General features: G+C 39.7%; 3 protein-coding genes across 5 annotated transcripts; 2 read left to right on the top strand and 1 right to left on the bottom strand.

Annotated features, from left to right (window-relative positions):
- Positions 1-37,704: 37,704 nt before the first annotated feature.
- Positions 37,705-50,576, bottom strand: LOC140227173 (aspartate dehydrogenase domain-containing protein-like). Of its 3 annotated transcripts, none has more exons than XM_072307603.1 (9): positions 50,458-50,576; positions 49,089-49,207; positions 48,282-48,417; positions 47,480-47,564; positions 45,041-45,184; positions 44,122-44,224; positions 43,226-43,346; positions 39,757-39,914; positions 37,705-38,935 (listed from the first exon to the last, which is right to left on the bottom strand). In XM_072307603.1, the coding sequence occupies exons 2-9, from the start codon at positions 49,132-49,134 to the stop codon at positions 38,898-38,900; spliced, it is 831 nt and encodes a 276-aa protein (XP_072163704.1). In that variant the 5' UTR covers positions 49,135-49,207; positions 50,458-50,576; the 3' UTR covers positions 37,705-38,897. The 3 variants fall into 3 exon arrangements, with proteins under 3 accessions (XP_072163704.1, XP_072163706.1, XP_072163707.1); XM_072307605.1 differs by lacking the exon at positions 50,458-50,576 and adding an exon at positions 50,092-50,184; XM_072307606.1 differs by lacking the exon at positions 50,458-50,576 and adding an exon at positions 50,092-50,152 and having other exon boundaries at positions 49,089-49,226.
- A 284-nt stretch (positions 50,577-50,860) lies between these two features.
- On the top strand, positions 50,861-63,376 carry LOC140227172 (dynein regulatory complex subunit 2-like). The gene is made up of 9 exons (XM_072307602.1): positions 50,861-50,982; positions 54,893-55,076; positions 55,885-56,137; positions 57,128-57,351; positions 57,961-58,158; positions 58,630-58,848; positions 60,279-60,431; positions 61,660-61,877; positions 62,853-63,376. Exons 2-9 carry the CDS (start codon positions 54,924-54,926, stop codon positions 62,938-62,940), a joined length of 1,506 nt encoding a protein of 501 aa, XP_072163703.1. The 5' UTR covers positions 50,861-50,982; positions 54,893-54,923; the 3' UTR covers positions 62,941-63,376.
- A 3,101-nt stretch (positions 63,377-66,477) lies between these two features.
- Positions 66,478-124,035, top strand: LOC140227171 (phosphatidylinositol 4-kinase alpha-like). Its single transcript, XM_072307601.1, is given in 44 exon segments — positions 66,478-66,570; positions 67,384-67,512; positions 68,259-68,352; positions 68,921-69,006; positions 70,456-70,528; positions 72,033-72,298; positions 72,301-72,502; positions 72,812-72,815; positions 73,014-73,177; positions 73,813-74,007; positions 76,176-76,276; positions 76,776-76,994; positions 76,997-77,079; positions 77,880-78,159; positions 78,355-78,458; positions 79,357-79,567; positions 81,909-82,017; positions 83,997-84,035; positions 86,884-87,020; positions 87,425-87,709; positions 88,215-88,339; positions 89,444-89,609; positions 90,113-90,319; positions 91,054-91,128; positions 92,091-92,250; positions 93,321-93,448; positions 94,415-94,576; positions 107,924-108,183; positions 109,583-109,710; positions 110,859-111,094; positions 112,028-112,212; positions 113,099-113,231; positions 113,863-114,042; positions 115,038-115,158; positions 115,989-116,118; positions 116,718-116,861; positions 117,337-117,511; positions 117,991-118,095; positions 118,816-118,941; positions 119,924-120,044; positions 120,670-120,829; positions 122,050-122,139; positions 123,019-123,102; positions 123,825-124,035. Coding segments are annotated over 44 exon segments (6,321 nt in total). The 5' UTR covers positions 66,478-66,483; the 3' UTR covers positions 123,877-124,035.
- The last annotated feature ends 10,204 nt before the right edge of the window (positions 124,036-134,239 follow it).

Here is a 134,239-nt window from a genome sequence, read left to right as displayed (position 1 = left end):
CGCGTTTCTATTCGTCAGGTTGAAGTGAATAATGTGAGTTTGAATATGATGATGATTATTCGGATCATTCGATGTAAATAACGATACCGTTACAGAGAGTGGTCGAGCGAAATATCAGAGAAAGGGAGGGAAGGCTGGGAGAGTGGGAGTGAGTGACGGAGATTTGGTCCTCCCGAGTACGCAGAAGTAGCTGTAATCCTTTTGTCTCATTTTGTGAATTACAGTCGTTTCAAAGTATTGTATGACTTAAATTGTGTTTGTTTGTTTGTGTGTGTGTGTGTGTGTGCGTGTGTGTGTGTGCGTGTTTGTGTGTAAATTCATACAAGAAACAGAATGGCTGAGGGGAGTTCGGTATACTTTGCCACTAATTTCGCCAAAGTTCTTTTCATTTTCATTGTGAGTTAAGTAGAAACGAATCTTTTTCTGTTCTGAAATTCATCGTTATTTGTATATATTAGTCATTGAAATGATTGTGACGGCGTATGTAAGTAGGCCTACATGTATTCAGGAAATTATTTACAAAAGTATAATAACTTTTTGATACTTCAACGAAATCATTTATAAGAATACGTTCTACTGTACAATCGATAGTACAGTAGAACGTATGCACTTAATTGCATAAGTTCCACGACTTACAACGTGTACTTTTATCATGAATATACTCCGGCAATATTAATGGACTGTTGATACTTTTCCAAGTTTGTAAGAGGTTGAATTTGTTTCTGCATGGTAACTCGCAGTTACATTTCTTGAAAATTTTGCGAAAGATTGTAGAGCAGGTCCGTTCTTCCAATGCAAACTCAGCAAAAAAAAGAAAGTAAACATTTTTTTGAGTCCATATTTTTCATAGAAGATATCGATGAAAATCAATGTATCATATACCAAATTAAAGGTAATTTAATTGGCTATTATGTCTGTGGGTTGATTAAAAAGAAAACTTTACGCCTGAGTGAGCACATTCGTTTTTGTCCTCTAAGGCACAAAATCAAAAATTGCAAAAATTGACATGTTCTCTTTCATTTGCAAATGCCCTTCATGATAACTATGACAACAAAAGACCAGTTTAACACAATGAGGAACGTGAATGAAATAGTTAAACTATAAGTTTTTGTTCTCTTTATCTCTTTATAGCCTGTAAGAAAAGCAACAAGGGAAACTAAAGGGGGAATATGAATTTTCTGTCAAGTCAAACTTCAAATGACATGGGGAATAATAAGCATAAAGATGATTATATGAACAGAACTTCTTTATTTCTGTCCTTTAATCTGCAGATTTAAGAATTCATTAGACAAATTCAAGAACCAAACATTAATTACAATTTCCTAATGTGAAAAAAGCTCTCATTTCTACCGTTTTTGTTAATCATCATTTTCTTCTCTTATTTCATTTGAATTCAGACTTGACATAAGATTCTTTATTTTCCTCCATTGTTTTTAGTCTTCACTTGTCATTTGGAGTTTAGAGATATCATAGAGATCAAAGTTTCATTTTTACAACTTAATTAATGTTTCGTTTTGAGTGAAATTTTTTGTTTGTTCTTATTGTTCTATGGGAGAGCACATAAAATACGCATCAATGGCAACTTGCTCAGTTTTGCAATTTTTACTTTTGTGCCCTGAAAAAGAAAAACAAAGGTGTTTACTCATACATAAAGTTTCCCTTTTTGTTGACCTACCAGATTGATAGCCAATCAAATTACCTTTCATATGGTATATAATACATTAGCTTTCAGCCAAATATTCTATGAGAAATATAAACTTGAAAAAGCGTTTACTTTCTTTTTTTGCTGAGTGTACTTGAAAAGCTCTTGAAATAATTGATTCAAAATTAAAGTTTCCTTGGAAATTTTGTATTTCCCTGTTCTGTTTTCGTACTAATTTATTTGAGTGTGTGACTAGTAATTCAGTTTTCTCATCGACATAACTAATCTATAAATGAATCAACAACAAATATACGAATAAATTCGATAAAAAATTAGTATTTCATACAAAAGGTTTTATCCCAGTGAAACAAAACAAAAACAAGAACATCATCAAATTCAGAACAGCCAAATAAGCACAAAACGAAACAAAAACAGCTAAATAAAAGATAGTTAACAAAGTTGAAGAAACATTCAGTATTTATCTACTTATCTATTTTTGTTATTTAGACAGGATAACTTCTTCAGGGTAACAATTATGACTATTCGATTTGATTTGAGTTGATTTGATTTAATTGTTCCACATCTCAAGCACAAATACCACAATGCAATCGACAGAACATAACACTAGACATAACGTCGTAATTACAGGAGAAGACAAGTAAAGACAATTTTACAAACATGAACTGTGGGAGACCTAAAAAGCAAAGTTTGTATTAGAGAGGTACTATGACAATAACATGCATATGAGAAATAATAACGCTTTCTCCGTGTTCGATCTATCTTTAGGGATTATACAACTACAGTACATCCACTTCAATGACATCATCGGCAAATTGACCAATCAGAGAGCAGCACTGACTTTACCCTCTCCCATTTTCTACTGACTTAATCTGTAAACAATTGAAGTTAGCTTTTGGCGTTTTGGCTTTCTGTTAGAATTACCACGCAAATCTGACAAATATCTTGAAAAACTCATCACATTTTGATGAAGCAATGAAGGAGAACTCATTGACAAAACAAAACATCCCAAGAAAAGGATCAGGAATTAAAAGCAGTAGACAAGGGCAAAGGAGGAACAGCGGAGAGACTGGACAAAATTACGCGACTTTCATGTAGACTCACGTACTGCATTTACTGTTAGTTACCGGTACTGTGCGTTACTCCTAGGGTGTTGAGTTTGCACCATAAATTGTCCCCATAAAAAGTACAAACACTTTGTAGATATGGACTATACCTTATAGAAATGAATTCACAGCTAACAGTTGTGTGACAACTAGTCTGAAAGCAAAGTTACTTTGTTAAATGTACACAATGGCATGAAATTCTGACATCCCTACGAACAGCGCTTTGCCTATAGTGTGAATATGATGTGCTTATGTGCATAATGTAAAGTACCGGGGCTGGCAAAGGACGTAATATAATGGTATGAAGCTTTGAACACCTGATTCGTATTCATTCTTGTAAATGACACATTTTACTTATACAATGTCACAGAGTAATACCAAATGTGTGTTCAGTATAGATGACAATATTACTCCTCGACGGTCTTGATTTTATCAGCTCTTAGATTATCAGATTTATCTTACCTGACAGAGAACATACCAGAATGAAATTCATGTAATGCATTAAATTACAGCGTTAAGAAAATACAGCACATTGCTTTTCCACCTTTATCCTTTGAAGTTCCATTGAAAAAAGAATGAAGAAGAAAATAATGAATACAGTATTCTTGAGACACGGAAAGGGAGAATTCCCACAGAGAAAAATAGCCAAAAATCAATACAAAGAAGAAAAAGAAAGAAATCATGAGAAAGAGCTCGTGAGAGAAAAAAAGATGAAAAAAGAAGAGAGAAATCACCTGGTGAGACATTGTAACCCCTCCCCATCTATAACCATGAACACTAATGGATCCCCCCCCCCCCATGCTGAATGGATTAAGAACATTTGAAGCATGTGGAAATTGATGGAATTCTTATGACCAATGACAATCATTCATTCAAAAGTGGGGCATTAGCTGTACACATTTTTATTGTTGCTGCTAAATAGGGCAGGGCATTGTTAATTACCTAGGCCTCCTTGACCTCGTATCTCATCCCCATCAATACCATTGTCATAAAAATAAATCCGCGAAACATGTCACCACATCACATTGAATATATCTCTGGTGTGTGAAATTTCGGTTTCAAAAGGTACTTCATCCAGTTTCGGTTTCAAAAGGTACTACATCCACAAAAATATAAAAATGATTAATTCATTAAAAATGAATGTATGGACCTGGATTTTCTTTGAGAGTGGTTTTAGTGTTGTATCATATAGCAGTATAATATGGGGAAATATCATTCCAGTCTGGGCTTGCTAAATATGATAATCAAAAAATCACGTTTTTCTCAGAGCTTGAAATTATGGATGTGGTACCTTTTGAAACCGAACTCTTCATATTTTCAATACTGTATCAACACATGAAGAGATTTTGCCAAACACCGGAAAACCAGTCATTAATTTCCATGGGAATCATGTTTTTGTGGAGTTTCTTTTTCGAATACATTTATGTAGTATTATTATTGATAAAGATCATAATGGCCTAAATACAGCTATTGAATGATAAAGTGAAGTACATTTATTTGAAATACAGTACCATGAAGCCAAACAGATCGCCAATTTTCTGATTAATGAATAGGGATGATTATGGCTCGAAATTAGGAAAGAAAGAGCAGTTCCCATATGAGTGTCACTGTGTGTAGTGAATTTATCAAGAAAAACCATGAAACTCCTATTGAAACATGAACTGAGAACGGTCAAATTTCAAATTCTCTCCTCCAAATTCAGAATGGGTGACAGATCTGCACAAGAAATCATTCCTACACCTAATAGTCAATGGATCCATAGCACGGAAATGGTGCCATCGTACGTCAGTGAAAAGTACATACAGACACATGCATACACGGGGTTTCGTTTCCATGATTATCTGGAGGAACCTGATCTGTATGATAATATACGTCTCCAAAATAAGATGCTATTATTCATGCCGTTGAAGGGCATGCACTACAACTGGCTCGTCGTAAACAGAGGTAAATGGATGCTTTAAAACAGCTTCACACACACAAAACACACAAATTAAAACTCTACTACAACTTTTATTTTCATAACTCTAACTCCAACTGCAGGTGATATTTTGTCTGATCTATATACTGAAATCGTGCAAGGTAAAGAATGATGACAAAATGGCTTATGCTGGTACTGTACATGGCATCAGCTTCAATCGTTTATTCACAAAATGAACATAATATACAGATTTCAAAAATAAAAGGAGCACAGATTTAAACATGTATATATAGTTACGTACTGTAATTAAGCAAAATCCACATTTATAATTTCGATACACATTATGAACAATGACCTGCACAACCAAAACTGGGACCTGTTTCATAAAGATTAAGCGTAAGTTGCAATCAATCGCTAATTGCATTTCATAAACACCTTTACGATTGATCGCATGTAGTGCTCAATCTACTGAAAGTTACACTTACACTCAATATTAAATTTACGATACGCTTAATGATTGAGCTTAAAATCAATCGCAACTCTTTATGAAACAGGCCCCTCGTTTTGACAGAATATTAACAGCAATTCACAGACTCGATACATCCAGGTCTTGAAGTGGGATTGAGTTATATGTATCTCTTTGACAAAAATCGTGAACTCTGACATTTACACCTGAAATTAGGCAATTAGAATTACTATCCAATCAACATCCAATATCATATACCCTGGGAAAGTGAAATATCTGGGGCCCGTTTCAAAAAAAATTGTTTTCAGTGACAAGTGCCACATTTCTATGACAAATTTGCTCTCAGCCGATCAGATGCAAGGATTTCAGTAGCTTGTCACATCTATGACAACTTGTCACTGATGACAGGTTTTATGAAACGGGGCCCAGATCTACGTAAATGCGTTGATAAAAAAAAAAAAAAAAAGTAATAGTTTCTTCGGCAAAAACCATCAAGAGATTTTTGGCTGAATCAAACCTTCTTGTAACAGAAATTTTAATGGTGCTGAAACAATGTTGACAAACTAGAGCATGTCAAACCCTGCACTAAAGTTTGTAAATTCCGTTCAATTAAATGAGGATTTTATTGTACATTTTATGGGATGTCATGTGTTCGCAATGAATGACGGTTGCTTGTCTGATAGTGTCGCTTTCGTTGAAGCTAATTTGAATGTTTCTTTGCTGAATTTTCTGAAATGTCTGATGTTCCCGGCGAATGGGTAGTGTATAAGAAATCATACTATAATTCGAGCAACGTTAGTCTGTCTGTTTGTCTGTCTGTCTGTTTGTTCCTCTACTCCTCCCAGGTCCTTGGTCCGATCTCCATCAAACTTAGTGGGTAGATGCAGGTTGATCGCGAAATTGCCCGTGAGGGGTTCATTTTTGGAAAGGTCAAGGTCACTGGGGTCAAAGGTCAAATAACTTCTAATCTTCGTCAGCTGCAATAATCAGACACCCGATAGAGGGCGCTATATTGATTTCTTACTTTCCCTACCTTGGCTGCATTGGTACATGCGGTGGCACCTCGGTACGACATATTTCCCCCAGAAATATCCTCAATTGGGGATTTCTTTGGTGTAGGCCTACTTATATGGGGATTCCCCCAGAAATATCCTCAATGGGGATTTCCCAGGTGTAGGCCTATTATGCTTCCAGCAAGTTTGGCCAAGATTGGACCAAGGAGTAGCGCAAAACAGTTATTTGACCTCCGTTGACCCAGTAACCATGACCATTTCTGGAGGATTTCTGGGCACTGGCTGAAGCCAAACAAGCCTGATACATGTACTTCATCATAGCCCCCCCCCCCCCCCCCCCCTCTCTCTCTCTCTCTCTCTCTATGCCCCACTTCGGCTGATTCAGCACTCCACGGGTACGTTGACTAGTAGCTAAAAATCAAGTTAAACAGCAAAATGGTTGCGTAGGACTATAACGCAAGATAAAGTGCAAGGCGACCTATTTGTGCAATAGGAAGGAGCAGGAGACTGCTACAAACTTACACATCTGATGATAACAGAGCGGTAAATAGACAACATCTTTCGGGAAAGAGTACAAACAGCTTAGTTTCACCGTATGTGGAATATGCCATCGCCAGTTTAAACATCTACAAAACATCTAGTAATTTGCCAATGAAAGTCGGTGGAACTTGACATCTACTGCCGTGTTTTGGTTAGGAAGTTGAGAATTGAACCACCCGGCAGGAACTACCAGAAGTGTAACAGATGCACTTCACAGGCTTCGAAGCTTTCCCCGGATTGCCGGAAGGTTACGAGCAAAAGCAGATTATCATGCTTTTTTTTTGTCCGGGATTTTCTGACAAAGAGGCGGGACAACATGCCCATAACTCCCGCCCACAAAATTTCGAGGAAGCAGTTGATGTCTTTAGATGGTATCAACAAACATATCGGGCCATCTTCGGGAAGCTTCAACAAGGCAGGTTCCCTTCTCTGAGGAGGATACCGGAGAGCCCACGGTGCAGATAGTGAGTGCACCCCCTCCCAAACAAGGGAAAGGATAAAGGGTCACTCGAAAAACAGGTGTCAGCACTCGAGGGTAAGATGGATCTGGTCCTCGATCTACTGGAGCCATGGTTCAAGGGCAAACAGCAACCTGCACAAAGATGGAGTCCCTACAAACCACCATGCAGGGATTAAAGGGAGTCTGACTGATGGATAGTGTCACGATATGACATATTTTGTATTCGTCACGTAATAATTTGTCTCATTGTACACTTGTACTACTGTTTATTATGTAGCTCATGGAAGAAATTGATGTTATCGCAATGGTTACAAAAGAAGTGCAGCTTTAAAGACAAAAGCGTGCATCAAAATAGCCATATAAGGAGATTTTGCGGTGCACAATCAAAGTAAAAGAGAGTGATTTGGGATTAAATGTTTTGGGGATGAGTAAACCCTACATGACGTCAAAATACGAGGAAAGGGTATCCCTGGTAGTATGCCTCATACTATCTGGTATGTGGACGTCATTCACGACGTCAAACACAAGTTTCTAACTAGGTCAAAACAGGACCACTTCAAAGAATTTTGGTTTCCGTGGACAGGAAGTGATGACGTCAAGCAGAGGCTTGACCAATGCAAAATGAGATAGTCAGGAAATAATATAATCCAATAAGAAAAGGGGGCAGGACTTCTATGAAAACTTTCTAGGAAGTCACTTCATTTAATTAATTTTACATGGAGACCTATGGTCCAACAAATGTATAAATATGCAGTGTTTAGGCACAAAATTCAGATGCCATTATTTGCGGAACACTCAGGACCAGGCTACGGTACTTCGAGATTGCGAAGTTAGAGAGTAGCAGAGTGTTATTTGGAATCAGTGTGATTCAGGGATTGCTGCATTTCGGCTTGGACAGCCTGACCGTCCAGCAGAGAATCTAGGAGGATTCGAGTGTAAACACCAACAACTGTTGTAAGTACATGATAATTTAATTGAACTTGTTTGTGCCTTGTAAGTGCCTGTGTAATTCCCGATATTGCATTGTATGTGTGATGTTTGTATGTCGAACCGAATTTTAATTGCATCGTGAAAGAAAAAGAGAATTGGAACAACGCTGAGATTTTAATGGGCTGATTAATCACCCCTATTCAACATTGAAAGAATGATCCATGGTGAAACGTTATTATGGAAATTATGTGTGGCTAATCAGTGGTAACATGATGGAATATAAATGTGTTTTGTTGAAGTTATATGAATAGAATCAGGAATAACCAAAGACCACAAATTATAAAGGAGGTATCATGTTATTAAATTAACAGGATGTGTAGGGTTCCAGCGAGGACCAAGTTTAGGGTTCCAGAGAGAGCCACAGTTTGGGGTTCCAGAGAGGACCAGAAGTTGGGAAGCCAACGACCAGAAAGGGGAGACGACCCGCTACTTCAGGCAGGGCATCGTCGACAACCTAGAGCAACCAAGCCCTGGAGCTTCTAGAACAAGGAAAAGTAGAAATTACGCGGTGCGTAATATATGTCCCCGCCGGAAGTAGCATTTTGTAGCAAAATGTACAATACAGGTCACGAATCAAGGTCCAAGGTCAAAGAAGTCAAAGGTCAAAATTCTGTGTAGAAAGTTTTGAAGCCCTCACCTGCTGCCATCACATAAAGCAAACGGAATCGAAATCGGGTTAGAAATGGCGGAGTAGCATTTTGTAGCCATTGTACAATATAGGTCAAAAATAAAGGTCAAAGGTCAAAGAAGTCAAAGGTCAAAATTCTGTGTAAAAGTTTTGAAGCCCTCACCTAGTGCCATCACATAAAGCAAACGGAATTGAAATCGGGTAAGAAATGGCGAGGGAGTAGCATTTTGTAGCAAAATGTACAATACAGGTCAAAAATCAAGGTCAAAGGTCAAAGAAGTTAAAGGTCAAAATTCTGTGTAGAACTTTTGAAGCCCTTACCTAGTGCCATCACATAAAGCAAACAGAATCGAAATCGGGTTAGAAATGGTGAAGGAGTAGCATTTTGTAACAAATGTACAATGTAGGTCAAAAATCAAGTTCAAAGGTCAAAGAAGTCAAGGGTCAAAATTCTGTGTACAACTTTTGAAGCCCTCACCTACTGCCATCACTTAAAGCAAACGGAATCGAAATCGGGTTAGAAATGGCGAAGGAGTAGCATTTTGTAGCAAAATGTACAATAAAGGTAAAAAAATCAAGGTCAAAGGTCAAAGAAGTCAAAGGTCAAAATTTTGTGTAGAAGTTTTGAAGCCCTTAACTAGTGCCATCACATAAAGCAAACGGAATCGAAATTGGGTTAGAAATGGCGAAGGAGTAGCATTTTGTAGCAAAATATACAATATAGGTCAAAGGTCAAGGTGAAAGGTCACAACTGAAATTCTGTGTACAAGTTTCAAAGCTCCCACATAGTGCTATCATATAAAGCAAACAGAATCAAAATTGGCTCATAAATGACAGAGAAGTAGCAAATTGAAGATTTTGATCACACACGGACGCACGGACACACGGACACACGGACGGACACACGGACGGACACACACACGGACACACACACGTACGGAGCCCGTTTCATAGTCCCCTGCTCGAACTCGTTCGGCGGGGACAATAAACCAACGAGCAGAGTAATCAAGCTCAAGATCAAGTGGAATTGGATATCTGTATTCAAGTTTGTACTATGTTATCATTGTAAACTATCACAACTTCGAACCAGTATAATAAATCTCATTGATTGTTATATTGTAAGAATACTGTGTGATTGGCTACTTATTTCGAGGTACATTAGTTGCACAAGTCGAAAGAGTTGATTGAATGAATGGTCTGCTAACAATCTGCTGCATTTTCAGAGAGTCAACCTTTGACTATATAGAAAAGATCCCAGTCGCAGGGAGGACTTTCGTTCCCCACATTCAGAGGAAAGTCCCCTGTGACAGATGGAATGGGTCCCCCTGCCCTCGCAGACAGCTGAAGTTATGGCCCAGGCCCGAGGTTAATGAATTTTTCTGTCAGTTTGTGTACCCCCTCCTGATCCTCACTGACCAGGGTAGAAACTTTGAGAGCAAGTTGTTCACGAATACGTGCAAGCTGTAGCACATCCAAAAGGCTTGGACAACTCCGTACAGGCCATCAGCCAACGGACCGGTTGAAAGATTCAGCCGAACACTGATGGATGCGGTACTCTGCTACATCGTTAAGTCCAAAAGCCAGTGGGACCGTGAAGTGGCATACTGGTCCCCGGAGGTCCCCTTAGATGACTATAAGGGCAAATATGTCGGTCTTTGGTGTCTATATTTAATTATAAATTCGGTTGAAGGTAACGCATCACTTGTGGAAATCACTAGTCTAGTGTCGGAATTCTGGGGTTTTGCCCGAGGTGTTTATAAAATGCCGGGTTCGGGCAAATCCAGTTCAGGACTATAATTCCGGCAACAAGTTAATTTGATAAGGAATTAAGTTGCATGTCTGATTTGTGTCAATAGCCCTCATAATAATCAGTTGAAAACGGACAGTGAAACAACGGAAATCGACGACGGCGCTCCCGGTGGTTTAATAAGGCATACGAGGCTAGACAAATCGCCCGTTTCGAGCAACTCAGTGCTCAGTGTGCGGATACTCATGGCGTGCTGCAACAAAACATAGACAAAGTAAGTGCCAAAGGCGAAAGTCTGTCTGTCGCTTTAGCCAAGGCGGAGGACCCAGTTGATGATTTAGAACATAGATCTACAAGAAATAACATTGTAATCTACAACTTACCCGAAGGGAATAGGGAGAATAACAACATGTAAGCAGTGAAGCAGTTCCTTAAGCACAGTCACATATGTTACTATCATTGCTGGTTTTCAGAAAGGGAATTGCACTGGACCCTCATTTATTTTTAGGTACTGACATATGAAAGGTAACTAACCAAGAAACAAGAAAAAATACAAACTCTATACTTACAAAAATATGACACCGAATCAATATTTTCTGACATACGTTACCAATTTGAAACATTCTTCCAAATTCCTTGGCTCAGCGGAGAGAATCACTTTCATGATCATTCTCGAGCATTGTCGTCTGCTTGAATACTTTCAGAAGCGTATCAATGACAACGAAATTCTTACTCGCTTATATTTACCTCGCATATCGTTAGATCTTCATATTCGTCTCGTTGTTTTGATCTTGTATTTCTTCACTTCTATCATCAATTCGTATTATCTACCGTTTGACTTGTAAATCACAGTCAACAGCTCGGAGACGATGCCAGGCCTTCGAGGCACTGGATTTGACTGTCGCGAGAGCGAAGTAGTCGCTGCGCTTGAGGAGTTGCAGGAATCCAATTTACGTGGAAATGGTAGCATAAGTGACGCAACGCGTCAGAAACGATGAATCGGACTCTAACGAAATGAGCATCTCAGACGAAAGTTTTGAGAGTGACGATGCCGACGGATTGTGTGGTAACACTTTACCACATGAAAAACTGGAACCAGCAACAACTTGCAAGGACGAGGACGCTATTCTCAGGTTCGATTGCGCTTGTCAGTGTAAGGAGTATTTCTCAACTGAACAGCTTTTCCATTAGCGGTTCCCCATGTTGAACTTGGGCGCAACGAAAAGGACTGAACTTATTATGGCCCAGCTTCATGCGTTTAACAACTCGGGCAACAGTACGTCTTGTTCCAAGCGCAAAACGCAAAGGATCGGGAGAGAAACATAATGTACGTACAGTCATTTCGCGGCCATCAAGTTTGCCGAGCGTTCTTCAAGATGTGTGAAGACTTTTCTTCAGATTCCCTTAGAGTTATTTATACTTATGTAAAAGGGATTGTATATTTCATGGTTTTTGGCATTCTTGATAGTGCAATGTAAATCTATTGTACATGCAGGGTCACTAAAACACAACACGTTATAAAATGAGGTTAAGTTTGACATAACATACCGTTAAACAGACTGGTTACGTGTGGATAGAAGAGGATAACAACCACATTGTCAAAGATATTGTCACTGTCATATCTCGCATTACCTGTTTCTTAAGACAAATTTCTTCATGCCAAATTTTGACTTTCTGAGTCTCAACAATGTGATTTTCCTGTTAAACTTGTCAGCTTAGAAGGAACAAAATTATGCGAACCTTTCGCGATATGAATCGTGCTTTATAGACGATATCTAATTATGCTTTGCTTGTTTGAAACAATGGTTGGCTACACAGATAACGATGTGTTTTTGTGATAAAAATATGCTGGTTATAGAACTATTCATTTTATTTCTAATTGACAGCATCAGCATCAAAAAGCTGACGTCTCAGAAGAAATGGGTGGAGGAGTTTGGAGTTTGCCCGGTCGTGGGCAAGCCCAGTAGAAGGCGTTTCAACTCCAGTTCGCTCTCTCCAGATGAGTTGAAAGCCGACGTTAATTTCATCTGCAACTACGCTGAGGACAGCGCTGTCTTTCTTCCAGGATGCGTCCCAGATTACAGTCGCAGCAATGTAAGGTTCCTCCAGTGGTCGCATCCCAAAGCTGACGTGTGGCGGAAGTACATGTCTGCAATGGATAATGCAGTTTACTAGTCACTTTTCCTCACTTGAGAAACTGAAAGGTCAACATTTAAGGAACTGAAGAGAATTGAGAACTGAGAATTGAGGAACTAACACTCAAGCTCCAGGAAACAAGGGAAAATGCAGGGTGCAGAAAAGATACGAAAGGCTGTGTAAGAAATTCTGCTAAGGTCGTCAACACCAAACAGCAGTTGTTCGAAAATCACACCACGAAGCAAAACAAACATCCAGCTCAAGAAATCAGGCTTGGATCCAAAGTGTGTTCCACCTGAAATCAAAAAGGGCTTGCTCTTTTCCCATGCTGTGATACAAGAAACCAAGGACATGCACTGTTGGATCTAGCACCAAACGGAAACACAAGGGTAATCTCCACAAGCTGACAGCAGAAACCAAAGTATTGAAGAAATACCGCCTGCTGAGAATGGTACAGAAGGAGACAGGTGTGGGTAGAGGAACTTGTCAAAGGCAAACAAAAACTATAACAGCCAACACAAACAACTCCGGCGTTCTTGATCCACGCTGCACGAGAAAGTTGTAACTTTCCTGGAGAGGGAAGACAACTCACACATGTGCCCCGGCAAGAAGGATTATTCCAAAACAGACGACCTGGGAAATAAGATTCAAAAGAAGCTTCTGTGTGATTATTTGTCAAATCTCCACGCCAGGTACATTGCAGAAAATCCGGTTCAATGCAGGGTATTCTTGCCTGCATTCCAACGGGTGCGTCAAATGCGATGCTCCCATATTGAGTCTGCTCACTTTGCATCCAAGAACTTTTGTCTATTCCAAAGACATCAGAACATGGCATTAGAGCTGAAAGCAATGAAATCATTGGATTTGCCTGTCGTTGAAAACCCAGATAAATTCATAAGACACCACAAAGAACATGAGCTAGATGATATCCTCAGTAGCTTGCAGCCTGATGTGATTCATTTGAAAAAAGAATGGGCCAGAGTTGAGTCCAATGGAAGAAAGAAGACTACACTCAGCAATGTGTCACTGACTAAGCAGGATTTCATTGCTCACTTAAAACTGAATATCCAGGACTTTATGTAAAAAAAAAAAAAAAAAACTGTGAGTGTAGGACAATAAAAGATTATTATTTCCTAATATTGTACATTCTCTGATTTAAAGGTCACAATGGCTGAGGAGATTCTGTCTTCAACATTATGTCTCACGGGCCTGGTACAAAGGATGAAGACGAGGAAAATTCAGTAGGGAGCAGGGATGCAGCAAATGCGGCATATCAAAGACTCGATTACTAAGGCAGTGAACATTATGAAACAAGGCATGAAAGACGCCTGGCAGAAGAATGGGACCCTCACCAAGGCTAACTGGAATTTGAAAAAAAAAAAAACCCCAAACAGAATGAGACTCTGAAAGAACAGATCGAAGAACTGAAAGGGAAACTAAGTAAGGCAGAAGGAGAGCTCCACAGTTCACAGTTGAGCCTGTCTGCTCTATTTCCCGAGACTGACTCTGTAGACAAAGGTGCTACCCAACAAAGTGTGCCTTCTTCGGGACAGCAAGATAGCCTTATGTGAAACAATTCTCCAAAATCTCACACTCGCTTGTTTACATAATGCTATATCATACGACAAATATTGAAATAATGATAAAGAAGGAAATGTCAATGTAAATAGTAAAACTTTTTTTTTAATCTATGTACACATTTGGAAATTATTTTGGATTACCATGTTTGGCTTTGAATGGGCATTTTGCTGACAAGACATGTGGAGTTGTGTAATGTTGTAAATGGCTAAAAGTAAAGCAAATGAGACAAAATGCAAAACAAAAATGTTGTGACTGAAGAAGAATTTTCAACACATTGCATCTCAGACGAGGGAAGTGAAGTATATAGGAGGCTCCAGCATTGCATTAGCACTGCACAAACTTCTTTCATGACTGATGATCTACCGGGGTTTCCCGAGACAAATGGACAGACAAGCAAACTTACTCGCAGGAATCCTTATGCTGGAACATTGATTACACAAGAGACAAACACTAATGTGGGACGATACTTTTTGAAAGACAACCTTTGCCAATCATCTGTGCTTCAGCCCTCAATGTTCATAGCATTTGGCACAGGAACGCCTAATTACACCATCGGACTCTTTCATTCTGACAACAAATATTATCTGTTTGACAGTCACTCATGGAATAGCAAAGGACTCTGAGCACCACAGGGTACTGCGGTGCTACTAATATGCAATGGCCTGGATGAAGCAGAGTGACACATACAAGAACTTAGACATTCACTTGGCATGTTTGATACCATCTTTGCTTCCATACTGACTGTTGGAGCAAGCAACACAAACGATGCCTCGAAGGAAGCAAGTCAAGCTCTTTATCGCTACTTCCAAGACCAGGCTCTGAACAGTCAAGAAGGAGGGAAACATTTGACAAAACTAAGCAGACTGGCAGGGAACTCTGTAGCTGCCCATTAATCAGAGGAAGACAGATTGGAAGGAAATTTGGAAATAAAGTAGAAAAGGGGAAAATTTGGAAGAGTGTGTTGTGAGATACAATGACTGAGAGTGAGAGAGAAGCAGCAGCAAAAAGTGACAGAGAAAGACGAAGGATCACACACAGGAAGATGACCACCACTGAGAAAAAACAAGTTGACGAGAGGGGGAGACATACTCCCCCTAAGAAATACTCGCAGTAAAATGTCAGCAACTGAAACAGAAAATGCAGTAACAAAAGATACACTACGGAAGAAATTGTCTCAGAACAAGATGACTAGCAGTGAAAAGGCAAGAATTTCACAGCAAGACAGGTTATGGAAAACTGTCAAAAGGACTGGAAAGCACTTGGAAAATGAGAAATAAAGGGACCAAATTCGAAAGAGAAACAAGCATCAACCAACCAGCACAGAAAATGCCATAGCATCATTACATGCCCATAGGCAAAGAAACAGATGCCTCCTAAATGTGCTTCCAACAGGCTACAAATTGACATTGAGCTAGCAGAGTTAGCATCACTCACAAATCGTTAAGCACACTTGTTGGCAAAGCGCTACCCATTCATGAAACTTCTAGCCCTGCCAAGAGGGAAGCAGCCTGGCATCAAAGGCGGTGTAGTCAACGTGCCAGTCACTGTAGAGAGTGTCTGCAGCAGTCTTCCAAGAACTCTTTCCCAAGCAGGTATTATCCCTCTGAAACTCACACGAAAAATGGCATACAAAAACTGTGTCCTAACAAAACATCCGCCCTTACATTGAGAAAGACGTCCTGTCATATCTTCAATCAATAAACAAATTCTACAAACAAATGACTAAGAATGATGCTTGGGAAAAACAGAGCAGAGGTGAAGATCCTGAATTGTTGCAACAACTGGCATCTAGGGAGAATTAGACAATGAACATGATGCTGATCAAACTATCTCTGGTTTAAAAGAGAGAGAGATGGGCCTGGTATTACGAGAAGTGGGAAAAAACATGAGAGACAAGGACATCAAAACACAAATGAAAGAAATGGTTTCATGCTTCCTAAACGCCACGGAGCTAAGCGCACAGGAAGCTGTCTAACTGGTGTTAGCATTACCACTACATTGAACCAACTTCCAGACTGTCTTTGTCTCAACTGACCTGCCAGAGAAGAAGGTAGTGTTCCTTAAGCCAAGAGAAGTCCTTGCAAGGTTGAATCCTGACAGTGAGGATATCTGTGCTGAAAGCCTCTCTGACAAGTATTCATGCAGAACACATGACACTAGCTGAATTTTCTAAGTGGTAGGCTATGTAATACGCAGAGCCCAGCAAGGTGGAAGGAGACTTCCAGCCAGAAATTTTACAGCAAACTGAGTCAGGGAAGAAGGTCAAATTGCTCAAAGATAGAGACTACACAAGATAGAGAACAAAGCCTTGTGGGGTGAGATACCACAAATTCAATGAGGCACAAGATGAGGAGAGATATTCACACCACATGCTCATGCTGTACCATCCCTGGAGGAAGGAACAAACAGAACTGATGAAAAAACACCAAACATATGGAGACTACTACAAAACAATCTCACAAGGAATGAATGAGGCAAAGGCAAGGATAGAAGCCTTTAAAGCAATAATAGATGAAGCCATTGACCAGCACGTAGAGCATGGTCCTCCAGTTCACTCCTGGGATGCCATGGATACAGAGGGACAGCACCAGGATGCCGAGGGAGAAAGAGAGGGGACCATTCCTCATCCAGACTATGCAGTGATTGACCCTGGTCCAGAACATTTGATTGCTGGTAATGGTGCTGAGGTTATGGGAAATACAAGCACACCAATGCATCTTGCAGCAGATCACAGGACAGGATATACACCACAAGACAAGTATATGGAGAATGTAAGGTCACTAAACTTTGAACAGCGGAGAGTATATTATGACCACACTTTTAACTGGTGTCAGCAGAGAGTAAAGGTTAAGAAGGCAGGTTTCACACCAGATCCTACGCACATTTTTGTCACAGGTGGGGTTGGAATAGGGAAGTATTTTGATATCAGCAACATATCAAATGACACTGAAAACACTTCAAACAGAAGGGAGTAATCTTGGAGCGGTGAAACTCCAGCTGACTGCCCCTATTGGAACTGCAGCCTTTAACATCACTGCTACTACTTTACATTCAACCTTCTTACTGCCATTGGGACAATCAAACTCTTGCAAGAAACTAAGTGTTAAAAGACAAAAAACACAACGTGCACATCTCAAATGGTTGGACATATTGATCATAGATGAAGTTTCAGTGGTAAGGTCTCAGATGATCATGACAGTGGATCAAAATCTCCATGAGATCAAACGCATAGATAAACCCTTTGGCAGAACAAGTGTCTTGGCTTTTGGAGACTTCTACCAACTGGCACCAGTTTGTCAAAGATTTGTGTTTGAAGAATCTGCTGCTATCTTTGCACGCTTAGCAGGCCCCCTGTGGGAAGATCACTTCCATATTGCAGAGTTAACTTCCATCATACAACAAAAAGATGACAAGCTCTTTGCCCAACTCCTGAGTCGAGTACGGGAAGGGCACCATACCAAAGATGATGCCATGACCTTGATGGAGCGTACAATCACAACAAACGCAGATGGCTATCCAACCAATGCTCTTCATGTCTTTACAACAAATAGTCGATTGGATGAATACAACTAGAGTAAATTGGCAGATCTTCAAGCACCCACTGGACTTCTAAAGGCAGTAGACAAAAAGCCAAATGTTCTCAGATACTCGCAGTGAAGGATGACCCCAGGTTTACAAGTGGACTGCCAGAAGAGCTACATCTTGCAGTTGGAGCAAGGGTCATGTTAACAATGAACTTGGATGTGCAGGATGGTCTGGTGAATGGAGCTCTTGGAAGTGTATTGGGATCTTGTGGAGACACAAAACCACAAATGGAATTGCAGCTGACCCAAGCAAGGTAGAGAAGATCCAAAACTGGTCTACTCCAACAACGGTAGAGGAAGTGAGGTAATTCCTCGGGCTTGCCTCGTACTATCGCCATTTTGTGCCTGGTTTTGCACAGATGGCAGCCCCGCTTCGTGATTTGGTTGGGAAATCTCAATCTCCCACAAAGGACTAGGGCTTGCCTGGCACAGAAAGGTGAGGATGGAAGAATACATCCATTGGCCTATGCAAGTCGGGGACTTCGTGGGGCAGAAAGAAAGTACCCTGACTCTTCAAGTTTTAAGTTGGAACTGCTTAGGTTGAAGTGGGCGGTTACCAAAAAATTTCGGGAGTATTTGCCAGGGGCACACTGTGGTCTACACAGACCGCAACCCCTTAGCCCATCTTGACACTGCCCAACTCGGAGCAACTGAGCAGCATTGGGTAGCTCAGTTGGCCTCCTTTGATATCAAAATTGTCTTTCGGTCTGGAAGGAGCAATCATTGTGAAGATAATTGTCGATATCCTGGTAAAGCGGTTAGCGGTGAGCAGTCTGCGGAAACATTGACAGTTTTGATGAAACTGTAGAATCGTTTGAAGACTATGCAGATCGTATGGACGCATTCAATATGTGACCGTGCACCTCAAAACGAACATAAAGTCGCACACTCTGATGTTGCGTGAGGACGGAAAATAAGTGAAATGGGTCAACCTAGCCGAACTTGACTTTTTCATATTTTCTGAAAGAGCGGGTCTTCCTTTACATTATGCTTAAATTTGGTATCATAAAACGGGCAGGAAAGTGTGTTTTTTTAGCAGTTTATCTCGAACATTTTGGTAGAATAGTGTGATTAGGTGTGTCTTTAGAATCCCTTTTTCTTTTCTGAAAAACCTTGTCCACACTCTTCACTTTCAACTCTAATAACTTTTGAAAGGATAGTGCTACTGCTTTGAAAGTTGGCATTGATTATGGACAGAATGTGTTAATGAGGCACGCTAAATTTCAGTTTAATCCAATAATCCCTTCATTGTTGTTACTCTGGTGGCGTACTTCCTGTTTTTTTTTTTTCCCATTCATCGCACAGCCATCACGGTTTGGTATAAAAGGTAAAGCGCTTGAATAGACACTACTTCACAGCCTCTTTTCTCAGTTTCCAGTTTTCCTGAGTTTGTGCTTTCTTTCCAATATTTAGATAGGTTAGGAGAGTCCATTTGATTTGAGTTATACATCACTTTAAAGCTTAAAGTCTGCTCTTTCAGATTATGGTCTTAACTAAAAATTCATGTCTGGCGACTTTTTGTTTGTTTTGAGGTGCAGGGTCACATATAACAACAATGTAACAATGTAAATGCTGACAAACAAGCCAGTTTGTTTCTTGCCTGTGTTAATCCAAGTGCCTACAAGCTTCTAAAAAACTTGTGCTGTCCAATGCAGCCATGTACACAGAACTATGCTCAGTTGAAACCACTTCTGTCTGAATAATATAAGCCTGCTCCTATCATCACTGCTGAGAGACATAGATTTGGACGGCGCAGCAATCTGAACATGAATCAGTGGCAGACTTTGTGGTGCGTCTTAAAACTCTGGCGTCTACCTGTTCACTTGAAACCTTCTTGTCGGACGCATTATGGGACTGTTTGGGGGTCAGGACTTCATCCAAAAATGTCCCGCATTCAGAGACAACACCTCTCCAAACGTGAATTGACATTTGAGGATGCCAGAGCAAAATGCAATGCTGAGGAGATGTCCCAGTGCAGCCAACAAACAGCACATGGGAGGAACGACAAGCAGACTGGATGCCTACCGAGTGGATCATCATGCCAGACAGCCCCAGAATAAGAAGCAGCAATACCACTGTGACCACGCCGGGAAATCAGCGCCGGGAAAATCCTTCCTGAACAAGTGCAAGTGCTGCGGAGGAGATTATCCAAAGGAGGATTGCAAATGCAAGGACGCTATGTGTTATTTTTGTTAAACCGGTGTGTAGATCGATGAAACGATCAAGCCAGCATTATGTAGACTCTGACAATGGAAACTCTTAGATTGTTGCGTCTAATGTTGAGAATACCACAATGTACAATGTTGTAGGTGAAGGTGAGAGCAACCATACTTTTACTCCTTAGGTAGCTAAAGTAATGGTAGGCAGTGCTCTAATTGATATGGAAATTAATACTGGTGCATCTAGGTCTACTGTATCTGAGGTTTACTCTGCGAAGTTGGCTAGGTACCCCATTTCAGAAGCCAATGTAAACACTAAACAAAAAGTCAGTTCCCCCTAAAACAAACCTCTGTAATTTATGAATCAGGAACATTTGAGGAAATCTGAACACATGATTATGTAGCTGTATTTCTCGGCTACCTTTCATGTGAAGTTCAGTGGATATCACTTGGTCACGCTTGAGTGAGCATGACTTAAAGTCAAAATGGTCACTTTTTGGAGTTCACAAGCCCAATTTTGCAACTTTGATTTGGTGATATCGGAACAAATTTCAATTTTCCAGGATAAAAAGGCATGCAACGTATAATTTATGTGCTTCTTATCGTACCATGTGACTTGTGCACAAAATTTCACGGTTGAGTGAACACGGGGTGAAAATTACCAAAATGGCCGATTTGACATGTTTCTCTTGATAATTTCTGTCAACTGAGATTGAATTCGTGTGTTGAACAGTTTTTACACACAATTCAAGTAATTTCACGGTTGAATGAGCACATCAAAAACAAAGAAAAAAATACAATTTAAATTGTGCAGTAAGAATTGCGATAATTTGCCCTCTAATATCAACTGCATGATGCTTTTTTTTATATTGTGTTAATACCCACACGCATATCAGTGACTACCTGACATTTCAGTCACGCTTCATTAAGCACGTGAGGCTGGAAATCCTTTTTGTACCCTACATAATGAAAAATTGGCAGTTTGGCCATAATCCCCATGGAAAGTCCATGTGAAGAGGAGGAATTTACGTTTTTGAAAGCTAACAATGGCTTATGCATGCAATGTGGTTTATTTTACGGTTGAATGACCACATCGTCTGTTGAGAATGAGAAGGGCGTTAAGTTGTCCCGAACACTTGGGTTTAGAGGCAACTTAACGCCCTTATCATTCTCAACCGACGACATTATGAAACAATGATTTATCTTATTGAAATCATCCAGCAGGTGTTGCTTTGATATTCTGCATTTAAAATCAACTGAAAAACATTTTATTATTGCGTTTTAGGACCGATATAAATGTCTCAGTGATCCTTGGCATTCCTTCAAGATTTTACACGTCAAAGGGTATACCTTGGGCCAGAAACCCCCCTTATAATCCATGGCTACCTTTGATTAAATATTGAAGTATTCCTGGGATATTGGTCTGCCTTTAGTTTGATGACATTCCCTTGTTGGGGCGGAGATGAGAAATTATGCAAATTAAATCTCCGGGCCTTTGTCCTCGCGACTGAATACTGATTTTGGCATTTTGTTTTTGATGTCTTTGTGACGTCATGAAGTCATGCATTAACTCAAGGGAAAATAAATGCAGTTGGTCATTGACATGGTACCAAATTTCACTTTTGTTAAACATCAATATCCTCCCGTGCTGTAAATATGCACTGAGAGTCTGGAGACAGATATTGTGGTGAGATAGTGGCCTTTGTTGTTCATATGGTGTTGATGATTGTGATGGTAATGTTAGTTGCTTAGAATGTTGGTTGACTATTATGCGATCGTTATGGCAATATAACACAGATTGGGTAGCATCTTCACTCACTTTTTAGGCTCTATCCGCTAACACCGCTGAATACGTCTTCATAAACAAAACAAATGTAAATCTTATGGGAATTTCAGCCACGAAAAATGGTTTTGACCCGCACACTTTGCTCATCTTATGTGCTCACTGAAGCATGTCACCATGTAATTTTGTATTGAAATGCTATTTTTTTCATTGAAATCAGAGCAATTTCCCAACATTGCAACTAAAACATAAAACACAATGAATACTTTTTTATTATATAGGGTAAAACGGGTTTTCCAGCCCCACATGCTCATTGGAGCGTGACTGAAATGTCAGGTGATTACTGTATGCACAGTGGTATTAAACACAATACAAAAAGCATTAAACACTTGATTTCAGTGCGCAAAATTATCGCAATTCTTACTGCACAATTTAAATTGTTATTTTTCTTTGTTTTTAATGTGCTCATTCAACCGTGAAATTACGTCAATTGTGTGTAAAAACTGTTCAACATACGAAATCCCACGACAAACATGTCAAATCGGCCATATCGGTAATTTTCACCCCGTGTTCACTCAACCGTAAAATTTTGTGCACAAGTCACATGGTACGATAAGAAGCACATAAATTATACGTTGCATGCCTTTCTTTCCTGGAAAATTGAAATTTGTTCCGATATCACCAAATCAAAGTTGCAAAATTGGGCTTGTGAACTCCAAAAAGTGACCATTTTGACTTTAAGTCATGCTCACTCAAGCGTGACCAAGTGATATCCACTGAATTTCACATGAAAGGTAGCCGAGAAATACAGCTACATAATCATGTATTCAGATTTCCTCAAAGGTTCCTGATTCATAAATTACAGAGGTTTGTTTTAGGGGGAACTTACTTTTTGTTTAGTGTTTAGTTCTTCGCAGTTACTGTGGGGAGGAGGTGCCCATTTTGGGAAGCATGAAATTACCCGTCAAAGTCAGGGAAGGCCCAACATTCGACCTGGACCTTTTGGTGGTCAAGGGGATCTCTTTGTGGAAGAGATTGGCTAGACAAAATTAAACTCAAGTGGGACACCATTTTGGCCCTCAAACAGGAAAACAAAACAAGAAATGCACCTCACCATCCCAAATCTGACTTGAATTCCCTCCTCAAACAACATGAGAGTCTCTTCACAAACACGGGGTCTGGTATCAAGGGGTTCAAAGCCTCTCTCAAACTAGAACATGGTGCCACGCCCACCTTTCAAAAGTCTCGACCCATACCATATGCCACCCTAGAAAAGGTCGAGCAGGGGTATGAACGGCTTATAGCCAGAGATATATTGGTACATATCGCCAACGGTGCACGTGCACAAGGGAATATTCACGCGTGCGGCGATGATAAGTGAGTCAATGAGCTGATCGAGGACAAATGGTACAAGCTACCCAATGCCCAAGATTTATTCGTTAAACTTGTGCAAAAGGGCACAGTTCCAAAGGTTTACTCTGTCATTGACCTGTCAGGCACCTTTAACCAACTTTTCTTAGATGAAAAGTCCGCTGAACTTCTCGTTCTGAATACGCACAAGGTCTTGCTAGCGCCCAAACGACTGTGTTTTGGGGTTGAAATCGTGCCAGTCTTGCTTCAAGCAACAATGGACAAGATTTAATCAGGCATGCAAAACGTATTTTGATACATTGATGACATTCTGATCGTGACGTATACAGCACCATATTTGGTAACCTACCATCCCAATAGTGAAAAGTATCTTTGATATGAGTGAGTACTTAGGAATGTCAACTGACCACAAAGCTTGCCCAGTGCAGGGTAAGACCTAACTTGAATTTTGGCTCTCAACCTCTCAAGTCATGTGTGCTGTGTCTCCTTTCTTTCGAATGTGAGAGTGAGTGTTAAACTGGATCATGTGACTACTTTCTCCAGTATATAAACGTCCACACATGTTGGAGATGTGGTGCCAAGTGAGGCTACCCATGTGGGTAATGGACACATGGCACCATCAGTCTTTTCATCTTGCAGTCAACTGCAACTTGAAGATGAAGCACTGAAGGTTGTGTGGGACTGTGGGAGGGGTGAATGGCAACCTGGTCAAAAACTCCCAACATGTAATGCCGTAAAGTCAAGAGTTGGTTGAAAGAATGGTCACATCTCACTGAGAGGAACGGAATTCTGTATCACAGGACCAAAATCCATAATGAGAACATCATGCAGCTCCTAGTACCTTGTAATCTTAGGTCGGTTGTTCTTAAGGCTGTCCATGACGAGTGGGGACACCAGGGAGTGTCGAGGACAGTGAATTTGCTTGAACAGAGATGTTCTTGGCCAGGCTTGCAGCAAGATGTGAAGAATCACATTTGGCACTGTTTCAATTGTCAAGTTAGTAAGGACCCAACACCCACCGTCCGTACCCCCATGAGGCAGCTCTTTGCTTTCCGTCCCATGAGAATTTGGCCATTTACTTTCTCAAAGTAGAGCAAGGGCAGGATGGAAATTATTTTTTGATGAGTGATGTTTGCACCAAATATGCACAAGCTGTAGCCTGCAAGCACCAAACATCAGTCACAGTCGCAAAAGTACTTTGCGACAACACGATCTCTTTGTAAGCTGTTCCGCTCAGATTGCACTCAGATCAAGGGCGAGATTTTGAGAGTAAACTGTATGGCATGTACAAATCACGCACTAGCCCATATCACCCTGAGGGGAATGGGCAAGTAGAGAGATTCAATCAGACATTGCGCACGATGCTTGGATTGGTGGACCCTATGCAAAGAAGGCACTGGCCGAAGATGCTTCCCCATCTGCTGTTTGTGTACAACAGCACGTCACACCGCAGCCAGCACTTGGTTCAGTCCATACAGACTGATGTATATATGGGAACCTCCAATCCCACTATCAATTCCTCACGAGAACGTCAAATGGCTGGGAGAAGACTACATCAAGTCACGAGCGGAGGACTTGGCTAGAATGCATAGTTGTAGAAAGAAATTTCAAGAAAGTTGCCAATGATATCACAGGGATTCATATTTGGTGGTCAGCATAAATGAATGTGTGAGGTTAGGTCAGTCCATGGGGGGGGGGGGGGGGGGCTGTGAAGAGAGTAAACATGAAGTTGCTCATTCTTGATCCCAGAAAGGTAGAAGTCTTCACTGAACCTCCACCCCAGTGGGAGATTTCTGGGGAGAAGAAATTCAGAAGAAATCAACAGAAATTATGAGACTGCTGATGTTCACATCCATGACACAGAGAGTGATAGTGCTGATGATGATAATGGAAAGGATGATATTCCCTGATTGGATGTTTTTCTCAGAATAGGACAAGGATGAAGAAAATTCAAATGAGGATGCCCCACGTAGGTCTGCAAGATCTACAAAGGGAACTCATAGTAATCCATTCAATCTCCCTTGCTCAGTAAATGAGTTGCAAAGTCTACTTATTGTCTGTTATTTCTGTAGCTATGCCATAAAGTCATAATTTTGATGCATTTGTCATTGAGCTATACATTAGTAAAATGCACGGATTGCATGTTAATGGCCTATTGGGATATCTCAGTTATGGAGAAAAGAATTTTCAGGAAATTGTGTTCTGTATTATGGATATTGATGTCAAGACTAAGACATAATGAATGTCTTCATACTCATGCATCAGAAATAAGTGTATCATATCAGTTGGAACATGTACATGAGAGTTAACTATTACATAATTTGGTAAAATAACGGGAAGGATATCGAATTATTGAGTTGGTCAAGCGTGCCCCTCATATGACAATGAGCTTGACCAAGTTACTCCATTGCTGTGCTGACCCTTGAGTGAGGTGGACAGTCAATCAGGCGTGGCTGCAAGAAAGCCAAAAGTAGACTTTGGTTTCTCCATGTGAGGGGTTCTCAGGGTGAACCAGTGGCAGTACCGTGGTGCTGGGTATGTTGAGAAGGAGAAACCAAGTGCTATATTTCAGGCAGCACAGCATCCGTTGGTATAATCCGTAGAGCATATGTTTCGGAATGACAACTTTGAATAGCTCATGTGGTATTGCCTGCGTAGGGGTTTTTTCTTTGCCTTCTTCTACATCTTCTTTTTTCTTCTGCCTTCTTTCTTCTTCTTTCTACAGTTCCTTTTCTGTGTTCTCTTTTGCTAGTTTTTCTTTGCTTCAAGTTGTGTGACTCTCACAGGGCGAGGGAATAAAATCCTTCAACCCACAAATTCAAGTCATGGAGGAGCATCTCTATATGTGTGTGTAGTAAGCATCCCGACAAGTAGCACTCTACCATCATCCAAGAGTGAGAGAGGGAATGAGAGAGGAATTCGTGTTAGGACATAACGAACACATGCTTCCCAAAGATAACACCACTGTTGACTTGCAGTGCTCTGAAATTCAGCCACCAGCTCACCCTGACTTTCACGTTGCAACTATCTACAGACCATCAAAATCTGACATGAAGAAATTTGAACAGACCTTCAGCTCACTGCTCCTGGTACTCTGTGATTCCAAACAACCATCATTCACAGTGGAAGATTTCCATAAGGATCTTCTTACAACTAGCCACTCATCAGTAACCCAGCTAGCACCAACTTGAATCTTGTGGCTTCAGGCAATGTGTAAATCATCCAACTCATGTGACTGGCTCTCTACTAGATCATATCCATGCCAACACAGATGTGACTGTCTGGCAAAGTGGGATTTACTACAGTGACCATGACATCCTCTTTGTGGCCATCAACCTCATCTAAAAGAAAAGTAAGTGTCTACATAATTGTGTTATTCATCAGAAAATGTCATTAACAAAAAAGCATGTATCCCATTAAGAAGTTGGCCCTACGGCATACACATGTAAACAGGATGGGTTAACAATTTGAGATAATTTCTCAATTCCTTAGAAGTGATGTATACATGTTCAAACTCTAGGCTCTACTAAGCCTTTTCCTTCCACAATATTTTTACAGATACATTTTAGGATTTCACCATGACCTTTTCCTCAAGCCAATTCACCCTTCCACTAAGTTTAGTGAAATCTCCTTTATCCAGTCTTGAGTTATTGCATGAACAGATTATTTCAACCAAAATCTACTGAAGTAATCGCCCCATTATATGTCATCCTTGGACGGCAAGCTTGGTGAATGCTTAATCCGCTATTGAGTTATAGAAATTGCACAAATGGGTAATTTCATGATTAGACCTTGACCTTTGACCCCAAGCTGAATTCATCCTTAATCTAATAAAGTTTTTATCTCACCATACATCATCCTTGGACAAAGTTTGGTGATAAATGCTTCTTTCAGTCTAGAGTTATCACGTAAATTGGTAAATTTCATGATTTCACCTTGACCTTTGACCTTAAACCTCTGGCTGATTTCATCCAATATCAAATGAATTGTTCCATCATATAAAGTAATTGTCCAATCATACATCGTTGTTGGACTACATTTGTTGATAAATGCTTAATCCAGTCTTGAGTAATTACCTAAATGAATAAATTTCCTAATTTGAAATTGACCTTTGACCTAAAACCTCTTGCCGATTTCATCGAAAATCTAATCAAATAATTGTCCCATCATACAACATGCACGGACCAAGTTTGGTGACAAATGCTTCATCCACTCTTGAGTTATCATGTAAAAGGATAATCTTTAGGAGTTGATGACCTTGACCTTTGACCTCTTGCTGATTTCACTCAATAATAATTCCTATGAAAACCAATTTACTGTAGATGGTTTTTGGACACTTGTGTTATATTCTTCATTTGTATGCTTGGTTGGATAGTATGTGTATTTTTTCTGATGAAAATACGGTACTTGATTTCAATCCAATGTGTATTACTTCTTGTAGAAATACATGTAATTGCAAGTGATTTAAGTGGGATGGATATTTTACTATCAGACAAATATACTGGAAGAAGGATTGACAGTTATTATAACATGCATGCATTGAAAGAGTAAATACTTTCTTGAATCATCTCCTTTTCAGGCACCTCAGGTATTCCTGCAACTGCAGATGTTGCTCCAACCACTTCAACTCATGTGTCTCAGACAGCTACTAGTGACACTGTGAAGAAGGAATCTCCAATGGCTTCTACTAATGTGCCTCGGGAAAAAACAAGTGACACCCTGCAGATGGATGCTCCTATATAGCTTCCTGTGTTCCATACAGCTGCTAGAAGTGACATCCTGCACAAGGAATCTCATGACTTCTACTATTGTGCATCAGATAACTACAAATGAAACCCTGTTCATTCAATTCTTGTCAAACACCCTACAACAAAACATCTGATTGAATGTTGGATGGTGTAAGGGCTCACATACAATGTATATAGAAAGTTTTCCAAGAATGGAATCCCACTAATGTCGAAAATCCCCCCCAAAAAAGACGGCATCTGTCCCCTCTTCTCCATGTAAACAAGATGTTTGACCTGGCAGATAACCCAAGTCATGTGTCTCTCCATGGTTACAGATCGGTCTTCAATATTGAGTTTAATCTTAGATTTCATACTCCAAAGGCTCATGCAATGTGAAAGTTTCAAAAATAAAACCAGTTCAAAGCAAGATGAGGACTGTGTGAAGGAACACATGCAACACCTTTAAAATAAAGAGGTGTGTCGAAAAAGTAAAGACTGAGAGTAAAGATCAAGCACAGAAAGATGCCTCTTATAGTTCATACAGCTTTGACCAGCAGTAAGTCTTGCCTTCTCCGGCAGCACAGCTAGCACTCTGTATTACAAGAGGAAGCCGTCTTTATAATTTGACTGTCCATAATAAGGCTTCTTGTGAAGCCACATGCTACGTATGGCACAAGTATGAAGGTAAGAGAAGAGTTGTCGAGATTAGCCTGTGTCTTCTGAAAACAATGCAAAATCTTCCAGCGGATGTGTCAAAGCTTTCTTTATTTTCAGATGGTTGCGGTGGCAAAAACCGTAAAAGGTTAACCTCGACAGGACTGATGTATGCAGTTCTTACTCTACCTAATCTAGCATCCATGTATGATAAGAATGGATTGGATAAATGTGTTGGGGAGACCGCGCCCAATTATTGCACACGTTTCTTGAGGTACAAGGATAGTACCATGATATGGTGATGCAGAGTGCAGCAAATCTGAAGAGAATGATGATGGCTATTACAGAGATCTAACAGAGATCTAGATTTTAACCAATAACATAGCACTGAGGAAGACTGGCAATTTAACTATTTTAAATATGCATGATTGTATAACTTCATTTTCTCTTGAGTGCTTGATGTGTGTTTACCTTATTACATTTTGAAACTTGTTTGTCCATCTTATGCTGTTTCTATTGTTATTTATACTTTATGCTGATCAGGCCACTCTGTATAAAGATTCCCAATGAATAAATAAATAAATAAAGACAGAAATAAATCTGCCAAAGCCGGTGAGGATCTTCGCCAAGAACAGAAGCCTGCCTTGACAGCAACCCGCCCAGTGGCCAAACTAGCCTACTTCTCTCAATGCAAGCTATGGAAACTCTTGGTTGATCGGGTTTTCATGCCAAGGGAGAAAGAAACCCAGTTCGTCCTCCACAACCCGACACGGATACGGCCTCACATTGGGAAGGTGGCGGGTCAAAAGGTCCATCCCAAAACCAAGGATATGTGTGTAACCAGACGTCTGGTGAGAAGAATATTATTTTCTTTAATTTTCTCTTTTCCCTTTCCCACGCTGTGGGTCACGGGTTCACAGGATTCTGGAACCTTCCTTTACAGACTGGTCATGTGGTCAAGCGAGGTCCTGACCTTTTTTGCCAGCCTTTATTTAATGCTAATCATAATGTTAACCAATTCTTAAAATATGAAAATAACACCCCCCACGGGAAATCGGGAACACCACTCCGCGACTTATCGCAGTTCGTCCAATGTCGCTATCCTCTTAACCTTTCTTCGCTCCACGTCTCCTATTTTATAGACTCGACTCCCTTCACACACTCTTTATTAGCCCCACCCTACTCCAAGGGAGTGTTACATTTTTGGCGTAGTCGGCAGGATAAGATGGGCTGCGATGAGTCTTAAAGTAGCGGAAGGCAGCTTTTACAGAGGGGAAGGGAGGACACATGACCGTGTCCCACCATTGACGATCCGCAGAGGAGGCCAATGGAGTCAGCAGTGGACAGGACATCCGACATGCTGAGCTGCTAGCTTTGCACTCCTGTAATTAGTTGTCATTTTATGTTATTTTTACACATATCTCCTGACTTTGAGTAGGTAGGTGTGCTTATATTACAGCCTATAATGTACATAACCATTCTATTTGCCGCTTCATTTTTGTATGGGTTTCGTTTAATCAACCTGTGTCCACATAACATCACCTTGGTTCTTTCATTTTGAAATCAATTGTTTCATTACTAGCATATAGAGACAAAATGGCCGCACACAAGGAAGCCAGCTTGCATTTTGACCAAAATGAAGCAATGGACTTCTCCCTACACAACCAACCCACACCCAGTCCGACGGCATTCATGCAGGTCAGGGGTGTCCCAGCCTTCAGTGGGCGGGACTCGAAGGTAAGAGTTGATGATTGGATTCGTGATATGAGCTACTTATTGATGGCAACAAAGACCCCGGCCACACTCAAGTTCCCAACCATTGTATGAAACTTGAGTGGGGAAGCACGTCGCCTCGTGCTAAACCTACCTGAGCAAACCCAGCAGGGGCATTCCAGTTGAAACAAGAGTACGGGGATGTGACAGAGACGGATCCATTTGCAGTCTTTTACGAGAGGCTGCAATGGAATGGGAATCGGCCACCTCTTTCGCAATTGCGCTCGTGGCATTACTGAGGGGGATTGAACAACACCATCCCAATGCAATTAGACCAGATCAGAGGGATTGTGTCCTGACAACACAGTGTATGAGGGGACTGAAGGATGACGAGTAGCGTCATAGACTGGCTCCGATGCAACCCCACAGGATGTCGTTCCGAGCTGTAAGGGAGGAGGTGCATCTGATATCTCACGAGCGGCATGGCAAAGCCAGGAGACATGGTGGTGGGGTGTTGGCTCAACAGGCGAAACAGGGTGGCGATCAGAATGAGACCCAGGCGCACTTGCTTCAGATCAGTCGGACATTGGAGCACGTCCTCAGATTAGTAACGGGTATCTCCCACCCACAGGAAGAATTGGACCAAAAGCTGGCAAGCTTAGAGTCGCAAATCAAAGCCTTAGAGGTTTCGCGACCTGGATAACAACCCAAACCCGGCCAGTGGGTTGTTGAAATTGCAGCCAACCTGGACACTGGAAGTCGAATTGTCCGAACAAACCGGCTCCTAACTTCCACGACATCACCAGCAGACGGTTAGATGCTATCCTTAGAGAATACGAGGACGTCTTTTCGTGTGACAAATTAGACTATGGGTGTGCTTCTGGGGTAGTGCATGAAATCCCCTTGGTTGACAATGACCCTTTCCACCTCCCTAACCGAAGGATTCCCCCGTCCCAGTTCCAAGTAGTGAGGAAACACATCCAGGAGATGGAAAAGGCTGGCGTCATGAGAAAAAGTAGTATCCCCTACGCCTCTCCCATAGTTGTGGATCAGAAGAAAGATGGGTCGATCTGTCTCTGCATCGACTACCGGAAGCATAACAGCAAGACATGGCAGGACGCATTCCCCATGCCAAGGACTGAGGAGGCCCTGGATGCTCTTGGGAACGTGAAGTACTTCTCCACATTGGACTTGTCCAACAGGTACTGGCAGGTGAAGGTCGTGGAGAAAGACCAACCCAAGATGGCCTTCACCACCCCAATGGGCCTGTATGAATGTGTGCCAATGCCATTCGGCCTACAAAATGCACCCGCCACATTCCAGCGCGTTATGACAGCCTGCCTCGGAGATCACAACTTTGAGTCCGTGTTGATATACCTTTTAATGACATTATAGTTTTCTCATCCACCTTCAAAGAGCACTTGTTACGACTCAAGGACTCAGATCGTACGGCCTCAAGCTGAAACCTCGGAAGTGCCATCTCTTCCAGACCAAGGTCAGATACCTTGGTCTGGACAAGATTCAACAGGAGATAAGGAGGGACAACCTTTGGCTGACTGGGATCGCTGAGGTTGAGGAGACGGAGGAACAGCTAGCTGAAAGCGTTACTAAAGTGGCCAGGAAGGCTGGTGTGGAGATACACCCAAAGGACATAATCATCTTCTTGTCACCTCCTTGGAAAGAAGAGCCAAGGAAAATAAGCAGGCAAACTATTGTCCACTTTATAGCAAGAAGGAAAAGGGACAATGTTTCAACCCTTTCTTTAATAAAGGTGTCATTTTTGCTACCTTAAGTACATCTGGGAATTGGCCCATTTCTGCCCCGCCCGACTCAACATCATAGGCCACAAAAAGTTCTGAGCTATGATAGCTTGGGCTACACCAGCTGCCCAAGAACTGGGGATCAGTGCAGTACCAGCCCAGTTCCTCAAAACCCTGTTGGCATACTTGAGCAATGAACAAATCAACTCCACCATTACAATTCCTTTCTCTCTTTCCCAAATCAGCACTGTATAACATGCAACCTTTTCCATGCCAATCTCTTCTGAACCTATTTGCACACCCAGCAGCCAGGTTTCTGATGCCACCACCCACCCAGGATCCCAGGACCCAGGCCTATAGTGTTCCTACATACAGTTTACCCATCCTTGACATGACTGTCATCTCAAAATACTCAGACAATGGATTGGACGTACCAGTAACAGACTGGTGACCAAGAGAAATCATTGTGTATAATATGTACAACCATGAATGGACGGCATTATAGGATCACACCATTGGTTATTCAAATACTGAAGTGACAAAAAGTAGAAAAGGTGATTACCAACTGAGATAAGTATAAACAACTGCGCAGCATGGAGCCAGGTTTTCGTGAAAATTTAAGGCAGATTATAAGGGTAACACTTGCAGATCTGCAAAGACTCCCAGAAAATATACAATTTGTATATTCATGGCCAATCTTTAAAAATAGATAACATGCACTATTGTTTATAGCTTGAGGCATTTGCAGAAAATCTTGAGATTGATATTGATTTCAAGAATCAACAGGGAAAGCATGCAATGGTGATCTTGATCATCACCAAATTCAGTACTGTGGAGAATGCTGATGATTGAGTGCAGTACATAAAACTGCACCAAACACTCTCTCATTGTGATCAGATGGTTCAGGCCATTATTTGCTTGAGTTTATAGAATGTGCGATTTACTGCTCATTATAAAATTGACCCAAATGTTTGTAAATAGACCACTACTGATAATGTACACTAAAAGTATAGAACGATGAATGTTGGGGATGACAGGGGAAGTGTAAAGGCCTGAAAAGAATTTAAGGAAGTAAGTTTTTGGATAAATACATTGATCTGAATAGGAGACCTTACCCTCACGAGTATAACTCACCCAGTCGCGGATCCAGGAATTCCTTCAAGGGGAGTCGCAAAAAATATTTCTGTTGTCACTTCCAAATTTAATCAGCGGACAAGCAAAATAATAAAAAAAAAGGCTCCCATGCAACTTTTTTCCCACTTCTGGGTTTCATCGGCTGACAAGTTTTGAAAAAAGACTAGAAATTGGCGACTGATGCCTCCGCCATAATGCATGATTCTCCCAATAGGTGTATAGTACAATGTCTTCACAATGTGTGATGACAGTTTCACATAACTGGCAAAATATTGAAATGACAGGTTTGTCAGAAATATCTTGAATGTTCACTTTCCTTGAACTAGGTTTGCTATAATTGTCTATGAAAGAGTTCAGGTACATGTATTTGGGGAATTGAGGATTTTTACTTAACTTCTGACTGACCCTTTTATAAGTTTATGCATTGAGTAATTTTAAAGGTATGAAGAAAGAGTGTAATAACAGTGCCAAATAGATTTCTTTTTGCATTAAAACTTTTCTTGAACCCTTAACCTTTAACCTTTGACCTTCTGGCAGGAAATTTCCAAGAGAATCTCCATTAGGTAATACATGTACATATTGTATATTGAATTTTAAAAATGATAATGCAAGCACTGTTTATATATACTAGTATATGAGGGAAATAGTAAAATATTGAGAAGTAGACCTTGACCTTTGACCCCAGACTATTGACCCATAACCCCTATATTCCCTAGATAATCCCTGCCCATCAGTACATGCGTACAATGTATGTACCAAGTTCCATGAAGATACATTGAACTATTTGAGAGAAAAGTGAAATTGTAACATTTTCACCTAACCTTTGACCTTTTGACCTTTGACCTTATTACATGAAACTCTCTCTGGAGAATCTTTATGCAGTAGTACATGTCTACACTATGTTTCAAGAAAATACCTTTGGGCATGGCATGGATATGGGGGAAATAGCAACATTTTTAGCATTTGACCTTGACCTTATGACCTTTGACTCTTGCCAATGTCACTAAAATCTACTCAACTAATTGCCCCATCATACATCATCCTTGGACCAAGTTTGGGGAAAGCTGCTCCATCCAGTTTTGAGTTATCACATAAACAGATAAATTTCAGGATTTGACCTTCATCTTTGACCTTTGACCTCAGTCCGATTTCACTCAAATATCAATCAAGTAATTGTCCCACCATACAGTATCCTCGGACAAAGTTTGATGAAATTTGCGTGATCCAGTCTCAAGTTATCTCGTAAACAGATAAAATTTCACGATTTGACCTTGACCTTTGACCTTTGGTCGATTTCACCCAAAATCTAATCACGTAATTGCCCTATCATACTTTATACTTGGACCAAGTTTGGTAAAATTCCAGGCAATATTACTCAAGTTATCGCGTAAACGAATGCGGACATACGTACGGACGGACGGACAACCCGAAAACATAATGCCTCCGGCACCACTTCGTGGCAGAGGCATTAAAAAATAGGCTTCAGCACAATTTTCTGTCTTTAAAAAATTCAAAGTGGGTATACATTTCCCCTTCCAGTTTTTTCTTTTTTTTTGTTTTGTTTTCCAAAAAATAAAAGGGGGGCACATGCCTTCTGGTTTGCCCCCATCTGGATCCACCACTGGTCACTCATCTCTAAAATCAGAGTAAAGCTTACTAAGTTATTTTAAATTCGAAGAAAAATGTCATGATCCAAATGGATGTAGTTTTGAGCTCCACACTTTCATCCCGCATTTACACCTGTATCATGACTGAATGTGCTGTTTTTCTCTTCCGACAATATCCAGCGTTTAAACACTCCTTATTATCACATCAGGGTGGGTAACAGATGGGAATGTTCTCATTTTGTCACTGACTTCCACCTTCCTATCTCTTTGTCTCTTTATCCTTTCTCTCTATCTCTGGAAAGTACAATGTACAGTGGACTCCTGTTACAACGAAGTCCTTGGGACTGGTAGTTTTCTTTCATTACAGTTAAACTCGCCTAAGTCGACATCGCATATGTCGAATAATCGCACAAGTCGATGATTTTAAAAAGTCCCGATTTTTCCCCATTGACTTACGGGTATTAATTCACTCACAAGTCGAATTTTTTAAGTCGAATACTCGCCTAAGTCGATGAAATTCCAAGAACACTTTCACGGAAAAACCATTGAATTCACTGTGCCTAAGTCGAATCAGATTTTATTGTGTAATAAATCACTGTCAAAATCACGAGACGCCAGTTTTTGTTTACATACTGTTTATACCAAAAGAAACTTTGCGTTAATAAACATTACGTTTCATTAACGCAAGCGGTTTCACCTGAATCGTTAGTAACGCAAACTAACGATCGGGAAAATGAACGTTTGTAGTAACGATGAGTAACGATCCCAAGCGCAAATTAACGATGATTCGTTGACATTAACGATAGGTAACGCAAGAACTCACGCGAGATTTTGGGTTCCGTTACCGAGACCTGGTGAAAGGACGACGTAGCCCCTGCCGAGTGTAGCGATCTATGCCTTATATTTAGCTTTCTTTTCGCGAATCGAATCACGATTTCGCGAATGGTTGATTTGCGACCGGGGTCACCAAAAACGCACGCCGGGCCACCACAAAAGCCGGATGTTTGCCTTCAGTTTTGGAAAACAGCGGTAACAATCGGCTCCATAAGATGCTAGAATAAATGTCAGATGTTTGCTATTAATTTTGGAAATGAACAACGGTAATATTCAACTCCGTATAATGCTAAAATAAATGTCGGATGTTTGCTTATACTTTTGAAATGAATAATGGTAAGATTCAGTTCCGTACGGTATTGAAATTAATGTCAGATATTTGATTTTGCGTTCGGAAATGAATAAGGATAAATTACGGCTCCGGAAGATGCTGAAATAAATGTCGAATGTTTGCTTTGACGTCCGGATATGAATAATAATGATATTCAACTCCATACGATGATAAAATAAATGCCGGATGTTTACTTTTACGTTCGAAAGTAAATAGCAATAACATTCATCTCCGGAAGATGCTAAAGTAAATGTCGAATTATCCCTTAGACGTTTCGAAATGAATAACAATAATAATCAACTTCGTACGACGATGAGATAAATGTCGGATGTTTGCTTTTACTTTCGAAAGTAAATAGCAATAACATTCGGCTCCAGAAGATGCTAAAAGAAATGTCAGATGATTGTTTTTACGTTCGGAAGTGAATACATGTAGCAGCAATATTCTTCTCCATACGATGCTAAATAACTGTCGGATGTTTGCTTTTTAATTTCGAAATGAATAACAGTAACATTTAGCTGCGTTTGATGGTAAAGTTAATGTTTGATATTTGCTTTGACGTTCGGAAATGAATAACAATAGTATTCAGCTCCGTCCGATGATAAAATAAATGTCTGATGTTTTCTTTTATGTTCGAAAGTAAATAGTAATAACATTCAGCTCCGGAAGATGCTAAAATAAATGTTGAATGTTTGCTTTGGCATTCGGAAATGAATAACAATAGTATTAAACTCAATACGATGATGAAATAAATGCCGGATGTTCGCTTTTACGTTCGAAAGTAAATGACAATAACATTTAGCTCCGGAAGATGCTAAAATATATGTTGAATGATCCCTTTGACGTTCTGAAATGAATAACAATAATATTCAACTCCGTACGATGATGAAATAAATGCCGAATGTTTGCTTTTTTTACGTTCGATAGTAATTACATGTAACATTCGGCTCCGGAAGATGCCAAAATAAATGTCAGATGATTGCTTTTACGTTCGGAAGTGAATAGCAGTAACATTCTGCTCCATAATTAAGATGCTAAAATAAATATCAGATATTTGCTATTTAACATTTCGAAATGAATAACGATAACATTCAGCTGCTTTTGATGGTAAAGTAAATGTCGGATGTCTGCCTTGACGTTCGAATATGAAAAACAGTATAACATTCGGCTCCTTACGATGCTGACATAATTCCTTATTGTCAGATGATTCATTTCACTTTCGGAAGTGGACAGCAGTAACATTCGGGTCCTTACGATCATAAAATAAATGTCGGGTGTTTGCTTTTGAATTTGGAGATCGAATAACGGTAATGTTCTGCTCCGTACGATGCTAAAATAAGTAACAGATTGCTTCTTTTACATTTGAAAATGATTAACGGTATCAATCGGCTCAGATGATAAAATAAAAAGCGGATGTTTGCTTTCACGTTCGGAAATGAATAAGGATGATATTCAGCTCCGTAAGATCCTAGAATGAATGTCGGTTGCTTGTTTTTACATTTGAAAATGATTAACGGTAACATTCGAAGGGCAAATATCGCGCACACCGCTCCAGCTCTCGGCTCCAGAGTAGACAACATACATATACATTATACATATATGTACGCGTGGTGTAACTGTAAGTCGATTTTTTCGACTTACGCACAAGTCGAAACTCGCCTAAGTCGATGTGTTTTGCTCAGTCCCGAGAAGATCGACTTAGGCGAGTTTAACTGTATATCGAAATTTTCGTTAAAACTGAACAAATAAACAATAAAAAAAAAAGAGCTCATAATGTTGCTTTCTTAGGTTTTATTTCATTGTAACCAGAATTTAGTTATAACTGGAGTGCACTGTAATCCTTCATGTGTCATCACTGTTACAATTATACCATTAATGGGTTATTAGATATAATAGTCTTTATCGGAATCATTATAGCTCACCTGATTTGTTTCACTGAAGCTTGCGTTTGCATAATACCTAGTTTTGTAAAGTAAGATCATATCTGCATCGAAGTTTTCAATACATTAATTGTAGGTCTATGATAGATCTTGTAATGACAACTCTGAAGAAGAGCATTGTCGTAAGTTAAAATCTTTTACTGGAGCACTAAATGGATATTTCCTTCGTGATGAAGCTATTTTTTCAAGTTTGATATTTCCCTTTAATAATGGAGACACTGCGAAATAGGTGTTTCCTCTACAGAAGTAGTTTTGTTATGACTGAACTGAGCTCTACGCTCTATGTGCGTATTGTCTAGCTGACAGTCATGTGCCTCTACACGTAAATTAGCAGATGCACAAATTGGCCCTAACAGTATATCCACCATGATCTACACACTGTAATTATTTTTTTAAGTGCAATACTGGCCCCAGCTTATGCAATATTCCATTCTTTGTCATTTCATATAAATATTTCTTCATCAGTTATCACTGTAAATCACTGATTACCGTATAATGTGACCAATTTCAAAATCATTTCAAACAAAAAAGCATAGATTACTGATGGCAGGTGTGCATCATTCAAGCTGTACATAATCCCGCAACTTTTGACAAAACTATCAGATGACATTATGTCAAGTAGAGAGTGTAACTGATCTTCCCTCAATTATCAACATAATTGGAAATTAGAATGTAGGCAAGTTTTTGTGCAGGTAAAAAGAAAATAATAAAATCTTTTAACATATCTTACATGTCTTTATCCCCATTATTCTTTTCTTTTCTTTTTTAATTCTGGGGCAATAACATACACTTGATGTTCTAAATGTACATGTACATGCATACATGGTTTTGAAGGTAGACCCTTGCAACATTCAACTTCACACAAAACATGAAAAGTGAATCCATATCATACAATTTCACCAGCTAATACAACTTGTATGAGGCAGAATTAGCTTGAAATGGAGATGCTTCTTGGCACACTGCAGCACGATTCACATCTAATCAAATGACGATGGAAGATGGATCCTGTTTATTTCGTATTCAGCCACACCAAACCAATGAGACAAGGCTTTGTCTCAGCATAGATGTACCCCTGGCCCCTGATTGCGTGCTCCTGCAGAGACAAGGAGAGTTAAATAGAATAAGCTGTTGCTTTTATTCTGCTAGATTATCTATATAAATGCATGCCAATTGTCAATACACATCTGTAGTATGTCTCCAAATGTCCAATTTGAGTATGGTTGCACAATATTGCTCATTCTAACTGGTATACTGACGTATTGCAAGATAATCAACTTAACACACACTTGCAACTTGTAAGCATATTGGGCAGGATTTAAAAATACATTTTTTTTTTGAATGCTACAGACTTTTTCGCCTCTCTATCATGTACCCTGGTTAACCGGGCATGCTCTGACTAACCACACGCAAAAAACAGGAGAGATCTACATTGTGTATGTTACCATGCATTCATATGAATCAGAAAAGAGGATACCACATAAAACATAAGAAAACGCTTGGTTTCATGGTTTGGAAGATAGCATTTCTCCACATGTACGTAATTATACAATATGTGGAAGAATTGTTGTCTACTCTCCAACTGTTAGGTGGTTGCATTGTGTCAGGATGGGTGGGGAAAATGGGTTGGTGCTACTGGGATGTTGCTCTATCTAAACATTTATTTTCTCAAGCATTTGGCAAGCTTGGCCTTTGTCAAGAGATATGTGTGACAAACAAAATGGCAAATTCAATGCATCTTATCAAACCAGCTGGTATATCACACCATTGTACAGAGATATATCAATGTATGTGCACAGGCATTTTACAAATGTGTATGTGAGTGTGTATCAGTTTGAGGTATATTCGCCTTCTGTTCTTTGGTAAATACAGGAAGAAATGAGGCACATCAGCTACTGTAAAAGTCCACCCACTTACTCAAGACACTGCTGAAGAAGGACACAAAGGTGGCAGTGCTCGTCACAGCTTTCTCCCCCGCTGGACTCTTCCTCGTAGTGGAGACAGTGAAACACTTTCCCTGGGATGCATCGCCCGGCCCCGTCACCTCTATCTCTATCAGGTGATAATCCCTGGCACTGAATGGAGATAAAAACCAAAACAATGGAGGTTTGCTTTAATGCATGAAAAAGTGCAGTCTACCTAAGTCAGCCTCACACAAGTTGACAAATTGGCTACGTTGAAGAAAAATTCTACTATTCATGAATATAAACACATGCTGCTTCTATGGCATAAGTCAACATTTACGTAAATCAAAGGATTTTTTTTTTCTGGATTTTTCCTTTGCATTGAATGTGGGTGGGGATGATTGTAGTCTACAAGACAAATTGTTAATTCAATGTTGGACTGAATGACAAAAAAAAAAAAAAAAAAAAATTACCCAGCAAACACATATCAATCCATATGGCACGAGCCTATATATGTACAGGTATCTTCAGAAGTTCATTCTGCTGGGACTGAAAAGCAAACTCTGACAGGACACGTCCTCTTTCACAAATCGATCACAACATCAGAGCAATAAACTGATTCATCCAAGTACAGTTGAACCTCTCTTATCCGGCCTCCCTTTATCCGGATCTCTCTATTATACGGACGCAATCTCGCCGTGATTTTTTTTTTAAATAATTACTCGAGGAAAGGGGGATTCCCAACTCCTTGAGAACTCCTACACAAACACACATGAATTACATATTACTTCCAACGTGATTAACATACATTACATCAAATTTCCTTCCAAATTGCTTACCTTCATATATTTTAACATCCCCAAACATCCCCAAATGTAACAATGAAAAGGTTGCAGTATACACATTACTACATGTGGTACTACAATGGGCTACATCAGTACATGTATGTATATGTACATGTATAAAGCATTGAGTCTCCCGTATCCGGCCAAATCCCTTATCCGGATGAGCCCGATCCCGACTTGTCCGGATACGAGAGGTTCAACTGTACTCTGGTCATGCAGAGTTGACTGCACACATCATCAAATGTTGTGTCTTGGTGCATTAGGTCAACTGCTTAAAATGTTCATATGGGCAATTCCGCGGTTAGTAACGTTACATTTGAACAAATTTAGATATTTGTTTTTACCACTAAATTACTATTTGTTCATTTCAAGTCAAATTATGTCAAAAACATGTTCATCCTTCCCATGTTTACGATACAGAAAAGAATGAACACAATCCAAGAAATATTAGAAAAGCTATAGCAACTTAAAGGGCTGGTTAGTAACGTTACGAAAAAAGGACATGACAAAAAAATCAATGTCTTGTAACAAAAAGTGTGCAAAAATTCAAGTTACTTCAAACAAAGTGTTGCATTAATTTCAATTATTGCATCATGACAAATGTTCATGCAAATTTTTTTAGCAGTTCGACCGATAATTTTTTAGCTAGACCCCCAAAAGTATGGTTAGTAACGTTACGGTTAGTAACGTTACATTTGTCCGGAGTAATTCCGCAGGTCATTTCACCCTTTTGTAATTGACAAAATGTCACATGACTTCTGGAGTATTTAAATGTATTCATCTTTTACCCTTTAGCAAAACTTTGAGGAAAAAATTTCAAAGGAACCCACTGTAATTTGCATTTAAGTGAATTTCAGCGTCCCCAGTCCCACATGTACATTTTAAATGATGGTTTTAGATCTCGCAAAATCAATAAATACGAAAAATAAAATCTACTGAATTTGAAAGACCCTAATGATTGGTGAACATCCATGGCATTAGTTGATACCTAGATCAAAGGGTAAGATAAAGAGGCACATTTCTTTTATCCATGTCATGTCCACCTAACTGCGGAATTGCCCATATGAGACTTCTTCTCTGGTTGAAAAAAACAAAACAAAAACAACAAACGTGTTGATGCTCTTTTACGATTACAAGAACAGAAATCTAATAACGGTTTAGGCGCTTTTCTCTTTGTTTTTCTGATATTGGGTAAAAGATGTGATTAGTCTGGGCCATACCATTATTGCCTTGAAGACTTCATATCATTAAAAATATACCAGGATCTTTATAAAATAGTAATCACATATTGTTTCCCATTATATGTGAAAACTAGAAATGTCGCTATGGCGACTGGTATGCCTCCGCCATAATGCATGATTCTCCTAATAGGTCTATAGTGGACAATGTGTGATTACATTTTCACAAAATTGGCAAAATATTAAAATGACATGTTTGTCACGAATGTATTGAATGTTTACCTTCCTTGACCTATGTTTAATTGGATGAATAGGAGAGCATGTATTTGGGGATTTAAGAACTTTAACTTGACTTTGACCCTTTCATAAGTTTATGCATCGAGTAATTTTCAAGGTATGGAGAAAAAGTGCAATTTCTGTATTGAACAGTAAATTGTTATCATTTTCATCTGGCCTTTGATTTATAAGAGAATCACTGTCAGGCAGAACATACATAAATATGTATTAAGTTTCAAGATAACTTGAGCCACTTCCGAGATATGGAGAAAGAAGTAAGTTCAGCACTTTCACTTGATCTTTGACCTTTTGACCTTTGACCTTCTTGGCAAAAAAAAAAATCCCAGGAATCTCTATTGGGTTATACATGCATACATCAAGTTAAAAAAAAAAAAAATAATCCTGCTGGCATTGCATAAATATAATAAAAATAGTAAAATTTTGAAGTATTGCCCTTGACCTTTGACCCCTGACCTTTGACCCAATGAACCCTAAATTCCCTAGAGAACCACTGCCAGTCAGTACATGCATATATACTATGTTCCATGAAGATACCTTGAACAATTTCCAAGATACAGAGAACATTTTACTTGACCTTTTGACCTTTGACCTTTTGACCTCATGACCCCAAACTTTCACCAGAGAATTTTAATTGGGTAATACATGTATACACCAAGTTTCAAGAAAATATCTTCAGGCATTGCATAGATATGGGGGAAATAGTGAAATTTTAAGCATTTGACCTTGACCTTTTGACCTTTGGCCTTGAGCATGTGCACCCAAAAGTTGATAGGCACAACTTCACTCCCTAATACACATACATGCCAAGTTTCATTAGGATACCTCAAAAGGTTTTGGTAGTTACCCTGTCTACAAAATTCATTACGGACGGACGGAAGGACGGACGGACGGACAACCCGAAAACATAATGCCTCCGGCACCACTTCGTGGCAGAGGCATAAAAATGACAACAAAGAGAAATCTTTAAAAAAGAAATCAATTTTTGGGGTTAACTGTTGAGGTGTTGAGGAAATGCTTTCAACTACATGCACACTATCTATTGCCTAGTTTTTCATAGCCATGGTATAGTGATTAAATATTTGGATTTACCTGAGTCATTAAAAGAAATAGTCAAAATCACAAGGAATTCTAGTAAGGAATACAATTAATGTGTTTAGCTCACCCAGGATCTGCTACAATGGAGCCCTGTACTCTGTCAAAGCCAAGATTTTGTGCCATCAAGCAGGCTGCTGCCATGGTGTTCACATTGTTTGGAGCGAGCGGACACAGCTGTCTCACTGGACCTGTAGCACAAGGAAGGATGTAACACTTGCATGATTTCAACTTTGACCTCAATGGAAAAGAAAGTGTGACCAGCAGTTTTGTTTATTTGTTTCTTTCTTTTTCAGTTCAGTTTTGAACATCCTGGCAGCCAAGGTTTGCCTTTTATGTGTATTACTGTATTCGATGCATATTGCGCTGAAAATTAATTATGATAAAATGATTATTATAATAATGACTGTGAGCAATGATTCCAATGATAATCATCATAAAAACAATACAACTAATAATTATAAAGATGCTGCACAACAGCACAACAAATATTCTCTATGTATTAACTGAGCAATGTCCAGCATATCAAAAGCAAGCATATACACTGTACTAGGTTTCAGTCAAGCTGAAAACATTTTCCAGTTTTGCCTCATACACAGAGAAAAATCAGCAACACATTGGAAGCTTCTATCTCTCAAAAAATAGGCAGCCTGACTTCTGTTGCTCAGAAGAGATTCATCTTATTGGCACAACTAATGGCACATGTTTTCTGAATTGTTGGAAGTTTCTCGAATTGACATCCTATCAAGCAGTTGCTGTGTATTAGGGAATCAAATCAGAATCTTCTTGTATAACAGAAACAGTCATCTACAGAATCAGGACAAAAGGGACATTGCATGAACAATAGTCAATGGCAAACACAAATTGGAAACAGGAGATGGTGAGAAAACTATGTCATGTACTGAATGCATCTTAAGCTTCAATTTGCCTTATTTCTGTGATCACATTTAAAGAAACATGGCCTACCATCATAAAGAACAGTCTTTTCTGTGACATTTGCATTTGCCTCTTTCAGTGGACTCTCAAGACGGAAACACTCTGGATGCTTTGTCATGGTGATCTTTAATGCCTGTACACAGAAATTCACAAATCGAATTGCATTGGCTATATCTAATGGGGAGGAACTCCAGTAAGAATGTTTAACAATAAAACAAAGTGAAACATAGTTCAGAAACTTTAACTACTGATTTAAAAAGACACTTGTTATTGTACACACAGACCACATGGGCTTCAAGGTTCTCCAGTCATAACTCAATTTCATACCATCTTTCTCACATTTTCTAGACCAAGTTTTTGTTGTATTCTTTCTCTCAAAGTTAACATATATTTGATATTTATTTTGATCCATGACAAATAACTACTAACAAGAGTAGGCCCTAACTTTGCTATTTGCAATGTCTCTGTCTTTCATACATCATGTGTCAGAGTGCAATGGATAAATAATCACAAACCGTAAGCACATTTCATCACAAATGGTGTGTGCAAAGTAAAGTACTCTGCAATTTTAATTACTTAACTAAACAAGTCAAACATAAAGAACAAAACAACAACAATAATGAAAAAAAACCCACGAAACAAAAATCACACAGGAATATACAAAAAAAAATCCACTTAAGGAAAATAAATCACTTACATGTATACAATTTTCATATTCACAAACGACTGTACAGCTTTGCAATCTTTATGTTTGACATAACTGAGAAAGATCTTGTGGAAAATTTATAAAATCAACTTTACGTGACTTTTACTGACTAAGCACATAGAAATAAGCATATTTGACACCATAATGAAACGATCATACCAATCTTCTTGAATGTGCTTATATATGGAGTATGAATGGAGTAAGAAAGCAGGGGCAAGGAGGGGGAGGGAAGTACGCGTGTACCTGAAGTGTTCCTCTGTCACCCATCTTCTGGATGTCATGTCCTCCCCACAGGGCTCCACTTGGTATGTACATGCCGTGCTTTGTTGCGGCATTCCTCAGAGTGGTTTCGACATTCTGATTGGCCAGTGCTGTTGGTGAGCCAACCTGCGTATGTTTGAGTTACATACTGTATATGATGATTTTTCTTTTCACTGTGACTGGTGTGTTTCTCAGATATGTGATCTACCACCACTTGTGCATAATACAGTGAAGTAACATTGGTTTCCTGACTTTGGTTGACATGTATTGGTGATAAGCACAATCAGGGTATGCAATCATGACTTTCTCACTTTAAAAAATTGTAACTTCTAAAAGAATGCACCAACTGACTTAAAAATTCACATGCAGCATGCCAAGACATCAGTAATCACATGTGGTAAGACAATAGCTAATTTCTTCTCATTTACTGTTAATTATTAAAGATTAATTACCAAAAAGTCCCCCAAAACCCACGTAATGCGTCAAAAAAAGCGTTTTACAACTTACGTAAAATCAAGATTTGAGGTCCATATTTTAAGTCTACCCCTATGTGTTTGGTATCAAATTAATGGATTTTTTCCTGGCATTGCTTGCATGCAATAAAAAACAGTGGTTCTTTCAGCTGGAGAAAGTTATAAGGTCTGAAGTCCCATCCTGGTAGGAGTGTAATGCTGGCTTATTTTTGTGACATTGTGACGTTTTAACCCATGCTGTACAGCTATACATGGAGAAACAGCTTATTTTTTCGCTTTTCCTGAAAGTACTGAAGACACACTACAATATGGTGTGCTGTTTGCCAATAAATGTTCAGCCAGTTTTGAGTTTTGAGCCATTTTCAAATGCTGAGTAAAATGAGTGCAGCCGTTTTTCAGTACTTTCAGTTAGGTATATCCTGATTTGACTACTTCAAAGAATCTTTTCCCCTTATTGAATATCCTTGTTTTTTTAACCATGAATTGTACATATGTAGAAATCTATTGTGTGAAAATTTTAGCAAATTTGAGCAATAGGAACTTATTTTTTCATATTTTTACAAATTGCTGAGCATAAATAAGACCGATACACGCCCATGTAATACTGCATGAAGGTCATATGATAAGTGTTCCGTGTTCATATTTCAATGCTTGTTCAATTTCTAAAGATATCATAAGCAAAAACATAGTATTTTGGCTTAATATGTCATTGTTTGAGTGTCACAGCTTGGATATCAACTCAAGTCATCATAAATCTCACATTCATTCTTCTATCTGTGTTTACAAATATGAGAATTGATCCAAACACTGTGCGCACATTCAAGGTCAAACTGTACAGATAATTTTTTAGATGAAAAATATAATATCTTCCAAAGTACCAGCCCTAATTTCATAAAAATTTGTAATAATGGCCACTATATGTCTGTTACCTATTCCTAAAAGTTTCGCCTCTTCACTCTTTGGTAAAAGTGAAATATGATAAAATATGTAAAAGTGGTTTTATTTGAATTCAAAATAATGCCTACAAAATTGATCATCCATTTCGAGAAGTGAAAATATGAAATTCATTCATATTTTGTGATATGTCATGGCTATGTGCTGGTGGTGAATGAAAGGGATATTTATCAGGAATATCTAACAGCAATATCAGATGAAAAAAGCATTCTCCTTTTTTTAAATGAATTTTTCCAATATATTAGTCATTTCAATGTAATTCGACACCCCTAATTTAAATGCTAATTTATGCGCAGTTTAATGCACAATTTTGACTCTTTCTTTACATGAAATGAAAATTTGAACACTCAGCTACAACAAACAACAAAAAAAGCATTTTCACCAAGTTTTTTCATTTTTGCCCTGTTACACAATTGCATACCCTGATTGTGCTATTGACCTATTGTCTGAGCTTTCAGATCCAATTAATTTTTCCTCCTTCATTTCCAAAAGGCAATAGCAGATACCATGTTGTAATACCGTACTATGTTTCAAATGATTCTCTGAACAGCAACTTATATTTTACAAGGGATCAATTGCAGTTTTACGCCTCACATGAAAATAACCGAGGGGAGTACATTACATTCTTGCAATAAAAAAGTGTATGGTACTATGTAAGTACAATATGGAATGGCATCTGGCCTACATGAAACAGTCAATGATACTCTAATACCTCAGGATAAAAATGATAATCATGGCTTTGGAAATCGGCTTTGTTCTCATATACTACTTATATTTCGGTTGATCCATCTACTAAGTTATGTCTCAACAACTATAATACATTCAAATCTGCTAAAGATTTAACTGAGAAATATCTCTTATATAGGGTAAAACAAGACAAATTAAAACTGTACATACTATCACTAATGACACTCTAAGAAATACAACAAATATTGCTTTATGATAGTGTGCAATACTACATTTATGTACTATTGTTCAGAGGAAACATACTTACAAAATAATCAGCCTTTGCCAGGAAATCGCCTCCATACATTTCTGATATACATGGGTGAGCAACCTCGACAATCAGATCTGCATTCCTGTTTAAATGCAAAACATATTCTCCTTTCACTGAGGTGACACGTAGTCTTGCTGTAATTGTAGGAAGATGATCATTTTGAGGAAGAAAGTACATGTATAATAAACCAATACAGCACAAACATCACTGATTCTGCTTATGAATCAGTAGTAGCTTACTTACTCATGCTTGATACTTGTCCAATTTCAGAACATTCAGAAATATCAGCAAAGAGTCATTATCTTAATCACTTATTTACCAATCAATATTCACACAAATCCAAGTTTTTAATATTCATGAGGTATCTCTCATTCAGTTGGAAATGACAGAGACTTTGGCAATTGAGGTGGGGTCTTCTGGATTTGTTCTTGTGTTTGTATAGTATTCCAATGGACAGAAAGTGGAAGGAGTGCTCCTAAAATTTAGTTCAGGGACTAGTCTAAGATCAATTCACTTGAACATTCTGGATCAATTTAGCCATTGAGGAGGTGGTGATTTTGCTATAACATGCATTTCTTATTGACACCTACATGGGTACACACAGAAATAGTCTCCACAGGTTAAGTCAAAGCATTACACTGAGCAACAGTGAGGTATGAATAGATAACAGTGGGCAAATGTTCGCACACCAAGATTTAAGCTTCATAAACTTTATACATTTATACCAGCAAAAACTGCAAGTACGAGGAAAGAAAATTACAGGAGCACTGAGAAGGAGTTTTGTCATAGTGTACACTACCTTTCTGCAAAATGACTAAGATCAGTCAAAATAAGATCAGGTGGAACATGTCCTTCCATGGCGGATATTGTGCGGTTCCACACAAAAACTATCTGAAAGTCCTCTCTGTCCTTCATGATATCGAAGAGATATTTCCCTGGATTTGGAAATGTAATACATAAATATGCAAACAAACAATAAGTAAAACATTCAGAAACATTTGGGAAGAAAAGTGCACACAATGATTAAACATGGCCAAATTGATAACATATTATATTCCCCGACATTTGTCTTGACTTTGTGTTTATTTGCTGTAATTACTTGACCACACAGTAGGGTAAAATCTTCACCTTGGGTGGAAAATACACCTTCACATATTTAAGAGCATTGCAACATTGACTTCATTTCACAGCATTCCATTTGAATTTGTGCAACTTTCCATACCGGTACTGCATATAGTAGACAGACATTTATATTTAGCACTCTGTGATATAATCCTTGAGAGGATTATTAGAACTGTTAGGAAAAAAAAAAAAGGTAGAGTGCATGGAAATTAAAGCAGGAAATTAGAGTAGCCCTTTCTTCTATCATTCCCACTCCATCTCTCTCTCTCTCTCTCTCTTTTATTGAACTGTCTAAAAGAAACATGCAAAATATAAAAAAAAAATCTTAAAAGATAACACAAATGAAAGGATAGGCCTACGCATGTAAATATATATGAAGAGACAAATTCTTCCATGAATATGATGAATACATAAAGACACTATTAAACAAATCAACTACTCTCCAACATGCATCAAATACTCAACTACACAAATCATTCCTCACCTAGTTTTCCAAATCCAACAATACCAACTCTTCTTCTTGATGTCATGGTTGATGTCTTTCCCACAAATTGAGGCTTCAGAATCTACAGTGTATTTTACTTCTCAGTGATCAGCAGATGCCTGAAAGTGAAAGACAGACCTATTTCTGGAATAAATATATAACTTTGCTTTGCTATATGAACAGTACCGTATATGATGTATGCCACTTAGTGGTGTATGGTGAATGTTTATCACTGTTCATAGAGAATCGTAGCATACACTGAAGAAAAATGTCTTGAGGATGAGTTCATACAGTTGTGTTGCTATTAATGATGCACATTTCCCATAGAAACCTGCATGAGTACACTCATTCAGATCAGGACTACAGTACACATGTAGGCAATTTGATGGGTTGAATCACCAGGAAACACCCACTGGGAGTTTAATTTGAAATTAAAGGTATAATTCCGCAGGCAGCTGGCAGTGTTCCTTTTTTAAAACAAATTGCTGCACTTTGAAATGAAACACTGTTATTTAGTATCACCATAATCAAACACTTAAAATGTACCTGAACAAAGGAAATCATAGTCTTTGAAACCACTCATGGTCATATAAGAGAATTTGTCTTTGTCACTAATCTAACAGCTGAAACAGTGTGACTCAGTGTAACTGTCACATCGCCTGTGCTGCCTAAGTAGAAAAATTCAACATGATATTCTGCATAAAATTTGGGAATACGGCATGGCATGGAATTGAAGGAGGGAAATATTTCAGTGGTGGGCAGACTTACATTCAAAACATGACAAATGCCTTATGCAGTGCAATGTAACACATCTGGTTCTCAAGTGATTGTGATAATGTGCTTCAAACCGGCATCCATTTTCTTTTTAGGCACCTAGTCTACTGGAAATTAGTGAGTCATTTCTTCTCTCATAGACAGATAAATTTAGATCTAAGTTAGAGTGAATTTACTATTTTATGCCGAAAAGGGGATGAGGTGAGATTATATAGCAACCTGAACCAACCAAATCGGATAATCAGACTATTTAATCGACATGATGTTTCAACGACGGAGACCACTCTTGTTCGCCATCTGATGAGTGGGTCCAAGTTGCCAAGTCCTGCGACGCTGAAGCGGCCCAACCACACGGTGCGAAATAGAGATCGACACTCACTCGCACTCCCAGATCCCATGTGCTCCCTCAGCATGGAGACACAAGCGAGGCCGCTGACCCGCCGCCGCGGCCGGGGGCGGGGAGGTGTACATCATCGTGACTTAGCCCCATATGCTTCTTTACAGCAAGATGAGAATTGGTGTGAATATCAATGAAATAAATGTTTAGGAGGCTTAGTACCATGTAGAAGACGTGTAATACCGGAAAACTACTTACTCGATACAACCATCCATCAACGTCGGATATTTCTCGCGTAAAAGGAAAATTCACTGGAAATAAGAAGAAACGTCATTAATACATATCGGACACCCCACACGCTTAACACGCTCGAAAACATTAGGCTCTGCCATCATATTTATCAAAAGTCTATATTTTGAATGTATAATTTTTTCTAAAAAAAATCATATTTTTCAAACTAAAATATTTATATACCTTAAAATATATTTTATATGATATTTTTCTCTCAAACTGAATTAAAATTATATCGATTCTTTAATCAGAATCACATTTAAGATAGCAATACGTACATGTAGTAAACATTCTTGTTGCTAAGCCTGTGCACCGTTTTACTACTGCACTGCGCTACGCTACGCTTTGTGTACGAAATATATGTGCGGTTCGGTGTTGTAGGGTCCATTGACGACACTGATAAAACTCGACAAGTTGTGACGGCAGGTTTTAGAAGAAGTCAAGTAATTTAACCCTACAAACTTCATAAGTTTTTGTGGGTCGCACATTGTCGTAAGTACACTTGTTCAGATACTACTAAAGAGTTGATTGAATCCAGAATAGATTATAGAATATCTAGATTTTAAGTACTTTTTTTGTCGTATGCATTCATCATCCCGTTGTGGCGCTGGATTCTTGATGTTGCGTTGGCTGAAAATCTCTAACGTTAACATTCAGTAACAAGGTCAACACGTTCTAACGTCGATCTCGGATGTAAATTTACCTAGCAATTGCCTAGACCTAGTGTATTGAAAAACTACTCTAGAACTCTACTCTAGGTCAAGCTACTAACAGTTATTGACTACTTGTACTTCACTTGCTTTTATCATGTTTATGAACCATGTAGATCGACGACTGGAAAGACTTCTTCATAACGACTGTTAAGTGTTAAAGACTGGAACCAACTCCCCAACGCAGTGGTTCAGTGCCCATCATTGTCCCTGTTCAAGCAAAATTTGATGCAATTTCAATAGTCGCGTTCTATCCACACGTAGTGCTTCTCTACAAGTTAGCGTGGATGTGTCTTCCTGGACATTTTGCTGACTAAACCAGTTCGGGAAACCCACTCACAAGGGGGGCCCCTCCTTATAAGTAACCCGTCCCCCTTATAAGTAACCCCGTCCCCCTTATAAGTAACCCCCGGGGCACCCCTTATAAGGAGTCTCCACGCTGTTTTGCAATGCAACGCGAAAATGAAAGGACTGCGGCAATTCGCTTGATTATGTCCATAAAGCTTCACAAGTTTCCTAGTTACTCACGAAATTTGAGCAAAATCGGTTTGAGGCATCATATCTAAAATCATGGATTTAAATGCGATGTCAAACGACCCATGCGAATGCTGAAATGCGAGCGATTACTGGCGTGAGTGTCGCCAGGCGCGGCGGCGCGGCAATGTTTGAGTGCAGACGTGGCGACTGACCTCCGTACTCATGCGAATGCATGGGTCGTTTGACATCGCATTGAAAACAGACTTCACCATAGTACTAGTAAATCATTTCAGACACAAAAAAGTGACATTTTCACATATTAAAACTCGTATTATTTCACAAATGTTACATATTCATAAATTAAGGAGCAGTGTCCCAACATAGCGAATAGTGTCACATATACAGATACAGATACAGATACAGATACAGATACTTCCTTTTGAGACAGCCACCCCAATCACTCTAAATTTACCTAGAAATGAAGAATAAGTAGTGTCTACATGTACGTAGTAGTAAATTTAGTGAATAGTAGACAAGTCAGTGCAGATCTACAATATACAACTCTAGGCCTACCTAGCCTAACCTTGCCTGCGATGCGCACGGACCGGATGCACGCACTCACTTTTGGGTGGCTGTCTCAAAAGGAACTCTTGCCCCTTCGACTTAGTACAACGGTGTACTAGAAATCTAACCCAACACTAACAGTTAAGAGTTCTAATATTTTATTTTTAGATTTAGGGCCTAACGTTAGGCCTACTGTACAGTAAAGTAGTTAGTGTAAACTTATTAGTTTAGGGCCTAGGCCTACACCTTCATTATGATTAATTTGAGTATCTGAATATAAGAACGACCCAAGTCCATGGAAGACCATTTCGAGTAAACTTAAAAAAAAAGGTCATGAATATCTTTTTATTTGTCCAATAATATTCTATTTAACTGTGATTGGAAGGCAACATTGTATAGGCCCTATACAAATTAGAACATCATGATAATGACAATTAACATTTATGCCCTAGGCCTACATTTAATTGTGGAGAGGCCATTTTGTGTGATGGACTTGGGTCGTTCTTTGAATCATATGGACTTACGTCATTCTTTAAATCATATACATTGTATGATTGAGGGTACCACCTATTGTCACCCTAAGGATATGTAGCTTTTTTATTCTAAAAATATAAAACAAATTCGCCTAATTCTTACCTCAAATATGCCATAAATACTGCAGTTTTGAATGTCGTGACCGTCTCGTTGATTATGACTCTCCGTTTTAAAATAACGCAATTTTGGTGCATGCAATCCGTTTTCTTTGCGCAGCTTAAAAGGGCACCTAGCGATCGGCACCCCCTCCCCTCCATAGGTAATACACATGAATTCCACAGCCATGCGTTGTTACTGAGCGGATGTGTAATTGAAACGTGTTTAGTTTGGTTTGTTTGTTTTTGAGTTTGATTTTCGTTTCTTCGTTTTTATTGTTTTTATAGCTAGTGAAACTTTAATCCTGCGCGTACCTTTTCGTTCTATACGCAAACAGCCATGATACGCAGGGTGCCGATGGCAAGGTACCCTGCTGATAGGTGGTACCCTTACCATACATGATATTCTGCTATAGAGATGAGAGAAGGATAAGAGAGGACGCTATAATATGAATGTAAGAATGACCCAAGTCCTTCATTCTTACATTCATATAAGATTCAACTCATTCTTTTCAGGCACTTCCGGGGGTAATTAGGATTTATCATTTCGAAAATACACAAGATGAGTCCATGCGTACAGTAAGCTACAATTCCCCATGTCAAACTGAATTTGGCCAAAAATTGGACTTGGTCGTTCTTATATTCAGGTCTTTAATTTAGTTCGCGCCCTCTCTCCTTGCTGCACTATACCACCAGGTCCGGCATTTCCAGATCCAAATCCAGTTAGTACGTGTAGTTCTACACAACTCACAAGGTCAAGAGGTAGAACCCCTTTTTTCTTTTTCTTTTCTGAAAGTCCACCCTCTACGCAACCTCCACTTAAAACTCAACTGGAGATGTTTAGGAGGTCTACTCGTCCAAAATCCAAGAACCTAAAATTTGTAGTTTGTAGTAGAGCAGAGGTGAGGAAACTGAAAACAAGCAGAGTGTCCAGGCAAGTTCATGATGCTGTAGAGAGTAGTGTATTATAAATACTGTAGAAGCCTATTCATGAAATGAGCCTTGCTATTGGTAAACATTGGTAAAATTTTCATAACATGAGGTCATGAACATGTGTGTTGCTGTTGGCCAGGACAGGTTTATACAAATTATCCATCTTACATAGAATAGCACTTAGCAGCTGTCCTACCGCCTTTCCTTGTCCTTGTTGTACGTGGCTTTTTATTTATGACTTAAACAGCTACAGTGACTTTCAAACTTGTGAATTTATTGTGTTTGTGATGATTTATGCTGCTGATGACTACAAGTGCAAACTCACCCTTACAAATAATTTCACAACCGAAATTGAAAGACTTGCATCTGCTGAGTCTCCTGCAACGTCTGGTAACAGTAGTAGATCATTTTATAAAATGCCCTAAATAGCCATTTTCACATTTCAAAAAGTAGAATTTAATATGTTTGAGACTGCAGAGTACCCGTACTTGTAGCCAACACCGGACCAATATTCCATGTTTAGAAGTCTGCATGTACACTGTAGGTCTGCTTCCTTTTTGCAACTTCATATTGATGTAAAGTTTTTGGTATACATTTTGTTTGTTGGATAGAAAAGTCTAGTCTTTCTTCTAATACACTAAAAATACCAATATTTCAAACATCTATTCAAGAGGAATTGGAATTTCTGATGGTAGAAAAAATATATTCTACCTGTTTGTGTGAGAAACATTATGTTCCTAAATTTACACTTATATGTCCAATGAAATATGTACTGTAAAAGTGGATATTTTCGTGCTCAACGGGGTAAGAAGAGTTTCGTGTGTTTTTAATTCTGCAGAATCAAGACATCAACTACTGGAGCGTATGGCAAGCAAAAATATTTGTGTGCTTTTATTTTCGCGCTAGTTTTGGGTTGCGCGAAATGCACGAAAATTTCAACAACGCAAAAATTTCCACTTTTACAGTAGTCAAGTTTTCAGGTTTATTATTGTTTTCACTTGGCACGTACATGAATAGTAGTGGCTCCCTACTTTCCACTGCATGTCTCATGGAATGATTATCACAAATCGTCATACCTGTGCTTTATAGAAATCTTGTGGATTAAGTACCAACCAGCACCATGGCACCCAAGAAGAAGGGGAAGAAGTCGGGGAAGAAAGGGAAGCTGGCCAAGATGACTGAAGAAGAGAGAATCCTCTACCTGGAGCAGAAGGAGCTCGCCGAGAAGGAAATGCAGAAGAAAAAGGAGGACATGCTGAACCAGTTTCTGAAGGTATCCTAAAGAGCCCAATTAATGGGGTTGATTTGCTCAAGTACATATCTTCTGTTTTATGGCATTTGACTTCATGTGTTCAAAATCCTAGAGTTGTAATACAAACAGACACCAGACTATTTGTATTGTGTTTTGATTTGCTCAATGTGTTAAAATCCAGGATAATATCTATCTAGAAGTGTATTTTTTTTTCATCACATCCTGCTCTATGTGATGCTTTGTTTGCTTCAATACTATTTGTAGATGCATCCCTCATACACGAACCATAGGAGAGGAGATAAAAAAAAAAAACACACACCTTTTACATTGTAACAAAAATGATCTATCATTTGGTACAGTATTAGTGTACACATACATGTACATGTGCTATTATAATTTTTGACCAATTTCATTTTTGGTGTTTGTTTGTTTCATCTTTATGTAAGATTATGACTAGATGATGCCATGATTACTCTGAAGGAATGAGAAGAAATTCATAGAGATGTGAGGGATCTTTTTAAAATATTGCCTAGTGTAGAACGAGAATATTGCTGTTTTGAAATATTTTATGCCAACTGCCACTGACTTGGAGATACAGTGTAGCATAGCTGACAAAGGAGATGAAATAGCTGGTAAGTGTAACTTGGACTTCATATCTGTCTCACTTGTCAGTGTAAGAGTTACGAAATGTAGTCATGCTGTAGAATGTATATGTTGTGTTCTGCTAAAATGGTTGTTGCATGTATGTTATTTGCCAACTCTCTTCTTTAATTCATTTTTTCATCCAAATAATCACTGAGATTTTCTTGTCGTGACATTCCCTCCCTAGGACAAGCTTGTGAAAGAGGAGAAGAACACCCGCTTCAACCTGTACAAAATCACACACCAGTGGAGGAACATCATGCGTGCCGCAAAGTCCAAGGAGCTGAAAAACGACATTGAAATTCTGAGCCAGACGTTTGAGCGCGTCGTTGACAGGAAGGACAGTGTGATTAAGTCACTGGTGAAGGATCTTCAGGAAGCTGAGGAGCAGTACGCCATGGGATTGAGGAGTCATTTGCAGAATATGGACAGTCTTGTTGGTGAGTGGTTGTGTCCACAAAATGACCGCGATGATCATCAGAGTTAATGCAATTACCGATAAATTAACCATGCCTTATTTAGACAGGAAGACCCACAAAAAAAGGGAGTTTGGTCGTTATATTTTAAAACCAAAATTGTTGCCCTCAATAACATTGTCTGTCTACAGGACACAATTGATGTACTGTGTTTTGGGAGCACACATGCAACATATCGTCGCTGGGGTGACAAAACCTCATATCTCAAAATTGTCAAATGTTCAGGAGAGCGAAAAAACATGGCGGCCAAAGCACTATAGTGAATGGGAAAGCCTTCTCTTTGACATGTCATGGTGGCTTCATTTTTGGAGTAAGACAGTTAGGATTTGGCCAAGACATCACTTGACCCATTATTTGACCATTAAGCTAAAAAAAAAATTTTGACATTTTTGAGATACGAGGTCTTGTCACCCCAGCGACGATATAATATTTTCAAACATGTCAGGCAGCATATCACATGATCTCTTGAAATTCTGGAGGCTTAAAATGGCATATGTCACTTTCCAGTTCCTGCCGAGATCCTAAGCACCTGTGCACTCACTCATAATAGCTAGTACTCAACTAACACTGAACTGTTAATGTAAAGAAAATGACACCTTTAGATGTAATTGTAGGTGTCTCGGGTACCAGCATTACTTTGTATAATCATCAGTTCTTCTCTGAAATGGCCTGAATTCGTGGGCATGGTCACTATACCAGTAAATATTGTTTGGAGAGATTTGACAGAAGCATTTGAGATTTTGAATGAAAGTTTAGGTTATGAATTAAATAAATAGAAAGTGATTGTTTGCCTGTGCACATCTATATGATGTACATCATTTATCGCATGGACAGTTAACTTACCGAAAGACAACATAATAGGCAAGGACAAGTACTGTATGTCATGGGCTTTGTTGCATGGCAGCAAGAAAGTATTGTACTTTGCTGAGCATATTCACTTTTGACTTCACACAGATCTGCAGCGAAGTAGACTGGAGATACTCAAGTTAGAGTATCTGGAGGAACTGGAGGTCCTCAAGAAAGAGTTTGACACAGAGAGGGCACTGATCATCGAGCAGCACAAGAGAGAGTTGAACGACCTCCAGGACATTCTCTTCGCCATGGAACAGAACTCTTCGGAGAGGGAAAACGAAGCCCGGCAGGAGTTCCAGAGTCTCCGGGATGAAATCAAGAACAAGGTCCAGGCTCTTTTTCATTTTGTTTGCTTTTTCTGTTTCACCCTTATTCTGTCACCAATCATTTTAATACTGTGAGACAGTGTTTCCCCTGGAATCGACTGGCAATGTGTAAAGATAAAGTGTGCCAAATAGTTGAAAAGGATACTTATTTATGTGTCACTTTAGAGACATATTGTAAATAATGGATTCGACAGAGTTAGAACTTTTGACTTGCAACAAAAAACAGCAACAGCCTGTAGCTACAGAAGTACATTTCATTCACTTTCTGAACAATTGAGAGGTTCATGAAACAAACCAGTAACATTTACACTGTACCTATTAACTAGGGAAGTATTATTGTAAGAGCCAACTTCTGTTTTTACATCTGCTTTGTCTTAGAAGCACATTACATTTTGTACTTTGTTTGTATTAATTGGTTCCACTGAAGAAGCCAATGGAAACCAGGGTACCATGTTATCTGAGATACACACAAAAAAGAAGGCAAAAACCTGAAGCTAGTCTCTGTAAATTATGTGTCTCAGATCTGCCAGTTGCTATAAGTGACATCTTACATTTCTCTCCATTTTACTCTGATATCATCATTGATTATTCCCCCAATCCAACCCTTAGAACCTTGAAGAGAAGCATGCCTTGAGGCTCCAGCTTGAGGGCCAAGTGGAAGACCTGTGGGCACAGTTCCAGCAGGCACTGAAGAACTACCAGGAGACAACCGAGGAGCGGAAGGCTGCCTTTGAGACCCTTAAAGACAAGGACGAGAAGAGTGCCAAGGAGATTGAGATGCAGATGCGCAAACTTCAGAGGATATCGGTGAGTAAACCAACCACTCAACTCTCACCAGCAACTTCTGCCTCCTGTTTTGGGTGAACTTGCGACATACAATCACTAGATATCTTTGTTTTCTTTTTCTTTTTTGTTTTGTTTGTTGTTTCTTTGTAATAGACCAAATGTGTATTATGCGCCAGTGTTGACTGGTAAATGATCTTTCTCAGAAGTCCAACTCTGAACTGTGATAATGACAATAAAGACGTTTTGTTTTTCCGTAATCCTTGTAACGTCCCCCCCCCCCCCCCCCCCCCACTGTAAGCCTTCTGTACTTCATGAAAAAACACAAAATGTTAGACTTCTTATTACCCTTTTTATAGGGTACAAATATGTTCAAAACCCTATGCTTGTGATGTTAATGTACTGGTAAATGAAGAGAATATGATGTAATGAAGTTAATTTCCTTGAAAACTGAAGATTTGAAGGTATTGTGACAATCAACCATTTGTGTCACAGGACAACATTGCAGCACTGAAAGCAAAGATGGCCCAGAACTCGCGTGAAAGTGAGGAGAGGAATCGTGACCTCCGCGAGCAGCGAGAGGTCATCGCTCAGCACTTCCATGAGCTGAAGAGCCAGATGAATAACTTCCGGGAAAATGAGCGGTCGCGGCTGACTAAACTGACCCTGGAGAGCAATGCAGCCATCAAGCAGGTCAACCGAAAACTGGAGATGGTAAATCAATTTTTCTGCTGCACTTGTTGCATTATTCCTGCAGAATAAAGAATATTTAAATTTTAATAGATAAGTCATCTTTTTTGTGCAAAACTTCCTTGTATCCCTACATAGCAGTTATCCATGCAGAAAATCTCAGGCATTAACAAATAATGTCGTAAGTCTATATTTCCATTCTAGAAACATTTCAGTATGTCGCCTGGGATGGTAGGCATTAATTGTCCCCACCGAACAAGTTCGAGCAGGGGACTATGAAACGGCCTCTGTACGTGCTTGTGTCCGTGTGTGTGTGTGTCCGTGTGTATGTGTGTGTGTGCGTCCGTGTGTGATCAAAATGTTCAATATACTACTTCTCTGTCATTTATGAGCCAATTTTGATTCTATATGATAGCACTACATGGGAGCTTTGAAACTTCTACACAGAATTTCAGTTGTGACCTTTGACCTTGACCTTTGACCTATATTGTACATTTCGCTACAAAATGCTTCTCCTTCGCCATTTTTAGCCCGATTTTGATTCCGTTTGCTTTATGTGAGGACACTAGGTGAGGGCTTCAAAACTTCTACACAGAATTTTTACCTTTGACTTTTTTGACCTTTGACCTTGATTTCTTACCTATATTGTACATTTTGCTACAAAATGCTACTCCTTCGCGATTTCTAACCCGATTTCGATTCCGTTTGCTTTATGTGATGGCACTAGGTGAGGGCTTCAAAACTTCTACACAGAATTTTGACCTTTGACTTCTTTGACCTTTGACCTTGATTTTTTACCTATATTGTACATTTTGCTACAAAATGCTACTCCTTCGCGATTTCTAACCCGATTTCGATTCCGTTTGCTTTATGTGATTGCACTAGGTGAGGGCTTCAAAACTTCTACACAGAATTTTGACCTTTGACTTTTTTGACCTGTATTGTACATTTTGCTACAAAATGCTACTCCTTCGCCATTTCTAACCAGATTTCGATTCCGTTTGCTTTATATGATGGCACTAGGTGAGGGCTTCAAAACTTCTACACAGAATTTTGACCTTTGACTTTTTTTACCTTTGACCTTGATTTTTGATCTATATTGTACATTTTGCTACAAAATGCTACTTCCGGCGGGGACATATATTACGCACCGCGTAATTTCTACTTTTGTTTCATGGCAGCTACATTCCCTCATCAGCATTTCCATGTAGCTTGTTCAGTATGTTATCATTTTTTCCTTTAAAAAAAAATCAGTGAAGTTGAGTCTTTGGCATTCTGGGATTCCATTAGTGGAAGATGTCGGGGGAGGGGGGGTTGGAATGTCACACATACTGATATCTGGATCTCGAGGGTGGCATATCACTTGCCATACTGCCTAGTCCATAATTGCAGTATAAAAAAAAAAACAAAACTATGTGTCTGTTGTATACTATTTCTACTAAATTTGTGTCCAGGGTGAGAGAATCTTGAAGTTGTCTGAGATGGGGCGCAAGCTGGAGACTGAGGAGGAGAAGGTGCTGCCCTTCTATGCCTCCAGCCTCACCCTGGAGGAACAGGAGGATGTGGCCGCTGCTGTGGCAGAACCACCATCAGAGAAACTGGCCGAGGTATGTTGGTGACACCCTTCACATAGATTTGAAAAAAAAAATGGTCTTTGGTAGTTGAATGTTTTTGATGCACACATAAGAGCCACCTTCCAAGAATCTGGCAGACATACAATGATGGCACCCTTCACAATTTTTTTTTAAAAGGAGAAGGTCATTGGTAATGGAATGTTTGTGGTGCACACATGAGAACCACCCTCTGAGATACTGGCTGATGTACAATGGCTGCACCCTTCACAATGTTTTTTTTTTTTAAGTCTTTAGTAATGGTTTTTAAAAAAAGTCTTTGGTAATAGAATTCGGTGGATTCCATATACGGTTCGCCACCTATCGGTTGTAGCGGACAGGCTGATTTTCAACTTTGGGGTCGACATCGCGCTATGCAGCTAGAGCTTCGCTGCAGCGCAGCAGACAGTAGCTGCATGTGCAATGCACTGTTTACTGTACAATAACTGTACTGGCCTATAAACTAGCGCCTGGCGATCGGTATACTAGTACGCGGTAACTAGAGGTACGCGTTAAGGTCGCCACAAACAAACCCAAGGCCCAAGGCGAAAATGGCAGACCCCCAAGACCTAGCTGTCTTCCGGCGAATGCGAGTCGACGAACTGAAGATAAATACCTGAATGATCATGGCATACCTCCTGTGCAGTCAGGAGAGGTGGGCCAAGCCAGACCAAGCACAAGGAGTTTGGCAGCCCTGGTTGAGTCTGTTTAGAACAGCAGGTAAGTAACAATTTGGCATGTGAGATTCCTTTTTTCCAACCAGCTTTGGTGTCTTTTGCCAAAGAAATAAGTCAAAAGCCAAGCCTGCATTTTGGAGTGTACATACGTCGCGTGGAACATGCAACACGGAAAAGCCAGTTTGCTGCTAATACCATACCGTATCGATCTATCTCTCGATCTCGCAATTGATATCCGGCCGGCCCAGCCCGGGCGCCCGCCCGCCCGGCGCGGCCGGCTGAGCTGAGCTGCGCTGCTGCATGTGCATATAATGCGAGTAATTTTGATGTCGACTTTTTCCCATAAGGCATTGCGGATTTCGGCCTGTCCGCTACAACCAATAGGTGGCGCACTGTATATGGAATCCACCGAATTGCACACCCTTAGTGGGATTAGTGATGTGAGAGTACATCATTCACTAGGTGTCATCAGTATTGACAGTGCCCCCTTCTTTCACAGCATTGTTTCATGATGTGGGCTTTTGTTATTATTGTTTTTTTCCCACCAGATCATGCATGAGTACCAGTCTCTAGAGAACTTCTGGAAGCGCTACAACAAGGTGCTGCTGGACAAGGTAGCCCTGGACAAGGAGCGGTCAACTCTGGTCATGGAGAACCAGCGCCTGCGCACCGTCCTCAAGCAGTACCTGGACGGCATCTCGGTCAACGACGAGATCCTCAGCCAGGTCAACCCACTCTTTGTGGTCAACCAGAAGACCAATGCCCCGTAAGTATTTCCTTCAGCATCCGCTGCTGCAAACATGATTTGTTTTTGTTTTGTTTTTTTTCTATTTTCTTCTTAAAGAATTCGAGTGTTCAGTCAACTGGTTATCATTATTTTCAAAGAGAATTCTCGTTAATGAGAAAAGAATGACAAGTGTAATTTACTCGTGAGTATAGTAAACCTTTAAGATAAGAGACTAGCTGAATTGTGTGCCCAATTTTTTTTGTGTTCTGATGAAGATCACTGAAATAGGTTAAAAACATCATGATGGCAGAGAATTGGAGAGCTTGATATTACAATTTTGTGTCATTCAATACATCTACTAGTGAAATCAACCAACTGAATTAACATTATCAAGACCCAGTTTACTTATAATATGAATGGTGCAACAGGCTTTATTAGTTGGTACAGACAAATTCTCTTTAATCTAGAACGAATGAATATAATTATATTTTCTACAAGCATCTCAGTGCAAAAATATTTTGAGGTGATTAACCATTTGCAGCAAAATGAAATTGAAACACTTTATTAGAAGATTGGTATTTATGTCTTTATACTGGAGTCACCATTTCAAAACAGAGCAAAAAATAAATAAATAAATTAAAAAAAAACCATGGTGAACTCAACTTGTAATAGGTATACCTCTCATTCCATGGTAGTTATGAGTGTTTATCATGGTTGTTTTATTTCGATATCCTGACATTGTAACAATGGTAGCTGACTGAAGATCTTAATTGGTGTGTATTTTATTTCTGATGTAGTAGAGTATGAGCAATAAATATCCTCCCATCCACGCTGATTTATATATTTCTTGCAAAGCTTACAGGAGACTAATAGTTCAAGCCTTCCTGTGAAAGATGAATATCAATAAGCTTGCTAGTTTATTATTAAAGGTAGAAATACATTATGCTTACCTTCAATCTCTGACATTCATTTTCCTCCCCTCCACTCCTCCCCCCCCCCCCACACTCCCCACAGGATGGCAGTACCCATCATGGATCCGAGAGTTCAACGACCTACCCAGACAGTCGTGGAGGCTGCCCACGTCATCAAGCATACCATCTGAGAAATGTCTGAAGAATTTTTGAGAAGGATGGATAGAGAGGAAGCCAACAGAAGTCTTAACCATCGTGATACATCATTGTACCACCACTTCCTTTCATGTTTGTTTTTGTGCATTGTTCATGAGTGCATCATTCAAATGCAAGGGTGGTGTATTGACTACACTTGTTGTCGACCCTTCAGCCAGGTCACTCTCCCATTGCAGATTCGATTCACTTCACTTCCACTTGGATTTCATTAATGGGATTAAGGATAGTTCAATGCCTAATCTCTCCAAGTTACTTTGTATGAATCTGTAACGTAATATTGTAAAATACTGTGATAATTCTGAAACTACCACTTCTCTCACACTTCAGAGTGTAAAACCAATGCTGTTTACTCTTAGTTCCGTTTCCACTATTTGGAAATATGGCATTAATTAAAAGAGATGAAGATCGTCAGAGGGTGTTTTTTTTTATTATTATTATTATTTGGTTATTATTTAATGAGCAAATTCACAGTTATACATCCCTTCTTCATTTTGACTCAGTTTACATGTACTTTCGTTTGAGTCTCACTCACATTTTGTCTGCCTGAACCAAAAGTTATAGTGTAGGAAACTCTGTAATATTTGAGGAAGAAGTGATTTCTGTACCCCATTACAGATTCACAAACGTTTACCCCACAATATGGTTGTCACCATTGAAATGAAAGTGAAAGGAGTAGCAGGTACTTGCACTGACTTAACCAAAAGGAATTATATTTGTAGTTTCGCTAAGAAAACATTGCTGTAAGAAGTGTTTAACTGTATGGTTTATTAGTAGCTTGATTAATTTTTGCAGGCATTTTTTTCACTATCAAAAAAAAAAGATAAAGCGCAAATGGTGAGGTCATTTCACATAAGTATACAATCTTATGTTTTTTATTTTCACTTTTATTGTCATGCATATTTATCAGGTGGCAGTGTAAATTAACTGAAGTGAAGTGAACTTGAATTCAGTTGTCTGACTTGATTTTTGGATCATTTACATCAAATTGAACAGTATTCATGCATACATATTGTAAATATTCTGTATATTTTTGTAAATATATGTAAGTGTCTCAAAAATAAAGGTCACTGTATGTTTGTGAGTCTGGATTATTAAAAGAGATTTATTCATAGGCAATCATTATGTTGTTCTTACTCTGGTATGAAGTCACAACGTGACATGAAAAGACTGATTGTAAATGATGGCTAAACAGAACAGATTTACGGAGAGTTTGAGAAATCAAGAGAAAGTAAAGGAAAATTGCAGTATATGAGCTCCAGAGAAAGATAGAGATATGCATAATGTAGATAGATAGATAGATAGATAGATAGATAGATAGATAGATAGATAGATAGATAGATAGATAGATAGATAGATAGATAGTGAGAGAGAGAAAGATAGGGTGAGTGAGAGAGAGGGAGAAAGAGAGCAAAACAAAGAGAGGGTGATAGTAGAAATTTTTTTTTTGACTGTCGAGGATTTGTTGTGATTGGATGAAAGACCTATCAACAGGATGGCTAAAATTTATTTAACCACTGAAGGATGGAATACAAGCTTACATGTACTGTACTTCATTGTACAAAAGCCATTTGTAAGAGCCATCCATCTTTGTTGAATGACTGTGACATTTAAGAGTAGAATTATTTCTCTTTGACTTTGAAGCGACATAAAGAAAACAAACACATGATAACTTTCTATTTCTTTTGACCTACATGTAGGTCCTATCTAGTCCTCAAATTCAAATCTAATCAATCAAATCTTTAACTTGCTTTGTCATGCATACAGTGTCAACTTTGCATGTACATGTACAAGGAGAAAGCTGCTCCTGTGCCCAGTCTGGTGTACATCACAATTTCATCTATCCTCATCCTTCCATCTCAAATAAACTTTTAGCAAAATAAGTAGATATTGGGATAACACTGATAATCTTTTTCAAGATGTAGTTCAATTTAAGATATAATAGAGAAAGGAGAATGTATGCTGATGTCTAAGGTACTTAAAGTTTATCGAAACCAGCTTGAACTTACTGCTTCATTTAACTGCGCCATTTTTTCTAATTTGTTTTGGACCAGTCACAAATTTTTATACCAATGCAATACATCTCAATTTGATTTATTTCATTCCACATGTTAAAAAAAACCAAAACATAATGTTACAAGACAAACAGAAGAGGAAAAAATATACATACATAGCATGTGACGGATCAGGAAAGGCCATATGAGGCCTATCATGCAATTCTGAGAAAAAGCATTCCCTTTGTAATTCATAGAGTTTGTGCTTTTATTATCAGTTACAGTGAGTGGAAGCACAATTCCTCCATTGGAGTTTAGGTTTGGGAAAATAAAGATTGAATTTTGTATACCAGCCAAATTGTTGGGGACTAACTTCACAGATAAAACTGCAAATGTGCCAACATGAAAGCAAGCTTTGCTGATATGCTGTACAAATCAAGGTTTTCACTTCTTCTTTTTTTTTTTATTTCCCATTACCGTGGAATAAAATCTTTAACACTTCTTTGCTCTCATTGCAAAGAAATCCCTCTGTTCATCAGCATAGGCCCCATATGTAGATCTGTGTGGATTCAACGAATAGCAATTAAAGATTAGTGAAACAATTATGCAGTTAATAGTAAAAGTTTAAGGAAAATTGGACCCTTAGTGTTCAAAAGTTATGTTTATATAGTAGTTTTAATGTAGGCTATTAATAAGTGCGCCTCTCTCATGATCTTTAAGATGAAAGCTCTATAAAAGGAGACAATCGAATGGAATAGCAGGGGCAGATCCAGGAATTCCCAAAAGGTGAGCCGCCTTAAAATTAAAGTGGGTGCACCTTTACGAGCCCCACCCCCATTTTTTTTTTCCTTTGTTTTTACAATTAATTCAAAGAGGGGCGCGCACCCGGTGCACCCCCCTCTGGATCCGCCACTGGGATAGAGCAGTGTGGTATAAAATGAGATCAAGACGATGTAAAAGGGAATTTCACAAAGAAATAATGCCCTTGATCCAGTTCAGAAACACAGAGACTATATGTGCTCAAAATATCTCCATTACTTGACAGAAATTTGAAGGCCTATCACTGTTCATAATAATAACAATAAATTAACCAACAAAGAAGCACATGCACAAAACACAAAACACAAAAATCCTACTTATATGAGAATTTCTTTTGAAGAATTGGTTTAAAATTGCAGCTCTGCTGTACTAGTATATTATTGTACTATAATTATTGCTTTCATTTCCATTAAAAAAAAAAGAAGAATGTACTCAAGTGTTGAAGTGATATCCTCAATTTCCTTGAATCATAATGTAATAATTTTACTTAGAAGCTCTTAAAATTTCGTGGCGAAAAAAAGCATTGGACGTCGATTGCGGTTCTGCAGCCCAGGCCTTTGTAAACAGAGAATATTCCTCTAAGCATGGAGCTACTTGGAGCTCCATGCTCTATAGCTAGGACTGCGTCGATTTTGTGGGCGGGATGTGGGATCGATTTTTGATTAGAGACACACCCTTTATTTTGTCACTAGAGGGCGTTGATTCAAAATGGCCCCAAACGGAGGTATCTTCCCACAAACAGTGCTACATTTGGCTAGATCACTCGCTCAATTGGAGGATGTGAAATGGGAAAAGGTAATGATGTCAATTTTTTCGTACGTAAAGATGATGATTTACATAATGTGCAATTTTTTAAAGTGTAAATCTCTGTATCTCGAGATATATTGTACGGGCTTTAGTAGCGTATCAGATTTGACGCAAGAAGTTTTGTGTAGTCCAATGCGTAGGCTTTTGCGTCGGGACGTGAGTAACGCGAACTAATGATGTGAGCTGAGGTCGAAAAGAAGTGGCTGATCATGAACTGGAAGACCCCATTCCTACTCCCCCTTCTTTCTTTCTTTCTTTCTTTCTTTCTTTCTTTCTTTCTTTCTTTCTTTCTTTTTTTCTTCTTTCTTTCTCTTTCTTTCTTTCTTTCTTTCTTTCTTTCTTTCTTTCTTTCTTTCTTTCTTTCTTTCTTTCGTTCTTGATTGAGATCGAATCTGAGTAATTTTACAACTGATCGCTGATGATAGTGATATCTGTTTATGTTTTGCACTCTCTGAAGAACATCAGTCATCAAACATCAGTTACTTGGCTGTTTATTCCTGTTAAAAAGTAAAAAGGATGGTGATGCTGAGATGTAAAAATTAGATTTAGGCCTATGCCATAATCTGAACATTGTGAATGTGATAAGCACTGCACCGATTGTATTAAAAAAAAAGAATAAATAAATGTAGAAATGTTAGAATACTTAAATTCACATAATCATGAGAATAAAGAACATTGTATTTTAAGTTTATTTGACAGTGCATCGCCATCAGTGCAAAGTGTTGTACCTTTAGTTTTAGTTGACTTTACTAGTGAGATTATGGTCTGTGAAGAATAAGGGTAGATATATTTATTCTGCAGGTTCAGCAACTATGGTTGATGTGTCCCCAAATCCCTCCGCTGGGGAGTGGGGGTATCTGTCGCATCGATCAGCGCAGACAGGATGGTATGGTAGCCCTGGGTGTGTTCCTCTTGGAATCTGGCCTGAAGGTACAGTAAATTTATGTCAACCAAGTTTGTTGCTGGTACACATACTTGCTGATCAAACTTTTTTCTTTCTTTCTTTTTGCTTTTGGGGATAGTTTGAAGGATTTTTTGTTTCTTTTTCCTAGCTTCACTAATTGATCATTACATACTTGCAAAGAAAAAAAAGGAAAGAACTAGACCTAGATCAAGGCCAACATATTTTTTCCAAAAGCAAAACAGCAGCTTACCTTTCTCCTTCCGTTCAGACATCATAGAAGTCGGCCAACAAGAAAACATTTCCTTGGAATTTGCGTGTCCATACTGAATGTTCCCTTTTTTACTTGTCCTAATCCTGATTTGTAGATTATGTAGCATTTTAATCACTGGTATTTAATTCAATTTTTTTTTTTTTTTGTGGGGGGGGGGGGGGGAGGGAGGGTTATTTGTTTGGGATACCTGTATTTTTATGAGGGATGTCTGAATCTTATTCATATATTTAATTGTTGATATTGTACTTGTAACCATATTGAATCTTTAGTTTATCACTTTTCACTACATACCATTTTTAACACTACTGTGCTTTGTTTCTTCCCATGTCCAATATTCATCGTAGGTAATGCTTATCTAAAAGACCACTTGTAGGCAAGAAGTAATGTTATAGTTTTAAAGACACATGTTATGTTTGGTGTAATGCACTGATACTGTTTCCCTTGTGCAGTCTGTGTGCCATTTCAGTCTCCTCACATTATGTTGCATTTGTGCTTCAACAGTTCAAAGAGCATTTGGTTCCCTACCTGATTGACCTTGTGAGGTGCCTGCCCAATGCACAGTGGATTGAAGAAAGTGGATACAGAGCCACAGATGGTAAACCCTCACTTGTCATTGACCCCAGGTTACATATTATTTGAAGTCCAAGATTATATGTTAATTGTTGTTTCATAGTTCAGTTTTCCATGTGCACACTGACTGACATCCTACTGTGCAGAAATTTTACACTCCTCTATAGATTAGAAAGAAAATCAGTATGCAGGGAGTGATTCTCTGATGTAGTGCATCATGGGTATACACTCCTTTTCACAGATTGCTACATAAGCTCATACATTGTGTGGCAGAATTGTGTTGTTCATTAAGGAATGTGAAGTGTTATAGTTATACTCTTAAAGAGTTTAAAAAGTATTAGAACAATTCTTCATCACACACAAAAGGTAATTGATATGATGATGATGATGATGATTGGACATTACATTCTTATTGGAGATTACAAATACAGTCGTTTGGTTACGAGTATAAATGAGGCTTTGATCTTTATTTGCTTGTGCTGTTCACAACTTTTAGTATTGGTTATTAAAGTCTGATTGATATCATAGTGATGTTTGTTAAGAAATGTACAAGGTCATGCTCTAACAAACAGTCTTCGCTGCCCCTTTGACAGTGCTACCCATGAGTGAGCGGTTTGCATTCAACATCACAACTCTTCTCTCGGATATTGCTACAAAGGACGAATCTTCTGGAGATAAGGTAGCATCACGCTCTGGCTCCTTTTATACGTTATGATTTATACATGTCTCACCAATGAAATGCCAAAATGTACGATGTTCATATGATTTTCAAATTGAGGAATTGTAAAGGAGTGAAGTACAACTGTAATGCATTTGAGTGAAAGGAAGGTGCTGCAGTACTGTATGTATGTTATGTGTCATAATATGGCTAGATGTAGTCTTAACCCTCACTGTGTTCATTCACCAATAAGCATGCAGGCTGGGGTGCTATGTTCATTGATGGGCACAGATGCCTGGAAGCGAGTTGTCGATAAAGAATAGAGATCTAATCTTCCTAATCCCTCTTGTGTCGCCTTGGCCTTCCTGCTAGTATAGACCAAGGCACATTGCTACACCTGAGTGAGCTTGCTACCTTTTCATCTATTTTAAGTTTGGAGGGATTACTGAGTGCTGGTGATGATGAAAAGGTTTGGCAAGTTAAAGCCAAATGTCTTGTGGGCACATGAAGGGTTGAATAGGAACCCCTCTTTTGCCATGTAGAATGGATGCCTTGTCATGTAGCTGAGTATGAAAGGGCTCTAATGGTAACCTAGTGTACATTCTGTGCAGAGTCTATGGAATTTTCAGAGTCTTGGTAGGAAAATGGTGAAAGTCTGATGAAAATCGATTCAACCTCAAAGAAGACTTGTTGGCAAGAATTGAGATCACTAGAATATGACCTTTGTAGAGTCTCATTGCAAAGTGCTAGATATTTAAAGTATGCTATTGTAGATGCCATGCTTTTGTTTTGATCGCATTATAACAAAAACAAAAACAAATGCATCTTTCATGGACTGATGTTAAGTAGTCTAGTGTATTCTGTAATTTAGATCTTGTTCATTTGATAGTTCACAAATTCAAGAAGTTAACACACTGTCATATTTAAAAGAGCATCCGGCATCGGGATCATTGAAAGCATGTAACCTCTAACAGAAATCCAAATTCATGTTGTGCAGCAATTATCTCCCCGTGCTGATTCATAGATTGCGAGTTTAATGCAAGCCTTTCTTTCTTCTTCTTCTTTTTTTTTTTTTTTTTTTGGAGGGAAATGCTGGTATAGTAGCTTGAGTACTGTATTGTTCATATCATCATACATTTAGCTAACGATTTAAAGAATTTAATACGTAAGAGCATTCAGCATCCCATATCATTGCAAGCCTGTGAACTCACAGAAATCCAAATTCATGTTGTGCAGCAATTATCTTTCACATGCTGATTCTGAGGTCAATGTAGACTTTTCATTTCTTATGTTTTGTTTGTTTATTTTTTTGGTTGGTTGGTTGATTGGTTGGTGGTGTTCTTTTTGTGTTTTTTGTTTGTTTGTTTGTTTATTTTCTCGTTTGGAAATGCTGATCACACCAGAGTTCCTGTCAGCATTTTCTATGTGTGAAATGTTTGATTATCTCCTGTCATTTTTTTAACTCCTCAGATTCTGTCCTCTGTGGTTGAAGCCTTTCAGGCACTTGGTCGGATCTGTCAACAACCAAATGAGGTTTCACATGGTAAGAGTCACTTCCAAGAAATTTCGCTAGACTGTAAAGTGTGAAAGTCTAACTTACTTTGCATTTCTTGAAGCAAAAAAGAAAAAAAAAGAAAGAAAAAGTGTGATAAGAATAAGTTGTGAAAAGATATGTTTGCAATTGTGGATTTGTGTTTATCTCTTTGTTATTAGCATTAAAGCCCAAAGAAAGTTCTGGTACGCCTGCAAAAGTTGTCAAATTTTGCTCCAAAATGTGAACGTATGCCTAGGAAATGTGCCGAATAACGCTGTAATAACAAGATATTCGATGGGTAACGACGAAAATGGGAAATATTAACCAAAAACGTTCAGTCTCAGAACTTACCCGAACGGGGTCAGGCTAGACTCGGACTCGGGGATAACTCGGCCTTGCTTTGCTTGACGGCGGGATGAGCTGTATTGCTGTCCCTCTGGATTGTACAGTGTTGTACTATGCATATGGGAGCGCCCTGTATAAACTACATTGTTGCGTTCTGGCTACTCGCAGTAATGGTCCGAGTTGTTACAACGCGCGCATCAAAAACCTCTTAGGCGCGCATGCAAAATTAGTGTGCGCCTCTCAAGCACCTCTAAAAACAATCAAAGACGCTTGATAAACAACAACAAAAACTTCAAAGACCGCGCGTCTCAGCAACTGAGGTGATGTGCGTATACTATAGGCTTGAGGACCGCGCGCTGTCCATTTGTTTTGTACAGGATTAGCACGCACTTTCCTGTCTGCTCAGTAAGGCCTCGTTTGGTACCCGTAGTATTATAGAGTACTGATGAACATCGCGATCACGAACTGTGTGTAAATTGTCTGAAATAGGGTCGAGTTTTCCCTGAGACCGAGTTAGTCTGGAGCCTTCTGGAATAAAAGTCGGTCTACCGACTTTTATTATTTTTCTCAAAATACTCCAAAACGACTCATCATTCCGGCAAACCGCGTCAGCCAGGTAAGTTTCTTTGTAGACTCTTTCGATATATTGCAAGCAAATATGAAATGGTGCCAGACGGGTTCTCAGGCCCTTACCAGAACTTTGTTTTCACTTTAAGAGATGAGTATTCAAGCCAATAAAGTGCAAAAAAGGCCTCACCGATTTTGACTTACGCTACTGGGCATTATTGTTGGCAGTGTTGACATTTGAATACCTCAAAATTTTTACAGGTAAATCAGTTTCCTGCTGTTGATGGGAGAGATAGTACAATAGGCATATTTGTGCAAAATTTTATTTTGTCACTTGCATTTTCTAATCATCTTTAGTGTTGTTCTGACATGTCTGATATTGCATGAAAAGCCTTTAAGACTACTCTGAAAGCAAAGTTTATAAATCACATTCATTTGTGCAACTCTGTTTGAGAATGTGTCTGATGTGAGAAACAAGTATAACAAAGAGGTTATTACAGTCTCAAAATTATTAGATGTTGATTTCATGTCCTTAATCAAGCCACTGCATTTTCAAAATTCATACCTCATAAACATTCCCACACTTTTCCTCTGCTACAAGTTGTGCTGTGCAAGCACATTGTCCCGGCATTCCTCGGCATGGCTCGCGCCATCGGCCGGAGCAGTTCGGACCCGGACAGGCCGCTCCTGTGTCGAATGTACCCCCCTGCCAAGCAAGTCGGTGGCCCCTCGTCGTCCGCCGCCATGGATTCCATCTCCCAGCCCGTGGCCCACGAGTCTCCCATGTACAGCTCCTTCCGACTCATCATGTCACCCGTCATGAAGCAGACGTTCCAGGCAGCGGCAGCGGCGGCGACGACCAGCCAGGGGAAGGGGGTCAACGGATTGCAGAGCCGACGGCCGAGGATGGCGGTCCCGGAGACAGAGATGGGGGCGACGGCCCCAGCCACCTGCTGACCGTCGTCGCGTCCAGCTTTGGCGTGGACAAGGACACCTGTGAGAGCAGGCCCAGCAAGTCCTTGGTGTCGTCCCTCTTTATGTCTGCCCAACAGCTTCAGGCGATTCTCCAAGGTCGTGAGTTTACTTCTTTCTCACTCCAGTTATCTTAACCCAGTGATTGTATTGCTTGTTCTCATTATTGTTTTGTGTATCATCTTCTCCGTCACGTAGTCATGCTTTACAATGTAATCATTACCCACGTCACTGGAACCAGGTACACAACTACAGTACCACACTACCATCAGTGTCCTTGTACAAGGGATTTCCCCCCCCCCCCCCCCCCCCCAAGGATAAAGTTATTTTTTCAAGCTAACAATCGTATACATTTTATATGAAGAAATTCTTGTCAATTATTTCCTGCTTTTTTTTTTCTTGACAAAGTATGGTGCTTGCTTGCATGTTTTCTTTAGCTGTTCAGTGTATACCACATATATCAAATTGGCATGCATCCTCCAGAATAAGATTAACAGTTTTTCACTACCCAAAAATAGAAATAGAAAAATGCACACAAAAATCGTTTTTTGAAGCTACAATGTCACTGTTATTTCATGTTTGTTTCGTGTTGGGTTTGTGTGACCCAGAGTCAGAGGATGATTGCCCGCAGCCTTCTGCAGACCCTGGACAGCATAGCCAACCAGTTCCTCCTCCAGCCAGGCCCCAGGAAGACCCTGCCCTACAAGTCCTTCAGCGAGGTCACCAACGTGGTGCTGGTCTCCCTGCTCAGGCATCTGCTGCAGCAGCAACGGAGTGAGTTGCCCAGTCCTCGGCCTTCCTTCCCTCTTTAACCCATTGAGGACTGACTGACTTTGCTATGGGTTATTAGGGTTCAAGCTGTGGCCAAGGAACTTTTGTCACAGAGCAAATTATTTTATCCTCACCCCTGTTTTCCCTCTCATAGCTAGTTCCAGAGACCAAATTTCTGTGGTTTGGTGCTGTATCTTGTTAGTGTAATTTTGGCTAGTTATGCAGTATTTCATAAAGTAGAACAAAAAAAAATCAAAACAAATACTGTAAAACAAGGAATGCTCGCGTGCATTTTAATTTTGCGAATTTCGCGAATACGCGAATTTCGTGAGCGGCAACATTTGCGAAATTAAACTGTACGTGAAAGTTTTTGCCTACACAGTATGCCATGGATGCCAGTGGCAAGTCGGCTCCAATTCACGGAATTTTCATGCCGCGAATATATCATGCTTTACAGTATAGTCTTTGTCATATGAGCTCATGTTTCATGCTGTTTGTCAGAAAGTGATTTATGAATATGACATCTATGTGTATCTGTTACATTGGAATAGATCTACTACTCCTGGCAACTTCGCCCTAAAAAGCTATGATTCTGGTTGTTTTGGAATATTATTTTAATGTTGCCCAATCTTTCACAGCACTGCCAGACAGCTTCAAAAGCGAAGTCCACGTGTTCGTCCGCGAGCTCTTCCTGTCCGGCCAGACGGAGCTGCAGGATTTGAGCGTGGAAGGCGCCACCAAGGGGCCGTGCCAGTTCAACTCGCGTGAGCTGGCGTTGAAGGCCAATGCCACCTGTGTGGACCTCCTGGTGTGGGCTGCCAGTGATGAAGGAGGTCAGTGGCAACATGCTTTAATCATGGCTTGTGAGGCATTGAAATGCTAAACATGAAAAATTGTTGAGGCTCTGAAAGGGTTTTTTGTCAGCTGGTAGCTTAGGTTAAAAGGCATCCGGCAAAATCAGTGAGTCTACTTTGCTTTTGAATATTTATGTTAAGCTCGCAAAAAAAATAAATTGTTTATCACCTAATATGGCACATTCATTTGTTTTCAAAAACATTATTTTTATGCCTCCGCCACGAAGTGGTGCCGGAGGCATTATGTTTTCGGGTTGTCCGTCCGTCCGTCCGTCCGTCCGTCCTTCCGTCCGTCCGTAATGAATTTTGTGGACAAGGTAACTATCGAAACCTGTTGAGGTATCCTAATGAAACTTGGCATGTATGTGTATTAGGGGGTGAAGTTGTGCCTATCAACTTTTGGGTGCACATGCTCAAGGGTCAAAGGTCAAAAGGTCAAGGTCAAATACATAAAATTTCACTATTTCCGCCATATCTATTGAATGCCTGAAGATATTTTCTTGAAACTTAGTGTATACATGTATTACCCAATTAAGATTCTCTGGTGAAAGGTTTGGGTCATGAGGTCAAAGGTCAAAGGTCAAAAGGTCAGGGTCAAATACATAAAATTCACTATTTCCACCATATCTATTGAATACGTGAAGATATTTTCTTGAAACTTAGTGTATACATGTATTACCCAGTCAAGATTCTCTGGTGAAAGTTTGGGTCATGAGGTCAAAGGTCAAAGGTCAAAAGGTCAAGTAAAATATTAAAACTTCTTTTTTTTTTCCTCCATACCTTGGAAAATTGTTCAAGGTATCTTCATAGAACATAGTATATTTCATGGGGTTCATGAGGTTCATGGGGTCAAAGGTCAGGGGTCAAAGGTCAAGTGCAACACTTCAAAATTTTACTATTTCCCTCCTATCATGCAATGCCAGCAGGGTTATTTTTTTTTTTACACTTGGTGTATGCATACATGTGTAACCTAATAGAATTCTCTGGAAAGTTTTTTTTCTTCTTTTTTTGCCTCAAAGGTCAAAAGGTCAAAGATCAAGTGAAAGTGCTGAACTAACTTTTTCCTCCATATCTCGGAAGTGGCTCAAGTTATCTTGAAACTTAGTACATATTATGCATGTTCTACCTGAAAGTGATTATCTTACAAATTTTAGGGTCAAGGGCCAGATGAAAATGGTAACAATTTACTATTCAATTCAGAAATTGCACTTTTTCTCCACACCTGTACCTTGAAAATTACTGAATGCCTAAATGTATGAATGAGTCAAAGTCGAGTTAAAAGTCCTTAAATCCCTAGATACATGCTCTCCTATTCATCCAATTAAACTAGGTCAAGGAAGGTGAACATTCAACACATTTGTGACAAACTTGTCATTTCAATATTTTGCCAATTTTGTGAAAATGTAATCACACATTGTCCACATGTACTGTCTAGACCTATGGGAAAATCATGCATTATGGCGGAGGCATACCATCGCCAAAGCGACTTTCTAGTTTAAGTACTTTATTTTGTATTATATGTGTTTGAATGTTTCCCCTACACCTGGTATATTCCATAATCAATGGAATGTCTCAATCAGCTGTGTGTCCAATTTGCACAAACTAGACAGTGTACACAAGATTGAGAGGATCAAATCTCCTTTTGTTTCAGCCTTTTAAGTATTTCAAGAAGATTCGTGCTTTAGATCACAAGAACAAAATCAGTAGTTACTGCTCTGTCTGATATTCACGGGCCCTTGGATGCAAATTACATGCAAAAATTGGAAGTCTTGAATGAAAATTGTTCTCGATGTAGGAATTAGATTCTAAATGTCTAATGCCATCTGTAACTTAAAGGAATGAGTCAGAAATTATTCATATTGGCTCAGTAAGTAGAGCGGCTGCCTCACAATCGGGAGGTCGTGGGTTCGAACCCCGGCCGCGTCATACCAAAAAACGTTAAAAGATGGAGTTGCTGCTACCTTGTTTGCTGTTCAACAGTTGAAAGGTTAGAGCAACGTCGATCTGGCGCTGCTCAGTGGCTGCCGGGCCCACGATCAATTGGGCAAAAAAAGAATTTCCATTTTCGGACAATAAAAGTATTACAAGTATTTAGTTGGGGGTGCATGCATCCATGTATTTTGAATTTCATATGTCTTGTTTTTCAGGGGCTGACAATCTGATAGGAAAACTCTCAGAGAAGCTGCAGTCCAGTGCTGGCACCAAGCAACTCATAGCCGACATGCCGCTTTTCCTGTGTGCTCTTCAGGTATTAAAGGTCTCACCTCAGAGACTGTGACCTCGCTATTAACATCTGATGGTGGTGTGGTAGATTTATGCTTGTCAAGCAAGTCAGAGAACTGTTGTGGAGTATTCTTGTTTCATTAGTATGTTTTATGTTGTCAGTATTTCTTGCTGTTCTTGAACCATTATAGCAGTATTTCAGTTTAATGTACACTTGATAATGTGATGTTTGATATATACCTTTTTTTTATGTCCGTCATAACATTCGCATGTTTGCCCAGGAATTTCACTTTTTTATGAGAATTTTAGGACGAAGAAAGACTTGTGCTATTGGGCAGTGAACGTTAAGCTAGAATTGATTACAATTGAATTTTCAAGTTTATGTTCCATTTACATATTTTGCTTGAAGAATTCAATCAGACTGAGCTCATGAAACAAGAAAATAGTAGGGCCACACTCGTGACTTATGTAGATCCTGTTTTGATGTCAACAAGTCCTTTGAAAATCCTCATGTGTTACCACAGGGCTTGGGAACATTGGCGGAGAAGTTCCCGACCGTCGCTCACGCCACGACCAGCTCTCTGCGGGACTTCTTCATGGGTCCCTCGCGAATCTTGGTGAAGCTCCAGAAGCATTTCAACGCTGAGAGCGGCAAGTCGCTGGGTCCGGCAATACGGGTCTCTGACTCCAGCTCAACGCGGTCCAAGAGTGGGAAGGAGGGGGAAGCAGCGGTAGCAAGCGAGGAGGGGGAGGAGGAGGAGGAGGTGGGGACCAGACGTTGCACCCCTTTGCGAGGCTGAGAAACACTGCAATGGCCAACCTGTGCAGGTAGGCTTTGGATCTTGTATTGTTGGTTGATACATGCAGTGGAGTTATAGTGGTTCAATTTGGTATTCAAAAAATTGGTATTTCTGTGACATAGTAAATGCGTATTGAGATGACATGAGGGTGATTCACATCCTGCTACATTGTACCATTGATGTGGATGTGGACAGTGGTACAATTATGTGTTGTCAAACCAAATTGTTTGATATACATTTGTAATAAAAAAAAGAAATGAATAACATGTTTATTTTTGATTTTTTGATCACTTTTGATCTCTTACAATTTGTCTTCTGCATGTACGATACAATCAACGGATACATAGCATTATTATAAGCTGTTGTAACACTAGAAGTGGTAATCGACTTCGTAATAGTAACAAAGTAGTACTAGTAGTAGGAGTAGTAGTAGCAGGGGTAGTAGTAGTGGCAGGGGTAGTAGTAGTGGGGTTCCTCCTGGTTCATTTTGTTGTTTTTGTTTTCTCAAGTGACACCCATTTCTAGTGAACATAGTTGAAGACTAATTTACATAATGAGAAACTGAAAATAATCGATGACAAGCACACCATTAAAATGTTTGTGCAGGTTCTCTTGAAATTAAAAGCTTTACGTGTATGCTGAAATTGCTCACAAGAAATGCTAAAAGATGTAACAAAAAAGGGGATAGGGAGTTAAACTTCTCCTACTGCATGGCAGGAAACAAAACTAAGTATTGATAAGAGTTTTTAAGATAAGTATAGATAGTTGGCAATAACAAATGCTTGGCACCAATGGCATATTAATGTAAGGGAAATGCGTGGTTCCCAGGTCCCTGCGTGCAGGCCTCATAGACGATCCAGACTGCATCCAAGCCTTCCTGGCATCCGTCTCCAACGCGCTGTACATCGCCGAGTCCAGCGACCGGGATTCGGCCCTGATCTCATCCAACGCCATCCTGGCCATGGGCCACGTTGCCGTGGTGATGAGCGACACGCCCCGCACCATCGAGAGCGTCCAGCAGATTCTCCAGCAGCGCTTCTGCACCCCACCCTCCTCCCTCGACGTCCTCATCGTCGACATGCTGGGCTGCCTTGTGCTTTCCGGACATGTGAGTTTTTCTTCTTTTCTTTCATTGCACCATTTCTCTAGAACTGCCTGCTTGTTTCTTGATCATTGGACCGATGGATGGTTGACCGAAGGTTGGTAGGAGCCTGAATCTCCTATTGTATGATCTCCCCAGCTGATGAAAGTCTTCTGCAGCTTTATTTCTCATTTGCTATTATTGCATTCATTTTTTCGACAGCCCGCAGTCACACAGGAGGTGATGAACATGTTTATTCAGATCAGTGTTGAGGCTGGATCATCTGCCTACACTCCAAACAGCTCCCAGGCCTCTCAGAGATACAGGTGAGTTGTGGGACAGACAATCTGCTTCTTTCCTCTGAAGAGCTCAGTATACATTTAGAGGATCTATCAACTTATTCATAAAGTAAACTATTCATTTTAAGGTGTTAAAGACAAAGCTGTATTTATAATGTTGAAAAGACTATTTCACAAGCCCATAATGGTCCATGACTCAAGGAGAAAGGACATCAACGATCATGTCGTGTTGTCCCTATTTATTCACTTAACCCTTGCTGTGCTGTGTTCACCAATTGACTCTGATGTCTGAAGACTACAGGCAATTGCCAATGAATAGAGATTACCTAATCACCCTAGGCTAATCCCTGTTATGTCACCATGGCATGTTTTGACACCGGAGTGGAGGTGCTAACTTTACAACTAGGTCAAGTTTGGATGGATTACAAGCATTGTTGAAGGGTTAAGAAAAGTTCAGGGTGTGCAGCTGTGTATACCTCCCCTCCCCCCCCCCCCCCCCATTTCTTTAATATTAGCAATCTGTGCCATCTACACATCAAAATATGTGGATGTTCTGGAGGTGAATGTTTTGCAGGTATTGGACTGGAAAATTTAGAATCAACCACCATATGGAATGGCAAATGAACAAGAACATTTTTCCTTGAAGTGTATTTTTACATAATTTACGGATGGTGTTTGTGTGTCTCTGCTTGTGATGCATATGACTTAATTTGCATTCTAGCAAATGCAATTTAAGCAAGTCCTCAAAACGGAAGCTAATAACTGCACAATGAAACCATCACAATTACATACTGTAGGAACATAGTTGTGGTTCTGCAAGCAGAGTGATAAGTTGTAAATAGGACCTCATGAAGATTTGTCTGCTTTGAGGTTTTCCAGTCGGTAGAGAGGATTTCAACACTCAAAAGAGTTTCTTTCCTTCCAGGCACTGCTCCATGGCGATCATCAACGCCCTGGCCAACATCTCTGCCTGCATCACCGGGGAGAACGAACAGCAGGACCTCCTCCTGCGCCTCCTCGAGCTCTTTGTCCAGCTGGGCCTGGAGGGCAAGCGGGCCAGCGAGAAGGCCCCTTCGGCCATCAAGGCCTCCAGCAGTGCTGGCAACCTGGGCATCCTCATCCCCGTACTGGCAACGGTGAGGGGCCGATTTCACTTCTTGTGTGCTTTCCTTTTTTATGCCTCCGCCACGAAGTGGTGCCGGAGGCATTATGTTTTTGGGTTGTCCGTCCGTCCGTCCGTCCGTCCTTCCGTCCATCCGTAATGAATTTTGTGGACAAGGTAACTATCGAAACCTGTTGAGGTATCCTAATGAAACTTGGCATGTATGTGTATTAGGGGGTGAAGTTGTGCCTATCAACTTTTGGGTGCACATGCTGAAGGTCAAAGGTCAAAAGGTCAAGGTCAAATACATAAAATTTCACTATTTCCACCACATCTATTGAATGCCTGAAGATATTTTCTTGAAACTTAGTGTATACATGTATTACCCAATTAAGATTCTCTGGTGAAAGTTTGGGTCATGAGGTCAAAGGTCAAAAGGTCAGGGTCAAATACATAAAATTTCACTATTTCCACCATATCTATTGAATGCCTGAAGAGATTTTCTTGAAACTTAGTGTATACATGTACTACCCAATTAAGATTCTCTGGTGAAAGTTTGGGTAATGAGGTCAAAGGTCAAAAGGTCAGGGTCAAATACATAAAATTTCACTATTTCCACCATATCTATTGAATGCCTGAAGATATTTTCTTGAAATTTAGTGTATACATGTGTTACCCAATTAAGATTCTCTGGTGAAAGTTTGGGTCATGAGGTCAAAGGTCAAAGGTGAAAAGGTCAAGTAAAAATATTAAAACTTCTTTTTTTTCTCTGTACCTTGGAAAATTGTTCAAAGTATCTTCATGGAACATAGTATATACATGTACCGACTGGAAGTGATTATCTAGAGAATGTAGGGTTCATGGGGTCAACGGTCAGGGGTCAAAGGTCAAGTGCAATACTTCAAAATTTTACTATTACCCTCATATTTATGCAATGCCAGCAGGGTTATTTTTTTTACACTTGGTGTATGCGTGTGTAACCTAATAGAAATTCTCTGGAAAGTTTTTTTTTTCTCTTTTTGCCTCAAAGGTCAAAAGGTCAAAGATCAAGTGAAAGTGCTGAACTAACTTTTTCCTCCATATCTCGGAAGTGGCTCAAGTTACCTTGAAACTTAGTACATATTATGCATGTTTTACCTGAAAGTAATTATCTTATGAATTTTAGGGTCAAGGGCCAGATGAAAATGGTAACAATTTACTATTCAATTCAGAAATTGCACTTTTTCTCTACACCTGTACCTTGAAAATTACTCAATGCCTAAATGTATGAATGGGTCAAAGTCAAGTTAAATTCCTTAAATCCCTAGATACATGCTCTCTTATTCATCCAATTAAACCTACGTCAAGGAAGGTGAACATTTAACACATTTGTGACAAACTTGTCATTCCAATATTTTGCCAATTTTGTGAAAATATAATCACACAGTGTCCACATGTACTATCTAGACCTATTGGGAAAATCATGCATTATGGCGGAGGCATACCAGTCGCCAATGCGACATTTCTAGTATTTGTTTATTATTTGTTTCATTATTTTTGAAGGGAACGCGGGTTGCTCTCTTGTGTGCTGCTGCTGTGAGAACAGAAACTAGACTGTGGACAGGGAGATTCCTTTGTGTCTTATTTGTATGTGTGTGTGTGTGTGTTATCGTATGTACCACCAGAGGCCTACTCTTGGTATTTACCCACTGAAGCTGTAATAGGCTGAGGGTGGAAAAAGCATGCTGCAGTTCCTATTGTATCCAGGCTTCTAGAAATGTAATATACAGTGTATGTGCACGTGTTTCAAAATCTTGAACTGAACTGAACTGAATTCACCTTCTTCCAACCACTTTCTAATGGTATGTAGCATTGAAGGGATGAAGGAAAGCTGCAGTTGAAAGTGGCCAACAAAAAAAAAACAAAGAAATTGTGCACACTCTGTGTTTTTCATGTGCAGCTGCATGATTACTTCAGGGAAAAAAAAAAGTAATCTGATATTAAAATGAAGAATCTGTACAGTTTATATGTGCTGTTATTTTCCCTTCCTGCTTTTGAGTCAAGACTTCGAGACTTTAAAAAAAGTTAGGACTTTTGAAATATTGCAACATCAGGTGTTTGTCATGATTTTTAAGAGGGAAGGGTTAAAAGGCAGTTTGGCTCATAAAACTGAGATGCCACTTTAGATGTTGCCTGCAAAATGCTATTCAAAAGCAAAGAAACAAAAAAAAAAAAAACACGTTCTTTGTTAAACTACACAACAGAAGTCATGGATATGACGCTCCTTCATATACCAAGACAGTATTAATTCTTCTCTACCATACAAAGTCAGAGAATTTCACAATGTCATAAACCTTTGCTTGTGTATTTCTGCTCGTGGTTTTTCGTTGATTCAGCTGATCAAGAGACTGCCACCGATCCAGGACCCCAAGCCGAGACTCCACAAATTCTTCCGCGACTTCTGGCTCTACTGCGTGGTCATGGGATTTGCTGTGGAGGACTCAGGTGAGTTATTCTCTGTCACGTAATGCTTGTCTGGAAAAACATACAAGATATAAAGCGAAAATAACAACAACAACAACTAATGAATATTTGTAACTTAGAAAATAACACTTACAAATACAGATACGTATATATGCAGGAATAAATACTGATAGAAGTTTATTATCACTTTACCTATAAGAGGGGAATACCCCCCCCCCCCCCAAATAAAAAAAAAAAAAAAAAAAAAGATAAGATTACAACACATACCAATATTAAACAACACTGGCATAATATATGAATTGTAGACATAATATGTTTCATGTGAGGCCTTCAAGTGAAGAGGAACACATCTACCGTATATCTCACGTGCTTCTTTTTTAGTGTGTGTGTGTCACATTTAAATATTGAATATGCAAATGAAATGCATTTGAGTGCAAATTGGCACAGAATACCTGGTATCATTAATACACACTGCCTAAAGCCTGTGGCACAGAAAGGGATAAGTTTATGCAGAAATCTGATATTGCAAAAGCAATACCAATCACATTAAAGCATAGTAACAATGACATTCCATACTATCAACATGGATACATGCCTTTAAAGTAGGTCACTTGTAAATAATTTTGTCCAATGTGTATGTGTGATATACATGTATTGTAATTAGTGTTTCATGTAGATATGCATGATATGAGTGTCCGTACAGCAATGTATATAATTGGTGCATTGGTTTATTATTGTGCTTTAGTGTGTCAGTGTATATCATTATATGCATACATTTCACTTCTGAGTGCTGTAAACATGTTGTATATTTAGTATCATCTGTTTTTGATAGAAGAGTAATTTCTGTGGTATTTCATTCATTGTTTTCCTTTGTTGTGGCTACCTGGTGGTATCAATATTTTATATGTCTGAATATAGGGAGTTGGGCAAAAAACTTTCTTGTAGCTTTTCTGTGAATAAGTAATTTTTGTTCATTCTTATTTTATTCTTTTTTTTCCTTTGAACTCTTTCAAACACTTACATGCTTTAGTTCTCATGGCAATTGCAGTTGCAGATACTTTTGAAGTAGATAAAATGAGTTTGCACAATATACAGTAGAACTCATTGCTACAAGGAATACTTGATATAGCATGTGCTAATAGACGTAGTGCAGAGCAAACATTCATCAAATAATTCTTTGAAAGATTCAATATTTAAAATTTAACAGCATAGTAATGCTTGAAAGCAAGCCGAGTTATTATATTCTGATACAAAATGCCAACATGGGATTTTAGAAAACTTTTGAGGGTTACTAACTGTTAAGCTACTCTACAATCAGTACATGTATTAGTAAACTTATTCACAACATGACTACACACAGGCAGTTGCTGTATAAGCTTTGGGATAAACACTATTGCTCAAAGAAGAACTACTCTACAGCTTCAAGTCACTGTAATCAATGCAGAAAAATAAAGAAGAGTAGTGAGAGTTTCGTTAGCATCTGATGAGCAATAAGAAAGTCACAGGATTTGAATTGTTGCATGTTTTCACGTAGTTATGATATCAGTCACAATCAAATATGCTACTCAGATGAGGTACATTTGTAGCAATGAGCAACATTTGAGCAACATTTGAGCACATTTGAGCACATTCTTATTCTACATAAATTCCTGGAATTCATTGCAAATGAGGACTCTCATAGAAATATATATGTGCAAATGTAATGGTTTAGAATTCACACAATCACTGGAATGAAATTCCACAAATGTATCACATCTTAACTTATATGGGCCATCCTTTCGTTTGTTTTTGGTTTTTGGGGTTTTGGGTTTGGTTTGGTTTTTTTTTTTTTTTTTTTTTTTTGGGGGGGGGGGGGGGCACAAATCCCATTTCTCACTGGATTTGTAGAAACTGGGAAGATAAGAGTACCTCCGTACCTACTGACAGTATGCATTTGTGGCAGTAGGAAGTCTAGTGTATGGCATGGTATTTAAATCCCAGGAATTTGCTCTCTCCCCCAGGGGTCCAAGTCTGGAATATCGTCCCACAAACAACAAGACGTATGACAAGGATACAAATTGCTTGCTTTTCTTCTTGTTTTGTTTCCCTGTTTCCACCCTCCCCCTCTGCCCTTTTTCAAATTTTTGTTAATTTTCATTTGCTTTCTGACTTAAGGCCACCGCACACTACATGATCAGACTGGTCTTAAAGTCTTTAGCCAAGCTGGGTCTTAAGACCAGCCGTACGACCGGACACCGCACACTATATGACCGAACCTTATGAGTAGGCTTACGACTGTAAAGCACGCGCAATTCGCACTGCATGTACTTGCATTTTACTGCCTTGTGAATGGCTGAAATCCTACGCCCAGTCGTAAAAATTGAACATGTCAAATCTCTACGACTGGCGCTAAGACCTAGTCGTACGACTAGAAAATAGCAAGACTGTGACGTCACACTTCTAGTCTTAAGGTCTTAAGACCGGTGAATCGGGGCAAAATCGTGTAGTGTGCGGCGGGCTTTACTGGCTGTTATGTCTTGCGCTGACTTGTTAGCACAGTTTGTAGGGGCTGTCATTGATGCGCTTTTATCTAGTGACTGTTTCAAGTTTAGCGCTGTGTTGACACTTTTATGGACTTGATTTGGTTTTTTGTTTTTTGTTGATTTTATACTGGAATGCTGCAGTTTTGTTGCATTTATGGACTTGATTGCTAGTTTCAATTTGTGGTTGCCAGTCACAAGGAAGGTGCACATGATATCAGTCGAATATGTGTATTCATATTTGTTTATCTATCTGTAGCAGAATGGATATATGTGAACCAGGAAATGCCATGTTATTGTAACAATATCTCATGCGTGTCTGACGTTATGGTACTTCTGACTAAAACCGCAGTATTGTATTACCAGCATATTTGATGCTTTGATATCATTTTTTTTTTTTCTGATGGTGTTGGACATTGATATGTGACATTAGTTTCAAATCAGCTGATGTCTTGTGCAATATTAGATGTTGGAGAGTGGCATATTTTAGATTGATGAGAAAATTGTTTAGCTGCTGATGCTGCCTTGCTGTATGTAGTGCCTGCCATGCACATACAGTAGTGTATGATGTTTACATGTACCAGTATGCATGTGTATGTAATCTATGTGTATGGATGTGTACACTGTATGTGTGTTTTAAGTGTGTATGTACTGTGGTAGATAGGTATAATGTGTGTAGGTATGTGTATATTTTATGTATGTATGTATGTATGTACATGTATGTATGTGTGTATACAATATTCTGTGATGTTATGGTACAATTGTATGCTTTTACTGAAATGTTACTTTGATTTGTGGTGAGCTTCTCCATGACAGATATCTGTTCTATTTCTGGTTTACTGCAGTAGAAATGGTTCATTAATTCTTGTTTGTTCATGTACAGTTTTATTTAACATGTATATCTTCAAAAGTGTGTTTGATTTAAGAATATTTGTTTCTCCATGTATTTTGACTTTTGAAAAACAAATAGTTTAAAACACCATAGGGTTTAACAACATATATCAATATTGTTCAAACTGTTATTGACAGTAGGAAACCAGACTAAAGCTGCAATTTGTATTCATAATGCTGTTCAATTACTGTATATCGTCGGTTGAGAATGAGAAGGGCGTTAAAGTGTCTCGAACACTATGGGTTTAGTGACAACTTAACGCCCTTATCATTCTCACCTGACGATATGATGTTATTACTTATGACTTTATTAGTTGTTGTTTTTTACATTATATACAGATCAATAGATACCAAATTAAACATCCAATGTGGCACATGTTTTGGCTGGCAGTTTTTGCAAGAAATGTAAATTTAAATTGAATGTGCTCCAGCAACACTCAGAATCTGGACATACAGATCAAAGATCATCAGTCAGAAGATTCAGCATATTATTTCAACATCATTTCCCATGCCAATTTTTGCTGTGTTCAAATTTGACAAACATTTTAAGTTTATTTGCAATCCACTAATTTGAGATTTTTAGAATTTTCTGGTGTATTAACATTTTGTATGTTGTTGTTTTGTTTGTGGGTCTATATGTATGTCAGTGTCCATATGCACTGCAATGTAAGTATAAATTTATTTGTGCCGGTATGTATGTATGTATGTATGTATTGTATCATCACTGGGGCAACAAGACCTTGTATCTACAAAATGTCAAATGTTTAGGAGAGCAAAAAAAAAACATGGTAGCCAAAGCACTTCATCAAATGGGATAGCCTTTCCTTTGACATGCGATGGTGGCTTCATTTTGGGGGTAAGACAACTAGGATTTGGACAGGACATTGCTTAACTGATGATCTGACCATTAATCCCAAAAAGTCATTTTCACCAAATTTTCAGATACGAGGTCTTGTCGCCCCAGCGGCAATATGTAATTGTATAATTATTCTCAGAGAATATGAAAATTTTGGCATCATTCTATGCTTTGGATGGCAACATCCAAGTAAAGGTCAAAATCTGTTTCCCCTTTCCAGCCAAGTCTGTGTGATCTATTCCTTTATTACAATGCCTGCTCCTTTTCATGCTCACAGGCAGCTATGTAAAATGTCTCAGACTTCTTTAGTATTCTGCATTCATTATCAAGTGAATTAAGAAATCATGTGGTATATTTGCCATATGAGATCACAAGAAAAATACTTCTGGACCAAATATTGCCATTAACATGTAGGGTGTAGATGACATTGCATTGGAGACATGACTATACATATGTACTAGTTCCGCATGTCTGTAGCTGGAAATTTGTTTGTCTTCCCATTCAGATTCAGAGCAAAATGTTGCCAGAGTGCATATACCCACTCCTAATGTTCTATTGGTGATAGAGATACCAGTACTTGACCAATCAGACTTTATCTGTTTTCTCCCAAACCAATGGCAGGTCTGTGGCCGAAGGAGTGGTACGAGGGGGTGTGTCTCATCGCGGCCAAGTCCCCCCTCCTCACCTCCAGTCCCGGGGAACACCTGCGCTCAGAGCTCCAGTATAACTCTGCCCTGAGAAATGACAGCGTGTCGTATGTGAGTTAACCAACATGCATGGCTACAAATGGCTACAAAGTTCAAACTCAAGGAGACATGGTTACTAGTGTGTGTGTGTGGGGGGGGGGGGGGATAAGCTGGATTTTCATACTTACCTATCAGTAATCATTTACCTACTGTAGCCATGACAAATGCAAAATATTTTTTTATTCTTTAATGAAATTGTGCATTCTTTCTCCCCTTATTCCTTCATCTGGACATATCTAAAATTAAAGTTTCATGCACCATCTGCATGCATCAAGGTTCATATAGACAGATAAACAAGTAGAGTGGTGATGAAATATGTGGTGTGAACAGGTCCTTCCTTTCAAGATGAATTGTATAACCATGTGTTGAAGGCAAATGACTTAAAAGTGTAAACGTGTCTGATCTTTTGCGACCAGAATGACCTGAACGAGCTCCGCCTGAACATCCTCTCCCTGCTCGGTCACCCTGCCGAGGTGGCGGTCATCGTCAACAAGCTCAACTTTGCCCAGTGCACGTACCTGCTGTCCGTCCACCGGCTGGAGACACTGCGGGTTAGCCACGCCACGCCCACCAGCTTCGCGGTGGTCTTCACCTACCTGGAGGACAAGGCCATCATCAAGGACAAGGCGGGCATGTGGCAGTGCCTCCTAGCCTCCTTCGACAAGGTCTTTGACACCTTCCTCGACATCATGGCGAACATGGTGAGTCAAGTTGAGGCTGGTCTTGCTAGTTTATGCCTTATACTATAGCAGGCTTGTTTATAACGTAAATCAGACCAGCAAATGAGCGCACAAACATGTGTGCAGGAGGCCAGCCACTTTTCCACAAGATTAGTGCAATGCAATATATTCATCCCTCTGATGACTTAACCTCATGCCTAAAAAAAAAATCATGAATATTCAGGAGAGCGCAGAAATGCTTTCATTCACCGTAAGCAACATTTGTACAAAATAACATTAATGTTGATGTCAAATGATATCGAAACGTTGTTTCAATTTTTTTTTTTTTTTCAACTGTAATGTATTTCAAAATTAAAGTCAGTATTTTTGATATTCAAAGTTGGGTTAAAAAATCCTTGAATATATGCCGATTGAGATACAAGATCTTGTCACCCCAGAGGTCATATGTGGATCTGATTCTTTTTCTTTATATTTTTTTTTGTGTGTAATTGCTAACTTTACATGAATTTCACTGTCCACTCTTTAGCCACGCACAGAGGAGCGAGAGAAGGAGCTCGTCCACCACGCCCAGTTCCTGCTGGTCAAGTTTAACCACGTCCTGAAGCAAATCAGGAAGGTTGCGGACAAATACCTGTCTCGGCTGGTCGACAAGTAAGATAAATTGATTCCCCGTCAGTTTAAACCCAAAACATAGTTCTCATAAGGGCTCAGAATTCATCTTCCACCATTTGGAATTTGCTTGCAATACATGGACAGGGTCTACCAAGAAACTTGCCCAGCTGACACAATTTGCCAAGATGATGAGTTGTCATGGAGTATTCTGAGATCAAAGGTGTAGAATAATGTTGATTACATAACATTGATTGTGCCCTAGCATTCTTATTTTCCAACAAGCTCCATACAATTCACTCTAGCATGGAAGGTCAGTGACACCACTGTTGCCCAGTACATCAAGTATCGGTAATCGATAATGAAAAATATTGTAGCAACCGCAATATGGTGTGCTCTTTGACTGTTGAACAGTACTTCTGGAAAACCTTTTTTGGCAAAATTTTGCTTTTTTGATGTTACCCAGTTGAAATTGTTCTATGAAAGCTTTTATTTCACACATTTCGTACGCATATTATGTGTACACTTCAGAGCAAAAATCAACAGTTCTGCAGGCATGTGAGAACCATGTTTTCAATTTCAGGAGCTCCAGTAGCTCAGTGGATTAGATCACGGACTGTCAATCACGAGGTCCCTTGGTTCAAGTCCCATGGCTGCAGCAGTTTTGATCCTGAGCAAGGCATTTTATCTTCAAGTTAGCTGCTATTCGCAACTTAACAACTTGTGAAAATATTGCCACCCCTGACAGAAATACACACCCTGTATATTGTCTCCAAGCTGGGGAATCACAAAATTATCGCCTGAAAAGGAACAGTGTTTCTCTTTTCCGCACTGTGGTTCTCAATTGTGACTTCCATTCCTTCTGAAATGTCACAAATCTTGAAATATCATACTGCAACAATGCTGTATACAGTTTCTTTGGACACATTTGCTTTTTTCATTTAAAAAAAGAAAAGAATCAAGAAAGAGACTTATTAGTGTTATCCTTGCACACCTCTCAGCCCAAGTGAATTCTGGCATGGTCTTAAACAATCCAAGGAGAAGTCCTCCATCCTTCTGTATGTTCTACGCCTTTCTGCACCATAACACTTCGAATTTTCTCTCCCCTACCCTCCCCCACCCCTCTTACAATGTACCTCCCCATAGATTCCCCCAGCTGCTGTGGAATGGAGACGTCCTGTGGAGCATGCTGGACCTCCTTCAGCTACTGTCCAAGGCTGCGGCCGAAGACAGTCTACAAGAGGTCAGGGAGTACCCAGTCTTTAACAACACACTCATGCTGACCGTCATGGACACCAAGGAGGCCAGAGAGGTAATACATATCCCACCAGGGTGGTTGGGGGGGGGGGGGATTGGGGCATTGGATAAGATGACATGAAGTTGTGGATGCCTATAGGGACTGAGCTATGCCAATTTGTCTTAAATTCTAATAAGTCTTTTATTTCATATGTAGTAATTGTTGAAGAGACAGTATTGTAATATATTTGATGTATCTGGAGGCATAAAGGAAATGTGCCCTCCATGAAAAATGAACATGAGAGATGCATTATGAAAAGTTAGAAAAAAAAAGATGATGAGCACATGTTTAGCTATTCATTTGGTCATGGGAGTGATGTTGCGGGTATCATGAATCAACCCAAGTTGACAAGTATGAGTTGTATCGCACAGTGCTGCTAGCTAAATGTAGGGGGAGGGGGATAAGGAGTAGTGGAGGGGGGGGGGGGGGATAGGGGATGGGGAGTAGCATGTGACAGGTACATGCATGGATATAGGCCATCACAGTTGATAATGTTTCCTCCCCCTCCGCCCCAACAGGGCATCGTTCGTGACTTTGCAGCGCGCTGTGGAGGCATCTTCCAGGAGGCAGTGAAGTGGGCCGCCTCGGCAACTCGCTCTCACATCCAGCAGTACCTGATCCACCTGGAGAACTCGGCAGACAGCCTCTCCCAACGCAGCACCCTGGAGATGGCCACAGAGAGTGCCCTCCAGTGTGCTGGCTTCAACAAGGGGCTCACAGCTTCTGTGAGTTAATTACTCTGTAGTTGTCCTTTTTATTTATTTATGTATTCCATTATTTATTAATTCATGTATTCAATCATTCATTAATTCTATTTATTTATTCATGTATTTGTTTATTCATTCATTTATTCATTTTCTGGGTTAGAGGGCTTTTTTATGTTCAATATCAACTTTGAAATCAATTTCTGGTCTGTGTGTGATCAGCTTTCAGGTGCAAGCTTTCAGTTCTGTTTTTTGTTGTTTTTTTGTTTTTTTAATAGTGTGTTTAGGGTAGCTCTTATCTTTTCTCTTTTTTTTTTTGACATATTACCTCTGAGATCTTGTAATTCACCATGGGGTTAATTTGTGAAAATGAAAAAAAAAAAAAACATTATCTTTTTAGACAGTTGTCTTACTCTTGATGATGATGATGATGATGTCTTACTTATTGATGATGATGATGATGATGATGATGATGATGATGATAATGATAGTGATAATGATAGTGATAATGATAGTGATAGTGATAGTGATAGTGATAGTGATAGAGATAGTGATAGTGATAGTGATAGTGATAGTGATAGTGATAGTGATAATGATAATGACAATGATAATGATAATGATGATAACGATGATGAAGACAATGATGGTGCCAAGACTGAATCCCAATTCATTAAGTCTCGTAGAATTAACCCACACAGATGATTACAATGAGTGTCAATTGATCATTTGTGATCTCTCATCTCTATTCCTCCCAGGGATCAGACAGCCTCACCAGTGAGTCGGCCAACTTTGTCTCCGTGATGAGCCTCAGGAGTCGATTTTCTGGAGAGGTGAGTTTCCAAGAGAACACTTCAGAAAGCAGCAGCTTTTGTCAGCATACATTGTGCATGTTTTAATGTAGATATAAAGAGTTTGATCGGAGAAACAATGTAAGTGCCATTTTTAAACAATTTAAAGTTAGTCCGTCATAAGATAGAGCAAATAAAAGCCTTTCCAGTGATACTCTTTAAACAATTTAAAGTTACACTGTAGTCCGTCATAAGATAGAGCAAATAAAAGCCTTTCCAGTGATACTTGACATGTTGAATAACAAGAATATTCTTCAGGTTATGATTAAAATATCCCATGTTTTCTCCTTGTTATCCTTGTCTTTTTTAAAGCAGGTTTAATCACAAATATCTGAAATTGCCAACAATGGAGTTAATTAATTTTATGATTCATACTTTTCATACATGTGATAAGGGACTTGCCAGGACTGGGCTGTCAGCTTTTGTCAAAATGAAGTTGCTCTCGTGTGATGCTTTCTGTTGGATTTTAGACCTCTTTGGCACATCCACTATTACAAGGAGAAAGAGATTCAGATGTGGGTTTTGTTTATGCACCACAGGGTGCTTTGTAAGTGAGAGTCACGTGATGGTACTTTCAGAGGGCCATACCAAGTTGCAGTGGGTGCTATCCACTGGCTGAGTAACTTGGGCACTTGTATGCAAATCTGAATGTTAGAAATAATGAGTTTGAACAGTTCACTTAACTTGGAATCGAATGGAGTGCAGGGCTGTATGTTATTGTCTCAAAACCTAGCTGTACGTAGCCAAGGACTCATAAATTTACTCTGACTTCCTAATGTAATCACATGTTTGGACCCAACTTTCAAAGAATCCATTAGTGTGAGTACCGTCAGTAGCTAGAATTCCTGATAACACAATCCAACATTTTTTTGGGGGAATTGTAAGTTTGATTTTAGAATAAATTTGCAATTGATAATTTCATCGTGGATGTCTTTGTATGACAGGTGTCTGGAATGAAGGCTATCTACATGGATGCTGGCCCAGGGGGGCTGAGCCTGTCCAGTGTGCTGAACAGCCAGCTGAAGAAGGCCTGTGACTCCGGCAGGGAGGATGCCTTCACCAATGCCATGTTTAGAGTGTGTGCCCTCCTCATTAGTACAGAAGGTATGTGCCTTAAATGGAGTCAGAGACTTGGTTAGAGCCACTGCTTGCTTTCAATAGAGTCAGAGGGCTGTGGAACCCACTGGCCTAATGATTACAGGCCTCTAATGGCCTTGGAGCAAGTCTACAGTAGTTCTGGAAACCTGCTGGTAATGTGGCATGGGACCAGAGAATCAATTGATCTGTTAGACCAGTGTTAACAGCATGCCCTGAGAGGGAGAAAAACAAAAATCTTGTTGTAGTTCTTGTTCATATTTGTATGGCACAATATTCCTGGTTGACACTTTACTGTTTGCTGACTATTCATAGTCACCTGGGAAGAACCACAAGGGGGCAAACCCTGAAGGGGCGAACCAAAAGGGGCTGAACCTTGAGAGGTTGGCATCATTCGCCTGGTTTGTGGTGAGGGTATGTGGGTGGATCACATCATTGGGTTGGCACCTTGCTCTTTGCGATTAATAAATGAAGCAGGATCTTTTACATGCGTGAGTTGTGACTCCCTCACACACAGGACCTCCATTTGATGTCCTGTCGGAGGGACAGAGTGTTTGTGCCTCTTACTTGAGGGGACAGCATGATAACATACAACATTTTTCAGCTAGACTCAATGGGAATTGAACACAAGCCATTTGATTGCGAGGCATACACGCTGTCGACTGAGCCACATCACCACCCTTTGCTGTAGTTTAGAATGTGAAGAAAGAGTCTGGCATGAATTTCGATACCTGGTACAGGAATATATCAAGTGTTGAAGGTGTCTTTATTGGCACAGCTCCTTCTTCACCAAGTAATTACTTGATACTCCAAAGACTTCTTTATCATTTCACACTCTTCTCCATCTTATATGACAACATTAATGAATCATTGTATTTGGATGCAGAAGATTGAAATGATCTAATCATTTACAAAACAAAAAGATTATTTGATAAGCCGGTGTATATATAATGGACTCCTAATATATTGAACAGTAAAAACTATAGTTACTTCTTACAAAGAAATTTCACTGCATCAGTGCACAGACTTGTGACAAACTTCTAAAGCTCACCACACCTGATGGTTTCCAATCCTTGCAGGCATGGACAGACACCTGCTGCACAACCTCTGCCGAGCCCCCGTCCGGCTCTTCACGACGCTAGCCATGGAGAAGGCTGTTGCATGCTGGGAATGGCTTCTGGCCGCCAGGTCTGACCTGGAGCTTCAGGTAGGGTCAAGTTTGAAACTGGGATGGGAAATATCAGACAGATTTACTCGGGGAGTCGTAGTCCGGGCTTCAAGTTTTAGGGTTATATTGCCAGATATCATGCATTTCTCGCTTCCTGTATCTTGTATTAAACCACTGCACAGTTTTTCCCACTAAGAGTACTCACCACTGTCCCAAGTTTATTGAAAAGTACCCAAACCCGTTCCAGATAATTTGTTCTCCACGTTAGACATGTAGATATATATATATAACATACTTTATTTCCTTTGCAAATTAAAGCATGTGATAAATATTCCTAGGATACTACCTGCCCACAGGCAGGTAAGTACAAGGAAAGAAATACAGTGGACCCGGTCCATCACACCACAATTGACAGTTACGCAAATAAATACATGTATACAAGTACATTTACACACAAACATGATACATGAACAGCTGTTTCAGGACGAAAAGAAAAAAAAAATGCTAAAATGAACTTATATCAGCATACATTCAACCTGAGAAACACAAAAAAAAGTAGCTCTAATCATTCGTTCAGTTATACGAATCTATCGAAATTCACTACCAATGAGTTGCATTAAATCCACCCAACAGAATCATAATTATTTCACATCCAATATTATAGAATGTTAAATAATGTAAAAGTAGATATTTTCATGCAAGTAATTTTGGGTGCTTGGCCAGTCGTACCTATCTAGTCATTCGGCCTTGCTTGCCATGTACTGTAAAGCCAGAAACATTCACAGCATGAAACTTTCATGAATTGGAGGCGGCAGCCTGTTTCACTGGAAATTACCACTGGCATTTAAATCATTGTCTAGACAAGAACTTTCGCGTGCATTTTACTTTTGCAAATCTTGGCTCTTCGCAAATCCACAAAGGTTTCATGCACACAAAAATTTTGGGTTTTACACCATGTTATCACTTTGACTCATCCATGGTGTCTCCTCATCTCCCATCCACCAGTTGATGCGGGAGATGGCAGGTGCATGGCAGATGAGCATGGACGAGAGGCGGGGACTCTTCGCTGTGGACATGGAGGAGCCGAGCCCGTTGGCAGCCATCAGCGGGGACGACATTCCCGAACCCAACCCGCCGAACACCGTACCGCATCACATATGGACTCAGGTAGGCAGACATCATCTGAAGTCTAAGTTCTGACGAGAATTGATAAGATCATGATGTGCATTGAAATTCTCATTGCCCTCTTATATGGCTTTGTCTGTGCTCCACAACTTCACCCTATGCAGTCACTTATGAACAACAAAATTCAATATGTGACCAGCAGCGGTTTCAGGCAAAAGTCAGGGATTTTGAAAATTCTTTATTTCATTGAATCACATTGCCCATTTCCTGAGCTTTGCATTGATTTAAAACACTTGTATTTTCCGGCACAGTAAGTGGGCATATAAAGCGAAATACAATGCACTTTTTAGTTTGTTAGCCTGACAAAATTGCGAGAAAACAGGCTTTAAAGGTTCACCTCTTGCTCAAAGACAATACCTGAGCGGCGATGCGAGGTGAGAATCACCCATCCGTACAATGGTGCCAATCGAGATTAAGCTCTGCCTGTAGCAACATCGGCACCTTCTGATTGGCTCACTGAGAGAGTCAAATTTCCTGGGCATTTCCTCGGAACTCGGCATATGTAGCTGAAATACACAATGCGTTTCACTCGGGTTTGTTTACCAGTACGTCTTTCAAGATGGTGGATACGATAATTGCACTAATTGCAAACCTGCTTGTGTACGTGTGCAGTATAGTGCACGCATTACCCTATGGCATCTACAAGCCATGCCTGTGTGTACACGAAACAGGAGCAGGTGGCGCATTCGTACACTATCCACATCTTTACACATCGCGTTTTCCTTGTGGTTGATTCGTTTGTTTGTTTTTTAATTGAGTACCCTTTTATAGGCAGAAAACGCAATTATTGCAAGAGCTGACAAGGGTTGTACTTCATGTTGTTTATTTTATTTTTGAAGCATGTGTTACATTGTGCAGTGGTGTATATTATATAAAAGCAAACAAGCAATGCTATAGATTGGTGCAATCTTGAGGTTTAGTATTTAAATATGTAGCACCCGCGCCGAGGGGCGGCCGGGTGGGCTGTGATACTCAATCAAACTTGACAAAAGAAGAAGGGAGGAGACACGTCTTAGTGGGTTGTATGGGCACAAGCAGCAATCAAAAAGTGATCATTTATTCATAATCATTCACTGTTATCCGTTTGATAACTCTTTCTCACACACTGTTATAGTTATCACATGGATCGAGCATCAGCTCGTAGTAACATGATGCCAACTCTTATAATAATTCTTCATTTTCACTGTTATATATACTACCCTGTGTATGTGTGGTCTTCTATAATAAAACTAATCAATCAAAACACAACATAACTGATAACTAACTAATTAATAAAATGAATTAACATTACGGTTCTTCTGCAATAACACTTTGATCTATTCTAATCCAAATAAATGTAAAACATATCAATGCAATAATCTTTTAACCTGTCACTCCCAATAATAGTCTAACAAACTATATATTATATTATATACAAACTTAATTATGATGTTGCAAATTATGCATGAAACAGTTTCGATATTACTCTAACTCATTAACTCATTAACAATCAACAGAGTTAATAGATACTTTAACTATGAACCGACAGAATATTCATCAGGATTTATCAAACAACTTCTCTTTTAAAAATAACCATATTCTGTTAATAAATCTAGTAATCTAGTAAATAATGTGCAATGCTACTAAAAATGCTACTAAACAATCATACCAACAACAACTTCACCCAACACATCTTCTAGCACTCTGTTCTGTGAGTAGAATGGTATAAATTGTAAATGGACAGGAAATAAAATGGAAATGAAACTGAAATTATACCTTCTTTCGCATATTCATGTAAGGCACTGGACATGAGATATCAACATAGCTACACTCAATCTGATTTCATTTAATGCTCTACAAGGGATGTGCAGTTTCCTTGAAAAATGAGGAACCACACAAGTGAGAAAAGCACAGAAAACTGTAATCTTCTGCAGCAAGTTCAAAGACAAAGAATTTGTTTGTAAACTTTGTACCAGCAGGTTTACCTCATTCCTTGGTACAGTACTGAATAGTGTATGTTTCAGACCCTGTGTCCATAAACTTCTCTATTCTCATTCACACAAGGTTTACTACACTATATGTACAGGTATATATTTATTCTACTTCAACTATATTGAAGAATGCTCCTTCATTCCAATCACGCATCCAAATAATTATGTTAGAGACAAGTACAACATACAAATTATATATCATATTACTGAACAATCTTAATGGGTCTAGTTTGTGAGACTAGCTTGTGGCTGGAGACAAGCTCTGCCAGAGTTTCTATCAGCCCCAGCTTATCCCTTTATTCTAGCTGGACAGCATCCACTATAAAGAACACCTAATTCACACCTTACATTAAGTGTGCCTCCCCTGTGAGGAGCATGCTGCTACCTTTGTTTTGTCTTAGCAGATGTGTCTACACAGACCCAAGATGCTGAATGCAAGGGGTAGGGGTATTAAGGTACTAATTTCTGCCCTCACTCTACCCTGTTGCACACACACACTTTGCTGGCTTTGTTCTCATCTACTGGGTAGTGAATGGAAGGTGGTGCAGGGGGAGCAGGCAAACAGATTAATCTGAATCAGGCTTTTGTTTCCACTTCCTTTGCTATATAACTCCCTTGGCCTGTTCCCACAGTATACACCAAACACGTTAACATCTTTGTCTCATAGCTATTCCCCACCCTATGTTAACTCTATTGCTGTACTAACTCCAGCAACTACATATATTGGTCTCCAAACTAACAGGAACATGGATAAATATTTATATACATGGTTATGTACAGAATATATAAATACATAGGTGAATCCGATATGAAACATATCACTAGAATGCACATATTATAGTCCTGTGTATTCTTCTGCAAATATTGATACCAACAACTCTTCCTTTTTTGATATACCTTGTTTGAGATATTTCCCTCATTTAGATACTTTAGGAATCACTTATAATGAAGATGGATGGAGTAAGAAGAGACATACTCAGAACAAGTTACCATGTATTAACACACCCAAAATCTCTCTTACATAAGTTCTCTAACTTGATTATATCGCCCGTCATTCAAGCTGTAATTCATTATTACAAATTGACACAATCACACTTATAACTCACATCTTTCACCACTGACTATATACAGTATATCATACATACAAGTAGAAATATAATTGAATATGGTGTATCAAGAAGTTTCTTACCTTGACAAAAGAAGAAGGGAGGAGACACGTCTTAGTGGGTTGTATGGGCACAAGCAGCAATCAAAAAGTGATGGGTTAGCTGATGCTGCTTTGGCCACATGTTACCCTCTCCTTTGTTCTCGACTCTTCCACTCTTGTGTAGGGGTGAGAGAAGATCTCTCACAGAGGGGTTATATGTTTCACATAGGACATAGCTTATATAACAAAAAATGGGGGGGGGGGCATATTTTCCTGTGGGTTCTACATCTCTCCCCTCCTAAAAATAATGTCTTCCACGACATTAAAACATATTTGGTATAGATATACCACTTATATAAAACTGTGTGAATTATGAACACTTCAACTCCCTTTTACAAACAATAACATCAGTCACTTTAAAGGGAACATACCCTTTTACGAGTGTTTCTATAGAAATATATCATCATCATAATCATAAAATGTTGAGGATCCGTCCTCCCCGCTCTCTGCATTAATCCCATTCCTGGGACTGTTACGACCTTAACAGGGTGTGCACATATCCTGTTTTGTAATTTAGGTCTTCCAATCTTTCTTAGATTAATCGATTACAAATGATACATAATATGCCATGAGTGGCATTTTCTCAACAAAAACACTCTCAACAAATAGGGGTTCAGGAACTAACAATGGAATGTAATTTCCAGTATGTCATCTTAGACTGCTTATCTCACCTAGAGATTAGCTTCACCTTCCTGAACCATTATCTCTCTTCAAACCCTGCGCATAGGTTTGCTTCTATCTCTCTATACATCTATCCCTATTTGTTTTGTTTTTCTTCATCTTTAACACTGAGTATAAGTCTAAGGCGAATCGTAAGTGTCAGCGTGAGTTAGTAATTATTGTTTCACTCATCCTGTTGTGGAGGATCTTGTTTGCCATCTCGATGTAGCTCGCTGCACTCAGCCCAGGTTGACAGTAGATTTCCGGAAACGTCATGGTGCGATGAACAGATGATGTGCAGACTCGCAGACATCTCGCGTGTGCAGCAGACATCATGGGGACATCATGTCGGGATCTGGCCTGGAGGGTAATGGTGATGGTGATGCAAACTGTTCGGCCCACTGGAACTCATCCCCATAGGAGGATACAGTTGGGCAGGAAGGGGAAAGAGGGGAAAAGGCTGTTGGTTAAAGTTAGAGTACTGGTTATGAAGGAGGTATTGAGGAGGAATGGAGGGTTGGATGAAAGGTTGGCTGGCGTTCACATCAGTGTAGAAGTTGGGAAAAGGTTGGTGGTTGTATGTTGTAGGCTGGAGTCCATAGACTAGATTATCTTGTCTGTGGCCAGACATAGTGTTCATATGACCAATAGTCGAAGGCTGTCCCAGCTGTTCATATGTGAAAGTGGTTGGAGGTCTCCTGGTGCGGCTAGACGTCCTTCTCTCTTGGGTCTGTGGTGGGGTTTGTGGTGGTGCTGGATTTTCATCTGTTCGTTCTCTTTCAGGTGGTTCGTGGGTTTCCTCAATGTCCTGAGTTCTCTCAACCGGGCCTTCATTAGTTCTGTGTTCTAGAACATTTTCAACATTTTGCTCACCATCCACCTGGTTTCCCTCAGTCACTTCCACTGTTTGGTAGGGTGTCTCCGGGTTCACATCTGGATCGCGTTCCTGAGCTCTCCGCCTGTATTCCAGGTAATAACCTGATTCTGAGTCGTCTGAGTCTGAGATCTCATCTGGAGGTGGTGACTCTGGCGACTGTCTTCTCTTCGGAGGCCGGCTTGCTGAGGAACGAGTTTCAGGTCTTTGGGGTATGTGTTTCGGCATGACTGGTGACTCTTTTTCAAGGTAGTCACACGGAAGAAGGTGATTCCTGTGTAGGACTCGAGTTCGCCCTTTACCACTCTCTGGCGCAATCTCGTACACTGGCATTTCCTCCTTCTGAGCGACAACCCTGTACACCGTGTCCTCCCAGTATCCGCGGAGCTTTCCAGGACCACTTGTAGGAGCCAAATTCTTGACCAATACTCTGTCACCTGGAGAGAGGATTGGACTGTAGATGTTCTTGTCATAGAGCTGTTTATTGTGTCTAGCTGATGTTGTCATTCGCTGGGAAGCCATCTTGTATGCCTCCTCCATTTGACCTTTCCACTTCTCTACGTAGCCGTCATAGTCCTTTGGGGTGCCTGAGTCCTCTGCAGTTTTCAGACCAAATGCCAAATCGACTGGAAGACGGGGCGTTCTGCCATACAGGAGAAAAAATGGGGAATACCCTGTGGAGGAGTGCCGGGTACAGTTGTACGCGTGGACCACTTTGTTGAGATGCTCTTTCCACCTGGCCTTCTCTGTGGTTGGTAGTGTGCGGAGCATTCCAAGTAGTGTCCTGTTCATCCTCTCGACTTTCCCATTCCCCTCGGGATGGTACGGCGTTGTGTGGGATCTTGAAATTCCAGTCAGACGGCAGAGTTGTGAGAAAAACTTATTCTCAAACTCCCTCCCTTGGTCGTGGTGTATTCGCTTTGGAAGGCCAAACCGTAGTACAAAGTCATTGAAAAACTTGTCAGCTGCAGTCTTTGCGCTCTTGTTGGAGGTTGCGTAAGCCTGTGCAAATCTAGTATAGTGATCTACAATGACCAGTATGTACTCCTGTCCGCCGACACTCTTCTCTAGATGAAGGAAATCTAAAGACACCAGTTCAAAAGGCTGAGATGCAATGATCGGGTTGAGTGGTGCCTTCGTTTTCCTTACTGGTTTCTTGTCTTTGATGCATGAACATGTGCGTCCTATGTACTGCTCAACGTCTCGTTGCATATGAGACCAGTAAAACCGATCCCTGAGGAGAGAGAGTACACGGTCTGCGCCTTGGTGCCCCATGTTGTCATGAAGTTGTTGTAGAACTAGTTGGTGGTAACACTTGGGTAGTAGCATTTGACAGCGGTTGGCAGTTTTTCGAACTAGGACGCCATCTTCACCAACATGCAACTGTTTCCATTCATGCAACAGACGTCGAGAGCAGGGATGCATGTCTTTCTGGGCTTCTCGGCTTGGGAACTTGTCTTGAAGTTTGGCTTGTAGGACTGGTCTGATTGCTGGGTCTTGTTCTTGTGCGGTTCGAATTGTTTCGCTGGTCAAGATTGGTGGTGTCTCGGGACTTCCTGCTTCGCTCTCTCTTGCAATGTCAGTGGACAGGGCGTGGACGAAAACTGCCTCAGTCCCTTGTTGTTGCACTGCAGCGTACATTGCTGTAACTGTGTCTGGGGAGACCTCCTTCGTGCACATCTGCTGGTATTCTGCCAAGTCCACTGGCAACCTAGAAAGCGTATCTGCCACTTGGTTCTTCTTTCCAGGGAGATATTTCACTGAAAAGTTGAAATCAGCCAGTTCTGAGACCCACCTCTGTCCAGTTGCGTTTAGCCTTGCCGTAGTCATGATGTAAGTCAGGGGGTTGTTGTCTGTGAAGATGGTAAAGCTAGGGGCATAAAACAAATAATCCCGGAAATGTTCCGTCACTGCCCATTTCAGAGCTAGAAATTCTAACTTGCCTGAATGCAGGTGATAGTTCTTTTCAGCGGGAGTCAGTGTCCGGGAACCATAACCAATCACACAAATCTTCCCATCTTTTTCCTGAGTCAGAATCGCACCCAGTCCTTCCTGTGACGCGTCTGTGAAGAGTGCAAATGGTTTTTCAAAATCCGGGTATGCCATGATTGGAGGTGATGTTAGCTGGTCAATGAGATTTTCCAGTATTATTTGATGTTCATTTGTCCATGTGATGGGCTGACTGGATGGGACTACATGTTTCTTTATTTTTGTTTTCCTATTTCTTGGGTTGCTTGTCTTTTTGTCTACTTTTGGATCTTGGTGTGGTGGTCCCTTCAACAGGTCATAGAGGGGTTTAGCTTTTCGGGAGAAGTCCACGATGTACCTGCGGTAATATCCAACAAGACCAAGCACTTGTCTCACACCACCTACGTTCTTTGGGCGCTTATTTCTCAAGGACTGTAGTGCTGCTGTATCCTTCGGATCTGGTCGATGTCCCTTGTTGGAGACGATCCGGCCCAGGTACTTTACTTCTTTCTGAAACAGCATACATTTCGCTGGTTTCAACTTGATTCCTTGCTGCTTCATCCTCTGCAAGACCTGTTGAATGTGGTTGAGATGGTCATCAAAGTTTTGGCTGTATACTAGAATGTCGTCCAAGTACACAACACAGAACTTGTGAGTCAGGCCATCCAAGGTCCGTTCCATGTGGCGTTGATATACCGCTGGGGCATTCTTCAAACCAAACGGAATACGTACCCATTGGTATAAGCCCCAGGGGGTGACAAACGCAGTCATCGGTTGGCTATCCTTGTCCATGTACCCCTGGTGATAGGCCTTGCCCTGGTCAAGTGTTGTGAACCATTGGCTTCCTCCAAGCCCATCGAGGACATCTTGGATGCGGGGTATGGGTTGGCGGTCGCAGATGGTCTTCTTGTTCAACTCCCGGTAGTCGATGCACAGACGTAGGCCGCCATCCTTCTTCCTAACACAGACTACCGGAGATGAATAAGGGGATGTAGACTTTTCAACAAACCCACGGCTAATCAGATCTTCGATGTAATTTCGGACCTCTTGGTAAAGTGGTCGCGGGATAGACATGTAGGTGCGTTGAACTGGAGAATGATCAGTCAGATTGATGTGCATTTGCAGGTCTTCAATGCGTCCGATGTCATCGTCATTCCTTGCAAATGCGTCCCTTTCTTGTCTTAAAACCCTTTTCACCTTTTCTTGTTGCTCTGGAGCAAGATTAGAGAGATCCACATCAGGGATGAAATCATCATGGGCGGGGGTATCGGGTGTAACCGTGGCGACCTTTACCTCTGGCAGCTCATGGGGAGTCATGACGTGACCTGGTATGATGGCAGCCGCTCTCTGCACCCGTCCCACAATCGTTGGGCCATGGACTGTGATGTCATGCTTTGTTGTATTTGTGACCAATATCTCCACCTTGCAGCTTGATCCAGGTTTGAGGCAGACCAACCCTTCACCTAGAGACAGTCCATCAGGGAGCTCACAGTAGTCGGGCTGAAAATGCACCTCAGTTGGGGATTGGATGGGTATCGCAGCTCTCACTCTGCAGGTCATCAATATTGAAGCTTGCTTAGGGATTGTTGTGAAGCCCTTAGGATGTTTCACCACACCCAGTTCATCGTCTTCTTCTACACTTTGTAGTAGACTTACAACCGAGTCGACGATGGCTGGGCTGGAGTCAAAAGCATCATGGAAAGTGTCGGTTCCCTGCTTGGTGTCGATGTAGGGGGGTTGTCGTACCATCTCACTGATTACATTGAATCCAATAATTGGCTCACTGAGAGGGTCTTGCGTAACCAATATTGGAATATCAATGACAGGAGCCTTCTCTTTGTCTTCCAGTGAAAAGCTGACTTTCATCCATCCCAGGAAGGGGATTTCTTGGCCATTTGCTGCCTTGAGCTGCAAATTCTGCCCTTCCATCAATTCAGCAATGGGATGGATGACCTCGTCTGGTAGATTCCTGTCCTTCCATGCACGGGAGACAATAGACACCTGGGCTCCGGTGTCCCAAAGAGCACTGGTCGACACACCATTGACTCGACATCTCACCATGCACTTTTCTCCGATGAGATTTACTAGTCTCCTATAGTGTCTTCCAATCAGGCCAACTCCTACATGGGGATACTTGAAAGTAGATGAATTTCTCTCTGCTAGCGATGACTTGGGATTGTTGGGTTTATTCTTGTTGTGGATTGGCTGGGGTGTTTGTGTTTCCTTGCGAGGGTTTCTCCTTACTGTGCGTGCGGGTTGGGACTTTGGTTCGCCAAAGGTTGCTGGTCGTCCCTCCTTGGCAACCCTGTCGCGTTTCCCGTCTGGTACCGCGCTCTGCAGCCCCGAAGAAAATGGTCTCCACTGCCACAATGGAAACAATGGGCACACTCTGCACCCTTGCCCTGCTGTCGACACGCATGGCATCCCCAGTCAGGCCTTCTTCCTCGGGTTGGTGGTCTATTCTGCTGAGCTGTCGGGCGGTTTTGGCTGCCAGCCTTCAGGCTTGCTAACTCAGCTCGAATGTCCTGCAGCTGTTTCTGAAGACTGCTCACCTCCGGCTCTACCTTGTTTATTTTCGCCTTTGTTGTCTTTTGTTTACCTCGTCTTTCAGTCTCATTCATTTCTGAGGCTTGAAGATGTCGAAACAAAGTCTCATCCGACACTCCAGGATCGCTTAGGAGTGGTCGCATGTCCATCCTGATATTATCGTTCTGAAATCCTGTCGTCAGAGAATGCAAGAACATTTGCTGTACAAGAGCTGGGTCGTACCGCAGATTTGTACCTGCTTTCTCCGAGGCTTGCAAGACCTTTTGCCGCAAGTCCAGCATCCGAAGGAGGAAGTCGTGGGCTGTTTCGTTCCCTCCCTGGGCTGCCGCAGACAGTTCTTTGTACCAAGTGGTAGCATCGCCTTCCCTGAAGTGGGCCTTTAGAATGTCCCGCAATGTAGATAGGGTGAGATCAGCTTTGCTCTCTAGATAACTCCGTAACCTCATCCCCGGGCTGATAGCACGAAGGACACCCTCGACGATCTCAGCCTCTGGGTATCCCTTGCTCTGCGCCATCTCAAGCTGCCTGTTGAGGTTTGCAAAAGTTATTTTATCTTTCTGTGTAGGCTCACCGATCTGCCCTATCACACGGAACTCCTTCTTTATGAGCCCCTGTAGGTTAGAGAGACTAATACTTTCCGTCATCTGTGGGGCTGGATGGGGAACAGTAGGACTGTCGATCAGCGGTGTTTTACTTCCAGGCGGTTGTGCAGGCTCCTCCTTAGTTTCCTCTCCTGCTATCTCTTTGATGTTGGCTCCGACCTGGCGCAGATACTCGAGTCCACCGTCCTCCATCTCCTCTACCTCCTCCCTGGCCAAGTACCCAACAAAAAACCGAACATAGCCCATCTTACCTTTCCCCCTTACCTTTTCCATATCTGTCGTGGGGATCTGCATCTTCTCGCCCAGTAGAAGGAGCTGGTCCACGGTCAGTCCATGGAGGCCTTCCTGCACTGTCTGGCTGATGCTTTCTAGGATCATGTTGAATGCTGGTGTCTCAAACAGGTACCTGGTCAGGGACGGTCTACAGGTTCAGTCAGTCCTGGGACGTCACATCTGCCCTTCTAGCTCTGTGGCAGGCGACGTCCTGGCAGGGTCGCCAAATGTAGCACCCGCGCCGAGGGGCGGCCGGGTGGGCTGTGATACTCAATCAAACTTGACAAAAGAAGAAGGGAGGAGACACGTCTTAGTGGGTTGTATGGGCACAAGCAGCAATCAAAAAGTGATCATTTATTCATAATCATTCACTGTTATCCGTTTGATAACTCTTTCTCACACACTGTTATAGTTATCACATGGATCGAGCATCAGCTCGTAGTAACATGATGCCAACTCTTATAATAATTCTTCATTTTCACTGTTATATATACTACCCTGTGTATGTGTGGTCTTCTATAATAAAACTAATCAATCAAAACACAACATAACTGATAACTAACTAATTAATAAAATGAATTAACATTACTGTTCTTCTGCAATAACACTTTGATCTATTCTAATCCAAATAAATGTAAAACATATCAATGCAATAATCTTTTAACCTGTCACTCCCAATAATAGTCTAACAAACTATATATTATATTATATACAAACTTAATTATGATGTTGCAAATTATGCATGAAACAGTTTCGATATTACTCTAACTCATTAACTCATTAACAATCAACAGAGTTAATAGATACTTTAACTATGAACCGACAGAATATTCATCAGGATTTATCAAACAACTTCTCTTTTAAAAATAACCATATTCTGTTAATAAATCTAGTAATCTAGTAAATAATGTGCAATGCTACTAAAAATGCTACTAAACAATCATACCAACAACAACTTCACCCAACACATCTTCTAGCACTCTGTTCTGTGAGTAGAATGGTATAAATTGTAAATGGACAGGAAATAAAATGGAAATGAAACTGAAATTATACCTTCTTTCGCATATTCATGTAAGGCACTGGACATGAGATATCAACATAGCTACACTCAATCTGATTTCATTTAATGCTCTACAAGGGATGTGCAGTTTCCTTGAAAAATGAGGAACCACACAAGTGAGAAAAGCACGGAAAACTGTAATCTTCTGCAGCAAGTTCAAAGACAAAGAATTTGTTTGTAAACTTTGTACCAGCAGGTTTACCTCATTCCTTGGTACAGTACTGAATAGTGTATGTTTCAGACCCTGTGTCCATAAACTTCTCTATTCTCATTCACACAAGGTTTACTACACTATATGTACAGGTATATATTTATTCTACTTCAACTATATTGAAGAATGCTCCTTCATTCCAATCACGCATCCAAATAATTATGTTAGAGACAAGTACAACATACAAATTATATATCATATTACTGAACAATCTTAATGGGTCTAGTTTGTGAGACTAGCTTGTGGCTGGAGACAAGCTCTGCCAGAGTTTCTATCAGCCCCAGCTTATCCCTTTATTCTAGCTGGACAGCATCCACTATAAAGAACACCTAATTCACACCTTACATTAAGTGTGCCTCCCCTGTGAGGAGCATGCTGCTACCTTTGTTTTGTCTTAGCAGATGTGTCTACACAGACCCAAGATGCTGAATGCAAGGGGTAGGGGTATTAAGGTACTAATTTCTGCCCTCACTCTACCCTGTTGCACACACACACTTTGCTGGCTTTGTTCTCATCTACTGGGTAGTGAATGGAAGGTGGTGCAGGGGGAGCAGGCAAACAGATTAATCTGAATCAGGCTTTTGTTTCCACTTCCTTTGCTATATAACTCCCTTGGCCTGTTCCCACAGTATACACCAAACACGTTAACATCTTTGTCTCATAGCTATTCCCCACCCTATGTTAACTCTATTGCTGTACTAACTCCAGCAACTACATATATTGGTCTCCAAACTAACAGGAACATGGATAAATATTTATATACATGGTTATGTACAGAATATATAAATACATAGGTGAATCCGATATGAAACATATCACTAGAATGCACATATTATAGTCCTGTGTATTCTTCTGCAAATATTGATACCAACAACTCTTCCTTTTTTGATATACCTTGTTTGAGATATTTCCCTCATTTAGATACTTTAGGAATCACTTATAATGAAGATGGATGGAGTAAGAAGAGACATACTCAGAACAAGTTACCATGTATTAACACACCCAAAATCTCTCTTACATAAGTTCTCTAACTTGATTATATCGCCCGTCATTCAAGCTGTAATTCATTATTACAAATTGACACAATCACACTTATAACTCACATCTTTCACCACTGACTATATACAGTATATCATACATACAAGTAGAAATATAATTGAATATGGTGTATCAAGAAGTTTCTTACCTTGACAAAAGAAGAAGGGAGGAGACACGTCTTAGTGGGTTGTATGGGCACAAGCAGCAATCAAAAAGTGATGGGTTAGCTGATGCTGCTTTGGCCACATGTTACCCTCTCCTTTGTTCTCGACTCTTCCACTCTTGTGTAGGGGTGAGAGAAGATCTCTCACAGAGGGGTTATATGTTTCACATAGGACATAGCTTATATAACAAAAAATGGGGGGAGGGCATATTTTCCTGTGGGTTCTACAAATATACATGTAGGTCATTAAATGACCACTCCTTTCCTCTCCTCTGCTGACCTTGAGTCAACCTGCTGTTATATTTACTATGAGTGCACAGTCGGATTTCGAGAATTTTATAAGTTTTCTTTTACACAGTTAAGTCATTTTGCCGCATTTGACAGGTTAGTTTCCGATGGCATTGCTTGTGACTCTGATGAGTTCAAACCATGTTCCCCATGACATGTTTTCATGTTGGAAGTTAGTGCTGAGCACTGCTCACTTTTTGCTTCACTTCAGAGGGCTTCAAAATGACATGAACTTTCATGTTCAGACAATTTAGTGCGAATTACATGGCTGATTTTGAAGTAGACCTGTATTAACATTACTCTTTATAAAGTAAAAGATAATGTCATGAAACACATAACAATGTGACATTATTATCTGACCACATATCATTTACATGTATGCAGACAAAGATCAGTTGTCAAGATGTATGGCCCATGGATAGGGTTTGTTAGAAATGCTAACAAAGTATACCATATGCTCATCCACAGTTCCTCTACCAGCGCCTGGAGAGCATCAAGTATAGCAGCATCAACGTGGTGGAGATCTTCGTCTCCATCCTCCACCGCTCGCTGCCGATGCAGGTGGGCCAGATGAAGGGCGCCCTCTCGCGGCACATCGCCGCCATGGGCCCCCGATTCCGGCTGCTCTGCATGGGGCTGTCCCTCCTGCAGGGGGATATCCTGCCCAGCAGTACGGGGAAGAATGTCCTGAGGGAGAGGATCTACTCAGCTGCTTTTGATTTCTTCAGGTGAGCCAAGCGTACTCCAATTGTCCATGCTTAATGGCAGTTTACCGCAATATTATTTAGAGTGATTATGTCCCTTTATATCCTGGTTGTTCTATAAGTACTCAATCCATCTGTTCTTAAGACTTGAGACAATGCTGCCAATAGTGACAGTTGTCTATTATGATAATCAATAATGCCTCATTATAGATTTTGGAGAGACACAAGAAGATGCACACTTTGCTAGGACTGTCCCATGTTCTGGTAATCTATTGTCAGTGAAGCCAGTCAATGTAACGTGAGTTTTTTTAGTACCAAAATAAGTAGCTTTAAAGCAGATGTCTCTATCTATGAGGTTCCGTGACGTCAACTGGCGCATTGCCTGAGGGGCAAAAATAAATCTTGTGTGTATCAAGTGCATAGCTCTAGCATGTGGTACGCGTAACGCATACTTGCCTGCACATCATGGTATGCGGGATGTAACACTGACACGCTTGCCCATGCGTATGGGGACCTCCATATGCAGTTTTTGCTCCTCGGCATGGCTTGATGACATCATTGGGACCTCGTCCATTATCCAGACATAGATTGGCACATGAGTGTCTTTGCATTTTCAGTGTGAAATACTGTTGCTAGAAGGAACAGAGATCGAGAGGATGGTGCACTTGCCCTCATGTTTCATTTCATATCTAAAAGCAAATATCATGCAAATCATCAAAGCAAATAGTCAATTAATGACAATTCTCACATATCCCATCACAACTTGCTTTAACTCTTTATGTGCCATGTTCGCACGTCCTACTCAGTCGACGGCGTGCCAACTTCGCATATTCTGCTCAAACTCACTAATCCGCTTAAACCGATCGATAAATCGCCTAATCCCGTGGTACAATGAAAGCTTTTCTCGCGCTTTTGTTCCTTTTACATACAGCTTGCATTCTATGTGGTGATTGACTATCAAGCGGTGTTCCCTACTAAATATGCATGTAAATTCTAAGTTTCTCTCACGGTTTCATGTGCAAAAGTCATGCCTTTACAGTAATGTAGCAACTGGTCATTAAAAAAATAAATAGAAATAGATTTGTCATACACTTTATATCAAGGCAAAGCTTGGCATTCCTCTTCAACTTTGCTCACTATTATATCCAGCTTAACAGAAATTTGTAGAAGTTACATAGGTTGGAAAAACATTATTCTTTATCAAAGCATGACTACCTTCGTGTCCCAGAATAACGTGGCACACAGGGGGTTTCCACCATGGCAAATAAAGAGTTAATGGTGTTGTGATTGAGCATATCTCACCTATCCAGCCATATGACTAATCTGAATGGGAGGCGGTCTGGACATGGCCGGATAGCTGAGGTTTGACTGTATTGCCTTCGTGAAATGTGGTACCTGAATCAGCTGGTGTTGTTGTTTGCAGTGTGGCTCCCATGTGCCCGACACAGTCCATGAGCGAGCTGCGCGAGGACATCGGAATCCTGATCAGGTTCTTCCACGCCATGTTGGCTGAGAAGAAGTACCTCAAGGCAACCACAGCAGTGGTGCAAGGTCAGAAAACCTTCTTTCATCATTATCATAGTCGTGTTATCTATTCGGTATCTCAAACATTTTTACATGTAAAGTTACATAACAATTTCAATACCCCATTAGAGAAGCACTCTGAGAGCGCAGACCTCTGCCAAGTAGCTAATCTCAGCCAATGATCTTGTTCTTGCATAGGAATCAGTGATTTCTACCCATTTCTACCCATACGTGTAGTGTGTGCTGAAAGTTGCCTGATTTCCCAATATAGAAGCCTTTTATTAAATCATCAATTTCCAATTGCGCAGCACGCCTCGCCTTATTAGAAGCTAGAGTACGCACTTTAGTGCGCGTATGAAAACCTCAAAAATGCGCAGCTTGAACTCCCAAGTGCATTGACCCTACCTGCCAAAATATCGAAAATCCTTCATAAAATCCATAAAAATTTCCCGATCACTACCAAAATTTAATCATATGTTCCTTGTGTCATTCTCAGTCTTTCCTGCAAGTTTCATCTAAATCTGTTCACAACTTTTTGAGTTATTTTGCATATCGCCGCTGGGGTGACAAGACCTTGTATCTCAAATTTTGGCGAAAATGACTTTTTTGAATTAGTGGTCAAATAATCGGTTAAGTGATGTCCTGTCCAAATCCCAGCTGTCTTACCCCAAAAATGAAGCCACCACGGCATGTCAAAGGAACGGCTATCCCATTCAGTATAGTGCTTTGGCCGCCATGTTTTTTGGCTCTCCTGAACATTTGACATTTTTGAGATACGAGGTCTTGTCGCCCCAGCGACGATATGGACAACCAACAAACGGTAATGAAAACATAACCTCCTCCCTTGGCATAGGTAATAACAGAGAAACAAAATTAAAATTAAAAACAGAAACAAAGTAGAAATGGAAAAGCACTTTGTTGCTGTCAGGTGGATGTGCTGGCAAACACTATTCATAATGATTACATGAATATTTATTACATCACAAATGCTTAACTCAGTGAATTTTATAACCTGCATGCCTATTGGTACAAATGACCCTTCTAACCTCATACGCAAAATGAAACAACAATTGGCTTCTTACGCCTGTGGAAATGATCCATTCCGTTAACAAGGGAGTTCAACATTTAAGTTGATTCTGATGGAACGATCTTTGCATCCATATCATCACAAACAGAAGCCGAAGATCAGCACACCCTGGGCGTGGTGCCGGCCGACCTCCGCGCCAGCAACGAGTACCTCAGCGCGCGGCCCATGACGGGGCGCCCTCAAGGCTGGATGAACACCATGCCGCTGACGAGCAACATGTCGGTGGTGTCCAAGCGGTCATCGGTGACCCATAAGAGCGGCGAAGTTGGAGCCAAGTATGCCAAAGAATACATGAAGAGAAGGAATCTCATATTACATCTACTGGTAAGGTACAGGGGACAACTTTGTTGTGGATATTCTGAGAGTACAGTGGACTTTCGTTATAATGAAGTCCTCGGGAACTGGCAGTTTGCTTTTGGTATATCAAAATTTCATTATAACCAAACAAGAAAACAAGAAAAAACATAGAGCAGATAATGTTTTGGCCTGAATTTTTACTTTGTTGTAACTGGAATTTCATTATAACTGTTTTCGTTATAAAGGGAGTGCACTGTATAAGGCAGTGAGTTTGATGGAAAAGTTTGATGGAAAAGAAAATTCAAAGAATTTTAAATATTTTTTTCTCTCTCTGCAAGAGAAAACTGACTGAAAGTTGTTCCAAAGGTTTGATTATCAAAATTCCTTTATATGCAATATCATTCTACAAAATGGCAAACAATGTAATAGATTGATGAAAACCTACTGAAAGCAATGTATGCTAAAAGGGCTCAGGTGTTGTTGGTAGACTTAGAAGAACGGCATTCTGGAGAAGGGGAGTAAATCTCAGTAATTCAACTGTTCTCAAATTTGATCTATGTGGGATTATATGGTCTTTGCCATACCACCACTTTTAATGTCTGCTTATAGAGAAAGCAGTGAATAATGAAATGACAGTGAAGACAGCTTTTGTACTGTAAAGTTCTCCCTTCTCCTCCTTCTCTTCCTCACCCCTGTCCCTCTTCTCATTTTCCTTTTCTCCTTCTTCTTCTTCCTCCTTTCTCCCATCCATATTCCTCTTTTTCTTCTCATTTTGTTTGTCCTTTCCTGACTCCTCTCTCCAATCCTCCCTTGCTCAAACTCCTCCCACTCTCTCCTTCTCCATCTTCTTTTCCACCTCCAAACTTCTCCCCTTTCCTTCTCCTCCTCCTCCTCCTCCTCTACCCACCACCCCCCCCCCACCACTACCACCACCATTTGACATGCTACCCCACTGCCCAGGTGAATGAGATTGAGCGGCTGTGCTGCTGGTGCCACCCGCTGGACAATCCCGAGGCCAGACTCCCCGGGGAGGACCTGGTCGCCAACTGGAGGGTGCAGCAGACCACCAACGAGCGCAACTGGCGGGACTTTGCCCATCTGGCCTGGGAGGTCTCACCTCATCTCGCCTGCCAGCTGCCTGTCAGGTGACTTTGAAGGGGGTCCCCGTACACGTAGCTTCAGGCCCATGGCACACAATTCTTGGCATCGCCAATGCGAAGAAAACTTCTGTGCATGCGAAAAAGCCCTGTCACAGATGCCCTGTTGGATTCCTCAATGCCATTGTTGCTTCTGGTTGTCTTGCACGTGTCTTAGTTCCCTTGCAATTCAATGCAATTTTTGTTCGTTGCTGCTTTTTTTTTTCACTTAGAATTCAACCGAGTAAGAGTTTAAAATTTTCAACATTTTACTGATGTACTGGTCACATGATGGAAAGTGAAGAAATTTTCAACCAAAAAGATACCCCTGGATAAAGACTGCACATGACTTGAGTTTATATGCAGCCAAAACAGGGGCAAGTTTATTCCCTTAGCTATCCCATAATGCATCTAAAATGCTGCTCTGTGCACAGCACCTACTAAATAGGTATTGGCAGTACTGAGAATTGCAAAACCTAAATGTCTGTGTGATGCCAGAGTGTGTGCTTATGTGCTTCTTAGTATGATGTCAGAAAAGAAATTTGCTAAAGCTGTCATTGTCATCCCCCTCAGCCGAATCATGAGCCGAACTGTGATCGGACCACTGACTACAGTGGATCGGACTTCTTTGGTCTCATGGAAGTGGGTCATAGCATAAGCGCTAAAGAGGAGTCGAAGGCGCAGGTCTCTGTAGGAAACTTGCGCTGTGCGCCCGCCTACGCATTCGACTAAATCACCGGGTTCATGTGCCTTTAATCTTTTGCAGCAGATCTATAATTGGCGGTGTTCTCTGGCTGCCATTTAAAAACAGCCGGTTGTATTGTGTGAGCGCTACCTATTGTCGCCTCAACTACAATATCCTCATTTGTTTCTTTCTCGCATCATGGTGCTGTAGGTTCAGGGCGTCGGAGAGTCTGGTCAAAGAAGTGACCCGCATGGTTCGCCTCAACCCGATGGCGGTCAGCGACCTCCCCAGCGCCATTCACTTCCTGGTCACGGAGCACAGTGTAGATGCTGATGTTGCCGAGGTATAGTTGAACTTTAACCTCTGGGGAATAGTGCTGTGTACAACCCTTTGCCCTTTGTAAGCCTACAGAATATTTCAAGAATATATCACTTCCAGAAAGTAATTTCTGTAGAAGGCGTCAAAATATGTGTCAACAGGGATTCCTTCTGACACTGTGCTGGCTAGGAGATACTATTATGCTATAAAATCCATATGAACCAAATTTATATGAGAATGAGTATTATGAAAGGAGGTATTCACAAATTGCTTGAAATTTTGCTAGGTACATGCATCTCTGTGTCATGGTTACTTTTATCTCCCTTCCCTACATCAGGTTCTGCTTCAAAAGTATAAGGCTTTCAATCCCAAGTGAAGAGTGGTGTTTAAAAAAAAAAAAGCCACCTCAAATAGGAAAACAGTGTCATCACATTTTAGTGGAAGAAATATGCATACAAACTACATGTGGTCTTATAATTTTTTTTTTTTTCATAGATTCATGTGGTAGTGATGTGTCCACTTTTCTATAACTCTTGTGAAGAATTACATCAATCTGAAATGTGTAGGTTGTACTTTGCAAATGGAAGGTACAGATAAAGGAAAGTTTGCATACCCTCCTTATGGTGATCTTTTGTTCTCTTTCTTCCCCCTTGCAGCTGAGTCACATTCTCTGCTGGGCCCCAGTCCCGCCTGTCACCGCCCTGTCCTATTTCTCCCAGCAGTACCTGCCGCACCCCTTGACCGCCCAGTATGCCACCAGGGTGCTGCAGGACTACCCCCCGGAGGCCCTCCTGTTCTATGTCCCCCAGCTGGTGCAGGCAGTCAGATATGACACTGTGAGTACACCGTATCCCTCTCAGTCTAGTGACTTTAAAAGTGGATATTTTTAGTGTGAAGTTATTCTCTTGTGCTCAGACAGGTAGGATAAATTTTGTGTATTTGTCAGTTCTTGGACGGTCATGGTGCGTAAGGGCTTTGGCTGCACATACTACGATAGTAAAAAGGTTAACTGGTCTGCCGTACAACAGCAAATTCATGGGACTAGCAAATGTGAAGACAGCTACAAATAACAGTTCAGTTATAGTTATTCTCCTATGCAATATTCCTACTGTTAGATCACAAAAAGCTTTAAAAAAAAATATATTTTTTTAGGCAAAAAATGGGCAGTTTTTTTTTTTTCATGCTAGTTTTGTGCTGCACAAAATGCATGAAAATTTCCATTTTTACGGTGTTACATGTATGCTTGGAGCTTTCCCCTGTTTCTCATCAATATGAAGATGCTGTTCATGGAAGGAGGGAGATGTACATATTAAACAGCTAGAGATATTTCAAAGTATGGCATCTCGTACGTTCAATGTTACCATACACAAGGCTGTGTGTGTTTTGATTTGTGGAGAGCATCACAGCGATGGCCTATGATATTATATGTATAGTACATTAATCTTTTTAGCGACTGTTGCTTGTGGCAATAGTAAGAGCACTATGTTGAAGAGGAGAGAATTCTTTGACATTCAAATCTTTGACCAACTTGACATTATCAGAGGGTCACCATAAATCCTGCCAAATTCTTATTGATGTATGTTTGATAGCACAATCAAGCTGTAGCAGCTACAATGTACATTCAACTGTTAAGCTTGCATTACGTAACATTTTTTTCAAATTTTCTCACTTTGAAAACACAGCAAATCTATTCCCAAGTGCTTGATTTTATAATGTAAATCTTGAACTTGATGTAATTTGATGTCAGTCAAGAGTGAGATGCATTTCAAAAGGGGAGCCACTGTATGAGATGTGATGTGAATGTTTCCCCCTTCTTTCTCCCCAATTCAAGTTTGGCTTTGTGACTGAGCTGATCCTGGTCCTGGCCAAGAAGTCCCAGCTGCTGGCCCATCAGCTCATCTGGAACATGAAGACAAACATCTTCAAGGATGAGGAGGGCAAGGAGAGAGACGGTGAGACACGGATTGTCATGTGACCAAAGGGCATGACCCCTTCAGGTTCATGTGAAGAGTTCACGACCTGAGTATGCTCACATGATAAGGTCATGACCTCTTCATGTTCACATTGTATGATCATGACTCCTTCAGGTTCATGTGAAGAGATCATGACCTCATTGTGATCATGTGATAAGGTTGTAACTTCTTGATGTTCACATGGCAAGGTCATGCTTCCTTCAGGGGACCGTTTCATGAAACTTTTTGTCAGTGATTTACACCGACAACTGTTAAAAGCTACTGAAATCCTTGCGTCTGATTGGCTGATAGCAAATTTGTCGGTGAAAATCACCGACAAGTTGCCTCATGAAACACCCCCCAGGTTCATGTGAAGTGGTCATGACGTCGGTATGTTCACATAATAAGGTCATGACCTCTTTTTGTGCACATGGCAATGTTGTGGTCTCTTCATGTTCATGTTCTAGTTCTATTTGTGTGTCCAAGACTCTAAAATACATTCAAATTTGGTAAATAATCTTTTATCCTTCCCCAGTTCAGCAGGACACAACTACACAATTCTACTGCAGTTCTCCAAGAATTTCATTACAAGAAGTGACTTGCAAACTTAATAAACATACAACTGTAGCACCCAATAACATGAGAGAGCAACATCATCAATGGCGCTTAAAGGCAACTTGTGTGATGACTAAATGGAATCTATGTAATAAATCTTAATCAAATTATTGACAGAGTCAGTGGAAGTGTTACGTGGCATGATAATTTATTTGTCTACAGCTTGCGTAACTTAAGTATCTGTTGTCTTATGATGTAATCTTCTGCCATTGTAGGAGAATTTGCTGATGCCCTGGAAGCCCTGATTGAAGGCATTATTGCCAACCTGTCGGGACCAGCGAAGGAATTCTACGAGAGGGAGTTTGACTTCTTTGGGAAGATCACCGCAATATCTGGTGAAATCAGGTATAGACTTCCTTTTATCCTTATGCCCAAATGTATACATTGTTCTGTACATGACTTGATCCGTTTACACACTAATTCATCTGCATTTGTAAGGTTAAATCCAAATATGTCGAGAAAAATTCCTTTCCTACAGGGGCAAAACTGCAAACAACACTTCTTACTCCAAGTAATAGACATGTATGTAGAATGTGTCTGAGGTTGATTTGGTTTCAATTTAGGTAGAATTATATGGGAAAGGACATGGCATAACATGTCAGCAATTAAGCAATATGTTATATATGCTGTTGATTGCTGGAGTTTGACAATTCAAGTTCTGGCTCTGAATTTTTCATAAGAAAAGACATTTGTATGAGTACATGTACAAGACACATTCCTGTTCCTTTACTCTTCAATCAACAAGATATTTTCAAGTCCACTTACAAATTCCATTTTTAAACATTGTGCAGGATCTTCCATGATTAATTGCCCTCATTGAAACTCTTCCTGTACCAGTACCTCTAAAAGTAATGACTTGTTGTGCTAGCCTTCTTCACTGTTGATTAATCTATTCACATTTCTTACATGTTAATTCTGGATCTTTGTTTATTTTTGTGGAACAGACCATTTCCAAAGGGGGATGAGAGGAAAGCTGCATGTCTGAGGGAATTGGCCAAAATCAAACTCCAGCCGGGATGCTATCTTCCCAGCAACCCAGAAGCGGTCGTCATGGAAATCGACTACAAGTCAGGCACACCCATGCAGAGGTAGTGTAGATAGTTCTTTTCCTGTTTTTTCTTTTTATTTATTTTTTTTATTTTAAATACAAGCGATTCTTTGTACTTTGGGGAAACTGCTGTCTGTTTCAAACTGATTTCACATGTCATGCGCACTGTCATCCCATTTAACAGGGAAAGGTTTATGTTGAAATCTTATATTTTGAACATCTTATGGTACTGATTAGAAAACATACATGTGTAAGGAAAGATTCTGAAAATGTGGATCGTAAGGAGCCTTTCACATGTTTATTATGTTATGTTCCATGTATGTCAAATGTGAATAATTGTGTTAATGATTATTGTGCGTGTCTAAACTTTGAACAAATCAATTTCCAGTTTTGGATGACCCTTAATATAATGACACAAACAGTGAACACCAGGACTATTGTGTGTACCATACTGTGAATGTAGTACTTTGAGGTTTGTTGATGTCAAACTTGTATTATGTTGTGTGCTCCCCCAGCGCTGCCAAGGCCCCGTTCTTGGCCAGGTTCAAGGTCCAGAAGTGCGGTGTCCAGGAGCTGGAGAACCTCGGACTGAAGGGCTTAGGGTCAGACATGGGTCAGGTCGTGGCTGGCTCTCTCAAGACTCAGATATGGGAGGCCTGTATCTTCAAGGTCGGCGATGATGTCAGACAGGTAATGGTTGGATTGTACGCTTGTCAAATATTGGGTCGCTTCTCTCACTAAGGCTTCCTACTGCGAGAGTCATTTTCCAGCTTTACTTTATGGTATGGTATACATGCTCTTCATATGCACTAGTGCTTAACTGATTTGTCAAGCTGTTTCATGCAGTTACAATTAGTCAAGTCATGTATTCACTTGTGTTGTGTCAAATATGATCTCCTTCTTTTCTTTCTCATGGTAATTATGGTTATCAACTTAAAAATAATTTTTATCATTATCATCATTATGATATTTTATTCTTGTTCTTATTCATATTCATATTCTCATCATTGCTCTTATCATTATTGGCATTATCATTATGAGAGTATGATGATGATGATGATCATCATCATCTACATCACCTTCATTAATGTAATTGTGTGTGATACTGAATTATGAATTTGTTTTTGTTTTGTTTGTTTTTTTGTTTTCAATTTCTTTGTACCATCCAGGACATGTTGGCTCTCCAGGTCATTGGACTCTTCAAGAACATCTTCCACCAGGTTGGCCTGGACCTCTACTTGGTTCCCTACAAAGTCGTGGCCACTTCCCCAGGGGTGAGTTGGCTTAAATCCACGCCATGTTGAAGTCAGCTCAATCATAGAGTAAAAATAAAACAAGCAGAACAGTCAAACTTTTGTCAAAATTGAACATGAAATGATGAAGTGACAGAATTTTAATGTGTCGTGTGTTTTTACTGAATGGTGAAATTGATAGTTACAGCTTATCGTTGCCAGGGCGACAAGACCTCGTATCTACAAAATGTCAAATGTTCAGGAGAGCAAAAACACATAGCAGCCAAAGCACTATATCAAGTGGGTAGACTTTCCTTTGACATGCCATGGTGGCTTCATTTTTTGGGTAAGATAGCTAGGATTTGGAAAGGACATCATTTAACTGAGTATTAATCCAAAAACAAAGTCATTTTCACCAAAATTTGAGATACAAGGTCTTGTCACACCAGCGATGTTATTCAAGTTCAGAGTCAAAGATGTCGTCACTTTGCCACTCTCGTATTGTTTTTTGCTAAAAATCTTTTTGCAGAACAATATTGATTAATATCAAATTTTTTGGTTTACAATCACTATTTCTTTTCATTTCACATAGTTTTACTTTAATACCTTATTTTCTGTTACCAAAGAAAGTGATGTTTGATTATGTGTATATGTTTTTGTTGAAAGATAAGATTAAAAAAAAATGAATTGAATTGAACTTAATAACCATACCCCTATTCCCCTAATAGTCATTGTTCTAAAATTTGTCTGTCACATGATCAGTGCGGAGTCATCCAGTGTGTGCCAGACTGTAAGTCACGTGACCAGCTTGGCAGACAGACGGACATCGGCATGTACGAATACTTCCTGACCAAGTACGGCGACGAGACGACCCCTGCATTCCAAAAGGTGTGGATTCAGTTTCTCACTCTTGCTCTCTTTCTCTGTCTGTCTGTCTGTCTATATATCTATCTTCTTATCTATCTTTCTATCTATCTTTCTATCTATCTCTCTATCTACTATGTATCTATTTATCTATCTATCTATCTATCTATCCATCTGTCTATCTACATATCTATGTATTTATCTAAACCTTGTATCTATCTATCTATATCTGTTTTCTTTTTGTATCAAAACCTATCTTTCTATCTATCTGGGGTATCTAAACCTATCTATCTATCTTTCTGTCTATATACCTACACGTGTATCTATATCTATCTTTCTGTCTATCTACCTATCTATATCTATCTTCCTATTCATATATCTGTCTATTTATCTTTCTATTTATCTATTTATCTCTCTCTCACACACACACGCTGTGGGACAGTTTTCATGCTTTCTTATTCTGTCTCGGGTCTCACATGTGACCATTCAATATTTTAGAGTGAGCACCAGATTCACTGAATTACTCTCTAATATATATGATTCTTGGACGTATGCAATTCTACGGAGAGCTAATTAAGTTTTCACAGGAATATCTTTTCCTTATCTTTCTGACTGTGTGAATCTTCATGATATTCATTGCAAGGTGAATTAATGTAGACTGAATACTTACATTAAAAAGACATTCTTTTGTGACTTGTATCAAAATTTGCATCATAATCTATTCACCTCTTTCCTATTTAAGTGATAAAAAGGATGAAGTTATTTTAAAGGATGCAAGATGAAAAAGAGAAATGAGACGTTGTGGGAAGTATTCACACAGCGGCTTCCCAATCAAATGCGATCTTCATCAAAACAGTTTTATTTTAAGAGTTACCAGTAGATTAACTGCGACACCTGATCAAATGGACTCAGTTGGAAACCACCCAATTACCTGGCAGATCCAACAAACACATCAATTTGTCATTAATACTCTACCTGCTTACATCACCTGCTCTGTGTATGTCAGGCTCGGCGCAACTTCATCCAGAGCATGGCGGCCTACAGCGTGATTGGATTCCTGCTGCAGATCAAAGACAGACACAACGGTAACATCATGCTGGACTCGGTGGGACACATCATCCACATTGGTGAGTGTCAGTGGAGGAGTGCATGAATCCCTGCCCTAGGGTATACAACTGATTTGTTTTCTGCTGTTGTTTGTGATAGTGCATGTTGTTTTTCACTGCAAAGGTGGCCATTATGGCCATACTGTCACATCTAGTAGGTATATTTCAGACGATGTATAGCACTTGCTTGGGGGGGGGGGGGGGGGGGGAGGGCGGTCCATCTCCTTTATGGGGCTATGGGTCACCACAGGGTGTTACTGTTTTGTTTTTGTTTTTTGTTTTTTAAACCAAAAATGAATAAAAGATGAATTACATTTATTTGTATATCATGTTGTCACTCTTTATTGATCTTTTGTGTTATTTTGGTTTGCGTCATTCATTTTTGTGGCGTTGTTGGGTAATTATCTTTTTTTTTTGGGGGGGGGGGGTGGGGTGTGGCAAGTGAATCATAAATTTCTCTTTCTATTTTATCCAGAGATTCTACTTCTGGATTCTAAACTACCAGACAAGCTTGGTAGCTTTCAAAATGTCTCTTACTGACCTTACTGTCTTTACTGTCATAAATGGTTGTGCCTGGCATGATGTGCTATCAATATTTCCCCCCAACAATAACTGGGTTCTTCTCCTCCACCATCTGCCAACGTAGACTTTGGCTTCATGTTTGAGAGTTCCCCGGGAGGCAACCTGGGCTGGGAGCCGGACATCAAACTTACCGATGAGATGGTGATGATCATGGGGGGCAGCGTCAACGCCGCGCCCTTCAAGAAGTTTGTGGAGCTCTGCGTCCAGGCCTACCTGGCAGTCAGGTTAGTTTTAAGAGGAATTGTGGTGTGGGACTTACAATGTACTCCATCTACATGAATCTCACGAGGTATGAAAGGACAAGTTCACCTTCACAGATACATGTATGTGGATTGAGTGGAAGCATCAATATTAGTAGAACACGTCAGTGAGAATTTGAGTAAAATCAAACAATCTGTTCAAAAGTTATGAATTTTTGAATTTTCTGCTCAGTTACTGCTGGATGAGAAGACTACTACACCTTGTGTTGTTACATGTGGAGAACAATATAAAGAAAATATGATGAAAATTCAACATATTTTCACTTTTATATTTATTTATATTTATATTTTATATATTTAATATTATCCTTAACGTACGACAGTCACAAGTTGAGGAAATGTGCAATTTTTTCAAATGATAAAATTTTGTGAAATTCTCTGTATGTTTTTGTTATATCATTCTATGCATGTGACATCATACACTGTAGTAGTCTACTCATCCAGCAGTGACCTCGTAAATACTGTAAAAATTCATAACTTTTGAACGGATTGTACATTTTTCTCCAAACCTTCAATGATGTGTTCTACTAATTATGCTGCATTCACTCAATCCTTATGTATATGAAGGTGGACTTGTCCTTTAACTCTAGAGCAAACAACTCAAATAGAGCAACAACAAAAACAAAACAAAAAAAATGCACACACACACACACACATACACAAACACACACACGGAAAAAAAATGAAATGATTATAATCATAGGTTGCTGATTGATTTCCACTTGCTGATCCAGCTAATGAATTTCATACTTGATAAACATGGCATACTGAAGATCACTTGACTAACATGCAAGACTATTGATTGTGAGGTGTTTAATCCATGCTGTGTTTTGGCTCATTTTGGTGATGAGATGTACATGTTTAAACATTTCATGTTGTTCAAGTATGGAACCTCTCTCAGGCAAAGAATATTGTTTAACTTGACTGTGCTTATAAGAAAAAAAAATTCAAGAACAAAAACACACAAAAAAAGACATGCATTTAACTGACAAGAAATCAACTTTAGCAGGCTCATAACATCAAGATTTTAGCTAGTAACCCCGATTGTTAATTGATGGATCACTGCACGATCTTTTCTAAGGAGCACAAAGATGATTGCTTTTTACATTTCTTGGAGGTAGTTAATGCCCTTGAAGTCACAGAGACTTTTACTGCTACTTTTTATTTTCATTCCCCATTACTAGGCCGTACCAGGAAGCCATTGTGTCCCTGGTTGCTCTGATGCTGGATACTGGGTTACCTTGCTTCAAAGGAAAGACCCTCAAGCTGCTGAGGTCAGTGAAGAAAAGACAAGACATAGTACCACTTTGTGCCCTAGCCACAGATGTAGTTTTGGCGACTTAATAATGTTTTGTCACAAACTGGCTTCATTTTGTTCTAGATGCTTGGTTACTCAATGTTTCCAAATTATTTTTGTTTGCTGTGTCAGCAAGCAATACAGTCTGAAAAACATTTTTAAGATCTTATACCTTGAAAGAAACAAGCATAGAGATATTGGTGTGAAGCACAAGTGTATCAAAATTAATGTGCAATGAATATCATTTATATGATATTTTGGACTGAAACTTTGATATTCTGATACCTTGACTTTCTCTGGTATCTGATTTCAACAGCCTGGAGAACTTTTAAAGTCAAGTAAGTGTGTGTGAAGTGAGTAAGAATATGCATTGATGATACTCAATGTTGGAGTGTAATGATTTAGAATTGTTTGATTTCCAGAGGATTATGTGTAGTCAGAATATATTCTTTACACCTTGAGTCTCTTTTCTTTGTGCAAAATGACATACCAGACTATGTAGATCTGAATGTGGGCAGTGTGACAATTACACGTACAGTAGGCCCTATGCTTAGCTTTTATGAGACTATGGCATTGCACAGATGTATGTGTGAATATTTAATTATCATCTATTATTATTATTATACCTCTTTTGTGTTGTACCGTTGCAAAACACATTATGAAAAATAATATTGAGCTTTTTTTTTGTTCTTTCAGCTTTGATGTCGTGTGCATTAGTATGTATGTGAAAAAGGCCATTAGTTTTGTTGATTTTCATGAAAGTATGCCGCATTATACAATGTACAATGTAAATCATAATATTTTGTCAGATTTTTTTGTGTACATCATGATTCTTTTTTTTCTGCCTCCATTTCAGAGCTCGCTTCAGCCCAAACCAAACGGAGAGAGAAGCCGCCACCTACATGGTCAACATCATTGAGAAGTGCTGCCAGAATGTCAGGTACATTTTGTCATCCTATCATCTGCTTCCCTCGGCCATATGGTTGAGGCTGCATTGCATTGCTCTCTTCTTGTCAATTCACTTAAAGTGCTCTTAGCACACTACTAATAGTTCCCTCTCCCCTCACCCTTTCCTCAACCGGCATAGTTTGGTTTGTATTCAAGGTGAACAGCATCACTGCAATGTGATTAAACAGCTGTATGTGTAACAGGCGACTCCCATTCTAAAGTCTTCAGGACAGGCAGTTTTCTTTCGTCATGTCAGAATTTCGTCATAGCTGAACAATAAAGTGTATAGAGATGTGTAGACAATACTTTTTGGGCTGACATTTTTACTTCGTTGGAACAAAATTTTGTTATAACCGTGTTCGTTGTAGGAGCAGCGCCCTGTATCACGGTCACTCTTTATGTGCCCAGACACTTAGCTGACTTATTTGCCATGCATTACATGATACAATAGGGATTATTAAAGGGATATGTAAGTAATCTTTATCTAGTGGCAATCAGTTTCCATGAAAATTGTGCCAATCGGTGAACAAAGCAGTAAACAAGTGGTTTAAGCATAGTGATTTGTGCAACTGCCATGATGGCTTCACACAATATTGATCAAAGTTCTAATAGTTTCTATTTGCAGTTATGTATACATATCAATATGCTTCAATCCCATTATTAATCTATTCGTTTGTTTGGTTTGTTTCCTTTCTTTTTCATTGAAATACGCAGGACAAGAACATATGATATGATCCAGTACTTCCAGAATGAAATCCCATACTAGGAGACCACAGGTAGAGAGAAGGAGAGAGAGCAGTGTGAGACCAACTTCCAAGCATAGTGCAATAGCCGACCGCATGTCCCGAACATCCTCTTATGACGACTATGTGGTCTTTGTCCTTGATTGAAATATATGATTGAATGCGTAGAGAAGAGAATGTGATCTTATTAGTTACGTTCAGACGGTGATCCTTAACCTCAAGGATAAGCTCTATGAGGCGCCAAGTGTTGCACGGTCGATTTCTTTATAAAATTAGTTATTTCGTTAAAAATTGATTGTGCGACACTTGGCGCCCCATAGATCTTATCCCCAAAGTTAAGGATCACCGCCACGTAACTAACAGTTCTGTGTTTCTGAATTTATTCCTGATATATGTGGTCATTTGTTTACTAATATGAGTGGATAATTTTGGTTTTAAGAGTCTATGATGTTCATGTGATACTACATACTGTGTTGTGTGTTATAGCATATTTTATTTTACCACTAGAGTTCTCTTGTGTTTTTCTCAAATTGTATTAATACACATGTCTATTGCAGGAAAAGAGAAAAAGCTGGTTTTTTTTCCACCTAGAATAGTACAATGCTGTTATAATACAAGGTTGGCATTCCTGGACTTGTAGGTGGTTAGAGCGACTGTGAGCTTTATTGCAAGTGAGCTTTATTGCAAGTATGTCCATGTGGATGTAGAATTATCATAATCATGATCTATATTTAAAAGAATTATATTTATTTGTGCATCTTGTACATTGTTTCTGCTTACTTGTTGTTAGGACCTTTTTCATGTGATCATGAAATAACAAGAGAAGAGTCGTGCAATGTATTTTTTGAGAAGATTTTGCCATAACGGCTTTCTGCAACACAAGCTGTTGTCAAAAACAATGTCAATCTGAGTTGAACTGCAAACATTGAATTTAAAAAAGAAAAAGAAAGGTGAGTGAGTGACTTCTATTATGTAAATGAACATCTTTGCTTTGGCTTTGTGTGGGTTTTTGATTTAAACTCTTGCCATGTTTGATGGGTTTCAAGGGGCAAGAAATTTGGTATACATTATTACCACAAGTGTATCGCATTTCCCAAATATATATATTTTTATGCCTCCGCAACGAAGTGGCCGGAGGCATTATGTTTTCGGGTCGTCCGTCCGTCCGTCCGTCCGTCCGTCCGTACGTCCGTCCATACGTCCGTCCGTCCCGTTTTGTTTTTGTCGATATCTCAAGAACCGTGTGGTGGTTTTACATCAAACTTGGTATGAGGGTATATCCTTGGGGGATAATACTTTGTGTGGATTTTAGGGTCACTGGGTCAAAGGTCAAAGGCCACAGGTTATTTTGTGAAAAAAAATTTGAAATTTCATGTTTTTCTCCATATCTCGCAAATGGTTCAAGGTATCGTCATGGAACTTAGTATATATGCTTGTACCGATGGGCAATTATTATCTAGGGAAGTTGGGGGTCATGGGTCAAAGGTCAGGGGGGGTCAAAGGTCAAGGTCAACTCCTCAAAATACCAGTACTTTCCTTAAAATGCAATATGCCTGAAGGTTGTTTTTTTTTTTTACTTGATGTATGGCATGTATTACTCAATATATATTTTTGGGGAAGTTTCTTGCTGAAAGGTCAAAGGTCAAAAGGTAAAAGGTCAAGTGAAAGTGCTAAATTGCACTTTTTCCTCCATATCTCGAAAGTAACTCAAGGTATCATGAAACTTACATATTTATGCATGTTCAACCTAACAGTGATTCTCTTTGGAACTGTGAGGTCAAAGGTCAAAGGCCAGGTTTAGATAATGCTATTTTCCCATTTGATACTGAAATTATGCTTTTTCTCAATACCTTGAAAATTACTCAATGCATAAACTTATAAAAGGGTCAAAAGTCAAGTAAAAATCATCAGTTCCCCAAATACCTGCACTCTGACATTTTAATCATTCATCCAATTGAACCTAGTTCTAGGAAAATGAACATTCAGCACATTTGTGTCAAACCTGTCATTTTAATATTTTGCTACTTGTGTGAAACTGTCATCACACATTGTCAAGACATTGTACTATAGACCTATTAGGAGAACCATGCATTATGGCAGAGGCATATCAGTAGCCGTAGCGATATATCTAGTTTAATGATAGTACTGTATATGATTCTGTCTGTCCAGATGTGATACACCAGTCATCAAATTGCTTGTTTTTCTCTCTATGACGCGATTAAAATTCAATGATATCTTTCTAATCTGGTGAGTGTTTACCAGAGATTCATTGTCACACAATATGGACACTGAAACCTGTGTTAATTTTTGTGAAACCATTACATAAAGTTTTCATCTGTTTGATTTTCATCTTCAGCAATCAAAGTTATGAATTCTAATCCAGCTGATGAAGTAGATATTCGAGAAATTGCTACTTGATTTGACTTTTGTACACATATGTATTGATGCCTCCCTCCCCAGGTTAAGCATGATCTGTTTCTTCATTTTACTGAGAGAATATGAAATATGCTATGAAATTAATTTTGTTTTCAGCTAGTATTTAGTATTTAGTCAGCTTCATCATTAGTTCAGGCTCGAGTTGGGTGGTCTGCCCCTGGTCTGGCTTCATTTTTTTTTTTTTTTTTTTTTTTTTTTTGGGTTTGATGTCTACAAGAAAACATACCACAAGCTCAGTGAGGGCAAGAATTGTGTTACGTACATACATACCCAAGTTGCTGTCAATACCATTTATCTTGATAGTCTGCATGAAGTATCTACAGCACATTCACAGGGCTGTCAGCATTACAGAGTGTACTCTCCAACAGGGTAGCCATTAAGGCATAACCTATCATTTGTGCATGGTATTGCCAGTTAATTATACCATGGCTTTATATGAGCATACCCCAGAAAGGTGATTGTGTTTTTATTCTCATTATTTTCTGTGTATACTCTTTCAGCCAAGCATAAGGTCCCAATATTTATTTTTAATATTGTGCTCCTGTTTTATGGATGAAGCATCATACAGTAGTTGCTGAACAATGGCATTGTAATAAAGTTTGATTCAAATATATTTTGTTGCTTTAGTGTAGCTAGTATGAGCATAATGTGATAGTGTTTAAAAAACACGTACAAACTTGTTATTTGCAGTGTTAGAATAGAATTCATCAAGCAAACATTCCATTAATACTCACTGGCATCCTTTTCCAGGTATCTGTTTTGTTTGGTTTTATTAGTCACACTGACTAGTGTTTCATATTTGTAAGACAGTTTATTTCTGTAGAAATTGGTAGCATTACGATATTTTGAGGTGCAATGGCTAAGAGAAATATCTGTGCAAAGTGTGTTGGATTTGTCATGCGGGTGTTTGTCCATTTTATAAATAGATCTTAAAAAAAACAGGAACTGTTAGAGGCTTTTTTTCATTGGTAACAATGATCTTGCGACTGTTTGACATATTGCTCTTCATCAACGTAAATAAACACCAAAATAATATTAATTGTTTGAGTAAGAGCCATGATAAAAGAAACATGGGCATACATTCTCTAGTGGGAGTCCATGGGACCATACATGTACACTGTGTATGCCCATGGTTTGTTTTTTATCATGACTTTTACTCAAACACAGAATTTTTGGTGTTTATTTACATCGCTGAAGGGCAATTTGTCAATCAGTTGCAGGAAAAAACATCTCCAAGCAAGCATCATTAATTTGTCTAATAATAATCCAGGGTCTTTACTCATCTGAAGGTCCCTCTGCCGCAAGTTCGATGTCTCATTACGCAGCCTAGGATAGTGATATACTCTTTATGAATGCGTTTGTGTGTGTTTGGCCATGGCAAATCTTCTGACATGGTATAACTTGTCTATATTTGCCCTATGTGGAAATGAATTCTGTGGATGCATCAGTTCCTTATGTGAGATGTGCAATCTTTTGAGAGAGCGAAATACATTTTCTGATGAATGAACATGATTTTTCTGCACACTCTTTGAAGAAAGGAAGATGCATGTGATATTTTCTGACTTTTTACCCTGACACAGATAATTTTGCAAACACTTTATGTGTGAGTGTGGGTGGTAGATACTAAATAGACGTTATTATAGAGTTACTATTCTCACAAATATGTTGAATTCCAAGTTTGTGTGCTCAACCTGTGTCCAGATAGTTTCCAAGGATCTCAACACTCATTCCTATCAAGTAGTTTATGAATTTATGAGGGTATTGGGTCAAAAACAAGTTGTGGTTGTAACTTGTTAGAACAGATTGAAGCCCCCGGCCATCATATCATTATCCTTTCGTCTTCAAATTTCTTTCGCTATGTACAAGAGGATTGAGTTTATTCTGAATGCAGTAGTGCTTTTGGTTTGTGTTGAATTAAAGATTAAAAAGCTTTATGAGAGTTTATTACCTAGAAATATATCTTGTGTGTAAAGTGAAAGTTTTGATTTGTGTATATGTCATGTTCCTTGTAAATAACAGCAGTTGTCACAAAATATGACATATATATTGTGATAATCCAAAGTTGATATCCATATTTGTACTGTTTGATATTGCTTGACTTTGAAATGAAAAAAAAAAGAAAGAAAGAAGAAGAAGAAGGTTTGATCAATTTTTAGATCTTGGCAGTTAGTGATGGGGATTACATCAATTATTTGCCATTTGTGCTGAAAGGATTGTACCATAGTGATGTACACCAGAGCATCATTTGCGTAATGCTAGTTCGAGTAGAGGCTTGCCTTTGTAATTTTGATTTGCATAATACATGTATACGTGTCGTAGAGACATTTCTTTATGTTTGTGTGTGCTTGAGAGTGTTTGTGGATGTGACAATTGATCTGTTCTCATCTCTTGAGCTAGATCATGAATGTCAATTATTGCAAATCCAAAAATACAACTGTAAAATATAAAATGGACTGATGAAATCAGAGCTTATTATAGTCTATTTTTTACTCAGCAGCATCAGCTAGATGACATTTTCAATAAAACTTGATGACCATTCGTGAGAGCTACATTGTGACAAGATTGTCAGTCCAAATCACTTCTGCCAGTGAAAATTTGACCCATATAATGAAAATGTGAAGGATTACACATAGATTTGAGTGCCATAGGAGGAGGTCAGTGACAGTTCTATGACCTTTAGAGATACCAGAGTCACTTGATGTATAAGTGATATCATGCTTGATTTTTTTTTCTTTTTTTTTTTTAAGCACATGACTCGTTCTGAATTTGGCCCTGTTTCAAGCCAATCTTCTACTCTACTTCCTACTTAAGATGAATTTAAAAATATGTAAATGTGACCCCTCTGTGAAGAAGGAAGTATGTCCTGTTAGCAACATTTGAGGGAAAGTATCATGTGGATGATATTATTGCCAACAGTCGAGAAGTGCTACGAAGGGCCCACAGTCACATGACATAGAAATGCACCTTGTTGTGGTTTATGTCTTGTGGCATACAAATATTTTCAAAATGTCTTCTTTTTTAGGCTAAATTTCACAGATTTTTCCATTGATGAAATGCAGGTTGACAATGGCTATTTGTTTCAACTTCTCTCTTATGGATAAAGATTGAAAAACAACAACAACAGAAATAGTGAAGAAGCGGGCCAAAGTCAAAGCACTCTGAAAATGTTATTTATTATCGCATGTTATGTTGCAATATACAATTATGAATTTTTAGCTTGGTTATTCGTTGCATCCCAAAATCTGTTGAGTACCTCAAACTGTGAACCACTTTTACTCCTGCTCATGCACCTGTATGAATTTTATCAACATGAATAAATCTACTGAGTATTAAAGACTTTGCTTCAAAGCAAATGATTCTGTGCACCTAATGTTTTTCTTGTAATGTTACTCTGTTTCAAGGCCTAATGTAGTTTTAGTATCAGAATGCTCTTGAAAAGAAAGTGGCTATAAGCATTTTGTTAATATGAAGGGATTATCATCAAGGTGTCAGTTTGCAGTTTTGATACACCATTTGGTCGTCGAGACACATTTCAATGTACTTCAATTACTAAGTAATCAGAAAAAAAAAAGAAAGGGGGGTGGGGGAGGGGAAAATGGAGTTCTGTTCAAGGTGTCAATGTGACCAATATGCAAAGACAATTTTACTTACGTAATGGTGGCAAATTCATGAAAAAAAGGTAAAGAACTTTGCGTCCCCCCCCCCCATAAAAAAAAAAAATTAATGATGGTAAAACAATGAATCGCGACAAGATTACAAGTGATAGACAAAAAAATCGCCCGTCATCGATGTAAATGAACACCGATTATTCAGTGCTTGGAGCAACAGCCATGCCAGGGCAGCCATCATAATAATCATGGACATAATAATGTACTCGGATGGAATTCGAACCCGCGACCTCCCCATTGCGAGAAAAGCGCCATGATCCACTAGAACTCAGAACTGGCTATCGGGCCGCGTTTTTTTTTTTTTTTTATGACGGCACAGATTGGGGCATGGCGCGTGTTAAACCTATGGGAAAAACGTTGGGTTAGGGTTTTTGGTTAGGGTTAGGGTTAGGGTTAGGGTTAGGGTTAGGGTTAGGGTTGGGGTTGGGGTTAGGGTTAGGGTTAGGGTTAGGATTAGGATTAGGGTTAGGTTTAGGGATAGGGTCTCCAACAGATTTTTAGGGTCCCCAATCTGCGCCGTCTAAAAAAAACACGCCGAGCCGAACTCGGTAGCCTAGCGGATATGACGCCTGCGTGGGCAATCGGGGGGTCATGGGTTTGAATCCCAGCCAACTATGTATGCCCATGATTTTCATCATTGGCTATATAAACACTTTGTTGGTAATTGGTGTTTATTTACGTTGATGAAAAGAAGTTTGTTATTAAGTTGCAATCAGAACAATTTGACGCGAGAGTCCTTAATTGATAAGAGAAAAATACTACGCCCACAAAATTGACAAGAGTACGGTTTATTTTCAGTTGTCATTAAAAAGATAGGCCTACAGCGGTAACAACATTGCTCTTTTTCGTCGTATGTAAGGAAGGCTATTGTACAAAAGTAGGAGCCGCTTTACTATGATTTATATTTCTACAATTATACGTGATATTTTTGAACTTGTGTGATGTCCTTATTTAACAAAATTAGAAGAAATCTATTTCATTTTTTTTCTAATTTCTTACGAGCGTGTAGTAGTATCGACCTCAAGATCGGTCTATAATAACGTCTGAGATATGTTTCGCATCGACTACGTCTGGCTTCACGGAACCCCTCTCTGAGAAAATTCATGAAATGAATGGTGCAGTCTAAAAGATTCAGCACATGATGGTAATCATGACATCCGCTGTCATTCTAATCCTTACAATTAGGATTACTTTAAAGATGGCACGTCTTTTCATAGAAACGTGCTGAACAAGGATGATGACACGAAATTTTTCCCTCGCTACGGTTTGTGTTTCAAGACAAGTAAAGGACTTTATATTACACTCCATGAGAATCATGACGCCACCGAGAACTGTGTCCGCGCTTTTTCCGCCATTGGTTACATAATACGCGTTGTTGCCTTGGTATTTCAGACTTGTGTTTTTCAGCAGGCCAGCTGTTTTGCGACAGTGAGTAACCCAGCGACGATAATCAGTACGATTTGGCGCGTTACCAGGGAGACGCTGTGGGCGGAGCTTGTCGTCAAGGGACTGGCCGTCGTGTCTCCGCCGCTCTCCAACGGTGTGAAACGAAACTCGAAGTGGTTACCATCCGTTACGAAAAATGACTGTCGTAAGTCTGGAAATAATTATGTTTTACAATGGCAGACAAAGAATGAAATTTACCTCATTCCCGGATTCGGTATTAGGACTTATTAGAACTATGGATGCACAAACCAATGACATAATGTTCAAAGAATTCTCCTCGTGTTTAAATCATAATGAGTGGGAATCGATACGATTAAAGTTTCTGCGTTTCCTCTCCTGGCCTGTGTCACGCTAAAACAATAATGGTGAAATTATTTTTAGAACAATGAAGCCGTCAGCGTTGCATCTTGACAGAGACTTTAGATACTTACAATTCATACAAACCATTGACAAACTTTCGTGACGTTTTTTTCTAGGTATAAACCTGTTTCTGCTCCACTATACCTGCCATGATATCATGGCGGGGTACATTATGTACACGCATAATGTTTGCATCTCTCTTGATTGCGTTTCTTCATAGAATACAATTCAGTTTTCAATAAAGACAATTTGACTAGTAAAACTGATTTCGAGCAGTTGTCAAGGTTCAACGTTTGTTCGTCTGAAAAAATGTAATAAGGTTCGTTATTCCAAAGATATAGTCCGAAAGTATCTCGTAGGGTTGGTTAATCCGAAAGTGTGTGTGTATGTGTGTGTGTGGGGGGGGGGGTGCGTACATAAAACGAACCTTCAGAATTACGAACATTGTTTCGAATCTTCGGAATAACGACCTTATATCATTTTCGAAATTACGAACCTTCGGAAGAACGAACTCCTACCGTATCTTTTCTTTTTTCTTTTTCTTTTTTTTGGCAAGATGCAAATGCAAAATAGTAATATTTCCAACGAAAATACGCCTTTTAAGCCTTCGGAACACTGAGTTGCTGTTTACAAGGTTAGCATCCTTCCGACTTATCAACCTGTAGTTTACCCAAACGCCATGTCGAGCCGACGAAACATTTCTTTTAATTCATAGCTGTTTTTCAAATGGCCTAATATCTTTTATTTTACCTGAAGGCATTATGTTTCCGGTCCTTGCGTCAAAAATTCGCCATTCGAAGCCATCCTGGTCTTCTAGTTCATTCAAAGAGTCGAGTTCATGCGTATCTTGGTTTATCTCGGCTCTAAGAGAGAAAAAACAGCATGAAAAGGTATAGTCGAGCATCGCAATAGTAGTTGAAATTTCGACATAACATCATGTTCCATCACTTATGCCCGATTTCATCGAGGCCATAGCAATATCTAAATATCTACCGCCATATAACGTGCAAGAAAGTGTGTTGCAATTCTACGTATGTTTAATTCTTGGGGTGGAATCTGAAGTACAAGGGTTAAACAAACTATGAGTGCACTCAAAAGATCAAATGGTGAAATAGTCATAATAAAGCAGATGTCATCACGTATGGAGCAGATGTAAGCAACGATGAAATTAAGAATTATTATTTCGAGTGTGATTAAAATCAAGTGTGACAACGAAAAAACACTGATCCGAGTATAACTTGTAATTAACCGACTTCTCGGCGATTTGTCGTGTTTTGTTTTGTTTTGTTTTATACCGATGATGACAATGCCAGTGACGATGATTATGAAGAAAACAGTATAAATGATGACATGGTTATAGCTCTTCATTCCGAAGGTTTGTTAATCTGAAAACGAAATTGGGTTTGCAATTCTGATTGTTCATTAGCACGCACCTTTTTTTTTCATTTTCGGAATGACAAACCCCATTTCATTTTCGGATTAACGAATCCTCGGAATAAAGAACCTTCGGAACAACGACACAAAATCAAAGTTCGGATTAACGAACCCTGTTTCATTTTCGGATTAATGAACATCTGTGTATATAAGGAAATTGTGTGTTTCGAAATAACGAAACTTTCGTTTCGGAACAATGAACTTTACATATACATTTGCGGATTATCGAATCTCCGGAATAATTGACATTACCTAGAATGATAGGAGATTGTGCAGATAACTCTATGGAACTTGGTGTCAGTCACATCACTGCTATTTCGACCTCATGATTATGTCGACATAGTTATACAACTTACTCAAAGACTAAAACGAGTTGATCGTTGGCCAAAGAGATGAGGCTTTCGAAGCCGTACGGGACGGGCGTGAGCAGAGGCAGCTTGCACACGGGCTCGAATCCGTCAATGAACTGACCCGTGTCCTGGGCAGACACCGAGATATAGACGACGACGTCGGTCAAATTGAAGGCTGGCTGGATGTCGTCGACTGCGGCGTGACAGTCACCTGGTCACGTGATTAACCAGAGCAGAGCACAGTAATATCTTCCGTAAGCAAATGGTTTTCTTGATAATTATCAGTTTTCTATTTTGGTTGACTTTCTAGTGGTCTTACAGTGAGTGGATTTAGAATTTATGACAATGGCAAACTATTACGGGTTTGGTATGGCGGACAACTACTCTCGTGCACGCAGACTTGGGGTATGAAGTTTATATGTGCGAACACATCATTCGCGATGTTACCATGGATTTAGAACAACAAAAATGATAGCAAAAACTGACTACCGAACAGATGCACAAGTCTGAGGATAGACCGAAATGAAATTTACCTTTATAATGCAAGGTGATTCATGTTGATTCTATGGACGAAAGAAAGCTATAGAAGGAAGGTTTAACATGACTTTGTATGATGATGGTATACGATAGCCTATGACGAGGTGTGTGTGTGTGCATGTCGTGGTGTGTGTGTGGGTTTTTTTTTTGTGAGT

Source organism: Diadema setosum, chromosome 4 (genome assembly GCF_964275005.1).
Source record: "Diadema setosum chromosome 4, eeDiaSeto1, whole genome shotgun sequence".
In the NCBI taxonomy this organism is placed as follows: domain Eukaryota; kingdom Metazoa; phylum Echinodermata; class Echinoidea; order Diadematoida; family Diadematidae; genus Diadema; species Diadema setosum.
Note: the sequence above shows the minus strand (reverse complement) of the source record. Positions and strands in the feature narration are given on the sequence as shown.

What these genes read in the sequence shown, in the direction of transcription:
- LOC140227173 (XM_072307603.1), bottom strand. Translation starts at nt 49,134, where the DNA reads ATGACATCAAGAAGAAGAGTTGGTATTGTTGGATTTGGAAAACTAG. An exon ending in GTGACAGAGGAACACTTCAG is followed by an intron (nt 44,225 to 45,040) that starts GTACACGCGTAC and finishes TTCTGTGTACAG; the next exon opens with GCATTAAAGATCACCATGAC. An exon ending in AAAGACTGTTCTTTATGATG is followed by an intron (nt 43,347 to 44,121) that starts GTAGGCCATGTT and finishes CTTGTGCTACAG; the next exon opens with GTCCAGTGAGACAGCTGTGT.
- LOC140227172 (XM_072307602.1), top strand. Translation starts at nt 54,924, where the DNA reads ATGGCACCCAAGAAGAAGGGGAAGAAGTCGGGGAAGAAAGGGAAGCTG. An exon ending in TGCTGAACCAGTTTCTGAAG is followed by an intron (nt 55,077 to 55,884) that starts GTATCCTAAAGA and finishes TTCCCTCCCTAG; the next exon opens with GACAAGCTTGTGAAAGAGGA. An exon ending in GAATATGGACAGTCTTGTTG is followed by an intron (nt 56,138 to 57,127) that starts GTGAGTGGTTGT and finishes GACTTCACACAG; the next exon opens with ATCTGCAGCGAAGTAGACTG.